At 39.1% G+C, this 144179-nt stretch overlaps 1 protein-coding gene across 2 annotated transcripts; it reads right to left on the bottom strand.

The window, feature by feature from the left end:
• Positions 1-43978: 43978 nt before the first annotated feature.
• On the bottom strand, positions 43979-79186 carry Sptssb (serine palmitoyltransferase small subunit B). Of its 2 annotated transcripts, XM_074073866.1 has the most exons (3): positions 77581-77737; positions 68293-68388; positions 43979-44934 (listed from the first exon to the last, which is right to left on the bottom strand). In XM_074073866.1, the coding sequence occupies exon 3, from the start codon at positions 44900-44902 to the stop codon at positions 44672-44674; it is 231 nt and encodes a 76-aa protein (XP_073929967.1). In that variant the 5' UTR covers positions 44903-44934; positions 68293-68388; positions 77581-77737; the 3' UTR covers positions 43979-44671. The 2 variants fall into 2 exon arrangements, with proteins under 2 accessions (XP_073929967.1, XP_073929966.1); XM_074073865.1 differs by lacking the exon at positions 43979-44934 and having other exon boundaries at positions 77581-79186.
• Positions 79187-144179: the final 64993 nt, after the last annotated feature.

Below are 144179 nucleotides of genomic sequence, written 5' to 3'. Positions count from 1 at the left end.
AAAATCTAGCATGAAATTTATATGGAAACACAAGAGGCCACGAATAACCAAGGCAATACTCAGTCAAAAGAACAATGCTGGAGGTATCACAATACCTGACTTCAAACTATATTACAAAGCAATAACAATAAAAACAGCATGGTACTGGCACAAAAACAGACATGAAGACCAGTGGAACAGAATAGAGGACCCAGATATGAAGTCACACAACTATAACCAACTTGTCTTTGACAAAGGTGCTAAAAATATACGATGGAGAAATAGCAGCCTCTTCAACAAAAACTGCTGGGAAAACTGGTTAGCAGTCCGCAAAAAACTGAAACTAGATCCATGTATATCACCCTATACCAAGATTAACTCAAAATGGATCAAGGATCTTAATATCAGACCACAAACTCTAAAGTTGATACAGGAAAGAGTAGGAAATACTCTGGAATTAGTAGGTATAGGTAAGAACTTTCTCAATGGAACCCCAGCAGCACAGCAACTAAGAGATAGCATAGATAAATGGGACCTCATGAAGCTAAAAAGCTTCTGTTCATCAAAAGAAATGGTCTCTAAACTGAAGAGAACACCCACAGAGTGGGAGAAACTATTTGCCAGCTACACATCAGACAAAGGACTGATAACCAGAATATATAGGGAACTTAAAAAACTAAATTCTCCCCAAATTAATGAACCAATAAAGAAATGGGCAAGTGAACTAAACAGAAATTTCTCAAAAGAAGAAATTCAAATGACCAAAAAACACATAAAAAATGCTCACCATCTCTAACAATAAAGGAAATGCAAATTAAAACCACACTAAGATTCCACCTCACCCCTGTTAGAATAGCCATCATTAGCAAGACCACTAACAACAGGTGTTGGTGAGGATGCAGGGAAAAAGGAACCCTCTTACACTGTTGGTGGGAATGTAAACTAGTACAACCCCTCTGGAAAAAATTTGGAGGCTACTTAAAAAGCTAAACATTGATCTACTATTTGATCCAGCAATACCACTCTTGGGGATATACCCAAAAGACTGTGACACAGGTTACTCCAGAGGCTCTTGCACACCCATGTTTATTGCAGCACTATTCACAATAGCCAAGTTATGGAAACAGCCAAGATGCCCCACCACCGAGGAATGGATTAAGAAAATGTGGTATCTATACACAATGGAATTTTATGCAGCCATGAAGAAGAATGAAATGTTATCATTTGCTGGTAAATGGATGGAATTGGAGAACATCATTCTGAGTGAGGTTAGCCTGGCCCAAAAGACCAAAAAATCGTATGTTCTCCCTCATATGCAGACATTAGATCAAGGGTAAACACAACAAGGGAACTGGACTTTGATCACATGATAAAAGCGAGAGCACACAAGGCAGGTATGAGGATAGGTAAGACACCTAAAAAACTAGATAGCATTTGTTGCCCTCAATGCAGAGAAACTAAAGCAGATACCTTAAAAGCAACTGAGGCCAATAGGAAAAGGGGACCAGGAACTAGAGAAAAGGTGAGATCAAAAAGAATTAACCTAGAAGGTAACACCCACGCACAGGAAATTAATGTGAGTCAATGCCCTGTATAGCTATCCTTATCTCAACCAGCAAAAACCCCTTGTTCCTTCCTATTATTGCTTATACTCTCTCTACAACAAAATTAGAGATAAGGGCAAAATAGTTTCTGCCGGGTATCGAGGGAGTGGGGGGGAGAGGGAGGAGGTGGGGGGAGCGGTAGGAAGGGGGGGCGGGGAGCAAGGAAGGGAGTGGAGGGAGGGAGGAGAACTGACTCAAACATTGTATGCACATATGAATAAAAACTAAATAAAAAAATTGTTTTCAGAATGGATATACTGGGATCTACATAATCATTTCCTAATTTAGATACTAAGATTCTGCTAAGTGTGTCCACAGAAATGGTTTTTTTTTTGGTAGTACTGGGGTTTGAACCCAGGTTCTCATGCTAGCTGGGCAGAGCTCTACCACCTAAGTCATACCTCTACCTTTTTCTGTTTTAGCTATTTTTTCAGATAAGGAGCTCATGTTTTTGCCTGGGGCCGGCCTTATACCTCTACGTAGCTGAGATTGTGGGTATGCTTTGCCACATCTGGCTTGTTGGCTGAGCTGGAGTCTGGCTAATGTTTTTTTTGCCTAGTTTGGTCTCAAATCCTAATCTTCCCCATCTCTGCTTCCCAAGTAACTGCAATTACTGGCACATACCACCATGACTGGTAGGAAATGTTTTTGAATGTAAGCCTTTCTTTGAATTTCTGATTAATGCCTGAGGATAAATTCCTAAAAGTAAAATTGTTGGATCAATCTCCGGTATTTATTGCTGAGTAAAAATCCACCTTAAAACTTACTCATCAACATTAAATTTTTAAAAGCCTCTACTTATTCAATGGGTAAAATATGGAATCTCATTGTTTTACTTTGAATTTACTTGATTATTAGTGAACTTTCATAAGCTTGCTAAGTTTATGTTTCTTTCTTTGTGAATTGCTTGCTCATTTTGATGGTCAATTTGTGTTTAAAAACTTTGTAGAATTACATGAGTTGTTCAAGTGTTGTTGACATTGAGAATATGTCCTATTTGTCATAAATACTCCTCCTTCCTTTCTCTTTCTTTTGGGGGAGAAGCAGAGGGGAGTGCTAGGGATGTGAACCTGGAGCCTAGTGTGATCTTTCATACTTGGTGGCTCATGCCTGAAATCCTAGCTACTTGGGAGATCAGGAGGATCTAGGTTTGAAGCCAGCCTGGGCAAATAGTTCACGAGACCTATCTCAAAAAAAACCTATCACAAAAAAGGGCTGGTGGAGTGGTTCAAGGTATAGGCTCTGAGTTCAAGCCCTAGTGCCACAAATAATAAAGTTCCTCTTAATTAAGAAAAAAAAAAAAACAGACAAAGCTATTTCCAATTAAACTCACAAGATTTTCAGTTCCACTCCTAAGGATCTATCCAAAGGAATGTGAGTCAGCTCACGACAAAGACACCTGCACACCCATGTTCATTGCAGCATTATTCACAATAGCTAAGCTATGGAACCAGCTAAGATGCCCCACTACTGATGAATGGATCAAGAAAATGTGGTAGATACTATATACAGTGTGATTTTATTCAGCCACAAAGAAGAATGAAATTTTGTCATTTGCAGGTAAATGGGTGGAACTGGAGAACATCATCTTAAGTGAAATTAGTCAGGTTCAGAAGGCCAAAAGTTCTTTTATATGTGGAATATAGGCCTAATACAAATACCTGTTTTACTAAGACCTATGTAAAAAGGTCTTAGTAAGGGAGGCCACATATAAAATAGGAGGGTAAAAGAAGGAAATTAAGAAGATGAATATGGTTGATGTACTCTCTATACAAAATGAATATAGAGTTTTAAAATCAGTTGAAGCCACCATAAGAAAGGGACTAAAGTAGAAAGAAGAAAAATAGAGGAGATGAACCAAATCAGACAATAATATATATATACATGGAAGCACTACAAAGAAACTCCCTGTGTAGCTATCTTAAACCAAAAATGTCATTTTTCTTCTTCTTTTCTTCTACAAAATCAGAGAACATGAGGGCAAAATAGGTTCTGCCTGTTGGGTTTGGTACTGGTGGAAGGGGGAGGAGGTGGGGAAATGGTGAAGGAGGGTGAATATGGTGCAAATACTGTGCACACAAGCATCTAAATGGAAAAATGACACCTGTTGAAACTATTTCAGGGATGGGGGAGAGGGAATGAGGGAGAATGGTGGAGGCCGTGAATTCAAGCATGATATATTTGATATCTTGTATACTGGTTCTGAAACAGTGATATAGTTTAGTAAAGTAATAAATCAGTTTCACTTTTTCTACCCTTAACATTTCAGCAGAAAATGGTATGATTTATTAATTACCTTCATCTTGCAGGGACTGAGCCCAAGAGTTTAGGTAAATTCATCAGGTCAGCAATGGAGGAACAAAACTGTGCTGTGGTGCTCCATTTTCTTTGCACCTCAGCTGCCTGGTGGGAAAGTGTCTCGCCCTCTCTGAGCCTCACTCTTGGAACTGTGAGCTGAGGCTATGCAGGAATGAGGTGGGACTTAGAGAACACAGTCAGGAGGGGCTTAACTTGTGGTGGGATGGATGGGTACTGAGCTTCCCTGGTGAGTTCAGAAAGACCTCAGGGCAGATCTGTGAAGGGCCTTCCAGGAGGGGATGGGGCTGAGAGTGCTGCCATCAGCTCACCCAGCTAGTGCCTGTTGTTTCCACACAGTGCTGTACACAGGGGAACAGTGGCACAGCGTGTCCACCGCAGCTGGAGCAGGTGGCTCTGAGTCTGCATATGAGGTACTCCTTGAGAAGGATATGAAGTTTCTTGGAACAGTCGGGGTCCAGTCTTACCAATGACAGCAGTTTAATGCTAATATTTTCATGCTAGCATTTTCACTAATAATAAGATTTTATGACGTGTACGACACTTGACAGCTTTCATAGGACTTTCATGTGTTTGGTCTCCTTTGTCTTCACAGCCACCTGGGAGGCCGCCTGTTCAAATACGATTTCACTTTCACGCAGGAGAAAAGTCAGGGCTTGAATGGGTTATGACTGCCCAAAGTTACAAAACTAGTTAAGTGCCAAGCCCAGCACCACCAGATGGCTCCTGCAAGCCCCATCTAGAATTTTCCTATTGGGTAGCATGCCGCCTACCTCCGTGAAGGATGTTGTGACAGATGGCCCTAAAATGAGGAGGCATACAGGGTTTTTTTTTTCCTTTCTTTCTTACGTTAAAATGGGTATCAGAATGTAGTAGTCAGTGTGAACTCTGGAGCCATCTGGAGTCATCTGAGCCATCTGGAGTCATTTGGATTCTGGCTCCATCATATGTCTGTGAGCCCTTGACAAAATTACTCATCCTCTATGCGCCTCAGTTTATCTGTCTATAGGAGAAAATACTGGTTTAAATGTGACCATCCATGTAAAGCACTAGCACAAGACCTGGCTCTCCAGGAAATACTAATTGAAGCTCCTGTTCTTGGTGTAGTCTGAGAAGCTGTTGTCTGAAAAGCTTAGCTACCTACCCTTCAAAGGAGCTGCTGCCCTTCCATTGCCCCTGGGACCTCAGGCACAGAGTGAAGAGGCCTTGTTGTAAAAGAGTGGCCTTCTGTGGGAGAGGCAGCCCTTCACAGAAGTTTATCAAATTGACCTTGAGAGGACAGAGCACAGGCAATTATTGATAGCTTTGACATTAAAAACAAAATCACCCACTAACTGCTTATAGCATTTTGGTATATTCCCTGCCCATTTTATACAATCTTTAAAAACTGGAATCATTTTGTCTAAAGAGTTTGTCTGCATCTTTTCAATAACCCTAAAACTCTGGCTTTCATGATTGCTTTAGATTCCATAAGAACTGTTATTTATTACCAATCTGGTATGTGGGCTAGCTCTATTTTCTTGTTATAAATAACTCTACAGTAAACATTACGCAATACAAATTATTGAGACTGTCTCTGATTATTTCCTTAGAATAAATCCCTAGACATGAAATTACTAAGTCAAGAGGTATGTACAGTTTGAGAAATATTGCTTTATCAATTTACTACTCCCCTAACAATAGATGTGTATATATCAGGGATCAAATCACATTTTCTCCTAACCAACACATTTTCTTCTACCCTTCATTCCAAATACCTTCCTGGATTAAACCTTTGCTTTACACCTGACTCTGGTCCAGGCACAGTACTTCATTCATTGTCTCCTACACAACACCATGGGAACCATCTCTAATACTTGCCACAGCTCTCTGCAAATGGCTTCCTCCCCTGTTTGCATCTCTGAGTCATGTCATTAATCCATGTTCCAGCTCATCTGCAGGGCTTTCCTGATTGTCCAGGTGAATATACTTCCCTGCTCCAGAAATCCTTCATCTTATGTTACTTTGCCATCCACATGACACTCATTACATGCCTTACTTACAAATTTATCTTTTTTTTTTTAAGACAGTGTCTTACTATGAAACCCATACTGGCCTCAAATTTATATCCTTCGGCCTCAGTATCTCAAGTGCAGGAGTTATAAGCATGTACCACTAAGCCTGGTACAGGCATGTATGCCTGTGTTGCTTCCTTAAGGACTTGTATAGTGCCAAGTTACACTTAAAAATTCCTTGTAGTACTCATCGCATACATCAATGTGGCTTTCACATGTAATTAGATTGTAAGGCATATGTAATGTATATAATAAAACTCCACTGAAGAGTAACTGCCCCATCAGATCAAACACTGTCCTGTTTTTCAGTCACCAAAAATCAGGTATTCCTGTCAGACTTTTCCAGATATCCAGGAGTCTTAGCCTTCAAACTTAAACTCCAATGTGTTATACTTATCTAACTAAGAAATGACGGACTCTTTTCCACATAGCACTTAAGGAATAGTTGGACTCAATTTTAAATCATATGATCAATGTTTACAATTGGAAATCAAAGTCATTTTGACAAAGGATATATGTTCACTTAAACACAGCAAATTAAATATCAGTCTAGAGAAAAGGTTAGATCAAAAAGAATTAACCTAGAAGGTAACACCCATGCACAGGAAATCAATGTGAGTCAACGCCCTGTATAGCTATCCTTATCTCAACCAGCAAAAACCCTTATTCCTTCCTATTATTGCTTATACTCTCTCTACAACAAAATTAGAAATAAGGGCAAAATAGTTTCTGCTGGGTATTGGGGGGGAGAGAGAGGGGGCGGAGTGGGTGGTAAGGGAGGGGGTGGGGGCAGGGGGGAGAAATGAACCAAGCCTTGTATGCACATATGAATAATAAAAGAAAAATGAAAAAAAAAATATCAGTCTAAAAAATGTAACCCAAATGATACCCAAAGTATCTAGGAAATCTAGATATTGTCAGTAATCAGAAATGATAGCTCTTTCCAGAAATGCTGAGATTGTGCAAATGTTCAATGAGCCATAGTCTATAAATAATAAGCTATATGATGTAAACATACCACAAGAAGCTAAAATTCTATAATTTCATACAATGAATGCTTCTTCATTACTGGTTTCAAACGATTTAATTAACACTCTTGGCAATCTTAGAAGACAAGGTATATGAGAAGATAATTAAAAGCAGCATGTATAATAAGTTGCAGTTCATAGAACACAGATTGTAGAGTTCATCACCCTACTAGAGTGTCATGGTCATGCTTCCAGATAGGCATTCGTTGTGTAAATAAAGGAAAACTCACGAGATGAAAAACTTAGTCACAGCCACACAGCCAGTTACCAGGGGCCTGGAGCCTTCTGTCTGGGTCTTTCTGCTCTTGATCTGGCTCATGTTCCTCCTGCAGCTCAGGATTAGATTTCAGGTTCAGAAGCGTCACCTGCCTCAGGGTCTTTATACTTGTTCTCTCTGCCTGAGCTGTGGTCATGTACTTGTCTCCCTCTCTTACCCCTTTTACTTCTCTGTTCAATTGTTGCTTTATTTGTGAGTTTTTCTTTGGCCAATTACAATACTAATAATACTAATACTAATAATCCCCCACTTCTTCACACTCGCCCAAGGATTCCCTCCCTTTTTCCTTGCTTTATTTTTCCTCAAAGTACTTATTACTGTCTTCCATGTGACATATTTACTTGCCAACACTGGCATATAGCCTCCACAAGGACCTGAGATTTTGTCCTGAACTTGTATGCTACAACTAGGGCGGTACCTCATACCTAGAAGGCTCTTAATAAATATTTATAGAGTATATATAAGTTATAAATAAATCCATGTACTTTCAGTTGGAATTTGTAGCAGTCCTATTGGCTTCTATGTTAGTATAGCCTGAACTTCCTGATCTGAAGTTCTGAGTTTATTCATTCACTCCATTGCTTTGCTTCATATCTCTTAATACCACCTGAAACTGTATATATATATTCACTTACTTATTGTCTTTCTCCTTTCCTCATTCTAATATAGACTCCAAGGGACAGGAAATTTACCTTATAAAGTGCTATGTCCTCACATTCAGAGCAGTGGTTGGCATAAAATAAGAGTTCAGGAAATATCTCTTATAAAATAATGAATTAATAAGTATATTAATTAATATTTGTTGAGCACTTACTGTATACCTAGCACAATGTTTGTTTTTAGTCTCATGAGAGGACAACAAGTCAACAGAAAACTTCAGCAGATAAGATTTGCCATGGAAAATGGGAAGGGCATTATAGGGGCTCCTAACTTTGCTGTGAGTAATCAAGGAGGACTTGCAGATGGGATTATCCTGGGCCAGCCTGAGGAATGACAGAATTTGCAGAGGTACCAGGCTGAGCAAAAACAGGGCAAGGTACTAGAAGGACAAACATCTTGATATAATGGGAGACTGGGAGTCAGAAATGAAGAAGGGGCCAGAGGAAGTTGGAAAGCCAATGAGTTCATATGATATGCTAGGCTGTTGTGAGGTCAGTGGAAGATGCTAAGCAGGAATTTGACATGAGCAGATTCTTTTATATTATCCTCCTGTCAGCATTTGAGAGGAAGGACAAAGCAGCAAAAATCAATCCTTATATCAGATCTACCAAGTCAGCTAATTATGGCTTTCACACAGCTCTCCAGTTGGATAAGCCCAGGCCTGAGATGGGACTGTTCTCCCCAATTAACCTCCAGCCTGTCTGGTGATGAAACCCACTTACAGGCCCCACCTTCCATAAATAGAAGGCTGGAATGTCCTGTAGCTCTGTGGAAACAGTTCCTGGTGAGTGATTTTTGGGTGCCTTTGAAATGCCTTCCAGAAAGACTTCCTCTCTGATGTAAAAACTGGAAGAGAAGCTGTGAAAAATCTAAATATCTTGTTAAGCTAGTAATTCCCAGTCTAAACAATTCTAGAGAGTAATAAGAAGATAAACCTTTCCCATGTCAATCAGGCATATAATCTTTAAAAATACAAATATCGCATTTAATACTTGGAGCAGGTTTTTTAAAACAATAAGATGGGCAAACAAAAAATGAAAGTGGAAAGATGAATTGACTTTGGCCAAATCTTTCTTGAGACCCTATGCCAGTTGTGTCAAGATAGTCAACCTGCACTTTAGCACTTGAGTGTAACAGGGAGGAATAACAGGGACCTGTGAATGTTTGGGGGCAGGGAAGTCCATGCCTCCGAGATAAAACTCCACACAGAGTGAGGGAGAAGCTTGGTGAGGAGCACCTGCCCAACTTCAGTTGGCCCAACATGTAGATTGTGCAACATTAACTGTATACCAACCGTAATCAAGGCTGCAGAGAGCCACACAGGATTGTTTTTAATTGAAGTGAAATGCATAAAATGTGAATGAGCTGTACATGCTGCCTGGACCCATGTTTAGTTCCAGACACTTCACACCTGAGAAGAGATCTGGTGCCTGGTGAGCAGTGCCTTCCTGTTACTCCATCTCTCCTGCTGCTACTAACCATCTATAGATGGAACCAGTCTTTGTTCCGTCTGTAGATCCATCTGTTCTGGATATGCCACATAAATGGAATGCTACAATGTATCACCTTCTTTCAGGATGTTTGGTGGGTTCATCTACCTTACAGTATACATCAGTAATTTATTTTTATGGTCAAATAATATTGCATTGTATGTGTACACCACATACAATTTGTTTATCCATTCATCCGTCAAATGGACATTTGGACTGTTTCTACCTCTTGGCTATGGTGAATACATCTATGAACATATATATGTATCTGGACTTGTTTGTGTTCTGTTCAATTCTTGTCACTATATACTGCCCACCTGATTTTCAACAAAGAAGCCAAAGCAGTTCAGTGAAAGAAAGATAGTTTTTCAATCAATGGTGCTGGAGCAGTGGAGTATCCATAAGCAAAATAAAATAAAATAAGCTATGACTTAATTGTGATAACATATAATAAAGTTGATAATGGATCATGAATTTGCACATAAAATATAAAACTATAAAAACTCTAAAAGAAAAAATAGGGAAAAATTGTTCAGAGCTCAAGCTATGTGAAGAGTTCTTAGATACTATACCAAAAACACATTCCATAAAAGAAGTTGAAAAATGGGTGTTGCAAAAAACCTTATTTAGAGCATGAAAAGATTGAGTTACAGACTGAGAGAAAGCATTTGTAAATTGTGCACTTGACAAAGATAGCATATCTAGAAAATACAAAGAACTCTCAAACTCAACAGCAAGAAACCAAACATTCCAATTAGAAACTGGCCACTAGACTCGAACAGTTATTTCATCAAGAGGAGATAGAGATGGCGAATTAAGCCCATGAAAAGATGTTTAGCATCTTTAGCGACTAGGAAAATGCTAATTAAAACCACAACATGATTACTACTTAACTGTCAGATGAGCTAAAATATTGACGTTACCAAATATTAGACAGAATATAGAGAATATCAGACGTTATTGGGAATGTCAAATGGTATAGCCAAGTCACTGTGGAAAGATGGGCAATTTCTTATAAAAATGAACATGTACTTGTCATAGAGATCCAGCAGTTGTACTCTTGGGCATTTATACTAGAAAGATGCAAACTTATGTTTACACAGCATGTAGAAGTGAATGTTTACTTACAGTAACTAAAAACTAGAAGCATCCAAACTCCAGTACAGCTATGTAATGAAGAGGAATCAACTGTTGCTACATATGAAAACCTGTCTCAAGCTGAGTGCCGGTGGCTCACGCCTGTAATCCTAGCTACTCAGGAAGCAGAGATCAGGAGGATTTGTGGTTCCAAACCAGCCTGGGCAAACAGTTCAAGAGACCCTATCTCAAAAATACCCAGCACAAAAGTGGCTGGCAAAGTGGCTCAAATGGGAGAGCACTGTCTTGCATGTGTGAGGCTCTGAGATCAAATCCCAGTACAACCCCCCACCAAAAAAAAATCAATCTCAACAGGTTATTTATTTTATAATTTCATTATAATGACTTTCTTAAAATGACCATTGTTGTACAGATGGATAGCAGATTAGTGGCTGCAAGGGGGCAGAGATAGGCATAGGGAGTGGGTGGGAAGACAAAGGGAAAGTGTGAGGAGGGTCTTTTGAGGTAAAGGAATAGCACTGAATCTTGACTGTGGTGTAGGCTACATAAATATGTACCTGGTGTGATAGTTTGTATCTTAAATGTCTCTCAAAGTTCCATTTGTTGCAGGCTTAGTCCTGGGCTTGGCACTTAAGAAAGGTCTTCCAGTCATTGAGGGTGTGTCCTCAAAATCAAAAGGAGTTGTGGGACCCAGGTTTCCCCACACGCTTCTTTTTTTCACTTCTAGCATGAGGTGAGCAACTTTGTTCCAAATGTGCTGCCTTGACACAAGCCAAAATTAGTGGAGCAACTGACCATAGGCAGAAACTGTGTGTCAAAACAAACCTTTCAGTTTGTAAATTGATTACCTCTGGTGTCTTGTAACAGAAAGCTGAGCACTGGTGACAACTGAACAAGATATATAGTCAAATTCACAAGATATATAGTCAATTTCCTGTTTTGATACTCTAGTAAAATGACACTGCTATGTCATCCTATGCAATGACTTTTTTTTTTTGTGATACTGGGGCTTGAACTCAAGGCCTACACCTTGAGCCACTCCTTTTTTTGTGATGGGTTTTTTGAGATAGAACTATTTGCCGGGGCTGGCTTTTGAACCGTGATTCTCCTGATCTCTGCCTCCTGAGTAGCTAGGATTATAGGTATGACAATGACTTTATTTGCACTTCTGTAAATTGATAATTATTTCAAAATAAAATTTTAAAAATGAAGTGGTGAGTAAACATGCTTGTGAAAACACTTAGAAGTATTTGACTATCAATAATTTGAATAAAAGCAATAAGTACATTGAAATATGTGTGCTTTCAAGTTTTATTTAGTGTTGTGGTGAGTAAGAAGGAGCTCTCCACCTCTAGGTGCTTCAAGGTGGTGGTAAGTGGGAGTTGAGCATATCTACACAACCACCTGTAATGCCTGAGTTGAGTAAATTGAGTAATTCCATGCAAGTGCATAGGTATTTAGACGGAGATTTTAAAGTGGCCTGGATAGCTGGGGGAAAATGTCTTGGGGGAGATGACTTCTGAAGGGAGCCATGGAAGATAGATTTGATTCTGAACATAAAGAAAAGAGTAAGAAAATTTTCCGTAGACATCTCAGACTTGTTTTTAGTTGATACTTTCTTAATCAAACTTCTAGTTTTCCCTAAAGCTTTTTGTTTCATGTCTTGAGCCTCTGAAGCCTGATATGTTTATATATGCTAAAAAGGACCATGGAGACTGGCTTGAAGTGTACTGGTTTTGAAGCTCAGACAGAGTTTAGAGTGACTTCATAGTTCTTCAAAGGGATATTCTGCCTGGAAGAGAGTTTCGCTGTAAGTCCCTGTTTGCTGGGAGCCGCTAAGCCGAAGTCGTACAGTTGGGAACCCTGCCAAAATAAATAGTTCTTTACCCTCATAGGTTTTAGCCAGGAAGAACTTAAATGAACTGAAATTAAAAATCATATACTGCTGACAATAAAGAATATTGCCTCAGGTAGGAACACAACAAACTATTTGTAGTTAGTTGAGTCCTGATTCTGTATTTTCTTGCATTTACTCATTGGACTCAAGCCCAGAGAAGACAAATCAAAGGAAAACTAAGTGCCAGATATAAGTAGACCCTGAGCACAAGCAATTTTTTCCCTAACATTTGTTGTAGTGACAGACTTACGTTTTATTTGGTCAGCCTTATTTTATTGGCAAATGTTAACTGTGTTATTAACTAATGAAGTTTTACTCTATCTTTGCAGACACCAATTAACTCTTCAAGAGAAGAGTGAAGTAGCCCTTAATTATCTGTGGGGAAAAGATGTCCTTACTGAGCTAACGATTTAGCATGCACATTCCATTACAGAAAGAATCCCAGACGCACTGAAAGAGACTGCCTTATTCAGCCCCCTCATTTCACAGGGGAGGAAATGAGACCAGAAGAAAGTACTCCCTTTTCACTGAATAAGTGGTTCTTGAGGTGAGCTCCTGTGAGCCAGATCTGATTCTGAGTGCTGGGGACATGTAGGCCTGCTCCCGGGTGTGTATGTGGAGGAGCGACTAGATGATGAACAATAAACAGGTTAACTATCAATTTCATCACAGTGCTAAGTGCTGAAAAGAAAAGAAGACCAAGGAGGGAACTCTTTGATGGGGAGGGAAGTTGAACGAGGCCTTTTCCAAGGAGGTAACATCTGAGCTAAGGCTTCAATGATGAAATGGAGCCATCTATTAACATAGATATTGGGAGATTGTCTTAGGTTGGGGAAGAGTCAAGGTCACTTGGCAGGAAGGTGACTGTGGGTGTCATGTACAGTGGGGGAGGTGTGCTGACAGGTGGACAGCTCCACAGGGATGCTCATGCATAGAAGCAAACACTGTTGAAGGTTTAAGTGAAGGAGTTGAAAGATCTGGTTTATAGTTTAAAAGTATTTTACTGAATGTGATATGGAAGGGTGTGTAGAGAGGAAGAATAGAAGCAAGAAGGCATTCAGTCCAGGCAAGGAGGGTGTGACCTAGAACACAGCAAAGGTGAGCAGGAGAGGGAATGGATATAGGATGTATTTTGGAGGCAGAATGGTCAGGGCTATTGGATGTGAGGGTGAGGCTTTTGGCTTGAGCAAGTTGGTCGGACCATTGCCTGAGATGGGGAACTTTTGAGTAGGTTAGGAGATCAGAAAATAAAACAAGAGTAGACCCATTTTGATAGGCAGTAAGTGAATGTTTCACTCAGAGAGAAGTTAACATTTAAGATGAGATCTGAAAGGTGTGAGGATCCAGGGGAGAATGTTCTAGATAGGTGCAAAAGCTCAAGGGAGGAAATAGTGCGGCAACTCAGAGGCTTCCGAATGTAGCCATTGTGGCTGCAAGGCAGGGGGTCCAGATAATCAAAGGGGTTTCCGTTTTTCAGACTATGACTTTAATGTACAGAAGGAAATTCTATTTTTCCACCCCTCAATAACTCCCCTGACTTTTCTCATAGGAGCTGAGAGAAACAAGAATTAGGACTTATAACTAATTCAGCTCTTTTACATGAGTCCATTTCCTTTGTGCTCATGGCTCCCTTTGTCTGGAATGTTCTTTTTTGGCTCTTCACACCTTTCAGATCTCACCTTAAATGTCAGCTCCAAGAGAGGCCTTTGTTTACTGCTCTATTGAAATGGGTCTGTTTCTGTTTTCTCTGATTTCAGTATCTCATCCCACTGGCATTCTTCCTACCCTGTTCCTTACAAGACTTCCCTATCTTGGGAAATGGGCCTACCTAGTTACAAAAAATATTTTGTAAAATATAAATGGGGAAACTGAATCCATACAGGGTCACTGACTTGCCCAATGACAAACAGTAAAAAGACTGTGATTCTGAATTTCCATCCAGGGCCCTTACTTCCATGTTATGTTGTTTCCAAACCTCACCAATATTTACCTTGCAGGTATAGTTCAATATTGAACCCTGCAAAGTGTTTAGATGGAGGAAGAGATGTCTTTGCTAGTAAGATAGTTCACCATTTTCCTTTTCAGGCAGCATAGGCTAGACTAAAATCTAATCTCAGCCTTGAGTAAAGAAACAAAGGACAAGAAAATGTATCTTGCTTAGAACTCCAAGTCAACTGCAGGTTTATTTTGAAAGGCAGTGTTTAATAGTCTTGTTACAAATGGTGGTATAAAGTTGCAGCCTCCAGCTTTGGGTCCAGACTGTAGGGCTCTTCAGAGAAAAAAGAATGAGGAAGCTTCAGTCTGCAGGGCTGGTGGAACTGGATTGGGCAAACAAGCCTTCCTGGGTGTGTCTTTTGGCAAAGAACCCAGAAGGCTCTGGCTAATGAATAAGAGGCTAGTAACTTGCTGGGTGAGTAGGAGGGAGGGTGGAGAAGGGGAGCTTTACTATGAGGTCTGATTTGGCAGGAAACTCTTCTAAGACCTGCTTGCCCACCTCTGTTTAGAAATTAGTGTGGTATGTTTGGGTGTGGACTGTGTATACTTACAATTAGAGCAGAGCTTTTATCACGTAAGGTAAATCACTCACTGATATGACTCCAATAACAGAGCTGGCCCGTCCTTTCCATGGGAGCCAGGAGGAAACTCTGTTTGAGCAGTATGGCCAATATGGTGCCAGGGCCATTAGTCACAGGCTGATTAGATTCAGCTGACATGTGAGCAGGCATGAGTTGCATTTCACATACAAGATAATTATAAGAAAAATCCCAGTAAGATCTGCACTTGTAGGACTCATTCATGCAAAACTGAAAGTTTTTAAAAAAGCAAATAATGAGCTTAGCTCTCGGGGTTGGATATTTTGAGATTTTTAACCTTTGGTTTTCTTCTATATTTCCTCTTTTCCTTTCCTTCCATTCAAGCAGATGAAGTCTGTTCCTTACTTCCATGGGAGAACGTGGTTGGGAGAAAAGCAGAAACAGTCTGCATGTCTTCCTGGCTTTGAGTGCATAGGTGGGAAGGATGTGGGCCAGAAACTTCACAAACAACATATTAGCCAGAAACCCAAAAGAAAAATAGATTTTTCTGAGAACAGGGAGAGATTCGCCAAGGTTAGAAGGAGGAAACATGAGAACTGAGCTCCAAGGTCCCAGGGTAGAGAAGAAACATACCCTGAATTTTTCAACACTCATCCAAGCTCCTTTTACACTAGGGCACTGCTCCAAGAGCAGTAAAAAGCAGATGAAAATTGTTGTCCTCCTGGACCTTACGTTTTAGAGGATATTAAAACATATGAGATTCTTATGTGCAGGCATGATTCTAAATGCCTGGTGTATATTTTCTCCTCACAATAATCCCTTGAGTTAAATACTTTATTCCCAGTTTACAAATGAAGAAAATGAGACATAAACTGGTTGCATACTTTTCTAATCTCACAAATAGTAAGTAAAAGGGCTAGAATGTGAGCCCAGATAAAGTAGCTGCATTCCTCTTAATTGCTAAGACACACTGTTCCTGAATTCCTAGGTGGGACTTTGGGAAGGTGGCAAGACCCCCGAGTTGAGAAGGCTGCTTGGATCAGGTGTAGACAACCACACCCATGTGGATTAGGACAGCAGTGGAAAGGGGACTCCACCTGGAATGAAGGATGTCTCAGATGCACCCAGCCCTTGAAGCTGTTCCCTGCCTAAGATTCTGAGTCCACAGACTCAACCAGAGGATAGAGCCCTTAAGGGATAAGGCACAGCAAATGGAAGTTCCAAATAGAAATTAAGCTGAGTTAAAGACTAGATATCATAATATGAGAGGACTTTGAAAAACAATGACGAGATTAAATATTTTCTGCAGCTCTGAGTTTGTGAGCTGAGCTCCAGATGCATTCTCAGGGAGGTATGGACTAGAGAGCACCATGTGATAACTGGGACATATTAAGAATTTTATTCTTCCAACTACCTCCCTCCCTGTGTTAGGGTTATAAAAGGAGGAGGTTGGATTTCAATGTTGCTAAAGATAGAAACCTAATCATGTCAAAATATGCACCCATTTTTGTGAGATATGAGTTGTTAGAATTCTATGTGGATGGGAGCAATTGTGTGTGGCTACCAATATACTATTTTAAAAAATAAATCCACAATATGCAGATATAATTATTATCAGAGTAGCACAAGCATATCAGAACACTTGATTACCTCACTAAACATGCCAGGATCTACAGTAGAGTGAAAATCCTGTAATTACATCACAGTTTAGAATTAAACTGCCTGCACTTGGTGTCCACCTACATTAGGAGAGTATTTTCAGATCTTTCTTACTTAGTATAATTGTGAGACTTACTCATTTCATAAAATGATCCTATCCACACAGGTCAAGGGCAGTTCAGTTTTGCTCTCTAAAAGAAAAGAAAAAAAAGAGACTCAGATGTTGTGGCACAAATCTGTAACCCCAGCACTAGGGAGGCTTAGGTGGGAGAATTGTAAATGTGAGGCCAGCCTGGCAAGGCTTCTCTCAAAAACAAATAAAATAAAAATAGAACTCATTACTGATACAGTGCTTTGTTGTTGTTTGATTAGTTTTTTTTTTTTTTTTTTTTTTTTTAGCAGTACTTGGGGATTAAACTGAGGGATAGGCAAGCACTACCAATTGAGTCATGCTCCCAGTCCTTTTGCTTTTTAGTTTTTTTTTTCAGATTGGGTCTCATGCTTTTGCCCAGTTCAACCATGGACCATGATCCTCCAACCTCTGTGTCTTGAGTAGCTGGGATTGTAAGTATATACCACCATGCCTGGCCTGATTTTTAAAGCTAATTTTCTTAAGGTATGAGTCTGCTCCTTTTTAATCACTTTTGGTAATATATTCAGGTGTCCCAAACTATTTTTTTATCCAGGTGGATAAACACAAATAACATATTCTGAGTCAGTTTGTCTTTTTCTTATGAAAACTAGTCTCTCTGGGGTGAGACTGAGTAGTGTGTCCTCCTATTTTCTTGAGGTGTTAAGAACATCTCTATAACTACTGTTTGAAGACATTTCCTGTTCTGGTAGGAGTCTGCCCGATGATAAGAATCCAAGTACTTTGTTCCTTCTAGAATTTATGGACAGACACATTGGCTTCCTATAGAGACAAACAGTGTGGACAGACAACTCACCTGTTGTCTGTTCCTTTCTCATCTTCTAGAGAATCAGACCCTGGAAACTAGGCTTTCTGTTCTCAGCAATCACACCACTCAGGGGACCAGTGACTTTCAATGTCTGTTTTCCCAGTCCAACTCTTAAAACAGGTGCTCACTCAGTGTATGTCTTGTTCTTCCTCAGGTGTGCCCATATAGAAACCCACACCCACTGCCTGTCTCTTCCTTGCCCCCTGCTAAATGAGCATAAAGCATGTGCAGTCTACAGTGTCAGATAATGAGGGAGATCAAAGAAGTTGTATTAGCTCACATTGCTGCTATCATAAATTCCTACAAACACAATGGCTTAAGACAATGCAAATTTATCCTTTACAGTTCTGAAGGTCAAAAATCCAAGTCAGATTCACTGGGTAAAAGTCAAAGTATCAGCAGGGATGGCTCTTTATGGAGGGAAGAATCTATTTCTATTTCCCTTGCTTCTTATATTTTCTAGTGTCTGCTTCTATTCTTTGGCTTGTGACCTCCTTCTGTTGTCTTTAAAGCACAATTACTCTAGTCTCTGTTTCTGCCACCTTGTTGTTTTCTCTCTGACTCTAAATTCTTCTGCCTCCCTCTTACAGGGACTACTCTGAGTGCATTTTGCCCACCTGGATAATCTAGAATCAGACCCCATCTCCAGATCCCTCACTTAATCACAAAGTCCCTTTTCCCATGTAAGCAACATATTTACAGATCCTGGAGATTAAGAGGTGGATATATTTTGAAAACCATTATTCATTCTACCACAAAGGAAAGAGGGAATCCTCTGGCTCCCAGCATGTCCAAGGCAGTTTGGGATACTGTAACAAAACACCTTGGGCTGGGTAATTTGTAAACAACAGAAATGTACTTCTCACAGTTTAGAGGCTTGGAAATACAAAATCAGGGTGCCAGCACCCTGGTAAGGGCCTTTTCCTCACAGACCGTGCCTTCTTACAGTGTTCTTGGGATCTGTCAAGCCTTTTCTTTATAAGGGTATTACTCCCATTCTTGAGGGCAAGGCCCTCACTACCTAATCACTCCCAAAGGCCCCACCTCTTAATAGCCACATTTTTTAGGGATTAGCCTTCAACAGAAGAATTTTAGAGGGATGCAGACATTCAGGCCACAGCAGCTGTGGAGGTTTGGCAGGCCTCCCTCAAGAAGAATGGTGCTCAGGGGCGGGAGGGTCAGCTGCTCTAGTGCCCACTGTGCAGCAACAACCTGATCACCACCACTGGTCATCATGGCTTCCCCTTCAGAACTGGGCAGTACTGCTCCCAGCTCTTTCTCTGTTTGGCATTGTGAGTCCCTCACAAATATTTGTTAAATAGATTCATTTATTGAAAGAAGAACTCATGTGGTTTCTTTGATCACAACAATGAGAAATTTGTACCATTTATCCCCTTGGTGTGCCAGAAATTTTCAAGCTAAATTTGATGCTCTGTGGCAATAACAATCTTATCCAAATTCTAAAAGATTTTTTGACTTCTGTTTTTCTTTTTCTTTTAATTAACCTGAGTGTATAAGTACATTGTAAATGGTCTCAAATGCTTTTTGGAACTACATTGGATATAAATTATAAATAAATACACTTGGTGAATTTTGGCTCCATTCTGATTTTTGTGGAAAGAAGAGTCAATGCCTTTTACCATAGTGAGCTATGATGGTAATATAAGGAAAACCAAGGAGCAAAAACAACTGAATAAACATGGAGAGGTAATGTGCCTTATGCTTACAAGTAGAAAAGACAAATAGGGATAATTCAAAGAGTTGACTGCAGATTTATAAACTGCAAAGAGATACATTTGTATAGGAAGAATTACTGAAGTTGTTTGGCACTGATGAATTTTATGTAGTGGGAAGGACCATGTGTTGAAAAAATTAATTTTACCTTTATTTATCACTTTTTTTGATGCATTGGGGAAAGAGAAAGAACATAGAAAATCCAAAGTATTTCTCAGGGGGAAAAGAAGATTATAAACCTGGTGAGAAAGCTGCACAGCAGTCCAATTATGAGAAAGGCAGATGTAAGATCCAGGTAGCAAGGTCAGAGAGCTGAGTCCAATAGGTACACCTCTATCACCATGAGAGGAAAACAGTATTAGGTGTGAGATAGAGGAATGGCTGCCACGGATAGGTACAGTGACATACATCATCAGGAATATTATTTTGGGAAGTGAGGAGGATGTTCTCTGTCAAATTACTCTTGGTTTTGCTATAAGCTTATCAAAAGGCTGAAGGCAAGAGTGAAATGGGAAAATGGGAAAGAACAGGAGAGAAAGAAAAATCAAACTGCTTGATAACGAGGCAGGGCTTTATTTATTGAGGTTTTACTTTGAAATGTTTGAGAAAGACATTTAGCATTTTCTTTTTTTGCCTTGTGGAGGTTATTTTACTTTATCCTCCATATTTTATTTATTTTATTGTTATGCTGGAGTACATTGAGCATTTACAAAAGTTCTTACAATATATCTTATTTGAATTCACCATTTCCATCATTCTCCTCTATCCCCATCTCCCCATTCCTGGAATAGTTTCAACAGGTCTCATTTTTCCACTTATATACATGTGCACACAGTATTTGCACCATATTCACCCTCCCACACTCTTTCTTCACCTCCTCCCTTTCCCACTGGTACCAACCTTCCCAAGTAGGGCCTGTTCCACTCTACTGTTCTCTGATTTTGTAAAAGGAAAAAAAAAATGATATTTTTGTTTGTTTAAGATAGGTACATGGGGAGTTTCCTTGCAACATTTCCATGCATATATGTATTATAATCTGAATTGGTTCATCGTCTCTGTTTTTCTTCTTTCCACCTTAATCCCCTTCTTAAGGTAGTTTCAACAGATTTAAAAATTCTATGTTCATTCTTGTATAGAGAGTACATTAACCATATTCACCTGCTTAACTTCCTTCTTTCACCCTCCCCCTCTTCTATGTGACCTCCCTTAGTGTGACCTGTTTTTCATAATATTGCTTGTATTTGTATTAGGTCTACATGCCACGTATGAGAGAAAATGTGGTTTTTGGCCTTCTGAACATGGCTAACTTCACTTAAGATGATGTAAGTGAAGTTAAGATGATTTGCATCCTTTACCTGCAAGTGACAAAATTTCATTCTTCTTTGTGGCTAAATAAAATTCCATTGTATATAAATACCACATTTTCTTAATCCATTCATCAGTAGTGGGGCATCTTGGCTGTTTCCATAGCTTAGCTGTTGTGAATAATGTTGCAATAAACATGGGTGTGACGATGTCTTTATTTGTAACCTGGCTTACATTCCTTTGGGTATATCCCTAGAAGTGGAATTGCTGGATCATGTGGCAGTTCTACTTTTAGTTTTTTGAGGAACCTTCACACTGTTTTCCATAGTGGTCATACTCATTTACATTCCCACCAACAATGTATGAAGGTTCCTTTTTCCCAACATGCTCACCAACATTTGTTATTGGTGGTGTTCTTTGTGGTAGCCATTCTAACATGGGTGAGGTGGAATCTTAACATGGTTTTGATTTGCATTTCCTTTATGGCCAGGGATGCTGAGCATTTCTTCATGTGTTTTTTGACCATTTGGGTTTCTTCTTTTGAAAAAGCTCTGTTCAGTTCATTTGCCTATTTCTTTTTTGGGTCATTGATATTTTGGGAGTTTAGTTTTTGAGCTCTTGTATATTCTAGTTATTAATCCCTTGTCAGATGTACAGCTGGCAAAGATTTTCTTGCATTCTGTGGGTGGCTTTTTTAATTTAGAAACCATTTCTTTTGTTGTGCAGAAACTTTTTAATTTCATGTAGTCTCATTTGTCAATCCATTCTCTTACTGAGCCATTTGAGTTCTCTTTAGGAAGTCATTGCCTGTGAGTATTAATTCCAATGTATTTCCTGTTCTTTCCTGCACTAATTTTAAAACTTAAGGTCTTTTATTAAGGTTCTTAATCCACTTTGCGTTGATACTTGTACAGGGTAAAAGACAGTTTTCTGCATGCAGATATCTAGTTTTCACAGCAACATTTTTTGGAAAGGTTACCTTTTCTTCATTGTATGTTTTTGGCACCATTGTCAAAAATCGGGTGGGTGTAATTGCATGGATTCATATCTGGGTCTTCTACTCGATTCCACTGGTCATCTTTTGTGCCAGTACCATGCTTTTTTTTTATTACTATTGCCCTGTAGTATAGTTTGAAGTTGGGTACTGTGATACCTCCAGCATTGCTCTTTTTGCTCAGGATTGCCTTGGCTATTCGCGGTCTCTTGTGTTTCCAAATGAACTTTAGGGTTGATGTTTCAGTCTCTGTAATGAATGACATTGGGATTTTGATGGGAATTTCGTTGAACATGTAGATTGCTTTTAACAGAACATGCTGATGACCTGAGGAATTTTTAAGTTTCTCCATAGAAGGGACATATAATTGGTTTGATGCTGAGCAGAAATGTAACAAGGGTCTGGCCCCTTAGGTGCAGGTGTGCAACTAAACCAGTTACTAGTACTGACTAGATTTGATTATATGAGAAAAATAAAGATTTATAGTTTAAGTCTTGCTTGTCCAGCTTTTCTGTTGTTGCAGCTAAAAACATTCTTGGTATGCTCTTTTTTCCTCCTTTCTGCTCATAGACACACACTGTTTCCCTCTATTTCTGTATTCAAATCTGCCAAATTATGCCAAGACTCCAATTCAGTTCATGCTGACAATATTTGCAAGGCCATGTGCTGACAGTGGACTGGGGTCCTAAAAGAGGAGTGGGGCAAATTTTTTTTGTCTTTAAGTTGCTTGGCATATAGATAATTAGCTACAAGTGTATACAATCACCACACAAAGTAGATTAAAGACAATGTGTGGAAGAAATGAGGTTGCTATGGGGTCTTTTGTGGGGTGGGAGGTATGCGTATGATGTAAGTGCTATTACATCACTTCCTGGCTGGAGCCCCCAGCAGAGATTTCCTGGAGCGGCTGAAATTTGAGACAAGTCTTGAATGCTGGAGAGATGTTTAGAGACTTCCTAGAAGGAAGAGGGCCTGGCAGGAGGAATGACACCGAGGAAGAAATATGCAGAGCATCTTGGGGAGCTTGGGTTTTTCAGCTCCCTGTTCCCATGCTCCAGGACCACTGACTTTTTTCCCTCCAGTGAGCCAAGCCCACCCCAGCTTGTGCACCACAAGCTCCTTCTCCCTGTCTTTAGTCTGCCAGTTCTCCTGGGAAGACTGCTTCCTTACAGAGGAGGTCTCTGAGTAGCCAACTCATGTTGGTTTCACCTGCCATGCCTTACTTGCCCAAGAGTCTTTGTCTTTGCAGAACTCAGATGCTCACATGTTCAGCAAATATTAATACCCCTTGAAGACCTGTTGTTTTCCAGGCACTGGGCTGGTCCAGGAGCTATAGTGGTGAGTAAAAATACCAAGTTTCTTGCCCATATATTCAGATACAGGGATAGACCATAAACAAACAAGGAAAACTATTTCATCTTGTGTTTAATCCCTGGAAGGAAATGAAGGTATTGACACAGAGAAAAACATGGAGAGAGGCAGGAGAGGAAAAACTATGTATAGTTGTACCTACTTCAGAAGGCTTAATGAAAATAAGAAACATACTATATAAAGAGCTAAGCAGAGTGAGTGGTGTACATTTAGTGCTCAAAATTAGTAATTATAAATTTGTGTGTTTTCAAGTAAACTTTTTTTTTTTGGTGATACTGTGGATTGAATTCAGAGTGTCATGCTTGCCAGGCAGGTGCTTTACAACTTGAGTCACTCTACCAGCCCTTTTTGCTTTGGTCATTTTGGAGATAGGGTCTCACTTTATGCCCTTGGCTGGCGTGGACTGTAATCCTCCTACTTGTGCTTCTCCTCATAGTTGGGGATGACAGCACATGCCATTGTTTGAAATGGAATTTTTCAAACTTTCTGCCCAGGCTGACCTCAAACTGTGATTCTTCCCACTTCCACCTCTCAAGTAGCTAGGATTACAAGCTTGAGCCATCGCACCCAATCCAAGAAAACCTAATGGAAATGCATATATAGGAAAGGACACAAATCAAAAGTGTATGGCTTAATGATATTTTGTTGTTATTGTTTGCTTGTCTTGAAGTGCTGGGGATCAAACCCATGGCCCTGTACATGCTAGGTAAGTGGTCTACCACTAAGCACACCCAAGCCCTTAAGGAATTTGCACAAATGAGATGCTCACAGGTAATCAGCACCTAAGATCAAGACCAAAATATTACTAGGAACTTCAAAGCCCCACCACTTCCTACCCTCAGGGATAACTGTTATTTAGACCTTTAACACTAATTTTGCCCATTTGTAAATATCACAGAAATGAAATCATAAAGGTATGTACTCTTTTGTCCTTGAGGAATTGTTTTGCTTGAAAAACACTATGTTTACTTAACAATGTGGGAAGATTTGTAAACATGTAGATTTTGTTGGAAATACTAATATCCAGAGGAACAGCTTGGAGCATGTTCTAAATATTTAGATTGTGGCAATTTATTAAAACAGACATATTGATTTTATTGTTAGAAGATTTCTTTTAAGTCTCAATGGACTTAATTGCTATGTAACTGATCATTTGACTAGACAAAGTATCTAAATACATAGTAGCATAGCAAGAAAATAAATGGGTAGTCATAATTGTTCAACCTGTGCCAATAACATGGGAACCATACTTGTAGGACTCTGAGTCCTACAGACAGGTCAGGTCGTGGAATGCCACCATTTGTCACAGATTGCTTTAGTAAGAAACAGACTTCAATGTTTCATTCACTACTTTATGCTTTTCTTTTTTAAAATTCTAAGATGGACCAAGCTTTCTTCTAATTTTTATTTCAGGAGGAATGAATGAGCCACAGGTAGCAAGTAGTGCAGTTGCCTACTTGGGAAGGCTGTGATGAGGCTATGCAATGGAGAGGGCCATCCTGACACTGTGCATTCCAGGGGCTTAGGGTACACCAGGGCAACCACTGTCTTCCTCTGCAAACTGTGTGCTCTGTCACCTCTACCCGGGGCCCTTGCCCTTAGCTGATTCTGCAGCTCCTGCAACTATGTTCACAGCTCACTCTTAGCTATTGGGGCTGTGCTGTTGTTTGTGGTCACAATTCGTTCTCTTTCACTTCACAAAGTGTTTGATAGATTATTTTTGGGTGACTAGCTGCTGAGTAGGTTATGTAAAGGCAGGATAATATGAAAAATGCTGGAAAAGTTATTAGCTCTGTATTATGGAGAAATGAAAATGTCTGGTAAGGAATTAGGCTAGCACTATTAGTTAGATATGGAAGCTTCAGAATGAAGTGGCCAAAAACATGAAGTAGGAACCAGACAATATGGGTTTCATGCCAGTACCTCGACTCACTGGCTATGCAACTTGGGTACAATTCACCTAATATCTCTGTGCCTCAGTTTCCTTAACTTAAACAATTGGTATTATATGGGGATTGTGGCAATTGAAAGAGCTAATCTTTATTAATTTCTTAGACAAGTCCCCAGCACACAGTAAGTTCTACAGGAGTGATTATTGAATACAATGGGTGTTTCACCATAAGACTTTGAACATGGAAGTGGCATTTTTGGAGGTGGGTGAGAGGCTGTAGTAAAAGCAAGACAAGTGGTCCACCTATGGCTACTGCTCTAGCCTAGCAGTTGATCGTCACTGACACAAGATGCATCACCTATGCACCTGTCAGCGAGCAACAACTCACAGGCGGAGAGAAAAACTTGAGGATGGGCATGAGAAAATTACATTTTTAGAGATTCCATCTTTTGCAGACAAGTTCTGAATGGTCACCTTTGAATTATAACCTATAATTAGAAAACTTTCATCTTTCTTAACCATCAGTGAATAAGCTATGGTTATCTCAGTGGTGGAATTTCAGACCAGCAGGAGAGGGATTTTTTCCATCTTCCTGAAATGGAAAACATAACATTCTCCCTATGTTGCCTAGGCATGAGGCAGATGTGTTGAGATTTGCAACAATTTCCACTGGAAGTTTCCTTTAATGAAGTTTTCTCTGTAGAGTTGGTTTATCCCACTGGAGCCATGTTAGGGAACAGTGAGCACAATAGGAGTCTTGGAAGAAACAGATGCTGCACTCAGGCTGTAATTGGGAGAGATTAAAGAAAGGTCTGTTTACAGAGTAAGGAAAATCAAGGATAAAACAGGTTTTGTCTGGGGGGTGGCACCAGTGAGAAGGGAAAGGAAGTACAGAAAGGGTGTAGGAGGTGAATATGATGGAAATTCTATGTAATTGTGTGTGAAAAGGGAAAAATTAGACTTGTTGAAACTTCCAGGAACAGGGGGATGGGGGACAAAGGAGAATGAAGGGGGGCATTGAATTCAGCTATGATATGTTGTAAGAACATTGGTAAATGTCACAATGTACCCCCAGTACAGCAACAATAAAGAAATAAAAAAAAGAAAAATCGACAAGGGAGACTGCTGAACCCTGAGCCTGAGGGAGGTCAGATCCCTCAGACCTGGATGAACAATGGGGGCGAGGGCTTTGCAGAACCTGGAGAGGGCTGAGGACTGAAGCTATGGACTTTGGAAGAGGATAATCCAAGCAAGGTCTCCTTGGTAAGCAAGGGGCTATGGGAATGGATACCTGACTTTTCTCTCACTCCACCCTCCAGTCTCTCCTATCAGCTCACCCATTGGTAAACCTATTTGGAAATGGCAGGCCCAGGAATGATATAGTTCTTAATGTCAGCCTTTCCAACACACAGATCATATGGAGTAGGGGGAGATGTGGTCCAGAGGGGCAAATGGTGATGCCCAGCAAACAGAATTATAGCAAGACCAGGCAGTCCATTTGGCTTTTTCCAGAGCAAACCTAATCCCATAAAACAGCTCTAATGAGTGGCAATTCAAGTATAAAATAGTGGCTTTTATGTATTGGACATCCCTTTTGGGCCAGGCATTGGACTCACCACATTACATTCTTTTACTTCATTCCCACAGCTAATATCACTATTATCTTTTAAATGGAAAACCATGGCCTATAGAAGGATTTGCCCAAAGTCTCATAACTCATAAGAAGCATCAGAATCAGTGTTTAATCTTGAATAATGTACTGATGTTTTTATTTATGTAATCACCTTACATTTTACTCAATTAGGTTAATATATTTGCATAAAAATTGAAAGATTACAGAAATTATGGAGTAAAAAGTTCAGTTCAGCCCTTTCCACCTCTGTTCCCCAAACTGCTTCCTTCCTTAGGAATTATCACTGTTAGCAGTGGTGAGTCTCTTTCCAGACCTTTCTTCCCAATGTATTTACACACATAGATAGCTCAAAGAAGTTAGGTGACTTGCCCAAGGTCCATTACTGGGACAGTCACTTTAAATACAATCATTTTGTTTATAACTTTAGGTTCTTTTTACTTTGGACTTTTTTTTCCTCTCACTTTGGACTTCTTCCTCCCACAGTAACTTGTATTATTTTATAATACTGTGGCTTAAATACATACAGACATATATTTAGGTATAAAACTTTCTTGTTCTTTTGGGGGTACACAATCATAGAACCAAACTAAATTAAGGACCAGCGAAATTTCAAAATAAAAAAATTAAAATTGTCTATGTTAGTGCAATACAGCTTAAGGTAAATGAAACAAACTTGTTGATGGTTGGATTTAATAATAAGAAGACATTTTATTTCTGATTTATTGACTTAATCCTTTTGATTTCAAGCATGACAGAATACCTTTAAGTCAATTCTTTTCTTTTAAATAATGATATGTTCTCTTTTGAGCCTGTGACCAATCAATGTGATATAATACATGCATGGCCAAACAATACTGACTTTAAAAATTTTTAAAAAAATGTTATTAGTATATAATACATGGGAATACCTTGTGATATTTATATATGGCTTACAATATATCTTAGTCAAATTTACCCCTTCCATCATTCTCTCTCTTCCCCCCTTCTCCCCTTTTTAGAACAATTTCAGCAGGTTTCATTCTTCTATTTCCATATATGAATACAAGATACATCCACCATATTCACCCTCATTTTCCCTTTCCTTGTGCCCACCTACCTCCAACTGATAGAGAAGACCTATTTTTCCCTCATGCCTTCATTTTTTGTTGATGGTTCAGGGGGGGTTCACCTTGGTACTTTAGGCTTCATCCAAATTAACCCCCTTCTCTCCATTCCTTACTCATTATCTATCATCAAGTTCCCCCAATATTCAACAGCTTACAGTACAGTGCAGTATGTTATATTCATATACAGATGGGTTGTTTCAATATTTTTCATTCCTCTCAGACAGACTCACTAATACAATTTTATTTTCTCTCTCACTATATATATTTGTGTGTGTGTGATTATATACATTTAACTTATTAGGTCTAGCTTCCACATATGAGGGAAAACATGTGACCTTTGACTTTTTGAGCCTGGCTTACTTTGCTTAACATGAAGTTCTCTAGTTCCATCCATTTACCTGCAAACAACATAATTTCATTCTCCTTTATAGCTGAATAAAACTCCACTGTGTATATATACCACATTTTCTTAATCCACTCATCAGTCATGGGGCATCTGGGCTGTTTCCAAAGTATGGCTATTGTGACTAGTGCTGCAATAAACATGGGTGTGCAAGTGGCTCTATCATATCCTGGAGCATGTTCCTTCTGATATATGCCTAGGAGTGGTATCTCTGGATAATATGGTGTTCCATTTTTAATTTTTTTCAGAGACCTCCATAATGCTTTCCATAGCAGTTGTATTAATTTGCATTCCCACCAACAGTGTAGAAGTGTTGCTTTCCCCCACATCCTTGCCAGCATTTGTTGTTTGTTTGTGTTATTGATGATTGCCATTTTGACTAGTGTGAGGTGAGATCTCAATTTAGTTTTGATTTGCATTTCCTTTATAGACAAGGATGTTGAGCATCTCTTCAAACATTTAGTGGTTATTTGAACTTCTTCTTTTGAGAATTGTCTGTTCGTTTAACCATTTATTCAGTGAGCTGTTGATTCTTTGAGAGGTTTGTTTTTTGAGTTCCCTGTATATTCTGGTTTTTAATCCCTTGTCAGATGGATAACTGGCAAAGATTTTCTCCCATTTTATAGGCTGTCTTTTTGGTTTGATGACTGTTTCCTTTGCCATGCAGAAGCTTTCTTTTTCTGGTGGAACTGGGATTTGAACTCAGAATTTTGCACTTGCAGAGTAAGCACAGGCACTGTATGGCTTAAACCAAAATGTCAGTCCATTTTGTTCTGGTTATTTTGGAGATAGAATAGTGAGAACTATTTGCCTGAGCTGGCCTCAAACTACAATTCTCTCACTTTCAACCTTCTAACTAGCTAGGATTTACAGGCATGAGCCACTGGCGCCAGAAATACTGAAACATTTTTAAAGGATCATTTGATGAAAATATTTTCCATGTATCTCTACACTTATATGTTCTGGTAATGAACTTTTACCAGCTGGTTAGTACAGACCTAGATACACACCAAGCATACACATTTCCTGGATGGTGCAATTGTACCACTTATCTGGATTGCTATATAATATGATGACTCAGAACTCACAAATTTTTCCCTCTTCAAACTATTGTTAAGCTTTTGTTTGTATAGCACAGATGAACCAATCTGGATTCCAGGTAACCTTACAGTCTCATTCCCATACTTTGTCTGCCTCAAACCTTTCCTCACTGTCCTGCTCCAGTTAAGAGTACATTACTACACACCGACATTTTTATGACCTCTTGGTCACTCAGTAACTTAAGAAACTGTGCTGGTCCATGAAATGCTTTTCAATTCTATCATTGCGAATCTCCATATTTATCATATTTATCATTATCGAGGGGATTTGTTAAATTAAATCACTTAAATATAGGAGCACATCTAGATTTTAGACAAGATCGGGCGCATCCAGGGTGGTATGGCTGCAGACCACATTGGATTTTAGGACAAGTCAGCCTATACACACTTAGTTATGCTTTTTAACACAGAGAAGTTAAATATAGTCCTTTAAATGATCAATTGATTATAGTGTGATTACTAGCTACAGTGCAAAAATGCAGGCACTGGAATCAGTGGCTATTTTTTGGTATTAGGTGGTCAAGCAGATTGACCAAGTAGACCAGATTGTCTACTACTTCTTTAAAAGATTATCAATCATATAAGAATAAAAAACTAAAATAATGTCTTGAGGTATTTGTGATATTACCCACACATATACACCTACCATATGGAACTCTGGATAAGTGAGTGCGTATGCTGCAGTTTGAGGATCTCGGTGCTCTGAGCCCTGGTTTCCTGCATGGGGCATAAAGACAGTCAGGACTGGGGCAGGAATGGGAGAACTGTTGGGGTGCAGAGAAAGCAGCCTCCTCTTCAAACTCTTTACAGGCTTTCCATTTGCTGGTGGCAAAGAGGCTGGTGTTCAGTCTGAGATAACGTGTTCTGTATGGGCCCAGGGCAGGGAGGGAGTTCTCCCTGCTGGAGACAGGGTTAAACTAAATTCTTTCTGTAGTTACCCTTTCCCTAGTTTATATTGTGGTCAAGGCTCTTTTTACCTGTTCGAAGATATGCTTGTGAGACAGTTGTAACAATGATCTTATGGCATAAACATGTTACTCTGCTGTGTGAGTCACCCGGGTGGCTTAAGTGCCAGCAATGTGTTTGTATTTAGATTTTTCCTTGGGATTCAATATTGGTCTATCTCATTGAAAAGAAAGTATCCCCTTAAAATACTATCTGTTTTCAAAGTATCTGATAGTTAAGAAAAATGCACAAATTGTTAGATTTTCCTTCTTTTTCCCTCCATTTCCCTCTCTCCTCTCCTCCATTCTTTTGTAGCCAGTGTCCACAGAATGGATGACCCATCCTCAGTGCCCACTGTGCCCACTGTTTGCCTAGAAGTTACAGCAAACCCGGTGTCTGTGCATTTGCACTCTTTTCTGCAAATGACATGTTATGCATATGTGTTATATTAGCTACTTTCTCATTGCTGTGACCCAAATTTGTGACATAAAAAATTTCAAGCAGCAAATATTTATTTTGGCTCATGGTTTCACAGGGTTCAGTCCTTGATTGCTTGGCCCCATGTGTTTGGGCAGAACATCATGGCAGCAGGAGAGTATGTCAGAGAAATGTCCTTACCTCATGGAGGACAGGAAGCAGAGCGAGTGGGAAGGCATATCTCCAGTCACTCACTTCCTTCAGTTTCCAGAAATGCCCAAAATAGCACTACCAGCTGGGGAGCAAGCTCACATTTCATATCCAAACCATAACAGATGTCATGACCTTTCTCCTATAAATTTGTTTAGCAAATCCTTTTTCATGGGACAAAGGTGAGTTGTTCACAAGACTATTTGAATGACTGCAAATCCTCTAATAGTACTCTGTGGCAGTACTTTATCCTGCAATTTTTCATGAGATGTGACATAATTTGTTTAATATCAATATTTCCTTTAGACAATAAGCACCAAGAAGGCAGGGACTATTTATTTTTGTTCATTCTAACCTCATCATCAAACTCTATTTGGTCCCAAGCAGGTTCTCCCCCAAATAGGTATTTGCTGAAGAACTCATTCTCACGAAGCTGTGAGCACTGAGAAAATGCATGCAGTGTACCCATCATAGTGTCAAGTGACTGATTCAGTATTTCTTAAATCAAGTGAGTGAGTGGGGAAGAGTCCCTTTGCTCACTCTTGGTGCCCCCCCTCCTGCTACCTTCCCACTTCTTGGATTTCTCTTATTACTATGTATTTCAAATGGTTACTTGATGCTTTCATTTCATCTCTAGTTATTCTCCAATTCCTGCCCTTTCCACTCCACTGAACCAAACCCCTGGGAACTATTTCACAGGGCCAACTGGCAAATCCCATCCTCTTCAGTGTCCATGATGTCAACACTACACATAGTCCTGCAACCATCCACTGATTACTTCCTTTCTGTCACCAACGCTCCACTTTCTCCTATTCTCTCTCTGTGAATCTCAGAAGGGCTCTCACCTTGACTTTCTGTCTTTTTCTTTTCATTAAATCTGGACTAGGCTTCCACCACAATTTCTAAATTTTCATATTTTCTGTATTTTCCTGACTTGTAATCCCATATTCCCAATATCTTGGAAAGGTTTTTCCTCCTTTGTGCTCCTAAAGCTTTTCATCTTCTCTCATTCTGTTCACATGCCACCACTCAGACATGGTCTGTCTCCCGCCAGATACTCTTAGGATAAGACCCCACTGCAACAATTCCTGGCACAAAATGGGATATATGCTTGCTGAATTAATGAATGAGTTCTCAATACTATTACTATTATCCTTTGAATCCTTGCAGTATTTTGAACTTTACATTGAGATGATGTCTTGTCCCCCCAAATTCCTTTGCTTTCTGAATTTCCTGCTATTGATGATACCAGTATCCACCCACTGAGCTTAGACTCTTATGTTCTCTTTACCTTTTCTCCATTTTCCTTATATTTCTCAAGCCTTGAACACTTCCCATGATATTCCACGTCACATTCTCCATCCCCACTGTCATCATTCAAAGCTGGCATTGCCTCAGGTCCCATCTGGATTATCCTCAGACTCCATATCCTCAAGCATGTGAAGACTGTCTTCTACACTGCAGGTTTTTGGTCTATTGTCCTTCACCTGGTCTTCAGCAAACTCCATTATCTAGTTTCCACTCTTCTCCCACTTCAGATCTACCTCAGTTCCACCCTTGATCTATACAGGCTGTTCCTGTCATTGGCCACTGAAGTGGTGGTGTGTTAGCTCCTTACTGGAATACTTTCCTTCCTCACCATCTGAGGAATTCTGCCCATAGTTCAGAACTGAGATCAAGTAACTTCTTAAACTTATCGTAACCACACCAGTTCCACACTTTCTTTCCTCCCACATCACTTAAATTCTGAACCACAAACTCACTTGGGCTCAACTGAGGGTTCTTCTCTGACTTCTCTATGTTCACTTGTTTCTCCAAAGAGATTGTGAACTTGTTTAGTACAGCAGCCATGTCTTCAGCTCTGTGGGTGCTGACTGTAGATAACTGCAGGTGAAAATTCATTCTGCTGCTTGCTGAGACTTTTAATTCTCAAATGTATTTTTTTTTCAAAGTCCAGAGGGATGCTAGGAGCTTGCTCTGAAAGTGATGAGACTGGCATTTAGCATTGATTGGATTAGATTGCCCAAAAGTCTCCTCCACTTTACACCCTAATATCTCATGGGCTGCTATGAATTTGGAATCTGCAGACACTTCTTATCAGAGGTAGAAAACACGGAGTTTCTGGTGACATCTCATTCTGACCTCTGGAGTCACCCTCTTGTCTCAATACCCTAGTTCTGTCTTTGAAACTGCTGATTATTTTCCTTTTTACCAGAACCTGTTCTCTGTTTTTCCCCCAGCCTGAAAAATTGAAATTGTATCAGACTGGCTTCTTTCTTCTAAGTTGGTTTCTTAGAGTGGTCAGACTCTCACCATCCTGATAAACTTCATTTTTTTTTTCTCTGTCTCACATCCAGGAAGCAGAAAACTTGGAATATCTAGGGTGCATGGATTGTGTTTAAAGCAGATTGACATTTAAGTTTGGTATGAATGTCCTGTTACGGTAAGTAACTCAGTCCTGGAGCAGCGTTGAGGAAATGAGACGTGCTCCTGTCCTCCCTGACATTTCTTCTCTAACTTCTCTGTGTTTTCAAGGCCTCATAAGTAAGTGTGTATTATGAGGCTTGCATCTTTGCGTGTCTATGGGATAAAGATACCAGACAGTCAGGTTAAAAAATTCATTACAATAAATTTGAAAAAAATGTGACTATTAAATACAAAGCAAGCTCACCAAACAAAAACAAATAAAAATAATATTACAATCCTTTTCAATAATCTCTTTGTTCTTTCCTGTTGGCTGAATCATCTGCAAAGTAGATCTCAGAATACAGAAGTGGAATGAATTTTTATTCTCCAGAACTTACCACGATGTAGCATCTTTTCACTCATATCCTCACAGAGTGACTCACTTATTATCTCTGATTTATTGGAGAGTTTGAATCTCTTCACTGTGAGAGGGAGCTATTTCTCTCACTTTCTTTTTTCCTGAAAAACTTTCTCCTTTCCTAACCAAGAATTTCTGAGCTGGGGGGATGTAGTTTAGTAGCAGAGCACATGCTTTACACATACAATCTCTGGGTTTAATTCCCAGTACACACACAAAAACTGTTTTTCAGTAAATCTTTCTGACCTTTTTTTAACAACCTAAGAAAATCACCTGGAAGTGACAGTTTAAAACTTGCATGTGACAACTTACCCCAATTGCTGTAGGACTAGACTTTAGTTTTGCCAGTAATCTGAGGTTGTCTTTCAGTTTGAGGGAGGATGTTGAATTCCATTTTCAAAAATATATATTTTGAGGTCTAAGTGATAATTATCAATTGGCAAAGGGAAATGTTTATGTTAGAGAACAAACTGATTTGAATTGCTTTTGTAAGGTGACTAATTGCTATTCATCCTCTAAGGTGTGTCTCAAGCATCATTTTACATAGAAAGCCCTCTCTGAATTTCTCTATCCTCATCCTCATGAAAAAGTATTGGGGGGCAAACGAGGTTGTATGGTGACTTTATATAATCTTCTGTCTAAATCCATATTGAGCTCCTATAACCATATAGACTCAGTGAATGATAGAGTGCAAAAGAAAAAAAGGTATGGGATAGGGAACAGTTGATATCGGTGTTTAGGAGACATCCAGTGGTAAAACACATGGCCTCTGGGCCAGATAGCCTGAGCTCAAGTCCTTCAGCAAGTCAATCATATACTCTGGGCCTCAGCTTTCCCCATCTATAGAATGGGGATAATGGTAATATCTACTTGACAGGTTTGCTGTAGAGAGTAAATGCAGAATGCCCAGAATAGTGCTTAACACATAGTATGTGTATATAAATATTAGTTATTTATTGCTCTAATATATGGTTGGCCTGGTGGAAGAGGTAGAATATGAACTAAAGTTGAAGAGTATGTGTGACAAGGTACATAGAGACAGGCAGACTGCACACATTTTTATATGGCTGTGAAGATTAGCAGTGAAGGTGTTCTAGATGGGTGTTTTCATTTTGTCTCAATTGGTCTTTGGTGCAATGGATAGGGAAGTAGTCACTATCTTAGGCCCAGTGGAATTTAAATTTCACTTCTGTTTTCCTGATCTGATATGGTGGTGATGATATTCTTTCCACTGAGCAGATGTAGCCTCAGAATTATTTAAAACAGGAGCCTCTAGGAAGGTCCTGTCAGCAACTGAAGGACCAATGAGAGAAAAACATATATGCCATCTCCAGGTGAGTCCTTCATTCCACAGCAGAGAAGCTAGAGCCCAGAGACAGGAAGTGACTTGTCCAGAGCCACACAGCTGGCCAGAGCAAGACGTAGAATGTGTGTCACTTCACTCTCTGACTGGTGATAATTTTTCTAATCAGGCATATTACTCGATAGCTCAGATTCTACTTAGAATGGTTTCAGACACCAATTATGTCGGCATAGCCTTAGACAGTTAAAAATGAATGTGCACATGCATATATATATTACATGATATAATATCTCTGTGTATCGCATTCAAGAGATAAATAGCTTCAAGATTAAAGATGAAGGTATGCAAGGCACAATCTTTCATCCATGAGGTGCCCTGTGACATCACTGTGAAAGGCATCGAGCTTGGCACGCTCTGCAGCATGACAGATAGGGCTGATGGCACTATCTATCTTGCTTAACCAAATTATTGTGACATGATCTTGTACTCAGGTTGCAGATGAAAAAGCCCCAGTAAGCTTGTCAGCCATAGACTAAGTGTACTTTAGCACTCCTGCCTGTAGTATAAATTGTGATATTTTACTGCTCTTAAATGGTGCATGATGAAGTGACTGAAGACACCATTATGTAGGATAAAGTCCAGCAGGGAGTGTGATGTTAACTATTTAGCACTTCAAGCTCTTACCAGAGTAGTAAGTGCTTTTACTGAAGAACTTAGAGGAAAAGCTGTCAGAACAACGCACAGGTAGGAGGTCACACAGCTCTGGAAGACACATCAAGTCTCTACCTTGCCTGCTTCATGAGTTTCAGTCTGCCTAGGTTAGCTTTGGTGAGGGGATGGAGACGGATCAGGAGCCGCTGTTGCCACATCAGAACTAGTCCCAGTTCCAGTTTATCATCTCACACCTAGCCAGACTCAGCCAGCAACTCGACTGAATGAAAAGGGACAAATTAGGATGGCTCAAAGAATAGGCCTTACATTATCAGCCCTAAGGATTTTATGACCTTGGAAGAGATGGATCAAGGGAAAAACAAAACAAAACAAAAAAAACCCAAACAACCCAGAGTGTTGTGATCTGTGTGAAGGACTTTGCTATGGATCCAATTTGGTTTCTGATCTCCTTCCTGTCCCCCACTGCTTTCAGCCTGAGACTAACTGAGCTCGGGGCTCTCTTTTGACTTCAAGTGAACCATCATTTCCATGGTTTTGATCTTTTGTCACAGAGCCCAAAAAGTCAGGGATTAGGAATTAAGATCATGCACAAAAGTTACTAAAAATTCCTAGATGATTGCAGATGGTGAGGAAAGCATGCAATGTTTAGAAACTTAGAGGGGGGAAAGCAGGATGGTATTTTTATGTAAAGCCTTGACCCAGTGTTTAAAAATGTAAGTGTATTTAGGTCTCGTTACTCTCCAGCACACAGGTACTGAGTAGGCTGTTATGGCAGCTGTACATATTTCAATTCTGCACATTGAAGATCGGAAAATATGGTGATTATTTTTCCTAAATGAAATCTTTTTCTTCTCCCTTTCACTTAAATTCTTTTCTGAAGTTACTCACATTTGGGCCAAGGCTTTATTAAAAGCTACATTTTATAACACAGGCACACACACAAAAATGTTTTAAAGTTGTTCACACAGTCCTCATTTTCATTGGGAATGAAATTCACTGCCTTAGTTCTCTTTAAATAATGTATTATTAAGATTGGGTCTGACTGTATGCTTGAAAACCAGTTTATTTATAACCTGTCATAAGTGCTATACTCTGTTTGTAGTTAGGATATGCAGAATTCAAAGTGATCTAGCTCATAAGCAAACTGAGAGCACAGGTGCCAATAACCAACTCTAGCAAAGTAGGTTTAATATTACCTTTTACTATGATTTTTAAAAATGTAATTCTTTTGATCATCAACATGATGGTAATTGAAAGCCAAGGTGAATATTAAGATTTCTGATTTATTGAGCTTGAATTATGCCCATGCTTATGTAAAAATGAAGGTGGTACCATGGTGAACTCAACAGAAGCAATTTCTCAGCTGTAACAATCCTGATTCTCTTTCTTGTGACTCCTTCCCCCTGTTGTCTTGAGCTACAGTGAAGGATGCTACATCTCTCATTGCTGCAGTGCTGAAGTTACTGACTGAAGTTACAGAAACTCATCTTTGTCTGTTTCTTGGAAAGGTCTCTGCTTTTGTCAGCCCTGCTAGGTGACAAACAAGAATAAAGGCAAATGCGTTTCATGTTTTGCACACAAAAGCAGAATTTGTATAACTATGTGACTTCATAGCTGTGATCTCAGAAAAGGAATTTCTCCTTTGATTTTTCTTGGATTACTGTAAGAATATTCTAAATCTTTGTAACCTTCTGAAGTTTTGGAGAGTTAGAGGTAGAGATGGTTTAATAAAGATATTTAGTGCTTTGTCCAGACAAAAGAAGAAGGAGATGGAGGAGGAGAAGGAAAAGAAGGAGAAGAAAAAGAGGAGGAGGAGAAGAAAGAAAAGGGAGGGAGAACGAGAACAAGCAGCAGCAGGACCATGGGGAGGGGTGTTGGTTGTGAGTAAGATCATATCTAGAGAGGTGGTGGTGTCCAGGCCTTCTCATACATATGGTGGGAGGACCTGGCAAGTAGGAGAGAGGAAGAGAGTACCCAGCGCCATGCTGGATGTCAGTGACTCAAATCAGTACTCACTGAAAGCTCGGGAAGGTGGTTTGCAGTCTTGGTTGATACTGAAATCACCTGGAGAGCTTTTTAAACTACCACATTGGGAGCCCCTTCCCAAAGATGCCAGTTTAATTTTTCTAGGCAGGGGTCAGGCATTAGTAGGTTTTAAAGCTTCCAGATGATTCTACAGCCAGAGGTAAGAACCACTGGGCCCATACTTGAGGAACAAAACAGTCACAAATCTTTACAAATGGGGTTTGATGTACCAGTAAATGTAAGAGCAGGAGAGAAGGAATGTTGGGAAAATACCAAGGAGGAACTGCAGTCTCTCAAAACCTTCACCTGTCTGTTCAGATACTTAAAAGTTCATGTAAGCCAGTCACTCAGCACAAATTCTAGTGGCAAACCACATTTGGAACATGACTCAATGCCTGTGGCCTGGAAGTGTTAAAAGCTCTTCATTAAGTCATCAATCCATCCATTTAATGAGCTTCAGCAAGAATACATGGTGCACAAAGCCCAGTCTGTGCTTTCCGGAAGCCATACCTGGGTAGCTATGAAAGCCATCCCAGGGGACAGCTGCACGGAGTGCACATCTATGGCCATGGATTGTCTTTTGCCTCCTCCCTTTTAGAACTGGTGCTTTCTGTGGCTCAGGTAAATGTGACTCAGGGCTGGTTACTGCCTTTGTGCAGTAAGGTGGGAGAGCTAGCTACCAGAAGATAACGCTTTGATAGCTGATTATTTGGCTATTTTACCTAGGAGCTAGATCAGGACTTGAACTGCTTCTATTTTCTTCTTCACAAAGCCACTCTCTCCATCCCACTTGCTCTGCCCCAGTGAAAACTGAGGCTGCAGAGCAAAGACAGTAAACCTCCTGGGGACTACATGTAAGGTAAGGGCCAGGAACAGGTTAAAAGGACTGAAGAAGGGGAAGGAGTGAATGAAGGTGCAGCAGGTGTGTGTGTGTGTGTGTGGTGCTACTGAAATGCAGTCTGAATCCTTTTGGGAGCTTCTCCCCAAAATCTATCACCCTCTGAATTTCTCACCTTCATCTCGAATTAAGGGCTTTGTGAGATTTTGCATATTTACCTGTTTGTTTCTTTATCCTATGACTTCTTATTTTCCTCCAGCAATGATAGTGCTGGGGTTCAAACACCATAGCATTTTGGCGAAGGGTCAGGCACCTGTCAATAACTAGGAAAGGCTAGAGAAAAACTGAAAAGCTGGAAGTCACTGGAATTTCATGCAGCACAGATTTTTGTTGTTGTTGGAAGACTCCCTGGAGCAATTTAACTGCATGCTGCCTCCTGCCATTTTTCTGTGAGGTTATTGAGCCTCCAAAAGAGTTGGGGGATGGGGGTGGAGGGGTGAGACAGAGGGAGTCTTACCAGATAATCCATGGAGGAGGGAAGACATACGACCCCTGCAGGGCAAAGAGAAGAGCAGCTGCCTGGCCATTCAGAAGATTTATTTTAACCTTGGGGAAAAAGGTTATTTTAATAAAAGAAAACAAAATATTAATAGGAACAAGGATGTAAAACATTTAGAGATGGCTCATGTTAGGAAAAAATGTATGAGATCAGGAAGTTCTTTGATGAAAGAGGTCAAAGAAGAATTGCTTTCCTTGGGTTAAGTAAAGTTCACCGTAAATTACTGTTTGAAACCAAGCTCCTGTACCAGTCCTCAACAGACCAGAACAAACCAGAATGGGTTCACTCCTGCTAGATGTCACCTAACCAAACCTTTGAAATGGACCAGTTAAAAACCAAACAAACACTGAGAGAGTTACAGCAACCAGAGGGGGTTCAGTTTCTTTGTGCCTGCACAATGAGGAAGTCTCTTCTGTTAGTCCTGTAAGGAAAGTGACTTTAAAGCAACCCATCTGATTTTTTTTTTCTTTTTCTTTTTTATGGCACTGGGGTTTTCCATTCAGGGCCTCACCCTTGTTAGGCATGTGTGCACTTGAGCCACTCCAGCAGCCCTTTTTTGTGATGGTTTTTTTTTTTTTTTTTTTTTTTTTGAGATAGGGTCTCTAGAGCTATTTGCCTGGGCTGGCTTCAAACCACAATCCTCCTTATTGCTGCCTATTGAATAGTTAGGATTACAGAAGTGAGCCACCAGTATCCAGCTGCTTTTGGTTCTTATATCTGCTTTCTTCAGCCCTTTTCTGCCTATAAAGCCCACCCTCTCTTTTCAGGTCACTGGAACACCTATTTATAGAATGAGATATTGCTGAATTCTAGAAAAAGTAATAATACCCCATTAGACCTTTAAATTAAATTTATTATAATTTTGTCTTTTGACACTTGTGACACCTTCCCAGTTCGAACTTAAAAAACAGATGGAAATTGATTCTCCCTTTCTCTCCCTCTCCCTCTCTTTTTCTGTCCCCAGTCTCCTCTCTCCCCCTATCCTTTTCTCAGTGCTCATGTCAATCTAAGCATGGATGCCTTTCCCCTTGAGAAAAATTAAAATGTATTAATAAAATGAACAATTCAAAATTTGAATTTCATGTGGAAGTGATAGAAATGTGGATACTGCCAATGGGATACATCTTAATTGCTTACAGAGGCTCACAGAAAAGCTTCACAAGTTTTGACACCACAACAAAGAGAATGTGTTTTTATTAATTAATGGAATGACTTCTGCCTCCCATTTTCTTGTAATTTTTAAGCAATAACTAAAACTAAAAATTGGCCAGCTCTCCTCCTCAATCCCTCCATTAAATCTCCCCAATGTCACTACTTTCATTATTATCTGCATAATAATTCAGGGATGAGTCAAAGAGAACCCCAATCCTGAAATTTGCTCTCAGAGCCTGTTTAAATTCTTGAATGAGTGTTAGAGTGACTTATTCCCTAGGAGCACTGTGCTATTGACATTTTGGTTAGTCAGTTTTGATGTGATGTACCTAGAAAATTTCATTCTCTTTCCTGATGGAAAACCAGAGTTTGTTCTTTGAATCAGATGTATTAGGACTATCCATGAGATACAGCAAAGTTTTAAAAACTAGAAGAGTAGTAAAAATGTATGATGTTTTCTTTGTTAACCTCTAAAAAAAATCCTGTCTTCTCTTAGCAGCCAGCAGAATCAGCTTGGAAATAACTTTCCCACAAGGCAGAGGAAGTGTCCTTGGGGTGGATTAGATGGTTCTTCTTTCCTCCCTCCCTTCCTCTTTCCCTCCCTCTCTGCTCCCTTCCCTTCTCTTTCTTTTCCTTTTTGGCAGTACTGAGGTTTGAACTTAGAGCTTTGCACTTGCTAGGCAGGTGTGCTACCACTTGAGCCATGCCTCCAGCACTTTTTTGGTTTTAGTTACTTCTCAGATAGGGCCTCACCATTTTGCCTAAGTCTTGCACTGAGATCATCCTACTTATGCCTTCTGCATAGCTTGGATTACAGATGTGTACCACCACACCTGGCTTGTTGGTTGAGATGGGGTCTTAATAACTTTTGGCCTGGACTGGCCTTCAATAGTGCTCTTCCTGATTCTACCTCCTGAGTAGCTAGGATTATAGGCTTGTGTTGTTTTTCTGAGATAGGGTCTGGTAGCACAGGCTGGCCTCAAACTTTCAATCCTCCTGCTTCAGTGCTAGGATTGCAGGCATGTGCCACCAAACTCAGCTTCTCTACCATTTCCCCTCCCCTAGGTCAAGGACAGTATTTAATTGAGTGGAGAAAACAGAATAAAGTGTTGTTTGCTATTGTACAAAATAAAGGATTACATTACGACAGTCCCATACATACATATACTTTGATCTTATTTACCTCCCATCACTGCCACTTGCTCCCTCCCTCCTGTCCCCCCACCATCCTCCCCTCAAACTCCTCCATTTAGGTTTATGACTTTTTATTTGCTTGTTTGTATCTAGATTCTGCAGATGAGAGAAAACATGTAGCATTTGTCTTTCATCATGTAACATGATGATCTCCAGTTCCATCCATTTTCCTGCAAATGACATAATTTCATTCTTCTTTATATGTATGACTAATACTCCATTGTACATATATACCACATTTGTTTTATTCATTCATTGTTTGGTGGACACCTAGGGTGTTTCCATAGCTTGGCTATTGTGAATAATGCTGCAATAAACATGGGTATGCAGGTGTCTTTATTGTAACCTGACCCACATTCCTTCAGGCATATCCCTGGGAGTGGTATAGCTGGGTCATATGGAAGTTCTAGTTTTAGTTTTTTGAGGAGCCCCTATATTGATTTCCATAGTGACTGTACTAATTTACATCCCCACCATCAGTGTATAAAGGTTCCTGTTTCCCCACATCCTCACCAGTATTTGTGTGTTTTTTTTTCCCTACAGTTTTTGAACAAAAATTCAAGTGTACAATGTTAAGAGACTTTCACAATCAGCTCCTGAACACCTATCACCTAGTTTGTTGTGCTTTCTCCTTCACGTTTATTCACTTCTATCTTTCTTCATCACTTATGCCTGGTTGGCTTTTCATAAATTTGTTAATGAATGAATGGGTGTCACTCTTTCGGTCTATAACCAGAAGCTGTGTACTCTGAGGTTAGCTGTTACATAGACTGAGCTTCCTTGTTTCTGTGGGGCTGAAGGTATGGGAGCTACATAAAGTTCTCCAGGGTGTATATTTGCTAAGCCCAGTACCAATCAGCCACTGAGCCCAGTGCTGGGGATTCAGAAATAGGGACAAATCCTCTGTCTTCCAGAAGCATAAAGTGACAGGACCTTGACTTACTAGTGACAGAAAAAGAAAGAAGAAGAAAATGTGGCTAGTGATTTTTTCACAAATAATGAAGAGTGGTCGGTATACTGTTGTGTTGGATCTGCCCGATTGCCAGTATTGTTGTATTTTGTTACTCAGGTAGATACAAGCAAGTGTTTCCTTGGCCAATACCAGGGAAAGAACATTTTTATGATTCTTAGTTTGGTGAGTGACAAACACAAGTCCAATAAAACCACAGAACCACTGGCTTGCTGTCTTCGTAAAGTTCTGTACATACCACTGAAACAGCCAAGTAGCAGGAGCAGAGGAAAAGCACAGAAAGTGTGGTCCTAACTAGGCTAACTGTGGCCAAGGTAAAGAGCATCTCTGCCAACTCCGAAAAACCAACAGAGCAGGCACAGCTTTCTTTTTTTCCCCACCACACACGGATAGGTTTTCTTTCTTTCTTTTTTCCAACTATGTTTGATTATATTTTCAGACCCTGTATTTATTACTTTTGATTGCTCAGAGATAATGCTTACCTTCAAAGTGACATCCTGAAGTGTTTGCAGTAACACTTCATTAAGTTTTACTGTGGATATTCATGTTGGTTTTAACTTTCTTATTTTTAGAAGGTGGATTTGGAGAAGGTCAATGTAGTATCTTTTTGACTGAATTCCAAGAGTACCTAGTAGGGGTCCACAGATACAAGGGTGTTGAATCACTGTGAACTGGGAATGCATCCAAGTTCATGCTTGACTGAGGATCCTCTGTTAAATATTTAAAAGCAAAAGCAGTGAGGGCCTGGGAAGAATAGAAATGGGTGAACATAGCAACTGCAGATATGGCACAAAGGTGGCAGCTGGGACCTGGGCTTGTTGTTCCTCCAGCCTTGGCTGTCTGGTTATGCCCTCATCCTTCTTATTTGGAAAGTCTATTCTATAGACTTTCATGTTGTCCTCCAGGTGGCATATTTTTGCATGGCCCAGTGTAGTTCTGATCTGAATTTGCATCCTTATGCTGCAAGAAGCTAATTGACCTTGAACGAGAAATGTTCTAAACTCCAGGCTCCTCACCTACATCAACATGGAAAGCTTGTCTAGCAATGGACAGGTAGGTCCCTTGGAAAATGCTGATTTTACTCTGCCATCTTAAGATCAGTTGCCCATTGAATTAGTAAGAAATAAGTTGGGGACAAGTGACGTGCCAACTAGATAGTTAGTGCAATATGGGAAAAAGAAAATCTGATGTGGATATCTTTATGTGCAAAATTTTATTTTGCAAAAATCAGCAAATCAGATCATATTCAGATCTGGACTTTCTTCAAAACATTGTGTTTCTTTTTTCTAAAAAAAACATGCAAGTTAATTTCACATGCCAAACATCTTTCTTCCTAGGTCTCCTTGGATTTTTTTTTTCCTAACACAAACAAAGGTACAAATATTGTCCAAAATCTATTTACATTTCTAACCTCCAGAATTACGAACATTAATATTTATTGGGAGGAAAGAAAAGCAGCAAGGCTAGGTCTTTGGCATTCACATTTGATTCAGCAGTATAATTAAAAACTTATATTTGCTTTTAAGATAAACATTTGAAGGAAATTTAATAAATCTTGTTTCTGCTCTACAAAGGAGTCACTATATCAAAGCATTTAACTGGAGCTGCAGTGTTCCTGCTGGTAGAATATTACTTCCAGCCTATTTATCAGCTCTTCTTCCCACAGCCCAATACAGGCTTCTTTTTTTTTTTTCCTCCCCTGAGTGAAAACACAGAAAGAAAACAATTTCTTTTCTCCTTTTCCCGAGCATCATGCAAGGCAAGCAAACAACAAAAGTCACAATATCTGAATTTACTTTGATTATATATTTTTTCTTACAATTAAAATTATTATGCATTATAATACTTACTTGTTTATCTAAAGTCAACATTGTTATAAAGCCAGACTTCAGAGGCATTTGAAAGAACTCATGAACCATATCTGAAAGAAAATAATTGCCTCAGCCTATTTTTCTGAATCTGAAGTAAAAGAATTTTAGGTATTAGCAGTTTAGTAGAAAATAAGACTTTAGGGGGTTTCATATAATTTATTCACATCTTTTTATACATTGTAAACAAGGATAGGATACTTTTGACAGTAGCCTATGAAAAAACTTTTCTTTTGTAATATATCCTTCAATATAGAATATGTATCATGGGAGCATTTTAAATATGTTTTTGGTATGAACTTATTTTCCAGAAACTTTTATGTGAAATAGCCTTGTTTTGAAAAGAAATCTAAAGTCATAGATTTGAGTTGAGCAAATATGGAACGAGGTAAAGTCATTGCATTTTCTATGGTCTGATGCACAAATAACATGTAAGAAAGAAATTAGAAAGACACGTATCTCAAACTCCAGGCAGGACAGAAGAGTGCATAGAGAAGGGCGCTTTTTAGGTCAGATAGTGAAAGATGACACAGTAATCACCTAAGTCAGTAAGTTGTAAGCAACATAAATATGCAGTGCCATTTCACAGAACGCAAAAGAGATCAACTAGAAGTTGTACTGTGATATCCACATAGTTTTGAGAAAAACTCCCAAGCCAGGCGAATGTGGATAGGGATGAAGACATAGGCAGTGTACACCACCATAGCAAAAATGGTTAATAAGATGGTGTTGAGCATAGATTGCTCCCAGGGCTCCATTACAGCACAGCAGCTAATGATTTGGTATTGATAGTAGAGCCAGGCAAAATATTCTTTCACATGCTTGAAATCCATGGTTGATTCCTTTGAGCTGGAGAAAGTCTGTCCTGTGAAAGAAGATAACAGAACAGAAGAAAAGTAAAATAGTCTGATAGTCTGGAATTTTGATTCTTTCTAGGTAAAGGGTGTCCGTGTCACCAGCCCCAATATAAACATTGGGTGCCAAGTCTCTAATGGGCATCCCTGGTAAAAACAGTGCACACACTGCACACACAGAAACTCTTCAACTGACAATGGAGATACATCCCAAGAAACCCACTGTAAGTTAAAAATATTGCCAGAAATTCATTTAGTAATCTAACCTATTAAAGGTCAAAGCTTAGCAGCACAGTACGTGGTTGAGTATCAGTTACTTACCTTTGTGGTCAAGAGGCTGACTGGTGTGTCCTAGCATCAGTAGAAAGTATTGTACCACATATTAAAGTTCAGGAAAAGATTGAATTCAAAATAGGGAGTATGGTTTCTATTGAAAATGCATCACTTTTGCACCACCATAAAAATGGGAAAATTGTATTGGAACTATTGTTGGTTGGAGACCATCTATACATCACTGCACATCTTGCTGGTAGAGAAGGGAGTACACATGGCAGTCCGCTCATGGAAACACCAGAAGCCCACACATTGGTTTCTCCAGATTCTACTCATGTTGATCCCGTTGGATATACTTCTGCTGTAATATATCTTAGCTGGGAATAAAATGCATGTTGAGTCTCATGCGTCCTTCTAGTAAATCATTGAACATGTGGTTTGTCTTGGGGACCCTCAAAACCATTGGAAGCGCAAAGTGTATCTTGGGGTGGTCTGGGGGTACAGAACTTATGAAAACCACATAAAAGCATTTTGTTGGCCTTCAGATAGGACACAGCTATAACCACATGTAAAACTTTCCAGAAAGAAGGGCTCCTGTGATTTCTTAGAGAAATCTCTGGGAAGACCTTGCAGACCTGTGTAAACACAGGTGTGAGGGAGGTGTCTATGGAAGCACAGACTCACCTTTGTGCCTCTTCCTCTTACCCCTGAGGAAGTGGTGGACATCAACAAAGTCTGCTTTGATAACCATTACTATTCCAGCCACAGTTAAAAGTTTTTTGAAGATAATTTCTATCTTTGGACCTGAAAATGTCTTTTTCTTCAATCCTCTTTTGAGTAAAAGCAAGATGCTTTTGCTCTATAAGACTGCAGACTCCGTAGATTACAGAGGAGCCTCCCTGATCTTTCTGTATGTGATCCTAGGACAAGGGTTGCATACAGATAGTAATCAGTAAACATTTGCTGAATGAATGAATAGATGAAGAAAAAGTAAACAACTTAAAAATAATTATAGCACATCCATAATTCCAACATAAGTGGGATACAGTTAGGTATTGATTTTCACACAGCTGAGTTTTGATTAGAAGTCACACATTTGACAAGAATCATTTTCACAAAAACTTAAAATGGAAAGTCCATGTGGGACCAGGCTGCAGTTATCTGTAATAATGGTCCAGACAATTCAGATGAGTAGGTAGTAAAAACAGAAACATTTTTATTTTCCTATGAAAAAGTCAGCCTTTCATCTTTTTGTGGAAGCCAAGTGAGAATTAAGTAATTGAATTTAGAGCCAGCCATGGTGGTACGTGCTTGTAATCCCAGCACTTCAGAAGGAAAAGCAAGACATCGCAAGCTTAAGGCAAGCCTGGGCTACACAGGAGACCCTGTCTCAAAAAAAAAAAAAAATAAAGCAATATAACTAACTTAAAACCAAAAATATAGGCTTAAATGCCTGGTCCTGCTGAGTGAGCTTCAGGGAGCTGCTCCCTTCAGTGTTCTTTTTTCCTCCCAGTTCTGACTGCAGAGAAGGAGCAAAGGAGAATAGGATTGGGTTCAGGGGGAAATGAAACTTGAGGAAATATGTCTTAGAGCATTTGTGCTGTCATAACAATGTACCTGACACTGGATAATTTATAAATAATAAAAAATTTACTTCTCCCAGTTCTAGAACTGAGAAGTCTAAGATCCAGGTGCCACCAGGTCTACTGGCCAGTGAGGGACAGTCTCTGCTTTTAGGATGGCATCTTGAAGTCTGTGTCCTTACACTGTGGAGAGGATGAAAGGATAAACAGTTGAATGCTGTGTGAATCCTCTTTTATAAGAACCTATCTCATTCACAAAAGAGGAGTCCTCATGACTCAGTTACCTCCAAAAGGCCTCACCTTTTAATACATCTGCATTAGTGATTATGTTTCATAATGAATTTTGGAAGAGGTGCAAACATTCAAACCACAGTGGAATGGTAATTTCAGTAGACGGTATTACCCCACCAACCAAGACTTTCCAAAGGCTCAGTGAAAATTAGGGGTTATTAGGTCATCCCATTACACAACTTAATTTTAAAAAATCTTATTTGTGGCTACCTGTGTTGCTTCCTTCTAATTATCCAGAATTTGGGGGCAGTCCAGGTAACTGAGGAGAAGTGTGGAGTCGGGTCATTAAGTGTACTGTGCCAGGTGGTGCTTGCTGGATGCAGGTGAGAGAATTGTGGCTCAGACTGATACAGCTCCTTGTCTTAGGAAGTGTGAATGAGTTGGAGAGACAGAGCATAATCAGATAATATATACAAATATATAATTATCAACTGTGTTAAGTGCTCTAAGGAAAAGTGTAGTATATAAGAGGTCTTGGGAAAGATCTAGTCTGAGCACATTTCTGAGGAAGAGCTATTGGAGAGAAGATCAAAGGGATGATTAGCAGTTGACAAGATAAAATTGGAAGTGAGTCAGAGGGGATGGCTAAGATAGAGGGGAGAACTTGTACAAAGGCTAGAGGTAGGAAGGAGCTTGGTAGATGGTCGAAGGGTGAGGGAATGAACATGGGGAGCAGGGAGTGTTGTAAAACTGAAAAGCCTAAGGTTATTGCCAGTGTGGGGCCAGGAGTTGGAAGATTGAGTTGGATAGGCTATTTTGTCTTTAACCTATGAGTTAGGGGGACCCAGAAGTTATTTACAGAGGGGAGGCTGCATTAAGCTTATAGGACACAGTGCATTCTGAAGGCAAGCTCATATAGTTTGGGATATCAGTCATTTCAGAAAATCTATGCCAGTAGTGTTCCCATGAGCATTACTCATTCAGAATCAGGTGTTACTGAGAAACTATTTAATATATTAAATATGCTTCAATTTTATTAATATAATCATGTCACTCACTTAGAAACATCATTGACTTTTCCTTTCTATGTTGCGGCTTTTAAAAGTGCACTAATTAATCTCCTGGCCATTGCTTTCTCTTCTAAAATTCACTTCTTGCTCTAGTAGTCCAGGTGGTGTTGTGACAGACTCAGAGTCAGAAGTGTCCAGCTAAGGTGTGTTCAGATTGCTAAGCCACAGAAACCATGAGATAATTAACAATCATTACTTAAGCTACCAAAAGCTAATCAGTCATCAAAGAAATAACAGATAAAAAGAAAACATTCTGCCAAATGTGGATACATGGTAAGACCTTGGTCACAAATACCCCAAATCTGCAATAACTTGAAATCTGGCTATTTTAAACTAACTGCTAACAAGTTAGTAGTTCAAAGTTAAAACTTTTCATCTTCACAGTTACTAAAAGCTCTCATTTCTCAGCCCTCTAAGTGGCCAGCTCCAAAATGTGAAAAGTGCTTTTATTTTCACATCTCACTTTAATGTCATGAAGTCTAAAACACAAAAATTTTCCCCTTTTTTAAATTCATTTTTCCTCTTATTGATGAGAAACAAATTTAAAGATTGTTTATTCATTGCTTCTTACTATCAAAAGGTGAGGAAAGTTGGTTATTATTGGAAAGCCATCTTCTATAATCTATTTAGAATATGCACTATTTTTAGTTCTATATTTACTTAGGTAATGTGTTCTCCATCTTTGGAAGTCCATTTTATACTTTCTATGGGAAACATACACAATTAAAAAGAAACACTTTAGGCAATGTAATGACTAATGTGGGCAAGAGGATTCATTTATTCGTTCACACATTTGTTATGAGTACAACCATGTGGCTTCTGAATTGTAATGGCCTCAGAAGGACTATGTCCCAAAAGGCCCTGGGCAGGAGCTGCTCTTCTGGACTGTGTAATAAACACACAGTGAATGAGAGGCTGTGAATGAGAACTACATTGGGAGGGGAGAGGATGGGAAAGTACTTAGAAGGATGCTGGGAAAAAAAGGCTGAATGGGGGAATCAGATTACAGAAATGCCACGAAATTAATTATCTGTAGGTAACCTAGAACTAGATGACAAGAAACATCTTAAAGTCTTAAAGTTTCCCAATGAGATGTGAAATTAATTTACCTACTTCTTTCAAGACCTAGTGTCAGATCCCAGTGAAGCTACACAAAGAGCTAGAAATGCTTGCATTATTCGACACTATAAATCTCCTTGCTTCTAAACAGATGACTGCCCACATAAAGAAAAAGTGGGAGAGAGTATTTTCTTTCTTTTTAAAAATATTTCCTCTAAACTTCACTTTTAAAAATCCATAAGATCTTTAATGAGGTTGTGCATTCAAAAGTGGCCCTGCCTGACCAGACCTGGCCTGTCTTCACAGGTGGAGTGGCCTGGATACACTCACTCTAACATGACTTTGACTAAAGGAGCTGAAACAGTGTGATGATATCTGCTATAGACTGAATGTATTGTCTCAAATCTTATCTTGAAATTCTAACCCCCAGGGTGATAGTGTTAGGAGGTGGGGGCTCTGGGAAATTATTAAGTCATGAAGGCAGAGCCTTCACAAAAGGGATTTATAGCCTTCAAAAAGAGACTTCAAAGGCCAGGCATGGTGGTTCAAGCCTCTAATCTTAGCTACTTGGGAGGCCACAGATTGGAAGTATCATGGTTTGAGGCTAGCCCAGACAAAAGAAAAATCACTCAACCAATGGCTGGGTGCTGGGATGTACTTGTCATAGGAGGATTGTGGTCCAGGCCAGCCTGGGCATAAAGTAAGACCCTCTGGCAAAAATAACTAGCCCAAAAGGGCTTTGGGTGTGGTTCAAGTGGTAGAGAGCTTGCTTAGCAAGTGAAAGGCCCTGAGCTCAACTCCCAGTACTGCCAAAAAAAAAAAAAAAAAAAAAAAAAAGTTGCCCCAGAGAGCTCCCTTGCTTCTTCTGCAGTATGAGAGAGCATAATGAAAAGATAGCCATCTGTGAACTTGGAAGTGGCCCACACCAGACATTGCATCTGCAGGAGACTTAGTCTTAGACTTCTAGCCCTGAGAACTGAGAGAAGTGAGTTTCTGTTGTTGATAAGCCATCCAGTTCAAGGTATTGTTATAATAGCCTGAACCAAGACAATTTTTCAGAAATTGGCAGAGCTTTTTAAAGGAACCCATTATCCTGGAGAAGGTGGTTCTCAGGAGGTCCCCATAGAACAGAAAGAAGTTGAAGCTCCCTGTAAAAGTTTGTGTATGGGGTGAGTTGGGCAAAGGCCAGTATTGTTAGGTGAAGGACTGCATCATCAAGCCCAAGAAAAGGCTTTTTTTCAGTCATTATTTAAACATGTGACAAAGTCTCCTCAGAGAGAACTCCTAACTTGCCCAAAGGATCTGACTTATCACAGAGTCTCTAATAATAATAAAACAATTTACATTTTTATAGTATTATAGTTCAGAAAGTGTCTTGATTGTATTTGAATAATTCAAAGTATAAATATAGGAATAAAGACAGACCTTGGTTCAAATTCTGACTCCTCTAATTAATGGCTCTGCAACTTTGGGCCAGTTATTTGATTGTCATTGGCCTTAATTTCCTACCTTTTAAAATGGGGATAATAATGTCTTTTGTTTAGGGTTGCTGTGAGGCATAGCAGTGATGTAAGTGAAGCATCAATTTCAGGCACTTGCATTGTTAGGGTACCTTTGAGGCTTGCAGCTCACTCAGCCTGAAACCGGCCATGGCTAACATGACCCAAGCTGCCACTTACTGGAACAAAGGGAGGTGGGACGGTTTCTGGGAACAGGGACTGTTTCTGGTTAATCTTGCTAAATGGTATGTGAGTCAATGAGTTAAGACACCTGGTGTCTATCAAGTTCCTGATAAGTAATCTTCAAGTAATCTTGCCCCACCACCAGGATGTGGGTGATATCAGAAATATGTGACCCCAGGGGCCATAAAAATTGCTGTGTGACCATGACTAATGTTTAAAAAATATAAAAGCAGCCTGAACTTTGCATTCGGGGTCCTCGTTGAAACCCGCTGCGTCTGGCGGATACCCGGACCCCAGCTGGCTGGAAATAAACCTCGCTTTGTTGCTTACATTATCGTGAGTGTCTTTTGTTCCTCTGAGGGGTGGTTGACCTCGGACCCCAACATCCGGAGGTCCCACTGAGATATCGGCCCCTCCCTGAGAGGAACAAATGGCCTCCAATACCGAGGTTTAGTTGAAAAAGACCGCGGAAGGAGGATTGGCCACCTCCGTTTGGAGGGACCTGGGGTCCCCATCTGAATTTGGTTGGAAATTCTCCTTGAGTGGAGGGAAAGGGTTACAGCCCTGGAGGCTTCAATATTGGAAGTTATGAGAGACATCCCTGACAGTCAGGAACCGCGCCGGCATCCTCAGTGGGCGCCGTTTGGGCGGTCTTTGGGTAAGGATCCTGAATCTGGTGTGAATGGAATTGTGTCTGTGAGAGTGGTCTGGTTGACCGGCCGGTACTTGTGCATGTTAGAGAGTCCTGTGTGAATTTGTTTGTCTACTGGAATTGTCTCTCTTGTTCTTTGTTGTCTCCTCTGTCCCTCTCTCCTGATCATCATGGTACAGGCTCAGGTAACTCCTAAGACCCTCTTTCTGAGTCATTTTTCAGAAATCCGTGCTAAGGGACACAATTACAGCGTGGAAATTAAGAAAGGTAAGTTTAACACCCTTTGTTCAGTGGAATGGCCAACCTTCAATGTAGGCTGGCCTCCTCAAAGTACCTTCTCCTTGGACACGATTAAGAAGGTTCGAGATGTCATTAACAGACTCGGTCTTCACGGCCACCCTGATCAATATCCCTATATCCTTATGTGGCAAACTTTGGTAGAGGACCCTCCTTCCTGGCTGCAGCCATTTATCCATGAGTCACCTGCAGACTGGCCTACGATACTGGCTGTGTCGGGGAACACCCCCATTCCCGTTACTTCCCCTAAAAAGCCTATTCTACAGGAAGACCCAACTCTCCATCCATCCTTGATAGACTTAGATTTTGAAGTAAATCCCCCACCATATGCTGCTGCTGCACCACTCCAGCCAGAGGCAGCTGGCCCCCCTGAGCCTCCCCACTCATCAGCCTCCCTGTCTGCACCCCCGGTCTCCGGACTGGTGAGGGGACTCAGGCCCCGTAGGCAGCAAGAGGAAACCCCAGAGGAGGAGCCCTCCTCCACTTCCACCGGGGCCCCCATCCTCCTGGTATGGGCCCTGGGTGGTGCTGGTTCTGATGGGGGACGCACCTATCAGTATTGGCCTTTTTCAAATAGTGACCTGTACAACTGGAAAGCCCAGAATCCTCCTTTTTCTGAGGACCCTAGAGGCCTGACTGATCTGTTTGAGTCCATCTTGCACACTCACAGTCCCACATGGGATGACTGTCAGCAGCTCCTTAAGACTCTATTCACCACCGAGGAACAGGAGCGGATTCTCACTGAAGCCAGAAAGAATGTCCCTGGCGACAATGGACGACTGACCACCCTGCCGAACCTGATTGATGATCGTTTTCCTTTGAACAGACCCAACTGGGACTATGGGGACGCAGAAGGTAGGGAGCATCTCCAGGTCTACTGCCAGACTCTTATGGCAGGCCTCCAGGCAGCAGCTTGCCACCCTACCAATTTGGCTAAGGTAAAGGCAATAATGCAGGGGGAAAATGAAAGCCCAGCCACGTTCCTTGAGTGTCTTTACGGTGCATACAGACTGTATACCCCCCTAGACCCACTAGCAGAGGAGAATCAGTCAGCCATGATAATGTCCTTCATAAATCAGGCTGCCCCAGATAGCAGGAAGAAACTATATAAGCAGGAAGGACTTGGGGAAATTACTATAATATTACGGCCCTGCCGTTCTGCTTGGAACACTCCACTCCTCCCCGTTAAGAAACCCGGGGGAAAAGACTATAGGCCAGTCCAAGATTTAAGGGAAGTAAACAAGAGGGTTGAGGACATCCACCCCACAGTCCCCAACCCCTATACCTTGCTGAGCCATTTGCCCCCTTCCCATGTTTAGTATACCACTTTGGACTTGAAAGATGCTTTTTTTAGCATAGCCCTGGCACCCAATAGTCAACACATTTTTGCCTTTGAATGGCATGATGATGAAAATACAGGAACCCCTGGACAGTTAACATGGACTAGACTTCCACAAGGTTTCAAAAACTCCCCTACTCTGTTCAATGAGGCTCTTAATCAGGATCTGGACTCATATCACCAGAGCCACAGTTCCGTCACACTTTTGCAGTATGTAGATGACTTGCTTCTGGCAGCTGCATCTGAAACTGAGTGCTGGCAAGCCACTGGAGACCTCCTCCAGGAGCTGGGGAAGTTGGGCTATCGGGCCAGTGCAAAGAAGGCTCAAATTTGTAGACAAACAGTCACCTACCTGGGGTATGAACTAAAAGAGGGAACCAGATGGTTAACGAATGCTATGAAAGAAACTATTCTCAGACTCTCCATCCCTACCTCGGCTTGAGAAGTCCGCAAATTCCTGGGGATGGCAGGCTACTGCCAGCTGTGGATATTGGGGTATGCTGAACTGGCAAAACCCTTATATGAGGCAAATAAGGACAAGGCCCCTTGGGCCTGGGGGCCAGATCAACAGAAGGCCTTTGAGGAGCTCAAGACCGCCCTTCTGAGAGCCCCGGCCCTAGTGCTGCCAGACCCTCTAAAGCCCTTCACCCTCTTTGTAGACAAAAGGAGGGGGATAGCGAAAGGGGTATTAATGCAGCCCCTCTACATGACTGTCAGGAGATCATAGCTGAAATCACCCAAGTGCTCCCCGATCTCCAGGACTCAACCCTACCCAACAGTGAGCTGGTATGGTATACAGATGGGAGTAGCTTTGTCTCAGATGGGGTGCGTAAGGTGGGTGCAGCAGTGGTGGACCAAGGTGGGAACATAATTTGGAGTGCCCCGTTGCCCCCGGGGACCTCAGCCCAGAAGGCTGAATTGATCACTTTGGCAGAAGCACTCAAGCGGGCTGAGGGAAAATGAGTGACTGTTTATACTGACAGCCGTTACGCTTTCGGCACCATCCATGTACATGGCGCCATCTACCGGGAAAGGGGTTTCATTACAGTGGAAGGCATTACAGCGGAAGGAAAGGAGCTATGTAACCTCCCGGAGATCCAGAGACTATTGACTGCAGTGCAGAAGCCCCAAGCTGTTGCGGTAGTACATGTTCCTGGTCACCAATCTGCCCAGACTCCAGAAGCTATGGGGAACCGGAGTGTGGATGAAGTGGTCCGAAATGCTGCTTTGGCCTCCATGACCCTAGTGCTGACCTTACCCATGCCCAAGCTTCCACGCTTGCCACTGCGACCCGAGTACACCCTGGAAGACAAACAGTGGATCCAAGATCACCGATGTCCGGAGCCCAATCAGCAAGGCTGGTATTGTGATATCGAAGGGCGGCTGGTCCTTCCTGAAAAATTAGGACTGTTTCTCTTCTCCAATTTACATCGAGCCAACCATTTAGGCAAGAAAAAACTACTCGCCCTCCTTGAGTCGGCCCGCCTCCAGTTCCCGCTCCAAACAGCCCAGGTTCAAAAGATTGTGGACCAATGTGCCGGGTGCCAGGCTGTGAAACCCAGCAAAAAGGGACTCCTACATACAGGTACACAGGTACGGGGGAGGGCGCCGGGACGGAGCTGGGAAGTGGATTTCACTGAGGTGAAGCCGGGAAGGTATGGGTACAGGTATTTGTTGGTTCTGATAGACACCTTCTCAGGCTGGGTGGAGCTTTTCCTACAAAACGAAGAGACTGCCCAGGTTGTAGCTAAGGTTTTGCTGGAGGAAATCATACCCAGATATGGCATCCCCAAAACTCTAGGCTCTGATAATGGTCCGGCTTTCATCAGTAACGTCCTACGAGGGCTGGCCCGGGCAGTGGGGACTAATTGGAAACTGCATTGTGAATATAACCCCCAGAGCTCAGGGCAGGTAGAAAGAACGAATCAGAACCTGAAGGAGACCTTATCTAAATTAGCCATCGAGACTGGCGGAGACTGGGTGGCCCTCCTACCCTATGCCATCTTCCGGGTTTGAAATTCACCATATGTACATGGATTGACATCTTTTGAAATTCTATATGGGGCTCTGCCCCCCATTGTTGTCCGAACCCTACTGGACCAAGACCTCAGTACAGCCCCAAATTACTAGGCCAGCTTAAAAGCCCTACAGGAGGTCCAACGTGAAATCTGGCCCATAGTGCGCACCTTGTATGAGACAAAGGACACATTGAACCTGGAACATGGCATCGTCCCAGGGGATTGGGTATGGGTAAAAAGGCACAGAGCCGGCACTCTGGAAGAAAGATGGAAAGGGCCGTACCTGGTCATTCTGGTTACCCCCACCGCTCTTAAGGTTGACGGCATCGGGCCTTGGGTCCATCACTCCCATGTGCGTCAAGCCAGTCAGCAAGAACAGGAAGAGGCTAGAGAGTGGACTGCATGGTGGCACCCAGATAACCCATTGAAGCTGAAGCTTTTGCGACCCCGGGAACATGCAGAGTCTTCAAGAGCAGCCACGGATGGGTTGGCTGGTCACTCTGATCTTGCTCAATGCCCAGAGCAGGAGCCTCGCAGAAACCAACCCTCACCAGCCCTATAAGCAAACCTGGATACTCACTGATGGGGCACAGACTTATTGTTCCTCCAGCAGAGGGGACTATGTGCAGCCCTAGGGGAGGAATGTTGTTTTTATGCTGACCATTCAGGGGTAGTTAGGGATTCTATGGCTAAAGTGAGGGAAGGACTGGCAAAAAGGAAATGGGAAAGGGAAGCCCAAGAAAATTGGTTCGAAGCTTGGTTCAATAGGTCCCCCTGGTTCACTACCTTTGTCTCTACCCTGGTGGGCCCTCTGGTCATACTACTGCTTATCTTAACCTTTGGTCCTTGTATTCTGAATAAGCTAGTGACCTTCATGAAAGATCGAATTAGTACAGTCCAACTAATGGTCCTGAGATAGCAATATGAACAGTTACCTAGCCCTGAGAATGTTTACACTCGTTGCCTAGATGAGCGTGATTCCTCATTATGAACAACTAAAGGGGGGAATGTTAGGGTACCTTTGAGGCTTGCAGCTCACTCAGCCTGAAACTGGCCATGGCTAACATGACCCAAGCTGCCACTTACTGGAACAAAGGGAAGTGGGACGGTTTCTGGGAACAGGGACTGTTTCTGGTTAATCTTGCTAAATGGTATGTGAGTCAATGAGTTAAGACACTTGGTGTCTATCATGTTCCTGATAAATAATCTTCAAGTAATCTTGCCCCACCACCAGGATGTGGGTGATATCAGAAATATGTGACCCCAGGGGCCATAAAAATTGCTGTGTGACCATGACTAATGTTTAAAAAATATAAAAGCAGCCTGAACTTTGCATTCGGGGTCCTCGTTGAAACCTGCTGCGTCGGGCGGATACCCGGACCCCAGCTGGCTGGAAATAAACCTCGCTTTGTTGCTTACATTATCGTGAGTGTCTTTTGTTCCTCTGATGGGTGATCAACCTTGGACTCCAACAGCATGTGGAAGTATTTAGATGGAAGACAGATTTTAACAGGAGAAATCCTTTCCTCTCTTTTTCACTTCCACTTATGTATTGAAAATAATTACTGTCATACTAGAAGGTGCACTCAGAATATTAATTGGGTAGTCTATGAAAACTGTACTGGATAGTCCACGGTGACAAAGACAGTCATGGCTACTGCTATCAAGGATTATAATTTAGCTGAGTATATTCCACCAGCATATATTTTCAACACCATTTAGTACCTTTATTAGGTAAGCAAAGTGGAGTCCTAGAATGCTAGTAGATGGACAGAGTGTAGAGATCCCTAAACCAAATCACTCATTTTAAAGAAATGGACTAAGCTTATGAAGAAACAATAAATTGACATTAAACTGGTTGACATGAAATTAGTATGTCAAACCAAGTTCAAGTGAGTGATCCACATGGAAAATATCCTGTGAATTGATATTGGAACAAACAAAGAAATTTCAGTAATTTTTGGTGTTCTTCTAACATAGTGATCACCTCTAAGCCAAGAAAGGAGAGAGTATGGCTCAAATGACACAGTGCTTTAAACACCAGTACCTCCAAGAAAGCCAAGTGGGGACAAGGGGAGCTGGCCATGACCCTAATTTTACCTTCTCTAAAACATCTTCCTGTCCTGTAATGCCAATTCCTGTCCAGCAAATGAGGGTTTGAATGTGTATTTATGGCAAATTTTACTGGAAAGTGGCAAAACCTAAGATTCTTATTAGTAACATACATGTCAGTGTGGAGGAAAGGCTCAAAGCAGAGCTTTGCCAGAGAGGAAGAAAGAGGAAGAAGGATGATTAGAGGCATGGGATTCGGAGGGAAAGTCTAGACTAAACAGATCCTCTGAATGAGTATAAACACTGGGACAATAGAAAATATTAAGGACTTGGAAGTCCCCTAAGAGCTTATTTCATCATTGAATGGAGAGTGAGTTTCTATTTTTTACTACTGAATGTCACTATCTTTTGACCAATGGGTGAAGATTTTTTTTTTCTCACTAGATTTATGTGCAGTGGGGAAGGAGGTAAAGTTTCATAACTTTCCTCAGACTGAGGAAGAAGACTGGGACTTACAACCGACCCGTATTATTTGTGGGTGGGACTTTGCTCTGGCCTGAATGGATAAGAAAGGGATAAAGTGCAGCAATTATAAAAATCCATGTGGTAATGTGAACATTGTGAGGGGAGCATGCAGGAGAAGTAGTGGCTGGGCTTGCTCTGGAAGTTCTCTGTTACTGTTTTCTATTCTTTGGAACAAGAGTGGTAGGGAGTTAGGCAACTGTAATGAAAGATTAATCTCAGGTAAATTGGGACTGTGACATTTATCTTGGGAATATTGCAGAAGACATGATCTTGCAGCCCTTCCCTGCCCAAATGAAAACAAGAAAAAACAAAAACAAACAGAAAAAACAAAACCAACCAACCAACCAATCAAAAAATTCTCCATAGTACTGGATTTTCCCAGTAAGGAATTTCTTTTGCTAAAAATTAGCTTCCCTCATGGGTAGAAACTGACTTTATATACTTTGGTTACATTTATTTCTAGAACCCCAGAATTAGGGGCCAAAAAATCAGAAGTTCTCATAACTGATTTTGGGTTAATTTCTTCTCAACTCATTCTGGAATTCTACATCAATCATTCAGCTTTTTTTTGTGCTTCATATTCAGAACCTGAAATGTGAGAAGTGATTAAAATGTTCTGCCTGTTGAAGAGAGGGAGGGAGGGAGAGAGGGAGAGAGAGAGAGAGAGAGAGAGAGATAGATGATGTGTTTGGAAAGAGATATGCCTGTACTCAGAAGTAGCTTTCCTTGGAAATATAGGTTTTTCTTTAATTAATTCATCTGTAAAAATAATAGGAGCAAAGTGATTTCCTTCCAAAGGGTACAGTACAGAAGGGAGGATAAAAAAGTAAATTCACAATGGAAAAGAATAATAAACATCATCAAATTGTTCAAGGTCAACATCAACAGTGATTAATCATGTTGATAGGAGGTATCAATGACATGATGTCTTCCTCTCAATAACCTATAAGTCTGATCATGAAAAAAAATTATGCAAATTCCAGAAGAATGGTATCCTACAAGATACTTGAGAGAACTCCTCAAAACTCTCAGTCATCAAACAGCAAGCAAAGTATGAAAAATGAATATGGCCTGAAGGAACATAAAGAAACATGATGGCTAATTAGAATATGGTATCCAAGATGGAATCCTGGGTCAGAAAAAGTTAAAACTAAGGCAAAACTTAGGTGAAAACTAACGAAATCTGAACAAAAGAAGGAATTTAGTTAACAAGAGTGTCTCGATATTGTCTTATTAACTATACCAAATGTGTCATTCTAATTAAGATTTTAATAGAGGAAACTAGGTACAGAGTACAGGGGGGCTGTCATCTCACTTTTTCTGTAAATCTAAAACTATTCTGAAAAACAAAGTCTACTTAAAAATTTCAAAGGAAAAAATAATAATTAGGAAGGTCTTAAAAGGTCGAGTGATTTGGGTTTGTTTTTTTTTTTTTTTTTGAGGCAGAGTCTCTCTATGTGGCCATGCTCAAACTCACTATCTTCCCATGCCTGTCTCCTGAGTACTGGGGATCACAGGCATGTGCACCACACCAAGACAGAGTTATCTTTATTCCAAACTCTGGTGAACATTGCTTATTCTGTTCTTCCCTTCTGGAAAACTTCTCTAGTAAGTCTTATACATTGGAAAACAATATCATTCTGAGTGGAACTGACTTTAAACATTATTAAACACCACAGAGGAAAAATAAAGCTTATATCTGTGATTCAGGGCACACACAAAACAGACACCTTGGCATTTCTCAAGATAATTCTTTGTGATAACACTGATACTTTAGATTCTATTATCTTTTATTATATTTATTCAGTCTATTCTATGTTACTTTCTTCTTTCATTAAAAAATATTCCAACTCACACACATAGATTTTTCTTTTTCTGTAGTGTTGGGGATTGAACCCATAGCCTCTACTCAAGTGCCCTACCACTGAGCTACACCCTAGCCCTAACACAGAGGTTTATAACCCACCAATTGCAACTAGCAGTTACAAAAACTCTACTTTGGGGCTTAATTGAAGTAGTAGTTTCTCCAAGATGTTTCTGTACCATCCAACATGATGGTCAGTCATCACACACTAAAATTTAAATTTCTAGGGTGCAGCAGTCACATGTAGCAAATGGTTACCATACTGAACAGCACTGCTGTAGCATATCTCCATCCTCACTGCAGAAGGACTGGACAGTACCGTGGAATAAGGAACTAGCTTACCAACATGTCTCCTTTTCAGTTTACAATTTTTCACACTGTTCCTAGAATTAACCTTCTACACTTAGAGATTAATTTCTCTGCTTGAAAACCTTGGATGACTCTCCATTTCCTATGAAATGAAACTTTTGTTTAGAGCCTTGCACCATAGAGCTCTACCTCCTCAGCTTCACCTCTTAACTCTCCTGCTAAGTGATATTGAATCTGAAGCTTCCACACTTGAGTTCATAGTCTTTTCTTTCCTATTCGCTTATGTTCCTCCTCTGCCACATGAAATCCTATTTGCTTTCAAGATTTAGCTCTTATATTCTCTCTCCTATGAAACACTTTCACAAGGTGCGACACTCTGCCAAAGAAAATATACTGCCTTCCTCTATACGTTGTCATTGTGCCAGCATCTCAGCACTTGCACTATAATTAGCCACGTACAATCTTTCTTCATTAGACCGCAAGGTCTTTAAGTACTGGAACATATGGCGTTCATCTCTTTATGCCCAGGGCCTGGCTGGTGAGTTGGTTGACTGACTGGATGACTGACCACATTGTAAGGTTATTGAGTACAGGAACCACACTTGGACTTATTTAATATTTCCCCAGCATGATGTGGGGCCATACAAGGTATTTATGAATTCATATTGTCTGCTTTCAGGAAATGAGTTTAGACAGTTTTTTTTTCCAAATTCGGTACCATCTGTCTTTTTGAAGGATGGAAGTGTGCTAGAGCTATTTTTAAAAATATATAAAAAATGTCTTTTTAGTTTCTCATAATGTTAAAAGTTCATGGACTCTGTGGGAAATAAGAAACACTTGTGAAGTGGATTTAAATCCCACGAAAATGGTTTTTACAAGTGCTTGTTCTAGGTGTGCAATAATTTAAGATTAGTAGGTCAAAAGTGGTTCTAATGGAAAAAAACAGTCCCAGGCTGAGAACATCCAGAGTCCTGAAGTCTTTTCCCTCTCCCTCCCCCTCCATCCTCCCCTTCCCTTCTTTTCTCTTCTTCTCTTTTTCCATTCTCTTCTTTTCTCTTGCTCTCTTTTTTTCCCTGTTTATTTGTTTCACTTTATATCTTTGAGAAAGTTCCAAAGTCTCTCTGCCAAAGTTTGCTCACATATAAAATGAAGAAAATTGATAATTCCCCCCAACTTGTCTCATGATGTAGTAAGAAGGGGCATGATGGATTTTTGGTTCCTTAAAAGTAATACTAATAGTCATAGCTAGAGCTGTTCTTGTACTTATAGACCAGTACAACCTTAATTTGTAAGTCTTTGCTAAAATATATACTCAAAGAATCTTTGTGGAATATCCTACTATGATTATGTCAATAATGAAGTAGTTTGCATATTTTATAAGGAAAAAAAACCCTAGCCTTCATGTATGATTGGTAATTGGATTGCCTAGTCCACTAAAACTCAATTAGTAAATGCCTGTTTGTAGCTAAACTCAAAGCTAGTACTTGAAAGGCATTGTAATCTCTAAACAAATGTTCAAGTGTGTCTTGGGCAGGTCTCCTACATACTTTCATGTGGGCTGTGAGCTGCACAACTTATGTGGCAGTTCTTATCTCAGGGACTGAATGACAAGTTGTTTCTTCTTGTGAGCACAGCTTGATTCACAGATATGCAGACATATAATTTCTTATTGCATCAGAGACATGAATGTGGTTTCAGTCTGCATGATTAATAGCAGAATTTCATATTGTGTCTGTGAAAGAATAGTTTATTGGTTTTCTACTTCCCAGGTATCTTGATTTAATTTTTCTGGGGTGACTCTAATGTTCTCTGTGCCCCACAGAAAGTTCTATTCTTGCTTAACATCTTCCTGGGAATTTCCTTTCCATATTAGAACACTTGCCAGGCTTCCTTTGGCAAATGGTCCCTCATGTTGACAGCAGAGTGATGTTAGAAATCAGATTAGAAGTGAGGTTGGAAGTCCAAGCTTTAGAATGAGCTAAAGCAAAAGAAAAAAAAAAAAACCTAAAAGTTTATGATGAATCAAAACCCAGGCAGAAAATTAAACCATCACAGAGCAATTAAGGGATTTTTCTTTACCCATTCATGATTACTTGGGTAATTCTATAGACTTCCCAGAGAGGAAGAAACAAATAATATGTAAGTGAAAACATGTGTTACTTTTAGGCAACTAAGTTGCTCTAATTAAAATGTATAACCTTGTACTTAGAAGAGAGTTACTGAAATAACTACCCAAAGGAAAAAGTCTGACCAACAATGTAGCCAAGCTATTGCTCCCACAGTGTTTTGTGGTTCTTGGAACCAACCTTAGTGCTTCTAATTTTCATTAGCACTAACAAAAGCAGAACAATAGAGAACATGGTTTTCTAATCCAGTTATCAACTGTTGTTGTGTAACGTGGCCTGTGTTATATAACTATAACTTCTAAGCTTTCCCTTTTTTGTGAGGGTGTGGGGGCCCATTCTGATAGACTCCAAAGGAATTTATGAGTGAAGGACTTATAGCTGGCAGAGGAAATTTAGAATTTGACTTTGATGAAAATTTTTATAATAATTTAGGATACATGAATTCAGATTAGTTCAGTTTCAGTGTTATGTAGCTATCAAAAAGAAAGTATTTATTTTGAAACTAAGATGAGTGGAAAGTATATGAATACTGAAATGTTATGAGTAGGAAGAGAAATTTGTAGCAGGCTGGAGGATGATATATTTTGTCTTATTTCTGATATTTTATCATTTACTAACATAGAGGTAAGATGAATATTCCTATGTATGTCTGGTAGTACTGGGATAGAGAAGTGGGCTTCTGGGCCAAGGTTTAGCTACAACATATTTCCTAGGATGTTTCTTTATTACTATTTTATTGAAGATAAAACCCTGTTATTTTATAAAGGAGAGAGGAAAGTATATAGCTTCCCAGTGGCTTTTCACTTCTGAAGATATTATTGCCAAAGGCTGCCAAATTGCTTTTAGAAGTAAAAAATGAACAAAATTGCAAAGCCGATGGTGACCTTAAAGTCATTAGAAATTACTTTTAAGATGTCATTAAGTGTATACCCATATTCATAGCAGCAGCAGTATTCTTATTAGTCAAAAGATAGAAGCAACCCAAATGCCTGTCATCAAACAAATCAATAAATAGAAGGTCGTATATAGGTACAGTGGAATATTATTCAACCTTAAAAAGAGAAATTGTTTTTTGAATCTTTATTGAAATGAAATAAGCCACCCACAAAAGACAAATGCCATGTGATCTTACTTTTATGAGGTATTAGAGTTGGTAAATCTATGGAAACAGAAAGTAGAATGGTAATTACCAGAAGCTGGGTCTGGAAGAATGTGAAGTAGTTGTTTAATGGGTATAGAGTTCAGTTCTGCAAGATGACAGGGGCTAGAGATCAGATGCACAATACTGTGCAAATATGCACACACACACACACACACACACACACATATATATCTTTAACACTACTGAACTATATACTTAAAAATGGTAGAAATGGTAAATTTTATGTTTCAAGGTTTTTTTTTAAAACCACAATTTAAAAAATTTAAATGTCAACAATTATGGAGAACTGAAAAGTAAAAATAAGTTTTAAAATAGTCAGAATAGTAGTTTTTTAAAAGTCATAAAAAATCATTGTAAGTCTCAAGTTGGAGATGAGTATTACCAGTCTAGCTAAATTGCATGGTGCCCCATTCAGAGCAGAGTAAACAGCCCCCAAAAGTCTTGGAATAATAAGTGTCAGCTCCCAATTGGATTTTGGGATAAGAAAGGAAACCTCAGAACTGCCACACTCCAAAGAACTTTCTGATAGAAGAGTTGACATATTTAGATTCACTTTGGGCATCAATGAAATTCTATTAAATTCACCTCCTAAGGTACTTGTGAGAAAAAAATCCTGTGATCTAAAATCCTATAATTATAAGTCCTGCTTTTGAAAAGGGAGCTCATAAGACTCCAAAAGGAGAGCAGTAAGTGGGAGTAAAAGTGAAAAGGCCACTAAAGTGTTTGGTTAAAACCACTTTTGAACTGTTGTCAGAAACCTTTTTCCTGGCAACAGTATTTGGTGCTCATTCCAACAATTCTGCCATTTTCTTCTCTTCCCTACTTAGCAAATCCATGACTTGGTAAAGGAGCTACTTGCTTCCTGTTCCATTCTGACACCTCTATTCTTTTCAGTCACTAGAAGCCTGATGGCAAAGATGAAGCCTTTATCTCATCCTTACCAATCATGATTACATTTGATGACTCTCAGGACCTGAACACTTTTACTCAAGGAGCAGTTTGGAGGTGAAGGTGCATCACTGTTACATGGACAGTGGGAACACTTGCTCACAGTTCTGCTACAGGGAGTCTCGTTGTGTAGGCAGGAGCTCAATCCAGGCCTTTCCACAGTATCTTCTAATACTCATGGTATATTTTCTTTGTACTTTGTTCTTCTTAGTAACATTGAACAAGTAAGCTTATAATTTTTTCTTTGGGTTTACTTACTGATCTCATTCTTCCCCTGCCCTTCTCTTCTTTTACTGCTTCTTTCAGCTTATTCTTTCCCTCTCTTATACTTACGTGTTCAGTGATTTTTCTCAGTTTGTGAACAGTAACATTGAACTTTCATAAATGCAGTTCTAACAATAGTAATAACACCTGCTGCCCGTTCACTGCTCTCAGTGACCTGCTTTTGTGCCTCAGTTGTTGCTGTTTTATAAAGACCAAAGGAGAGCTGGGGGCATGGCTCAGTGGTGGAGCACCTGCCTCACAAGTGTGAGGCTCTGAGTTCAATCCCCAGGACCATGAGAAAGATGAGTGGAGAGCCAGGCTGACTCCAAGGGCCATGAAGACAGATATAGCAGTCTTGAGGTGCTCTCTCAGCTAGTTCCCAGACCAGGGGACAGTTTTCAGCTAGACTGTCAGCACTGCTATATTCTAGCCAGGTGGTTTCAGGGATGGAGTGTGGAATGAAGGTTAGAAGGGAAAGATAAGAGTTTATATAATTAAGTCATTAATTCTGTAAACATTTTTTAGACAACAGGATAACTCTAATTAGATTTTATAATCTTGTACTTAGAAATGAGTTACTGAAATAATATGCTAAAGTTAAAGAGAGAGAGAGAGAGAGAGAGAGAGAGAGAGAGAGAGAGAGAGAGAGAGAGAAGTCTTACTGTCAATTTAACCAAGTGCACTTTTCTTTTTCATTGGGAGAACAGCATACACATTTGCCTGCTGGCTTTTTCCTCCTTTATCTGCTTCTCAGCGCATGGCTACCCACATTCCTTCTAGTGCAGAGTAGGGTGATGAGCTCTAGCTTGCTCTTCTTTTAAACAGATAATCATTCCTTTCCTAAGAACTTTGATGACTGTCAGATAAATGTGAAGAAGGCTAATGGCAACTGAGCAAGCTAAAAAATATATAGATCTTTGAGCAACGGATTTTGTAGGCACTTTAGCTATAGTAATAAACTGGAGACATGAAATGTTCTATTCCTTCTATGAATAAATAGACACCAGAAGAATGTCTCCCAAGACATAAGCATGAAGATATTGTAGTGAGTTGGACAATAGCCCCCAAAAAGATATGTCCATGTTTGAAACCAGTAAAAATGTGACCTTCTTTCAAAGTAAGTCTTTCAATATAACTAAGGATCTTGACAAAAGAGCATTCTGGGTTACCATGTCAGTCTTAAATTCAATGACAACTGTCCTAATCCATGTAAAGATGAAGGAAGAGATTGGAGTTATGTGGCCACAAGCCAAGGGTTACCTGAAGCCACTAGAAGGTGGAAGAAGCAAGGAAGGATTCTCCCTAGAGCTTTTGGCAGGAGCATAGCCTTGCCAACACCTTGATATCAGAACTATCAGAGACTAAATTTCTGTGACTCAAGGCCACCAAATCTGTGGTAATTTGTTACAACAGCACTAGGAAACAAGCTCAGATATCCTTGAGAGCACTGGAATCTTGTAATATGGAACTCCCTTCAGGGAGCAGAAGCAGTATCTCTGAGTGCTGGGATGGCAGGCTATGGCTGGATTCTTTTTTTTTTTTTTCTTTTTTCATTTTTCTTTTATTATTCATATGTGCATACAAGGCTTGGTTCATTTCTCCCCCCTGCCCCCACCCCCTCCCTTACCACCCACTCCACCCCCTCCCGCTCTCCCCCCTCAATACCCAGCAGAAACTATTTTGCCCTTATTTCTAATTTTGTTGTAGAGAGAGTATAAGCAATAATAGGAAGGAACAAGGGGTTTTGCTGGTTGAGATAAGGATAGCTATACAGGGCATTGACTCACATTGATTTCCTGTGCGTGGGTGTTACCTTCTAGGTTAATTCTTTTTGATCTAACCTTTTCTCTAGTACCTGTTCCCCTTTTCCTATTGGCCTCAGTTGCTTTAAGGTATCTGCTTTAGTTTCTCTGCGTTAAGGGCAACAAATGCTAGCTAGTTATGGCTAGATTCTTATGTCTTTTTTTTTTTTTTGGTTGGTACTGAGGTTTGAACTCAGGGCCTTATGCTTGTCAGGCAGGTGCTTTACCACTTGAGCCATACCCCAATCCTTGTGGCTAGATTCTTAACTTAAATTGTCCCTGCTTTAAAGATGAAGAAGATGAGGCCCAGTGTCTCATGGTTAACACATGGGGAGATGGGAAAGGACCCTTCTGAGGGTGGTGTGGTGGATGATTGCAATACGTACTTGGGCTCTGAGTCATTTCTGGGGTTGAATCTCATTTCTGTCCTTACTTATCATGTTACCCTTGCTAAGTTATTCAACCACTCCTACCCTCATTCTTCTCAGCTTGAAAATAAGAATCATAATAGATATTCATACACACACCTATTTGGAAGATTAGAAAGTATAATGTACTTAGAGTAATGCACAGGATGGGTTAAATAGATGTTAAGAGATTATGATTGTTACTGCACTATATTAATATATTATTTCCAGATTATGAAGTCCAAAGAGTATAGGAATGGGACATTCTTAAGGCAGAGCATGTGACCATTATCATTTACTAAATTAGAAACCAGTTTTAGAAAAATAACTCTTCATCATGTTTGTTCAATTCCTCTGTGGCTGCCGCAGTAACCTCTGTAATAATTGCTTGTTGCTGAGTGCCTTACACATAGCAATAGGAGAACTGTACATAGCACTTGAAATGAATTACCTCATTTCACAGATGATGAAACTGAGGCTCAATGAGTTTTATACCTTGCTTATTTTCAGAAGCCAAGTTGGAAAGAGCATTGGGATTGGGCCTAGGATTCTCTCTCACTGAAGTGAGACAGTTCCTGTTACCATATGGCCTCCAGGAATAGTGTTGCTTAAGCATCCAACAAGTGTTTTCTGAATTTGTAAAATAAATCTCATTATCAATAATTTTAAAGTAATGTTGGAGCCTCCCAAAATATTATGAAATGGAGAAACTGTTGCCAGCCATTTCAAAGCCACAAATCTCCTGAAGCATTACAGCAAGAAGGAAGTATTAGGAAACAACCACTCGAAGGTAGATTTCATTTTATTTTATTTTTGTTCACACCCTCTCTTTGTTTTCCATTGGCTGGAAGGTTGCTCTGACTATAGAGTGAATAAGAATGGGCGGGACGCTGGAGGCAGACTAGGTTTGTTTTTATTCTACTTCCTTTTCTTCCTCCCTCCATCCCCCTTCCCTTGCTCCCTCCTTCTCTCCTTCCTTCCTTCCTTTCTCCCTTCCTCTTTCTTAATAGTCACAATCATTTAAAAACTAAAAAGAAAATGAACATGTTATCACGGATGCTGATCATCCTCACTTTCGTTGTTAACATTTTTTGGAAGGCAATGTCTTCATTTTATCATATTTTTCTCTGAATTTGTCCCACCTGGCCAATTAAATGCTTATTAAAACATATATTCCTCTCTTGTACCAAAGTGGGCCTCCAGGATAAGATGCTGTTCCATTTAAATAAAAGATGAAGGATGTTGAAACAGAAGCAGTCTTTAACTAACAGACCCATAAATAAGGCAGTAGCTGGTGCTATGCAATTCTGGTCTTGGCACTTGTACTGGGATTGGCTTTTTCTAGGCCAAGGGTTCTTAACCTACAGGACAAGGACCTGGTTGGGTGGAGGGTAGCATCTATGAAACCCCTGCAATTTATGAAAATTTTGCATAAATGAACATTTAGCTGTGTGCATTTCAAAGGAACTTGTAATATCTTTAAGCTGCTAAGAACCACTGTTTTGAAACCTAATAATGAAAGCTAATGGGCACATTTTACTGCTTTCTATCATCTTAACTGCCAATACAATATCCAGTATGCTATAAATGTTTATTGGTTGCTTAAGAGAGAATTAGAAGCTCCATCTTGTTAAAGATGTAATGTTATAGTTAAAAGGGTCCGGTTTCTAAATGCAAAATTTGATGATACAATCCAAGGAATTTACCTGCAAAAGAAGGTCCAGGTCTGGGTCTCAGTTTTGCTTCTGCTCCAAAAGTTCCTGTGTGGGTTATTTCTCCTCTTTGGGTTACTAATGCTTCATCTGAAAATAAAGATTTGAATTAAATAAAGCCAAGATGTTTTTTGACTTTAAAACCATTCTGTCCACTGTAAAATGTCATTAAATTATTTGGATGGTTAATCTCCTGAAAAAGTTTAGAATGTATTATAAAAACAGGCATAAGCTTGTGTTACTTAAAAAGTTATTTTCAGAGAAGGACAGTTAGGACATGCAATTGGCTAGTGATTTCCCAACTGAACCCTGAGGTGTATATGGGGCCACAGGTACTAGGCTTGAGGGAGGCCTGAGGTAGGACAAGAGACTATGAAGCCTCCTTTGACTTCAATAAAGCAGCTTGCTTTTAATCTGCTTCACACAATGGACTTCTGGGTAAGATTTTGTTTGTAGGAAAAATTTCTTGATTTCAATTAGTCTCTGTTAATATCATAGGGGAAAAAGATTAGGTAAATCTTTCTCCATGGATTTAAAAATCCATGTTTAGGCTGGACCCTGTAACCATAGCTATTTGGGAAGTGAAGATCAGGAGGATTGTAATTCAAGGGCAGTCTGGGTAATAAATTATCTACATTCCATCTCAACCAATGACTGGCTACAGTGACATGCACCTGTCATCCCAGCTACTTGGGGAAAGGCAAATAGGAAGATTGTGGTCCAGGCAGCCTAGGGAATAAAGTGAGAACCTATTTCAGAAATACCCAACACAAAAGGGCTGGTGGAGTGATTCAAGCACCTGCCTAACAAGCACAAGGCCCCTGAGTTCAACCCTTAGTACCAGAAAAAAAAAAAATCTGTCTTTGGAGGTTGGGGGTCTAGCTCAGTGGTAGAGTTTGTTCTTAGCATGTGCAAGATCCTGGGTTGGGTCCCCATTACCAAAATATAAATGAGCAAAATAATGGGAAATAAAAATCTGTCTTTGAAAACACACATTGGAAACAGTTATAGCCCTAAGACATGTTTCTTCTCATGTTATTTATTAGCTGGGTTACATTAGGCAAGTCATATAGTCTTTCTCAGTCTTTTCCCTAACATTCAGAATGATGAGAGTGTCTTACACATAGGGCACTTGTGAGAATTAAATAAAATAAATTTGGGAACCTGCATTGTAATTGGTGAAACATCATGAAAATAGTTACTGGGTCTTGGATAGTGAACCCAGAGCTTTGTGCTTTGTCCTGACCATTGTAGCATTTTGGTCCATTTGAATTCAGTCATAGGAAGTATGGGTGATCAAATTTGAAGATGATCCCAAGTTACAGGGCAGGATGAGGGTAAAACTTTGAAAGGGAAAAACAGTCTTGATCTTTAGTTAAAAAATTTAATTGTCCAAGACTAAGATGGGAGAAAATTTAGCTTAAGTAGTTCAAGTAAAAAGTACTAAGGAATTTCTTGACTTCAAGTTAGTTATGAGCCAATCATATGTGATATGGTTTTATAAAGTATATTGCCACAACTGAGAAATTGGGGCTTTAGCTCTTAGCTTTGATTAGCATCTTCTTCCAGTTAATCCCCTGAAAGCTGGGTGAAGAAGGTCTGGAAAATTTCCTATGGGAAGTGAGGAGAGATTTCAGGGAAGAATGTGTCATGGAAGTCTTAAAAGACTGAAACCTCCTGAAGTGCCTGAAGTGATGTTGTGGCCATAATGGAGGAGGAGGAGGAGGTTTAGAACTGGCTTATTGTTTTCAGAGGCAAATCTCAGAAATAATTTCAAGGGAAAACAGTGGCTGGAGTTGTAGCTCAGTGGTAGAGCACTTGTCTAGCATGCATGGGACCTTGGCTTCTATCCCTACCATCTCAAAAATAAAATAAAATGAATAGAATAAATCAATGAAAATAGAAAATAAAGGGGAACAGGTTGCTTGGTGAGATCTCGAGAGCTCCCTTAGGAAAATGGTTCAAGCAGAGACTAGATAACATCTTGTGCCATCTTCTGCAGGTTGCCTTGCATCAAGAGGATGCTTTTAAGAAGAAATTACTAAAATCTCACCAATTCTAAGATCCTGCTTCTACAGTAGAATAAAGTATCCCATGGAAGAACAATTTTGTTAAACTATGTACCCTAGTAAAAGAATGTGACTTTGCCATTGGCAAATTGGAACTTGCTATTTCATGATAGTTAGGATGTTGTTTAACTTCTCTGAACATGGGTTACATCATCAGTAACAAGGAGATGACTGTTATTATAGAGTTGTCAAGATTAAACCATACAACATTGGTAAAAGATGTTTAATCGGGCCTGGTGAAAGGGCTCAAGGATAGTAACTTTTAGCCCAACTACTATTTTTGGCTCCTATTTTCTACATGTATTTTATTTCCTCTTTTCTGAGAGTTTTTTTTTTTTTCAGATGATTCTATTGAAACCTTCAGAGACATGATGTGAGTAGGTAAGGTGATGGCTTTCCTAAATCTTGGGAAAAAAATTCACTAGAAGGTAGCAGGCCAAAGTGATGTAGTAATACTTTCTGGGTCTGTATCCATGTTTGTTTCCCTAAAATGGCGGAAACCTGTAGAACATTTTTTTTTACCTAGATTTCAATCTGACTTTCTTGCCCATCAAATTCAGAACTAGGCCAATCTGGTGGATTTTTTTCCTTTGCTTAGAATTTTAGTCAATAAAGTACCCTATTAAATTGTTAAGGCAAAACTCCCCACTGTGGAGTGGATGTAATACTGCATCTTTGAGGAGTGAGCAGGGTTAGGAACTAAGTATTGGGTAAGTCACATCTTTCTTTCTCTGCCTAACTTTCCTAACAATAAAGTGACCTTAAGTTAATAAAATTATTTTTCCATGGATGAGTAAAATTAGTAAAAGAGATGAAGTTTACTATTCTTAGGAGAAGATAAACACATGGGAGAATCTGTTGCCTCAGTTGCACTGAGTGAGGTTAGGCAGTCATCACTGGTCCCAGACACCCCATAAAGGTCCTTGGATAAACAGTTCACATCAAATTTCATAAGTTTTTCATGCTGTTCCCTAGCCACTGTTGCTTTTTGTTCTAAAAAAAAGCAAATTTGTACTCCACAACAATTAGACTCTTCTCAAGAATTGATTTTTAAATAATCCTATAAACAAGAAACAAATCAGGATCCATAGCTAGTCTGAATTGATAAATGTTAGAGAGGGGATGACTGAGTCACAGCTGGTTATCTCTTTATGAGTTGCCTTGTTTATGATTACAGGTGACTAGATTAACAGGGAATGTGAACAGCTTGTGAAGTAATTTATTTAAAACATTGTAAGAGGAATTGGCAGTATTTAACATGCATTATTCACAGAGCCCATGGAAACTGAGTAGGCACTTTCCATAGAAAGGAATTTAGTGAGTGGTAGTGACAGCATGTCTGATTATTAAATGTAAATGGGCCATGTTTACAAGAAGATGTTGACTTTTCTATTGCACAATATAATACAGCAAAATGTACAAATATATATCTCTCAGTAATGTTCACACACATAAGCACACACATAGATGCAATAATGGGGTATATAAATTTTTATTTAAAAGTAACAGAATTCATTGTATAATTTTAAAAAAGGGAATCAGTTATGTTGTATTTTTTAGAGTTTACAGTTGCTAAATACTAAGAAGGCTTTTATTTCTTTCTAAATTTAATGTTTGCTATGTTTGTAGGCACTATGTTTAACTTAAGCTTTTAGAGCGTTAAGATTTAGTTTCGAGTAGTATTTGTTTTACTTTTCTTTCTTCTTCCACCTAAGTGAACATTTCCTGACACTTACTAGGCATGGCATTCAGTCAGCACACAGCTAGTGTGTTTCACATCAGCATCAACTGGTAATCTACTTATCTATGGGGTGGGGTGGGGCGGAGGTGTGGGAGCAAATAGAGGTATTATTACTGCTCCAGAAAAGTTGCTTTGAACATGCCATCTGGACCTTTTTCTTTCTTTTTTCCAGTCCTTTTAATTTTCTTGTCCAATATGCTACTTAAATTTATTCCTAATTTTTCTTTATAGTCTTTTCATAAATCTTGAACTCAACATAACTTTAGCTCTGAACCACTAACTGACATCCTTTAATCTTATAATAGAAACAGCAGGGATATAGCACTTGAAAAGAAAATTATCACCCTGGAAGCTGCTACTTTAGTTGAAGGTTTGTTTTGGTTTTGGTTACACTGGGGTTTGAACTCAGGACCTTGCACTTGTTAGGCAGGCACTCCATTACTTGAACCATACCCAAGTTCCTGAAGGCTGAATTCTATATTGATGATAATAATAATAATAATCATAATAATAATAAAATAGATATTTATTGAGCAATTTATGCTCCAGGTTTGTTAAGCACCTTGTAGGTATTACTTTATGCAACTAATACAGTAACACTATTATGGAAGCACTATTTCCATACCTGTTTGACATATGAAAAAACTTAGGCATGGGAAATTTAAAACATTGACAAAAAGTTACACAATAAATGCAGAGCACAAATACTTAACCACTCTGCCAGGATGCCTCTCTATGCAAAGAATTCTGACCATAACCTGGAAAATCACCCATCCATTCCAGCCAGCTAGTCAGCCAATCATTTAATCAAGCATTTGACAAGGATATAGAAAGGATATAAACTTCAGTCAAGTAAGCATGGTTACTGTGCTCAGGCCAACTTCTTGAGAGGAGGAACAATTAAGCAAGCATCCTCACAGTATGGCAAGTGCTGTGACAGGGAAGTGTTGGATACTCTGGGAGCTTAGAAGGAAATTCATAGAAGGAGAGGGTGTCAGGACCAGGATGGCAGGTCAGAAAGTTCTTGTCCTTATCCCTGTGTTTTTCAGCTAATGTGTAGAAAAAAAGACATATTATATAATCTCTAGAAGGTAACATCTTTGAAGGAAGGTAATTTTTTTGTTTCGTGTACCCTGCCTCCCCCACCCCCAATATGGTACATGGTAGCTGCTTCATTGAGATTTGTTGAACAAGTAAACGAGAATTCTAATGTTCTATTGCAACAGGGGTCTTTTGACTTATTTCTATTCTTACTCTTAACATTCTTAAACACTTTTCTTTTAAACTTGAAATAAATGTTCCCTTTGAGTTACAAAATCCAGTCCCTGTTCTTTATAAGCCATTATCTAAAAGCTGCATTCCAGGTAAGCTACCACACCTATTGTGTTTTATTAGAACCAGGCTTTCTCAGGTACCTTTCCAACAAGGTGTGCTAAGTAGAAATTCTGGAACCATCTGGTGACTCTAGTGCTTTTTTTCCTAGTTGATTTGTTTGATTGATGCTGGGCTCATCCTCTGTAGTTCTGAAAGATCCTTTCTCCCTTTATCTTTTCAGGATGGCCCTTAACTTTTTCTTCCCCACAACTTCTCTCCCATTCTCACTCTTAAAAAAGTGTTAACTTTGGGGAACCAGATCTTAGTCACTTACACACAATCCCTTGGAAGACTCTAAGGATCCATGGAAACACTACAAAAAAAAGGCCAAAAGCTGATACTTTCCCTGTCTGGGAATATTTGTTATCCTAAGATAGTGTTTTGTTTAGTTTATAATTCTTCAGCTCAGGTGTTGGGTTATGTCTTTCCTGTGCCTGCTTTGGATGTATTGGGATAATATAGTGTTTCCTTAAGGAAACAATGGTGGTAGTTGAAGCTACTGGGAAGGGGAAACTCTCACCAGGGAAGAGAGAAGTTTGGAGCTGGAAATCCTGTGGCCTATCTCAGAGTCACAAAGGCCAGGTTTGGGCATGATCTTTACATTATGTAATTACAGAACCTGATCCCACAATTTAAAATTGTACCTCATTGTCTTTTCTGCTTTATTTTTCTTCAGAGTTTTTATCTACTACTCATATTCCATAGATTCACTTACTATTATTGTTACTAATGTCTGACATCTCTGCTAACATTTAAGTTACTTGAAAGCAGGAATTTTTGTTTGTTATCTTTATTACTTCTCCAAGGCCTAATAGTATCCTGGTACAGTCTAGATGTTTAGTAAACATCTATTGAATAAATGAATTATTAATACTCATGTACACACCTATAATCCAAGCTCTGTAGAGGGTGAGACAGGAGGATAGGGAATTCAAAGCCAGCCTGGGCAACATAGGAATACTCTGTCTCAAGATACCAAAAGTACTAGCCATGATTGTTTTCCTGCATGTGTTTAAGTTATAGACAAATGGTTGGACATTAAAAATTACCTTACACGTTTTGTCCAATTAGAATAATTGTCCAAACTATGACACTAGGACCTCTAAAAAAGCTGTGATGGTCTGACTGCATGGGGCTTATTTCTGTCAGCAAGGCCTTCTCTCCACACATAGGGATGGATAAGCCCATGCTGGTAAGAATGGAAAATCCTTGAAGCTTCCTGAAGCAGATAGACTTGAATCCCTAAAGCTAAGTGTGCAGGTTGGTTCAGGGTATTCACAACTGTTCTGATGCTTACCACCTCCATGAGACTCTGAGACTCACTAATTTTATATCACCATTTTTAGACAAAGTGTTATCATCCAATTCCATGATTCTTGGTACAGGATCGGGAATCTTGTGGGAACTCAGAGCATAAGAGATGAATAGAGGAATGAATTAATTATTTAGGAGCTTTTTCATTGACATTGTCATAATCACAGCAGAGGCTTTCCAGCAAGGACACATCAGTGGGCTGTGGGGACAGCAATGGCTGCTTTTCTCTTTTTCTAAGACTCCAGCTTTCAGGGCCAAGCTAGTAGAAGCGGAAGTGGGCTTATTTTCGTAGAAGACAAGCACGCTTTCTGCTGAGAGTTACTTCCCTCTCTCATCCAGTGTGCGCCATAACTCAACAACTGTCCTGAAGAATGGATAAAGGACTATACTTATCTAAAAGCAGGAGGAACAAATGGCCCTACAGGGCCTGGATTAATGCAATGAATGGGTGAGTCCAAAAAAAAAATGGCGCTGCAAGCAAACATTCTATAGGACTTCATTAATACATCTTATTTCTAAAGAGAAAAAAAAAAGCATGGGCAGGTATACACGTATATCCAAAGCATATAGCTGTGCAACATCTATTCACTTACAATTCTTTCATATATGTCAGTATGGCTTTTGGGAAAAAGCCTCAGGGAGATGTACATGGAGATATATAAACTCCAAAGCCCTTTTTATTTTATTTTGAGAGAGGGTCTCCCTAAATTGCACAGGCTGGTCTTGAACTTGTGATCCTCCTGCCTCAGCCTTCCAAGTAGCAGGCATTACGGGCATGTACCACTATACCTTCTGCAGCAAATGTATCATTTTACATCCCACCAGCAGCATAAGACAGTTATAGTTTCTCTACATTGCATTTTTGTTGTTGTTGTTGTTCTGGTGCTGGGGATCAACCCAGGGTCTTGTGCTTGCTAGGCAAGTGCTCTACCACTGAGCTACATCCCCTGCCCCAATTATTATACAACTCCAACACTTGTTATTAATGTGTCTTTTTGGTTATAACCATTCTGGTTAATGTAAAGTGTTATTTCATTGTTATTTCGATTTTCATTTGCCCAAGAACTAATGACAGTAGGTCCCTTTTCATGCATTTATTGGCCATTTGTGCATTTTCTTGTTCATTCAAATCCTTTCCCTATTTTAAAATGGGTTATTTGTCTTTTTGTTGTTAAGTTCTTCATCTTTTGCCTTAAAAATGAGGGCGATTGTAGGAAGAGAGCCTCAGAAGAGGATGGGAAATGTTGGTGACTTGCTTCTCCTTGGACTATACCACAGTTATGGACCGGAATCTAGGTTAAGTGAGAGTGCAGGGTATACCCACAGTGAAACTCCATCCCGCCAGGGTGGAGCACCATCACACCCAGTTGGAGCACCATCACACCCAGCTGGAGGAGGGTAGGGAAACGGGCTGTGGCTCAAATGCCATAAACTCTGGCTGTTCTTACTGGCAGTCTGTAGATTGTCTTGAATAAATATTTCTTCACTTGCTGTATTCCTTCAGTATAATTCCCGAAGACAATCTTTAACATTATTTTGTAAGGAGTGAGTTCACAGAGGTTTTTAAAAAATGGTTTATGTTGATTTTGTAGAGATAAAATAGACACTAGAATTAAGAAGGATAATTTCTATGAAAAGGTATTTGTAAACTTACAAACAGTGGATTAAGAATACCAGTGGAAGTTGAGGACTATCAACTTCATATTCAGTAAAACTTGGCTTGACAAACCATTCTTAATGTACTGTTGTTAAATACTTGCATGTAAACATTTAAATAATGAGAGTGGCAGTGCATTTCACATGAAAGTTTGTTGTTAGCTTAATAATCTATGTACAAGTCATCACAGCTATCTGAAGTCATCCAAATGGTTATTTGAAGAGGCATAGGCATAATTCAGATGTGAAAATTAAGTTATTAAGACTTCAAGAGTTTAATGCATACATTTTAAAAGCTTACTAGCAAAAATGACTGTGTATTTAATTTTTGTTTAATTCAGAATACCTACTGCACATAAAGTCTTAGAAAAGCAGCCTTTCCAACTTGGGGACTAAGATTTACATTTAACAATTCCTCAAATTCTTTATCTGACCATATGCCAGGCTCATCTCTGACCTGACAACCAGATGAATGCCATTCTAGTTGAGAAAAATCTAGAATCTTGCTCCTATCTAAAGCCCTACCCTATCCATTCTCGCCCCTTTCTCCAACCCACTGGCAAAGCTAACATACTTCTCCTTGGGTACTGAAGTTTGGTTACTTAAGAATGACCACTTAAGCATCTTTGAGAAAATGTATTGTATTTAATAATTATGAGAAAATGTTAAGATAAATTCCTGGTTGTAAATTCTTCACCTTTCTGGCAGTTGCCTTGTGTGTGCTGTTTCCTAAAGTTAGCTTATGGGCAAAAAAAGTATTGTATAAGAGCATGAAACTAGATGAGTATTTACGACGGAAACCAAACCACATCCTAAAGATAGTTCCCTGAATAGTTATTAGTGAACTACCTAAAGATAAAGAATGTAAATTATTACTAATTTTCTTTGGCTGGGAAAGTTTCAATATTAAAGTCTGGCTTCTGTAGTGAAACATCTTCGTTTCCCACATAGTAGAAGACAAATGGAAAAACCCATTCACTTCTTAACATTGTAATGCAGTTAAATAAGAAACGGATAATCAGATTGCATTAAAGCTCAGTATTTACCTCTCCCCGCCCCATAAGATAGGACTTCTAACCTACTCAAGCTTATTCTACAATTCAAGTGGGTATTTTGGAAGATGCTTACCTCCCGGCTGGGTGCACCTCCCTGTGGCTTTAGGTGAGCACGGATGCTCTGGCTCCTCCCCAGCTGCTGCCAGCTTCTCACTGCGCGGGGCGCCTCGGAGGTTCCTGGAGTTGGGTGTTCCGCCCCGCCCTCAGCACTATTGCTAAAACTCCAATTTTGCCAAACTGATTCCGGTGATTAATTATTGACAAAAGAAAAACACTCTTACGCAAACTTGTGTCCAACAGCACTGCTCCCAGCGACTCGTTCCAGAAGAGGACGCCGGCTGCACCACTCCCCTCCCCCCTGGCTCCACGCGCCCAACTTCCCAACGCGGCCACTCTGTCCTGGGAGATGAGCCTCGTCCTCCGAGCCAAGAAGCCCAGCGATTTCTACATTTTAAATTTCGGTTTTCTGGAGCTGGTGCGCACTTCCCCGAGGACCAGGCTCTCAGGAGGGGCGCTTTCTCAATGCAGGGGGAACCTGGGTGCCGAGAGCAACAGAGGAGGCTGAGGCGTCGCTGTCACCTCCGGCTGCTGCAGTAAAACCCTGAGCCGAGGCAATGATGGGGAGGAGGGGATGGGGAGGCGCCCTCCCCCTCGCTGGGGCTGGGAGCCCCGACACTACCCAAGGGGCACGTCCTGTGATGGGGATGGGGAGGGCGATGCTGGAGGAGCAGAAGGAGAAGGCGATGAAGCTGCAAAGGTGAGAGCTCTGGATCTTTAATCAAAGCCAACGTTGAACCGTTCGTGGAAAAGCCTGCGCCCCGCATCCATCCGTCTGCAGACTTCTGCAAGAGGGCGAAGAGGGCCGCGCAGGACTGCGGGCTGAAACTCAGCGTCAGGCTGCCAAGTGAGCCCGGGCTCGAGCCGGGGCGGCAGGCGGCCGAGTAGCCTTCCCAGTGCATTTGTTTTTCGAAGAAAGCGATCTCTTTTAGCATTGGCGACTGATTTTGGTGTCTTTGAACCAGCAAAGTGCCTCTCCCGGCCTCACTCCCTCCACCCTACCACCTTCCCCAGGTGGCTGGGAGGGTTAATGGTTGAAAAACTGCGCCGCCTCCCCGCCTCCCTTCCCAGAGGAAATGGATGGAAGGATCGTGCCTGGGGAACTTGTGTGTGCTCACTCACAAGTGCCGAGAATTAATTTGGGCCCGACTGCTGCAGGAGGGCAAACTGGGGACGCGGGCTGGCAGGCTGCGGGGTGGTGCGGCGGCGCGGCACGGGCTCCCGTGGCTCTCAGGGGCTGCGCGCTCGGTTAGCGTCCCAAAGGAGGCGCGTGATCGGAGGAGCATTTTCCCTGGAAACCCGCATCCAGAACACAGTCGATCTCTTCTTGACCCCTAGGCTGATGCTGAGGGCGCAGAGGACCAGGAGACGCCCCCGCCCTGCATCTCCGAGATTCTTTCTGCGCAAGGCCCAGGGGCGTCCGGGGGCGAAAGCCTCTTTTGATGAACGAACATTTGGGCAGCATCTGCCATTCAGCCCTCCCTGCTGAAGGAGGAGGTACTGCACAAACCCGCAGGGCCTGTGGTGCGGAAGCGGGAATTTGAGCTGCTGGCAGGTCTCTGCTGGTTCTAACAATACACTTTGAGCAGATTCCAAGCTGCCAGTGCTACGAAGAGTGAAACTCGCGCTTTTAGGCGGCGGGTGTCTCCATGCAGAACCCAGGGAGTTCCCAAAGGGAGCTGAAGGTGGGTGGGGGGCGGAGGAAGGGAGCAATGCTAGGAGAGTGTGTTAGCCATTTTACATAGTTATCTTGTGTATGTTAGCAACCACTGCTGGTACTTTTTATTTCTTTATCTCTTTATATTGCTCACCTTCCTTATCTTTTGGCTTCTCCAGACACACCTTGCAATATTGGCAGGCCAGATATGACCACCTAGGGCTTGTAGAGGACGGAAATAGAAACCTGGAGAAATGACTTGTCTAGGGCCACCAGTCCATTTGCGGTAAGGACAGTATTTGTCAAAGTAGTTTATAGATATCAATATTTGTTATCCGGTTCCCCCTTAGGTTGTGACACCATGCGTACGGTTGTACAGTGTGGAAACAGAATCAGATCTTCCTGCCAAGACTTTGCGAAATGAACATGAAGACCTTGCAACTACTCCCACTGGAGGCTGGGAGAAACCAGCACCGCCTGTAGGAGTATTCACACCATTCAGAATAATCTTGGCGGGGCATGTTGAATCAAACCTGTCGTCCTAGTTACTTGGGAGGCGAGATCAGGAGGTAAAAGTTCTGGAGAGTCTTTCTCAACCAATCGCTGGGCGCAGTGGTACCTGTTTGTCATCCCAGCAATAGGGAATGATAAATAGGAAGATTGCAGCCCTGATCTTCCTCAAGTATAAAGCCAGACCTTATCTCAAAAATAATCAATGCAAAAAGAGCTGGAGGTGTGGCCCAAGTTGTAAAGCGCCTGTGCCAGGCCAACACCAGAACCACTAAAATAAAAGAGGCACACCTTTATGTATGTCTGTGTATCTCCAAGTGGAGAGTAGGTGCTTTGTTTTCCATACAAACAGACCTACATCACAAAATAAAGGCCATTACAACTTAAAAGGAAGAAATCATACAGACTACATCACTCATCGAAATATAATAAGGATAAAATTAATCAAAGATAAGGATATTAAAAAACAATCAGAAAGCAACAAAAACAGCAATAAACCTTTTCAGCTGGTGTTTCTTGCCCATGAAGATGATTCTCCCTTGGTGCTCATTTCTAGAACCTGTGAGATAACCAATGGTTACCGCAACCACACATGCAAAGGGGAATGAGATTTGAACAACCACGCAGAATTGTTTAGGATAGAATAGTGTAAGAATATAAAGCAATGAGAGTTGTGGCAACTGAACATTTTGAGGCTGGTTTTCATCACTGTTATCATAAAACAGCCCTTGCGTAAATAACTAAAGAACGCCTACTGGAGTAGAATTATTTTTAAAATCGTGACTGGAGAGTTATTCTCTCAGCTTGCCTATGAGCTTTGTAGAACAGATGTTACAGGAAAGGGAATGGGACCACTGTTTCTATGACCCAGAATGGCTGTTTGGGATGCTTTTTAGAGTTTTTAAACTCTTCCAGGAAGGAGAATGGAGGTGATGCAAGAATTTATATGAAATGACCCACAGTCAACTACCAACCTTGTAAGCTTCTGAGGATGGTTATTCCTAGGGGAACAAAGTTCAAACATAAAATATGAGTTCTTCCAAGATTCCAGACCTGACCATGGCAGACAGGAAGAAATAATTACAGACTTTGGAGCATACAAGTTCTGGGTTCCTATCCCTGCCTTTCAACTAACCAGCTCTATAGTATGAAAATAAATTTACCTTATTATGTCTGTACTTGATATTCTCAATAATGAAGTAGGAATAATATTGACTTCACAAGATTCATTTGAAGATTAAATGAAATACCATTTACAAAGTACTGCTTATCATAAGGTGTTCTCTCTCTCTCTCCCTCCCTCATCCTGCCTTCTCTAAATACCACCTTTTAAAGGAACTTTTCTTCTGTCCATTCACATTGTCCCTATTTTGTCAGCAGGAGTCTACCCTCTTTTCCTTCCTTTCAGTGACCCACAACCTGCTCCATGACTTTCCAGCAACCAGAGAAACCTAAGCATCAATAAAGACAATCTCCCTCTAACTGCAAATCTAAAAGCAATCCAGTCTCTCTTTTATAAGAAGATGCACAGCAAAATCAGCCCTCTCTCTCCTTCCTCTTCCTTTCTTTCCCTTCTCTTCCCCTTCTTCCCTTCCTTTTTATTTTACTTATCACATTTTTGAGCTCCTATGAGTCTATGCATGAGTGACATTGCTCCAACACATTGATTTCAATTTCACAGATATGAATATGCTTAGGCCGAAGTCTTTCATTGGGAAAAAAACACTAATCCTTAAGCACTCGAGAGTTTAATATTAGACTAATGGTCACGTTAATAAGGAGAGGCAGTAGTTTATTCTAAAAATTGGCAAAGAAACATTCCATTAAGAGACTAATGTGGCTGTCCCCAACAATCATTAAGAAACAAGAACACAATTCTTGCTCTTAATAGGCTATCCCATTTTAGTAATAAAGGGACCCCACAAGCAGCAATAAGACCAGTTTAACAGAAGATTTTCTGCAACATATATTCTAAAGCAACCTCTAAAACTATCTTTATACACAATGCCCATTTTTGAGTATCCATATCCATAAAAAAGACAATGTGGAGTCAACAGAATCAAGAGAAAAGAATGAGACTCCACTCAACTCTATCATCAACATCTCCCTTAACTTAGTAACTCATTCTCTTTTATCGGTGTTGATATCAGACAAGAAAAAGAAAGAAAATTAGCAATAGAAGTGGATATTTAAATGCATGAGTAAAATACTCAGGCAAATTTTATTTGCCTTTGTTTGGCTTGTCTTCACAATATGTACATCAACCTTTTCTTTCTTTTTAAAACCTTGCCACATTAGCACCATTTATTTTTGTGATGGCAGAAAGAAACTATCACTCTCATAGAAGAGAACTGTTCATACTACTCAGTAGAATTTGAAGGAGCCAGTTGTGGTGACTCACATCTGTAATCCCAGCTACTCAGAGGCAGAGATCAGGAGGATCGTGGTTTGAGACCATCCAGACAAATAGTTCTCAAGAACCTATCTTAAAAATACCCGACAAAAAAAGATTTGGCAGAGTGGCTCAAGTGGTAGAGCATCTGCCTAGCAAGTGTGAGGCCCTGAGTTGAAACCCCAGTACCGCCCCTCCCCCCAAAAAAAGGCAGTTTAAAGGATGAAGAGGGAGCTTACATGTTCTCTTCATAGAGTCACCAACTAGGTATGTACCTCTGTTGGAACCAGCTAATTTCTCCAAGCCTTTGTTTTATGCTGATTGCACTAATGGTTTCTAACTTTCTGAAATTTCCCTGTGTTGACCACTGTCACTCACTCACAAACTCACAGTTCTTTATTCTGTAGGTGGTTGTGCCCACAGTGCTGCCAGTCAATCTAAAATCACCTGCAGCACACATGTGCTGTGAAGAGTATACAAAATCACCAGATAAATATTATATATCTTGCTAAATGATTTGGAGGTGCAAAGCTAAATTACTTTATATGCAAATGTCATAAAGCATTGTGTTTATGCTGAACAATTACAGTTATATTGTGGAATATTCATTTATATACTCTGGATAATTTCAGCACCCTATATGCACCAAGAAGGTTGCTAAGTACCTTGAGGGACTATCATGGTGGCCATGGTCTTTATGATAAAAAATTAGGCTATAAAAGCATTCTGAACTTGAGAAAGCTGCTTCCATATCCTGGTGAAAGTGCATGATTAGTTCAATGAAACATCAAGAGTGGCATGGTTGCAGAGTAAAAGAAGACATATTTTCCCACTGCAGCATGGACTCATTCAAATCCATGTTCTGAGTACGTTTTGGCTTGAAGCTGGTTTTCAGCTTTATCTTTAGATTCCATTTTTTCTTATTTATCTCCCAGTCTTTGTGTGATAATATCCATCTTTCCCAGTCACTGGTAACAGCAACCGGAATTGCTGACTAGTCAGCCACGACAAACTGAGGTATTAAAACTGATGGCTTGGAGACTGAGGCCTTGGGTTTGATCCCACTGTCAACCTCAAACAACAGTGAAAACTAACTGAATAAAAAACAACTTCCCATCAGAAAAACAAAAACAAAAACAAATAAATAATGAAAAAGCCCCACCATAATTCCCTTCTATCTTGAATTTTTTCTTTTTTGGAACACATAATACCATCACTCAATTGTCATTGGGATTTGAAGAAATAACTTATTCCTGATATTTAGCATACCAAATTTGAAAACAATAGGAATATTTTTAAAAGAAAATAGTAATTGCTCATAACATTGTCATCCAAAAAGATAAGCACTGTTAAAGAGCAAGTGTACTTTTTTACATATCACACTCTACATAAAGTCTTCCATCTTGCTTTGTTACTTCAGCATCATCGAATGGTTCATAGTTCCCTATCAAAGTGTGAGAATTTACTTAATCTTTCCCATATGGTGGCAGACATTAATGTTGTTCATTTTTCTCTATTATAAATTATGTGTTTATAAGTCATTATTGAACTTTTTAAACCTTTGATGGTGATTCTTATATTAAATTATTCACACTTTCATGTTGCACTTTTTGTGTGGCTTTTTTTTATTGTGGTACAAGGCAATAACTTAATTTTTTTTTATAGTACTAGGGTTTGAATTCAGGGCCTTGTACTTGCTAGGCAGGGGCTCTCTACCACTTGAGCCACACTCTGCCCCTCCATAATTTGAAGTTTTCCATCTTATCCTTTTAGAAATATGCAGTTCAATGGTATGAAACACATTCATAATGTGTACATCTACCATTCCATCCCCACAATTCTTTCCATCTTTTACTGAAACTCTCTACTGATTAAATGATAACTGCTTGTTCCTGCCTCCCTTTAGTTCCAGGCAATTGTCATTCCACTTTGTGTTCCTATGCTTTCTGACTACTCTAATTGCTTCATATAAATGTAATCATACAGTATTTGTCTTTTGGGGCTACCTTATTTCACTGAGCAAAAGGTCATCAAAGTTCATTCATGTTGTAACATATGTCAGAATTTCCTTCTTTTTTTAAGGCTGAATAATACTCCATTTTATGTACATACCACATTTTACTTATCCATTCATCTCCTAATGAGTACCATGATGCACTTTTACGTCCAGTGATGTGCCATAAATGAATCAGTTATCTGGAGTTAGAGGTCATTCTAGGTAGCTACAAAACTGAACATAACATGGCTGAACCCAGGATCTCAAATAAATTACTAGGTGCATCTATCCACTAAAAGGACTAGTCTCAATTTCCTTCTGGCCAATAAGAAAAGTACTATTTGTAGTCTTATATTTATCTCCCCTTCTTAGAATAAGAAAATGGAATATATTTTCACCTCATTGCTGTGTTGCTTTAAAGGTGACTCTGAGATTCCCTGTTACTATCAATTCTTTTGTTTCCATTTCTGCCATCATTGAATTTTTATTTTCATCATTAAGTAGTCCTGATAGGCTAAGAAAAATAAAACAGGAAACTTGCAGTGACTTGAGCCTTTGACCTCTCTGTCAAGCTCAAAAGAAGAATGATACAAATAATTATGATAGTCATTGATAATGACTGTCAGTTACTTGAACGACCAAGAGTTTTATAAATTCTTTTTCTCACAACTGTGCAAGGAAGAGGTTTTTGTCTAATTTCAGACAGTAACCCAAGAATCAGAGAGACTTTAGCTCTTTTAGGTGATATAATTTTAAGAGTTGGACACAGGACCCTGTTTATTATTTTTTGTAATGCTTTACAGTTATCTGCTGAGTCCTTTTAAATGACTTTTCCACAACTACTCATGCATCATTTTCCCTGATATTTCTCAGGGAAGGTGGCTGTGCTGTGCTGTGCTGGTTAAGACAATAGATACTGGAGCCAGACTTCTCAGGTTTAAATCCCAGCTTGATTGCTTAACTGTGAAAACTTAAACCTAAAACCTCATTGTCCTCATTTGTCATAAAAGATACAAAATATATCAAGTTATTTAAGTTAGAAGAATGCCTAGCACTCAGTAAATGTCCTGTAAGTGTCCACTACTGTTTTGAGAGTTTGAGATAATAAGCCATATACAACAGTTAGAGAGTGTCTAGCCTTCAGTATACATTCAGAGGCCAGACACTGCACACCCCCATCTCTTTCAAAGATTTATGAAACCAGTAGTTGATTAAAAAAAAAAAAGTAAAAATCCTCACAGTTTGAAGTAACAGAACTCTTAATATCTGAGATACAGATCAAGTGTAAAGCGTCAAAAATTTGAATGATCCACCCATTTTTCCTTGGGTTTTGGCATGTAACCAAGTCTATTCCCTGCTTCTTGGAAGGTTTCTGATTTAGCAACAAACTTCTCTGACTAGTTTTCTTACCCTTAATCAGTTGGAGTAAGACTCCAGCTATAATGAATAGCTTGTATAGTGAGGAAGGGAGGAACTGAGTCCCATCACTTCCCATTCCTACTGAATGAGTTGTCACCTCCATCAAAACATCTTTGTCTCTTGTGTACTATGAAAATTCATTGCTACTCTAGTGTGATGACATTTTTGTGTGGAGAATTTAGCATTTATTGTAAAGATATTATTTTAGTTCTTGTCAAATTTAACTTTCAGCTCAGGGTTGCAACTAGGGATGAAAAGAGCAAATATAGAGTAAAAATAAGAAACAAAAAAATAAGGCACCGAGACAATTCAGATGTCAAGATTGCACAACAGGAACAGTTCATGGAAACACAATGGCAACTGCATATAACTTCTTGGATAGTTCTGTCTTGGTCTTCATCATATGATCTAATGCCCTATGTTTAAATTTACACAACTTGGTGGGAGGTATCAGGGGAATTTGGTGAATCATCTCACAAGACATAATAATTATCTAAGAAGTTCTTCCCAGCAAGACTAGACTTTAAAATCAGGCAGGTTACAACATGCAATTACCTGTGTAAATTAAAACAGAATGTCACAACTATAACCAAAAGTCAATTATCAATCTCCATCTTTTTATTTTGTAAATGGCTCTGACACTTGGCCACCTGGTGTGTTTTTTTTCACAGCAGTTGAAAAAAATAATTGATATATCATAACACTCATTTATAAGCTGAGTTCAGTAAGTTGGATAACAATCATCACTACCTAATTCCAGAACATTTTCGTGGCCCCTAAAAGAAATCCCATACTCATTAGCAATCATTTCTCATTCCCTCAACCCCCTAAGCCTAGGTAACCCTTAATCTACATTATGTCTGTATGGATTTGTCTCTTCTGGATATTTCATATAAATGGTCTTTTTTGAATGGTTTCTTACACTTCTTACTACACTTTTAAGGCTAGTTTATGTTGCAGTGTATACCAGTACTTCATTCTTTTTCATTGCTGGATACAGTAGAATTTTCCAACAGAATTTTGCAGTTTTCAGTATACCAGTCATGCACTTCTTTTGTTAAACTATTACACCCCAAATTTGAATGCTGGATATTGACGATGTCCAGGAACCACACTGTGGCTAACTATGTGTTCCTCCTTCCTGGCTTCGTGTCTAGTGTAATGTCTTGAATTACGGCTGGCAACCTCTGTGCTTGTTGAAGTGAATTGAAAAGTGACTTATACCTACAGAAAGTCCCTAGTGCTCTTTCTTTGTTACTGTAGCATATCATTAACATCACAGAAAAAGCAGTAGTCCCATCTAATAAGAAAACTTACTGATAGATAATATATTAAGGCCAAAAGGGTTAATTTACATGGCCAGAGACAGTCAATGTCAAATAAAAAAAATCAGAGAACAATTCAACATTAATCCTTAGTACTATATTATTTCTAAAAGCTTTTAAGCTAAGAAGAACATAGAGATGATCAGGAAGAAAAATAGGGTGACACTAACTGATTTTTATTGAGTTACATAAAAAAATGTATATTGTCATGTCATCCAGTTCTTTTAGGGCTAAAGGAAGGGTTTCTTTCTTGAACTTTTAAATTAGCAGTGTTTAGCCAGGAGACTTAGAATTATCTCCATGCCACACATCAGTGACATTGATACAAGCTTATAAGAATCTTGACCTAATGAAAGTTGAGGTTTGGCTCATAGAGATGCAGTTAAAGATGTAGCAAAGTTTCTCAACTCTGTTTTCTGCTTGCATTTCAAGGGTAGGATCTCTTTATTGAGTTACACCTTCTAGGATGTTGTCTTTGATTCAGGCTTTAGAATTAAGCATCCAGGTAAGCATCTGGTTGAGCATTTGATATGAGTCTTAGGAGGGGATAAAACAGGTGTAGATTACCATACTTGAAAGGAGAGCAGGGCACACATGTCTAGAAAACACTGGTGAATGTACTGAGAACATTTACCAGCCAGAAAGGCACTGTCAAGGTAAAGCAACCAGATGAACCAAGGAAGTGTGCTATTATTGGCTATATTTTAGTGATCACACAACTCTCATTAACAAAAGGAAAGGAGACCTACTCTCAATGAAGACAGGAGGTATGGTAAGAGAAAAGTTAGTTATCAAGGGGTATTAAACATTGTGGCCTAAAGAGAACCACTGTGGTTGACTAATAACATCTTGTAGGTGAATGATGACAGTTATCTAGACCCAAGAAGCAGAAAAATTTCAGTTACATACGATTGAAAAATAAATATTCCCATACTCCAGAAAGTATTGCCCAAGGAAACCAAGTTAAAAATCTGTGACAATTTCTTCTCTGTAGGAAGACACAGGTAGAGAGAGAGAGGACTTATGAAATAGGAGTGAAACCAAAGAACTTAGAGATGAAGATGTGAGTTGAACTGTTGTTAATCATATATTTTTTGTCTCATCAATTGTTTGAGTGTCAAACCAATAGGCTTCATCATTTAAAGACAAAGGCCATGAAATAGACTTTGGCATGTGGAGATGTAAGGAACATTTTTGGTTCTACTATATTTGAAGCATTCTAATGGTCCATGAAATTTGTAATTTCACTGAGCTACAAACTTGAATTCTGAATTTGAGTTTAGATGAACAAATTGCTCAGTTAGGAAGTCATCTAGCTAAAGAGAGTTAATTTTTTTCTGGGTATTGAAGTCATCAGGGCTTTGTGCTTGCTAGGGCAGGCACTTCATTACTTGTGCTCTCCTCCCAGTCCTTTTTGCTTAGTTTATTTTTAGATAGGGTCTTGTGCTTTTGCCCAGGCTGGCCTTGGACCCTGATCCTCCTACCACTGTCTCCAAAGTATTTGGAAGAATTAGAAGTAGTCTTAAATAAGCTTTTCAATTGTTTAAAATTTTCTAACAGCTCTAGTTAACATAGGAGGTAACATGAATATTTACAGTAAAATATTTGAATTATTTCACATTATCCCTTTCTTGCATTAACAAGGAAAATTGAGTTTAGTTGGAACACACAACAGTCCCAGTTTCTATTTAGACATTTTTTAGAAAGGGCAATTGGTAGGAAGAGAGGTTTTTGTCATAAAATTGCATTTCCATAATAGGTATCCAATTTAAATCAGGGGAAAATTACATAAAAATGGAAGAATTGTTTTTCAACTAAGTTTCAAGTAGGATTCATAGCTTCTTAGAAAGAGATGAATTAAAGTTATTGTTTTGGCTAAGGAGAGTTGAGATATAATTTTGAATCACAAGTTTCCTACACATTTTCCTCAAACTGTTGGTGAATAATATATGATCAGTTCCAGGTTTTAGCTTTCAGTTTTCAAGGGTGAGAGCTATTTTTTGTAGCAGTTGTTTGGAACAACACATTTTGTGGAGGGTGTACTCAGAATTCTCTTTGAGAGGTCTTCAGAGACTGTGAAAGTGAAAACACAAACTTAAATCCTTCAGAGGTCTAGGGATATTTCAAGTCCCAGGGGAACAGACCAGAATGAGCCTCATTGGGTTTAGCAATAAATGACCTGATTTTGAGGACCATATAACAGAACTGTGAATTTGGACCTAACTGTGTCTCTGAAGCTGTGAGGGATCTTGGAGCATGACTTTTGTTCTTTGATGTTTATAAGCAGGGCAAGTGCTTTCAGTCAGCAATATATCAGCATTTGTGTCTTCCCCTTTGAGGCATTTGGCTCTAAGACTAAGTTTAGAAGCTGCAGAGGCAAGAAAATGCTATCCTTTTCCTCTCCCCCTGGTCAGCCTCAACTCTCCACAGGCATTTGAGGGCTAAACAAACAAAGAAATAATAAGTCCTCCTTGTGATTTTGAAATCAATAATAACAAAGGAAGGAACAATTAATAGATAGCTCAATAGCTCAAACGAAATGAATGCTTGGGATAAAATTTCTCTTTACCTTTGAAAAATGTCCTATATTAAGAAATACTGTGGTTCTTTCCTTTTAAAATATGTTTTCCTTCTCTCTCTTTTTTTTCCTACTTTAGGTTTTTATCCTCTACACTTAAACAATGCAGTGGTCCTAGTGATGAGGCACTTTATAGCTCAGTCAATAGTAGTACACTTAATTTGCTCCGAGTTTTCTATGCTGGGGTTTTTCTTTTGTTTTGCTTTACAGGCGGTCAAGCATTCTTAGATGCATGCCCTCTTGTGGTGTCTACTCTTTCTTCATGGCTGCAAAAATCATGCTTTTCATGAGTCCATCTTAAAATTGCCTCTCATGGAAGATAAAACAGATATTTCCCCTCTAAACTGAAAAGGGAAATAAAATGTGGCTCAGCTAGAGAGAGGGAGGAAACAGGATAGAAATGGGAGATGGGAGTGAGGGTTTGGTGGCTCATGTGTTCAGGTGGCACTCTGGTTTTTACGCATCATGGTAACACTACCCCTTTTATATGGGCCCTCGTACTTTTGGGAGACTTTAGATCTCTTCACCTCTTGTGAAGAATACCTTTCCTGTACCCATCTGAAAAATCTCTTGTAGTCCTTTGACTTGACTTTTCGTCTTTGAAGAAATAATTATTATCCATCCACTGCTGTCATACCTATCAAATGGTATTCCTGGGTAGATTGGGAAATATCGCTCTTATTCTTTTTTGTGTGGTACTGTGGATGGAACCCAGGGCCGCGTGCATGCTAGGCAAACGCTAAATCACGGAACTACATCCCCAGTCCTGTCTTTCTTATCCTTATCTGCTAAAGTCAATGTTTGCCTCCTCTAATTCTCATCACTTACCACATGTGTGCTGTCGTTTTATACCTAGCTTGTGCTGTATGTTAGAAATTTGCTTTTCAACTTGATAACAGTTGTGCCATTTAATTAATTAAATTTTTTTTCTGGGATCATTTAATTTAAATTTAAGAGAAAAGTTGCTGATTGGCTTACTGTTGGTTTCAACAGATTACCTAGATATAGCATCTGTTAATGTGATAAATGAGTGAAACAATATTTTTAAGGTAGTCATTTGTTCCCATTGCCTTGCACGAAACAGGTGCTTAGCAGTCATTAGTGTTCTTTCTTTCTTGATAGTGAAGTTGATAATGAGCTTTTCTAAGAGGTAAAATTATCATCTAGGATTAAATGAGTGAACTAAGGTTCTTTCTGAATAGATTTTATGCCTGTATAACAACAGATTTTGGAAGCTGGGGTAAACCCCAGTACAGAAAAAAATAAATAAATACATAAAATAGAAGAGAACTTTGTCAAGATCCAACAAAAAATTAAATACTAATATTTAATGTTTCCTATTTGCATCTGTGACTTAATATGCTTTGTTTCCTCTGATTATTTTGCAGTGTTCTTTGGTGTCACTAGCATGTATTTATACCAAAATGTAGTTCCTTTTGGTGTGAATCCAAAACTTGTGTCTTTGTGGCCTCCTGGGATGCTCAGCCACAGAACACACCATTTAGAGCAATTCTGGAAAGTTATAAAAATACTATTACAGCTGTGAATACCCATCACTGCCTATTTGATGACTAGTTTATCCAAGACACCTACGTATAGCCTGTTCCAGCTGTGACACATGGTGGTGACAAAAACACGCTGACTTCCTTTCTACATGGCACTTTATTTTTGTCAGTCCAGTAATTTCGTTGAGCAGTCTTGACTCCCTTGTCCAACTGTTGTAGACACCACAGCTTCAAAGATTTATTTGAAACAAAAGTCATAGGTCAGGTAGCCAGGTAAAGTTAATCAGACAGGGATGCACTAAAAATCTCTGGTTTGGAGATTGTCCTATTTACATTTCCAAGGAATTTGTAGGGAAGATTCTTGCAACATAAGATGAGTTAAACCATGAAACTTCTAAGGTTTCTTTCATATCTAGTACATGGTAGTTTGTAACAAACAGAGGGAAAAAAAATCTCTAAAACAACCCCAGAAAAACACAGAAACACCTTAACAAGTGCCACTTGGCTTTGTAATTGTAGTGAGATCTGATGAGCAGGCAGGCGTGGGTTATGCTTATGATACTATTGACCCTTGCTTCTCCTTAATCATTTGTGCAAAAGAAGTCTGCAAACTAAGGGAAAAACATTGTGGAGTTCTTATTGATCTGTGCTTCTGAATGTAGACTAGAGCTAGAGACTTGTTAAGCTAAATGAGCTCAACTGAGACTCAGACTGTCAGTGTTTATGTATAAGCTGCACTTTGGCTTCTGGGTCAGCAGGGGTTTCCTTCTGACTAGGCATGAACATTGTACAAGAACAGTTTTGAACAGGGCTTTCTGCATATGTATTTCACTAAAAAAGTCATATATATATATATTTGTGTTGTTTGTATCTCAGAAGTAAGCATGTTTAGAATTTGTTATTAAAAAGTATTTTTACTTAATATTTGGTAGGAATGATTGTCAGTAAATGAAAGAGTAACTTCCTGTTTTGTTTAGTGGACAGTGTAAAATTTACTTCAGTGTCCCTTGTGGTTGGAGGAATTTAAGTAGGCTTGGTACGGATTAATATTCTAGGGCAGTGGTTCTCACTACCTGAGATTTAGCAGTAACTTTAGCCTCAGCTGGGAACTTGATAGAAATGCAGCTGCTGTAGGTAGTCTGGCTCATGCTGAAGGTTGAGAACCCTGTGATAGAAAGATGACTCTTAGATCAGTAATTCTCCAGGAGGAGGAGGAAGAGGAAGAGGGTGGTGGGAATCTTATTTTCTCAAGATCACAATCTTTCTTCACTCTCCAAAGTCCTTCCTTTTACTACCATCACTGCACAGTGAGCCATTGCTCTGGAATCTGATACATCCTTTGGAGGTGTTGGGGTGAAGCACTGGACTGAAAGAAGATTTTAAGAGATGTTCCATCATCATGGAATCATGTTCTGACCTTGTGACCCTTTTAGGATACTTGTTAATCAACATTTGTAAATTTCTGTTGTCTTTGTAAGGTTTGCTGTAGTTATAGTGATACTTCTAACTGTTCTTGTGAGTTAGACAAGTACAAGAAGACATGAGCTATGTTACAATCTAGGACTAGCCTCTGGTTGCAGACTTCTTGGGAAATTTGAAAATGTTTCTAATGTTTTCTGAAGAGAAGGTTTTGATCCTATTAAATAATGCTTTGCATTTTGTTCTTCTCACGGATAATCCACTTGTTCAGCGGCTTTGAGAAAAAACAGTGTAGTGCTTGCAGTGATCATGTGACCTTTGGATCCCAGGTGGGGCACAAACTCTGGCTCTGTTCTGTATGTGTGACTTTGGGGAAGTTCCTTGCCTCTCTTGGTCAGTTTCTTCGTTTGTAAAATCAGGATGATGATAATGTTTATTTTTTAGCTTGTTTTAAAGATTTAATGAGTTAATATATATTAAGTGCCTGACCTTTGGGCTGAGGGTACATCTCAGTGGCAGAGCACTTGCCTAACATGTGTGAGGCCCTTGGTCCCATCCACAGCACTGCCAAAAAAAAAAAAAAATCCAATCAATCAATCAATCAATTTAAAAAAACCACCTGGCCCTTGGTAGGTGCTCAATGAATGTTAAATATTATAATTAATAATTATTGTATAATGAAATTAAATTACCTATTTGTGTGAATATAACTAATTAGAATAATAAATAGGTAATTTTACCCAGAAGGTATCAAGTCAAAGTCAGACACACAGAGATCTGAATTCCTGAAGTATATATTTGCAGGTAACTTGGCCACCACTGAGTCTTAATTTTCTGATCCTTGAAATGGGAGCAGGTTGCTTTGCAGGGATGCTGTGAGCAGAAACAGGGACATTTGAAAGGTGCTGATATGCCCAACACCAATGGGTATTGTTCCTTCTGTTGCTACTAGCTTTTCTCAAGCTAAATTTTAAATAGCACCTTCCCTTTCCTATGGAAACCCAGGAGTCTGATGTAGAGGAAGGGTGGATATGCTGTGGAATGGCCCATATACCACTTTGCTACTAGAATATGACTCATTACTTCTAAACTTAGTATTGCTGTATTTGTATGCTCTTTGCTTTTCTCAGAATTCTTATATTCAGATCCAACCAAAACTAGATAATAAAAGAAAGGAGCATCATTTTTCAGAGCCACCAAGAGTCACTCATATGAGGTCCTCTAACCAAGCAGTTATGTGAAAAGGACTAATATTTCAGTGAGTAAATGTGGCATTTTACATTTGTTCAGAGTTCTTCTATCTACAAAATTTTCAAATTTCATTGTCTTTTTTTGAAGTGCATTTCACATGGTGAAATGTATAGATTCTAATTGTATATTCCATAAGTCTTGACAAATGTATACACTTCTATTCTGTCACCCCGGAAAGTTTCTTCATGTCCCTTCTCAGTCAACTTCTGTTATCCATCCAATGCAATTCTGATTTCTGTCACCATTGGTGTGTTTTTCTTGCTATAGGACTTCATAGAAATAGGCTCTGAGAGTTTTCTGCATGCGTAGAGTTTTCCTTAGCATAATGTTATAGAGATTTATCTGTGTAGTGTAGTGTGTAGAGTGTATAACAGTAATTTGTCTTCTTTTTGTTTCTGAATAATATTCTAGTATATGGAAAAATCATACTTTGTTTCTTCACTTTCCTGTTGAGAGACACCTGAATTCTTTCCATTACTTCTTTTGATCATTATGACACCTTTGGACGATCAGAAGGTTGTATTATCTCCATTTTCCAGATTAGGAAGCTGAGGCTCAGAGAAGTGAGGCAACTCAATGCCACTGCTGGTAAATATGGATTTGGAGAGCAGAATCTGATCTTCTGGTTCCAGATTCTCTGCCTCTTCACTTCCCATTTTCTGAGGCCAGTTTGCTTTTGTTCCTGACTAGGAGTTCTGCCTTGTCTAACACTAGGATTTGACCTGATCCTGGCTTATCTTTGATGGAAAAGACCTAGAACAATGGAATTCAGTAATGCAGCCTGTCTCTGGGGTAACCTTGGCTAAGCCTTAGTTTCTCAGGTGTAGTAGATGGATTTCTGAGGCTGGCCTAAGGATTGAACCAGAGCAGTGTCTGGATGATACTGGGTTGGATTACAGATGTCTGAAGATGTTCTAGAGAGAAACATTATCTTTCTTAGTGACAAAGGGGAAATAGGATAGATGTGAAGTAGGACAAGCCTCTGTTAAATCTAGCACTGTCACACATCAGCTGTGTAAGTTCAGACACCTCAACCTTTCAAGTCTATTTCTCCATCTATGAAAGAGAGGAAGGGATGCTTCCCTTCCAGGTCCTGGAAGGTTCTGACATGGGACCTGTTTCTCCGTGATTTACCAACGATGGTTTAAGGAAGCATTACAATTTGATGTTGACCTTGTTGTAGGATTTCCATCCCTTGGAAAATCAAATCCTCTTTATTTCTGAAGACAGTAATGCATTATTTATAGAATCAGAATAAAACAGGAAAGTTTATTTGTGAGTAAAGCCTTCAAAATAATACAACAAAAGAGGTACACAGAGTAATTCCTTAGTTCCAAGACAGCTGAGAGAATGGAAGAGGTAAATATGTCTTTTAAAGACACTTTTCCTTCTCAGGAAAAAAGCAAACATATTCAGGAAGATATCCCTTGTTCAGAATGCTGATTAGGCTGTGTAAGTAAGTAAGGCCTATGGGATGACCAAAAGAAGAAAGAATCTTATTCAGCTTCCAAGACTTGGTTCCTCCTTTGTATGGATTTAGTAATGTCCTTGGTTCTCAGTTGCTTCATCAATAACCTGAAATACCACTCTATCCTATCCCAGGATTTGATATGAAATTTGATGAGCTAATTTTTTTCAATAATGTATATGAATGCAAATATTTGTTTAAAAAATAGTGAACTGGGAGTGCAGTTCAAGCGGTAGAGTGCTAGTCTAGCAAGTATAATGCCCAGCGTTCAAACCCTTGTAACTCCAAAAAAAAAAAAAGTATTTATGTGTATACTGTGTAACTTGAAGTATGATATGCTGTGTGAGAAAAATCTTATAACCTATGAGAAGATTGTTATGGGAATGACTTAATAGTAGAATCCGTTAAACTCTAGTAGTAGCAAAAGTTGGGAGGAATCTTAGAAGAACTGAAGCTTGGATGATTGGCTTAGTCACTCAGAGTTTCCAAAGGAATTTTCAAAGAGTTCATGGCATCATTGGTCCTTTTCAGAAAATCTGATATCAAGGAGCATTTGCCACTTTGCAGAACAGCATTGCTTCTCATCACTTGAGTTGAATGTTTCTCAAGGAAAGGACTTATTTCCAAGCACTTGATACTTGTGCTGGGAGAGGATAATCTGAAAATCAGGGTGCTGGAAAAGCTTCATTTATGACTTTCTGCAATTGGCCTTTAAGCTCCTTCACTCTGCTGGTTCAGGTTTTATGGTAACAGATCCTTTGTGTGTAGAGGAAGGAAGAGCGAATATGCCTTTGAGTGTGGGGTACCTTCTCTTGGTATAGAACACTTGAGAGGAACAAGATGACCAGTAGGTAAAGAGAAAATAAGGTAAAAAGAGTAAGAAGAAGGAGCTTAGAGATAAGAAGACATCTTATGTAGTCAATGTTCATGTGGTAATTGCTTGGTTTGGATTTTTTTTGAAAATATTTTCTTTTGGAACTTATTTTATGTATCACTCTTAAGCATATTGCACACTTTCCATATTTATTTACATGTCTATCTCTCCTTTCAGGCATAAAGAAAGACTTTTTGACTTTCAGGTGATAATAGAATATATAATTTTAGACACTTATTTAAAAATTAACATTTATTGAGTGTTTTTCTATGTGCCAGACAATGAGGTCATCACACACACACACACACACACACACACACACACACACACTTTATTTGATTCTCATAACAACTATATGAGGGAAGTATAGTTCTTATTTTTATTATGAATTTCATGTTACAGATGAGGAAACTGAAGGCAAGAAGGGAAGTTACCAAGTTTAGACAACTGATGAGTAGCAGATGTCGAAACTATGGCTTAGTACTACTATACTGAGTTTCTTGATGGTGAAAGACACGTCTTATTCCTCTTCTGCACTCAGTTTGGAGTCTGTAATAAAATGCTTATTGGGTAATTCACAGGACCTAAATATTATTAAAGAGACTTTTGCAAAACTACTGGCATCCCTAGTTCTCCTTACCCTCCATGCCATCAAGAGACAGAAATTGCTAAGGGAAAGATGTGGCATTCCCTTTTGGACCTGTTAACTTTGACACCCAGGTGTAGATGTTGGTTAGAAAATTATATTTGTGGGGTCAGATTTCAGCAGAGAAATCAGGGCAGGAGACAAAAACATGTCTCTTAGAAGAGAAGAGGTAACATTTAAAACCATGGCCTAGAAAAGAGCTGTGATGGGGATGGGGCATGGTGTGGACAGAGATGACGAAGGAGCAGAGGGCTGAAGACCTAGTGATGGGCTTCTAAATTAACAGTTGGGCAAATAAAGAAATAAAGAAAGAGAGGGAGGGAGGAAGGAAGGAAGGAAGAAAGGAAGGTGAAAGAAAGAAAAAAGAAAGAGAAAGAGAGAGAATGTGAGTTGGAGTTGGAAAACTAGGAAGGAGGACTCATGGGGGCTAAGGAAATAGTGATTTGGGGAAAGAGTGTGTGTAGCTGGGTCAAAATGGAATGAAAGGCAGGTTGGAGGAGAAGGCTTGATCATTAGTCTTGGTGTGGCCAAAAATCCTTGATAAGAGGTGTTTCATGGGAATGATGAGATGACAGAGGGTTAGAGTGGATTTGGAAAGAGAATGGAAAATGAGATTAATTAATTCTTTAGAGTCTTGCTGAAAAGGGCAAGTAAGAATGGGGCAGAAGCTGAACGGGAACTTTTCTTAAGGTGCTATTGCTGAATGGGAACTTTTCTTAGGGTGCTATTAAGACATATTTTATACTCAAATGAGATCTAGTAGTGAGGGAAAAACTGAAGATGAGAGACAGAGATAAAGGCAGAGAGAGAGAGGGAGAGGGAGAGGGAGAGAGAAGTATAAGTATCTCTGGAATGCAGTTCCGGAGAAGGCAAGTAGGAGAGGGGAGCAGTACTCTAATGGGGGAGGAGGGACAATACTTCTTCCATCCTTCTTTCAGGAGAGAAGGCAGGTTATGTGGCAAAGATGAAAAATATTCCTCCCTGCCATTCATATTACTAGGCTCCCAAGAGCTGATGGATTTTTCATATGCCAACTGACAAGCTTATTCTTCTGGACAAGTCTATACAGAAAATACTCATTCAGAAACTTGTGTAAGAATAAGGTACAATTTATAACCAAAGGCAATTTTATGATTAGATCAATATTTAAGGTTGAACTTTAGCTGGGTGCCAGTGGCTCGTGCCTATAATCCTAGCTACTCAAAGCACAGATCAGGAGGATCATGGTTTGAAGCCAGCCCAGGCAAATAACTCACTAGACCCTATCTCAAAAAACCCTTCACAAAATTAGATTTGGTGGAGTGGCTCAAGGTGAAGGCTCTGAGTTCAAGGCCCAGTACCAGAAAAAAAAAAAAAAGGTTGAACTATAAATTGCTTGCTGTTTTTATGGCTGCTATTTAAGATTAAAAGAAGGAATTTGCCATAAAATAAATATAACAAAATCTTTACTAAAATGGTAAAACATGATAAATTTAAAATCAAGAATTATGTCTTTTGTTTTGCTCAAAGCATTGAGCAAATATCTTTGCACAAATAATGGGAATAATGGTATTTTAAATCTGTTGCAACTTTTAAATACTAAGATTCTACCATATTCTCAGCACTTTTCAAACCGTCATGCTGATATTTGCAGCAAATCAAAGTGATTTTATTACAGTGTGACAAGTGAGGAAACTGCCAGTGAGGTTCTGAGGGGTTTAATGATTTGCTCAAGGTTGCCAAGCTGGTAAGGTAAGGTTTAAATTCAAGTTCATTCTGGACTCAGAGTTGCTTTCCTTCTACACTCTCTTGATATGGAAATATTTTGATGCAAATAATATCTCCATTTAACATGTGGAAAAATTGGGCTCAAAAAATTAAGTTGCTCAAATTGCTATAGACATTACATTTGTAAAACTATAGTATTTGCCTCCTTCATGGTAGGAGGGAAGGAAGAAAGAAGCAAAAAAGGCAGGAAGGAAGGATTGATGGAGGGAAGAAACAGCTAAGGTAGTGTTGTTTGTTTGGTTTACAAAGGTTGCAAAAGTCAATGGCTAGGGTGTGTCTTTTTAATCAGTATATATATATATATAATCTGTTGATGCAATCCCAGACATCATATCAGGTAATCCACTAATATTTCAGTGTATCTTTCTAAAATATTAATATTATTTTTATAAAGTATTACTTTAACACCAATACAACATGTTTAAAACATCAACAACAATTTCTTAGTTAGTATTCAAATCACTGTGACTATCTTGTGAGTGATTTTTTATTATCATCTCACTCCAATCCAAGCAAGAGCCATACAGTGTAGCTTGTTGAATTGTTTGTGGAGCATCTTTTAATGTATAGTTTTTACAACTTCCTTTTGTCTTCCCTCATGAAATTTCTTTTTTCTGCCATAACATTCAGGCCCATAGCAATGGAACAAGCCAATCATAGACTGTAACCATAAACCAAAATATATATTTCCTCCCTTAAATTGCTTTTCTCAGGTATTTTGCTACAATGGTAGAAAGCTGATGAGCACGCTGGGCTTTGTTTTAACATATTTCTGTCATTTGGTGTTTCTGAGAAATTGAGTGCTGATATTTGATTAGATTCAGCAATATGGAGGCAGGTTCATATATCATATATCTCAATATTGTAAAGTTATAAAGTTATGTCTACAGTCAGCCAGTTATTCCCACTCACAGTCGCTCCCCTACTGAAGCAGACAGAATTGTGTGGGAACAAATGAAACTCCAACTATGGCTAGCCATTGTCCGCTAGGGACATCTGCTGCTGACCAGGCATGACTAGTGGATTAGTGAGTTTTTGTTATTGTGACAAGATACTTGAGAAAAACAATTTAAAGGAGAGAAAAATCAAATGGCAAAAAGTGACTAAGTCTAAGTAAAAAATTAAGGCTTTTTCTTAAAAAAAAGGAAATTGCTATCACCCTGCAATACTTCTAGGAGGTGTGTGTTTGTGTGTAAGTGTATATGTGTGTGTTCTTACACATGTACCAGGATGTTTAGTGTTAGTCAGTGCACTGAGGGCCAGAAGGGCTCTAAGTTGGGGGTATGTAAACTTGGAAAATTCATACCATGGAATATAAGAGGCAGCAGATGCATATCCAGATAGCAATATGGATGGATCTTGAAATCCCAGTGCTCACTGAGAAAGTATAAAATAGAATGAAACAGAAAACTAAATACCACTTGATGTATGTGACTAAAAATGAAAAATATGTGTACATAAGACAAAAAGATCCATTTGTGAGAGCATATACAAAAAGAGATACACATTAAATATGTAAGAATGAGCCAGGTATGGTGTTGCAGACAGGTGGTACATTCAGGCGATTGAGAAGAGAGGATTACTTGAACCTAGGAGTTCAGCCTGGACAACATAGTGAGACCCTATCTTAAAAAAAAAAAAAGATAAAACAGAAAAGAAGAGAAAGGGAAAAAAATGAGAAGAAAAGAAAACATTAGAATTACTGCCCAGTGAACAGGGGAAGTGACTAGATGTAGAGTATGAGGATAAAAGAACACACCAACGATCAAACAAGTAGGGGTCAGAAGAATAGGAAGTGGAAATCTCAGGTTCCGTCTAGCTTTCAATCTTTTCTTATCTCCACAGTCTTATACTGCTTAACTCATCCCTCTCTGCTTCATTTTTTTGAACTGGGGTATGAATTCAAAACCTTACACTTGGGAGGCAGACACTTTACCACTTGAGACACTCCACCAGCCTCTTTATGTGTTGGGTATTTTTGAGATAGGAGCTAGTGAACTCTTTGCCTGGGGGCTGACTTCCATCCTCCTGAGTAGCTAGGATTACAGGAGTGAGCCACTGGTGGTGCCCAGCTACATCTACCCTTCTTTTTTCTTTTTCACTTATTCTTCTTGATGAAAGTTGGCCCACAAAAATGCTACTAATTAGAAGCAATCTCTTGATAGTTCTTCATTTTTTCACAATCTCATGTGAAAATGACTTTTTCCTTGTATTTCCAGTTTTGAAGCTTTCCTTTCCCAATATTTCTGTTTGTTGTTTTAGAATTTCAATCTCCTTGTTAAATTTCTCATCCATGTTGTTGGCTTTCTCATGCAGTTTTGAAATGACTTTCTTACTTCATTTACCTGTTATGTTTGAATCCTCTTTGGAGCTCATTGATCACTTTTAAAACGGGACTTCTGAATTCTTTGGCATTTCAACCATTTCACTATCTTTGGATTTCGTTGTTGAGAAGTTATCTGCTTTTGGTAGGGAGGAGGTAATATTGCTTTGCTTTTTCATATTTCTTGTGTTTCTACATTATAATTTTTGCCCCTGTTGAGATGGATGATTTCAGGTTTTTCTTTTTTTTATTTTATGGGGGTCTTCTTAGTGAGCAGCCTTCTCCTGAGTTTACCATTCCATTACCACTCAGAGGAGCCATAATAGATAGCTGTAGCAAGAAGAACAAATCAAAGCCTTAAAAAAATTCGTGAATATGAATTATACCCCCAATAAGGCTTGAAAAGAAAGGAACTAGGAATTTTATAGGATAAACTAGAAGTTTTTAGATTATTAAAACTATAGGTGTTAATAGATTAATGAAAAAGAAGGATGGGAGAAAGAAAAAACAAAGAAGCAGCAAGATAGGAAGGAGAGGGGAAATATATGAGACAGAGGTATAAGAAATAACATAGAGAGAGAATACAATGAAGTAAGTTCAAAGAAAGACAAAGCAGTCTGAAAGAAAAGAAAAGAAAAAACCCACCAATAGCAAAGCCGCCAGGTAATATTTCTTCCTTGCTGGGAAGGAAGACAGATCCTCCATTCCCCTGCCTCACGGTTGTCATTTGCAGCTTACATTGTGGTTAGAACAGCTATTTTTTCTCTCTGAAGTCCAAACAAGTCAGACTGGAAAGGGCGGTTTGTAGGCCGTGTCCCCTCAGAGCAGTAGATGCTTTCTTCCACCTCTGGCCGGCTGGGAGAGTTCAAAGCGGTCAAAACAAAGCAGTGTGCTGGCTGGGAAGAGTACCAGTATCTGACAGGTGCTGTGTGCCCTGGTTCTCTGCTCTCCATCCTAGCATCCCACATAGCTGGTCTCTTTCCCTTTTGCAAGTTTAGACTGCAGCTCCCATGGTGTGTTTGCCATGGTTTCTCTCTACAGTGCAGCCTGGCTCACTGCTTGCTTCCCTCTGCAGCCCAGTTCAGCCCATAACTTCACTCTGCAGCATAGGTCCCAATGCATGGCTTGTACTTCCCACCGAAGTACATCTGTTTGTGGGCTTTGGTGTCTGCTTGTTGTGTAAGATGCAGAACTCCAATCCTTTTTTATATATAAATTTTTTATTAGGATATATTCATTATACGAGGGGGAGATTCATAGTGACAATTCTGATTAACTTATGCTGTACATTAGTTACCTTGCCCCCATTGTCTCTCCCGTCAATACCTCCCCACTCCACTTAAAGCAATTGCAAGAGAGTTCTTAGTTTTGTTTCAAATAAGTATATGAAGTCCATCTACCCTACACCATCTTGGGGGATTCTTTCCCTTCCTTGCCATCTTGCTTAGCTCTCTATGTTAGGATCCAGTGTTTCTTTTATAAATATAAAGCTCAATATTTCTAGATTTCACCTAGTTTCTAACTATCCACATTTTCTGTTTCCCTCCCTTGCCTTTCCACACCACCCACCCTCCTGTAGCCACGCACCAGATATTTTGTTTCAGATTCATGGAGAGGCAGGAAAGGGCTGGGTGCTTCTAGTCTCCTATGTTGGATCTCTGAATTTCTCCTGATATCTCAACCAAGCTCTTTGGTGATCTACATGCTTAGTATATAGTGAATACCACTGTTTCAGAAAAAATCATGGGAAACAAGCTTATATCTATATTGACAACTAAGAAATCCTTTGCTTTACACAGGGCCTAACTCACTCCTGTGTTTATAGCGCCTTTCTGGGACTGAGAAGGAAAAGCCTGCCTTCAGCGCTCACCCTGGAGTTGAAGTTCCAGAAGAAAGTTCTAGAAAATGCAAACAACACAAGGGAAGGAGATAGGCAGCACAAGAGATTTAGTCAGGAGGGGGATTGTTCAATGAAACCTCTTGCTATAATTTATAGCAGTGGTGCTTCCCCAGATTGTTTCTTCTAGTCTGTTTCAAGATCATAATTGCAGTATTTTATTTTATTTGCAGGTTTCAAATTTTAAAGGAAGTAACAAGGTGGATGGTAAGGTATGTTAACTTAACATTTGAGGCATTTATGGATGTTTTCTTTGGTTTTTACTGTAGTAATTAGTTAGATAAACAGATTAGAAATAAGAGTTCTGAATTCTTTTCCTGGCTTCTATTTATGTGTGCTTAATTTTTAAAATAATTAGGATCTTAGTTTCTTTAGTACTAAAGGAAGAAACAATACTAGAGAACTTTCTGTTTGTATTCTAAGATGTTTGAAGAGTAGCCAGTTTTTCTCTTCAAATTTTACTTTCAAAGTCATCACCACACCCTGAGAGTCTTCAAGTGATGTGTAAGTTTTATTTATAATTAGTTTTTATGCTAAAGTATCTTGAAAAGTCTTTAGATAGAAAAGACCATTTTTTCACTGAAGGTTCAACAGGTTGATTCATTGATGTGGAGTTTGAGAAATTGGATTGGGGATGGGGAAAGCAGAAGCTAGAAATAGAAGTGTAGTGATAAGAGAACATGAACAATACTGGAAAATGTCTTGGTGTCTTCCCTGTGGGTCATTATAAACCTTCTTTTTTGTTTGTTTGTTTTGTTTTTATGAGAAAGGGTCTTCTTTGAAGTGCAGGCTAACCTCAAATTCGTGATTTTCCTGCTTCCGCCTCCCAAGTGTTATATTCCAGTCATGCACCATTATATCCAGCTCATTCTTAAGTCTTTATCTGAAATAAGAATTTTGACAACATGATAACCTTTTAGGAAGACTGTGGGAAAGCCAAAGCTAAATCTCTAGATTAGAGAAAAGTAAAATAACTATTGATTGAATAATTTTATGTTTACTCTTTTGAATCTATCATCTTTATCAGTAAAAAAGTCATACAGCTTGAACTAGATTTTTCTTATTTCAGTTTAAGAGATCCAGAGCCACTCTTATATCTAGATTTATATGGTTACTATAGAGCTGACTCACTTTCCATCAGGATTTACATAGACATCCCAGAAGGGCAATAAATTTGGGCTATCAAGTTCTTTAAAGGCCTTGTGAGGTGAGGGGAGAAAAAATGCTCTTGACAGATGTGTCAGTGAAGCATGGATGTAGAAAGGAACTGCTCCTTTTTCCTGATTGTTTTAGCCACGGACACACCAGTATCACCTGCTGTGCAGTCATTCTATTCATGCCTCTTTCTTTCTTCCTCCCCCTCCTTTCTTCTCTGTCTCTTTTCTGGTTTTTGTTTTGTTTTGAGTTCAGAGAACTATTGAGTTTACAGCCTGTACCCAATAGGCTCAGAATTCTAAAGCACACAGAAGTTGCACTAAAAGTTAATGTAGGGAGAGTGGAAAAGAATTAAAAAAAAAAAAACAACTGCAGTGGTACCCAGGAATTCTAAGTTTCAGATGTCATTGAATGATCCTGTATGGCTCTTTTCATCCTGAGGTATATGAAACATTTGGCTAGATGCCTCATCAGGGGTCTTAACCTTTTTCCTGGAGTGCATTCAAGAATTCATAGATTTACCTTCTTCCTTCTCAGCCAGGTCCTTTCACATATTTTCAAATACCCCAATACTATATTTATTTTCTGTCTCTTATTAAAACAAAAAATTTTAACATTTATTTTCTACTGCATAATGTATTAGTGTAAGGGTTTAAATACACACTATATCAAATCAATAAATTATCTAAAATCTTCAACTAAAATAAGATGCTTCAGAGAATGTGTCCTTTCACCCATGGCTCTGAATACAGCATAGCATATTGCCTAGTTCTCCCAGTGATGTACAGAATTTCATGTGAGAAATACCTAAGAACCATACTTTTATCAGAGCTGTGAAGGATCATTGCCTCTGATCCTCTGTGGTGCCTGAAACTCCACTATTAGAAATGGTGTTATTTAAGCTCTGTGTTCTCTTTGACAGGCAGATAGAAATGAGAGTGTAATAGTATTCATCTCTCAGCAGTGGTTAATGATGGCTCAGAGGGAGCACGCATTTATATAATGATAGTTGTTTAATAACTGGTTATGGGGGAATACACTAATAAAAACCAAGTGACAATTCTATATTTTTAGAGATGAAGAAACCAAAATAGGTTCTTATAAGTCATAAAATTAGTTGGTGAATTCCTGGAGGATCTGGACTTCATCTCGTTGTTTCTGGTTTCCTAAAACCATTGGAAGTACTAAATAAATGCTTGCCCAATGAACAACTTGGAAAAGTAGGACTCATATTTTAGATGAATGTTATTTCTGTTTGTGAGAACCAGAGGTTCTCAACTCCTTTGGAACAGATTTAAATCAAAGAATTTCTTTTCCTGGCACCACTGCTGCACCTGGAATAAGGGTTTGAAGCCTTACCTTACTGCATTTATCTCTTCTCTGTCCTGTTCTGTGGCTCATTTTTTGTTTCTTTTAGTGGTACTGGGGTTTGAACTCAGGGCTTTGCAGATGCGAGGTAGGCATTCTATCACTTGAGCCATACTTCCAACCCTTTTTTTCCTCTAGTTGTTTTGGAAACAAGGTCTTGCTTTCTGCCCAGGCTGGCCTGGATCTTGATTCTGTTATTTTATGCTTTCTACCATAGGTGAGGTTATGGGCAGGCACCACCACTAAGCCCAGCTTTTTCCCTCTAAGATGGGTCTCATGAACTTTTCTTCCCCTGGGCTAGCCTGGAACCTCCATCATTCTGATCTCAGCCTCTTGCATAGCTTGGGATGGCAGGTGCACCACCGTGCTAAGCTATTGGTTGGGATAGGGTTCAGATAATTTTTTGTTTGGACTGTACTCAAACCATGATCCTTCTGATTTTAGCCTCACAAGTACCTAGGATTATGGTCCTGAGCCACCAGCACTCAGTTTTGTGGCTTCTTCTTTTGAGAAGTCTTTGTATTTCTGAATTTCCTTTGCTTTTCTCTAGTTCAAGCCCTGCTGATTTCACTGCTAGAGAATCATACTAGCATTCTAGTTGTGAAATAAAATTTATGGGAAGCCCTTGTTTCAGACTAAGTTCCTATACTAGGCCCCAATAGATCATACTAAACCGGAATGATGTCACTCATGTTAGATACCACTTAATCACACTGAACTTAGAAATGGGACAGTTTTCCAAAACACACGAAATTCACAGTAACTGTTCAAAGGTGCCCCAACTGCGTCTACAAGTTAAGAATCTCCTCTGTTTTGGCCCTGTAAGAGAAGTAACTTTGAAATGGCAATTCACTTTCTTTCTTTTCTTTTTTTCTACTTTTTATTTTTTAGTAATGGGGTTTAAGGTCAGGGATTAGTGCTTGCTGGGCAGGTGCTTCACCCTTTGAGCCACTCCACTAGCTCCATTTTTTATCTTTGCTTTCTTTAGGCATTTATCTAAAAAGACTACCCCTTCTGCTCACTTATCAGAATCATTCAATTTTGTGGATGGGATATTGCCTGTTTCATTAATTGCTAAAAAAAATAGTCAATCAGATCTTTAAACTCAATTTGTTGAAATTTTGTTCTTTGATACAGCTCATCATTCTCCATTCAGACACTTCCCACTCCAGTGCTATAAGGTAGCATTACTAAATCACTCACCAACTATGCTATACCTTGCATAAAAGCCTGTATTGATGGTCTGTGACCTTTTGCATTCAACTGAATTTCTTTCCTTGGCATTAAAAACCTTTCTTCTCTTACCTAAATAACTTTCTGGGCATATCTATAAAGCCACTGACACAAACCTACATTCTTGACAATTCAGTTTTATACCATTTCCTCATGCTTGAGGAAATGGTATGAGAAAATTTTATGTTGTGAGATGATGGCAATCATCTCAAATATGAGGGATGAATCTGGTGCATACTGGAACTTATTTGTTAGTACAGTCAATAGTCCTTTGGAGATGACCACTATGGAAGTCAATTGCAGTTCCTCCACGGGGTCCTATGGCAGGAGGAATGCGGAATGCTGGACTCAGGTGTGGAGGACTGTGTCTGATGCTGAAGTGTGGGGATAGGAAATGTGAAAGGATGAGCAAGGGGTTGAAAGTGGTGAGTAAGGCTAGGAAATCTGGTTCTGAAGGCACATTTTATCTGTTGAAACTTCCTGGAAAGGTCAGATCACCGTGGCTGGGTGCATAAAATAGCAGGCTTGCAGACTGGTATGTGATGAGAAAGAAACACTGACTAGGGTTCAAGCCAATGCCAAGGAGAGGGTTCAGGTGGGCGGAACCCGTTGAAAAGGAGCATACAAGTCTCCAGGTTGAGAGCTGGGGTCATGAAATAGGTTGGTGACCAGCTTCCTGAGATTGGGGATGAGTGTGCTGCTATGATATGAAAACAAATTCATGTATTAAAGTTTAATCCTCATTGTGGTGCTCTGAGGAGGCGGGGCTTATTGGGAAGAGATTAAGTCTAGAGGGTTCTGCCTGCATGAATGGATTAATGTCTTATTAAAAGGTGGAGGGAAGTAGCTTAGTTAGGTCCCTTTTGCTTCTCTCTTTTGCCATGCGAGGACACAATGTTCATTCCCTTTTGCCCTTCTGTCCTGTCCACCGTGTGAGGACATCCATATAGTGGCATATAGGAAGAATGGTCCTTCAGCAGCTAATGTAATTGCTGGTGCCCTGATCTTGGATTTCCACTCTTCCAGAACAGTGAGAAAATAAATTTCTGTTCTTTGTACATTACCCAGGTAATTTCTTATCCAGGCTTTTTATGAAGTATTCAGTACTTTGTTACAGCAGCACGAATGGACTGCTTCACTAGAGCAAAGATAGGCTTGGCAGGGATTGTTTCAGGCTGTCTTTATTTAGGTGCAAAAAGTAGGTTGAAATATCCAAGGTCTGAGAACATTTGGTCATGTTTTCACGCATATATGCATGCTTGGACGAAACCTGAGAGAAGAAGGTTGCAGATGTGATGGCTTCCTGTAGCCTGTATGAAAGAGCCCTGCTAACTCCAGAGGAAAAGGGGCTGCTGACTCTAGAGCCACAAATGGGCTCTACGACAGTTTCAATTTCAAATCTGCTGTTGATTTTTCCTGAAATATTATTCATATTTGCAATTCCTGGTGCCAAGAACACAGCTGCTTTCTATTATAACACCACTGTCATGAAGTTTTCTTTGAATACAGATAGAAACTTTTCCCTTTACCTTTTTCTCTCTCCCCCAACTTTTCTCCTTGCTTCTTTTTTATTTATTTATAAATAAACAAAATATGTGCATACATTGTTTGGGCCATTTCTCCCCCCTGCTCCCGCCCTCTTCCTTGCTTCTTAAGAGCTTTCTTTTGTACTTTGCCAGAGGCTCAGCACTGAGAACCAAGTCAAATGTGGAGCTTCCTGAAGAGCAGAGGGACCCACAAGCTTAAAAATTCTTGTGTTTCTGGCTATGGGTTTTCAGTGCAATAGTAAGAGCTTTTAAAATTATAAGACTTCAAATTTGTCTGGAGACGATTTCACTTATGGTGGAAGGAATGTCAGGCACTATCAAATGGTTGTCACTAAGAATAGCATATTTCCAAGTTCAAAATTTCTTTTCAAAGCAGTACATTTGATACAGCAAGTTTTGAATGTGCAAATATTGTCTCAGCAGATGGATGAGCCCAGGTGGAGCATGCTATGTTATTTTAGGCCAGTATGACTTTGACTAAGGGTTATGTATTTTTTATTTCCCATCTGATGAACATTCTACAATGAGATGGTTTCCCGCTCTTGTTTCCAGAACATATAACAACTGTGCAAAATGCTGAATAAGATTTTAATCACCCAAGGTCTTCTTCTGAAAGGGCCTTTATGACTTAGGCTCTAAACTTTGTCTCACTCCTTCAAATTCTTTAGTGGTTCCTACAGATAACTTATGTTCGGTCACTAGGGGATTCATTGGGCATCTCCAGGTTGTTTTATCTATTTGATTTTCAGTATTGGCTGTTTTGGGACTGGTGAAAAATTGCCCTCATGAAAGTTAAGAACCTTGTGAATGATGGAATTTCAAAATGCTTCAGAGTTAGTTCTGAAGAAAAACAAAGAAGGAGAAAATGTACACTGAATCTTAAACTGTGAAGTAGTGTGCTTGATAAAATCATAAGCCATATCACAGTGGACAGAGTTGGGTGTTCTTAAGTATGATGAACAAAGCAGGAATCATATGTTTGAATCATTTATATCAATCGGTATTATCAAGCTGGGAGCCAGTGACTCACACCTGTAATCCTAGATATTTGGGAGGCTGAAATTAGGAGGATTGCGGTTTGAGGCCAGTCCAGGCTAATAGTTCTGAGAGACCACCATCTCCAAAATAACCAGAGCAAAATGGATTGGAGGTGTGGCTCAGCAGTAGAACATCTGCTTTGCAAGTGCAAAGCCCTGAGTTCAAGCTCCAGTTCCACCAAAAAAAAAAAAAAAGAATTATTAACTAGTGTGACTTAACCATATCTAGTTTTTGCCTTTCAGGTGAAAAGACAGCAGATTATTACTACAACATAATTTTCACAAAAGACCAAAAAAAAATTATCTTGAAAAAAGTTAATTTCATTATGAATGACTTTCAAATTTTGAAGTAGGATCTTGCTGTGTAGCTCAGGCTGACCTCAACTTGTTATCCTCCTGCCTCAGCCTTCTAAGGGTTGGATTACAGGCATGTGTCACCATGCCCAGCTCATCATGAGGCATTGTTAAGTGTACTCATCTGTGTGTATCTGTGATTGGCACGGAATTTACATATAGGCTACTGGTTTCTTGAGACCCACAGGAAACTTGCTCATCATTGAAAGAGCTTTCCCACTTGGGTCCCATTAGCTTTGAGCAGTGTCACCAAGTGGCCCTTAATCCCTGCCCAGCAAAAGCTACAGTTTAGTAAGGGCCTCAATTTACCTGAAACCTTGATTTCCTTATACATTGGGGTCTTAGGTATCGATACTGTAGGTGATTAGTTATTTCCTACTTTATTCTTCTGAAACATGTCTTGAAAATCTTGGATTCACACAGGTGATGCAGCAAGTACATTAAAAAAGTGCATTTGAATTAAAGGTGTTTTTAATCAAATCTTAAAATCCTCTGTGTGTAGACATACACACATACACTGTCCATGGTAAGCAGTGATATTAGCCCAAGGTCGAACTTCAGCCCTTGCATTCATTCCTTAATCTGATGTTTAGCTATGGTTGTCATGGGAAGATTTCACAGAGCCAGAAATTCCTGGCAGTAATTCTTAAAATCAATTCCAGGAATATTATTTTTGGAGTGAACTAGGGTTCTGGAAATTTTGGAGGTTAAAGAGAGGATTCAGTGTTTTGGAATGATGTCTCACCTATAAGACAGCCTCATGTTGCCCTCTTATGGAACTTTAAGATATTTGCAAAATTCTTTACTGAATTAGGCTTTCAGAAACTGAGACAAAGAAAACAAGATTAATCACCTCAGCCTTTCTCATGATAACTGTATCTTGCTGCTTTCATTATGCTACTGAAATTTAGCTATATTGAATAAAATGTGATTATGCCCCCCGCAGAAAGCATTTCAATCCTATTTCTTACTACACATCACAGCTCCTTTTACCCATATCCTCAAGTCTGACTATTTTGCATACTTAAAAAGACTCTATCTTACAAAGTGGGATGGTGAGCTTTCTTTTTTTAAACTTGTCTTTACGAACAACAATGATGTTAATTTTTTTTTCATTTTTCTTTTATTATTCATATGTGCATACAAGGCTTGGTTCATTTCTCCCCCCTGCCCCACCCCCTCCCTTACCACCCACTCCGCCCCCTCCCTCTCCCCCCCCCAATACCCAGCAGAAACTATTTTGCCCTTATTTCTAATTTTGTTGTAGAGAGAGTATAAGCAATAATAGGAAGGAACAAGGGTTTGTGCTGGTTGAGATAAGGATAGCTATACAGGGAGTTGACTCCCATTGATTTCCTGTGCGTGGGTGTTACCTTCTAGGTTAATTCTTTTTGATCTAACCTTTTCTCTAGTACCTGTTCCCCTTTTCCTATTGGCCTCAGTTGCTTTAAGGTATCTGCTTTAGTTTCTCTGTGTTAAGGGCAACAAATGCTAGCTAGTTTTTTAGGTGTCTTACCTATCCTCACCCCTGCCTTGTGTGCTCTCGCTTTTATCATGTGGTCATAGTCCAATCCCCTTGTTGTGTTTGCCCTTGATCTAATGTCCACATATGAGGGAGAACATACAATTTTTGGTCTTTTGGGCCAGGCTAACCTCACTCAGAATGATGTTCTCCAATTCCATCCATTTACCAGCGAATGATAACATTTCGTTCTTCTTCATGGCTGCATAAAATTCCATTGTGTATAGATACCACATTTTCTTAATCCATTCGTCAGTGGTGGGGCATCTTGGCTGTTTCCATAACTTGGCTATTGTGAATAGTGCCGCAATAAACATGGATGTGCAGGTGCCTCTGGAGTAACAGTCTTTTGGGTATATCCCCAAGAGTGGTATTGCTGGATCAAATGGTAGATCAATGTTTAGCTTTTTAAGTAGCCTCCAAATTTTTTTCCAGAGTGGTTGTACTAGTCTACATTCCCACCAACAGTGTAAGAGGGTTCCTTTTTCCCCGCATCCTCGCCAACACCTGTTGTTGGTGGTGTTGCTGATGATGGCTATTCTAACAGGGGTGAGGTGGAATCTTAGCGTGGTTTTAATTTGCCTTTCCTTTATTGCTAGAGATGGTGAGCATTTTTTCATGTGTTTTCTGGCCATTTGAATTTCTTCTTTTGAGAAAGTTCTGTTTAGTTCACGTGCCCATTTCTTTATTGGTTCATTAGTTTTGGGAGGATTTAGTTTTTTAAGTTCCCTGTATATTCTGGTTATCAGTCCTTTGTCTGATGTATAGTTGGCAAATATTTTCTCCCACTCTGTGGGTGTTCTCTTCAGTTTAGAGACCATTTCTTTTGATGAACAGAAGCTTTTTAGTTTTATGAGGTCCCATTTATCTATGCTATCTCTTAGTTGCTGTGCTGCTGGGGTTTCATTGAGAAAGTTCTTACCTATACCTACTAGCTCCAGAGTATTTCCTACTCTTTCTTGTATCAGCTTAAGAGTTTGGGGTCTGATATTAAGATCCTTGATCCATTTTGAGTTAATCTTGGTATAGGGTGATATACATGGATCTAGTTTCAGTTTTTTGCAGACTGCTAACCAGTTTTCCCAGCAGTTTTTGTTGAAGAGGCTGCTATTTCTCCATCGTATATTTTTAGCTCCTTTGTCAAAGATAAGTTGCTTATAGTTGTGTGGCTTCATATCTGGATCCTCTATTCTGTTCCACCGGTCTTCATGTCTGTTTTTGTGCCAGTACCATGCTGTTTTTATTGTTATTGCTTTGTAATATAATTTGAAGTCAGGTATTGTGATACCTCCTGCATTGTTCTTTTGACTGAGTATTGCCTTGGCTATTCGTGGCCTCTTGTGTTTCCATATAAATTTAACAGTAGATTTTTCAATCTCTTTAATGAATGTCATTGGAATTTTGATGGGAATTGCATTAAACATGTAGATTACCTTTGGGAGTATCGACATTTTTACTATGTTGATTCTACCAATCCATGAGCATGGGAGACTCTCCACTTTCTATAGTCTTCCTCACTCTCTTTCTTCAGAAGTGTATAGTTTTCCTTGTAGAGGTCTTTCACATCTTTTGTTAGGTTTACACCTAGGTATTTGATTTTTTTTGAGGCTATTGTAAATGGAATTGTTTCCATACATTCTTTTTCAGTTTGCTCATTGTTAGTGTATAGAAATGCTAATGATTTTTCTATGTTGATTTTATATCCTGCTACCTTGCTATAGCTATTGATGATGTCTAGAAGCTTCTGAGTAGAGTGTTTTTGGGTCTTTAAGGTATAGGATCATGTCGTCTGCAAATAGGGATATTTTGACAGTTTCTTTACCTATTTGTATTCCTTCTTCTTGCCTAATTGCTCTGGCTAGGAATTCCAGTACTATGTTGAATAGGAGTGGAGATAGTGGGCATCCTTGTCTGGTTCCTGATTTTAGAGGGAATGGTTTCAGTTTTTCTCCGTTAAGTATAATGCTGGCTATAGGTTTGTCATATATAGCTTTTATAATGTTGAGGAACTTTCCTTCTATTCCTAGTTTTCTTAGAGCTTTTATCATGAAATGATGTTGGATCTTATCAAAGGCTTTTTCTGCATCTATTGAGATGATCAAGTGGTTTTTGTCTTTGCTTCTGTTAATGTGGTTTATTACGTTTATTGATTTTCTTATGTTGAACCACCCCTGCATCCCTGGGATGAAGCCTACTTGGTCGTGGTGAATAATCTTTTTGATGTGTTGCTGAATTCGGTTTGCCATTATTTTGTTGAGGATTTTTGCATCAATGTTCATTAAGGAGATTGGCCTATAGTTCTCCTTTTTGGAGGTGTCTTTGCCTGGTTTTGGGATAAGTGTAATACTGGCTTCATAAAATGTGTTTGGCAGTTTTTCTTCCCTTTCTATTTCGTGGAACAGTTTAGGGAGGGTTGGTTGATGTTAATATTCTTAAACCAATCCTTTTGCTTTCGTATGTCAAATTTCCCTAGGATATGAACATAAGAGTGGAATTGCTGGATACAATGACACTCACTGTGGTCTTAATATTTTACTAAACTTGGAAGATAAGGCAAAGACTTATTTTTAATTTTCATGTTTGTGAGATGCTTGGGAATTTGGTTAAGTATTTTTAAAGTGGGTATGAATTTCTGCTCTGCTATGTGATGCTTCATAACCTCAGGCAAGACTTAATTTCTTTAGGGCTCAGCAAGATGCTTCCTAAAATGCGGAGAGCAGTGTCATTCGTGAGGCTTCTGAAACAATTATTCTCCTAGTGAGAATGCATGCAAAAGTAAAAGGAGTAGTGGTGGTTGTGGTGGTTGTGGTGGAAACAACCCTGTATCTTCACTCATTAACCTTTATGTGAGGTCGTTGTACTAGGTAGTTCTGAGGTCCTCTCCAGTTCTGGTCCTATGGATGCAAGACAGATAGAGGTAGGAACAGGAGCCATGAGCTCCCTCTTGGGAAGGCCTTTCTCTCTCTGGAGTACCTGGGAGGAACAGGAACTTCAGAAATAATTTATTGTCAAGGACTGCTGACTCTGGCCAGTTTCTGAGTTCTCATGGGAGTTATATGCAGCCAGTAACCAGAACCTCTGCAGAGGTGTGAAACCATTCTGCCCTTGGGAACAGCTATGAAGACTACATGACCTAGACATACTCACATTCTGAGAAAGTTTCTACAGGGAAATAGAGCTGATGGAATGCAGTGAAAATGGCTCTAGAGAGTTGAGAAGTATACCTTAATGTCTAAGAATGACCTGGACAAAGGCACAAGAAGAGAAATTCTGCCAATTATCTTGAGGTTTAACTCCATCCTTGTGAAAGGTGAACAAAGCTGGCCATTAATTACAGTGGTGAAAACAGAGTTTATTCAGTCACTACTGCATACAAGAGCTGAGCTCCCTTCCAATTTCTGCAGAGAAAACTGGGTGTTTTGTTTATTTTATTTTTATTTTTCCAACAAGATTTTATTGTTTATGTCTAAAAGTTAAAACTTGTGATATATTTACATTCATTCTCTTTTTAGTTCTGTTGATGTATGACAAAATAAAAAATTATAATAAAACAAATAAAAATCACACACATTTAATGCATATATCTTTATGAGTCTGAACATATGTTTATAACCATGATATATACCATCACCACATTCAACACATTCATCCTTTCAAAAGGACAGAGTAGGAGAGAGAGAGAGAGAGAGAGAGAGATGAGCTCGAATGAAAAATTGCCTAGGGTTGGTCAGTGTAAATGTAATCAGACCAGCATGTGCTAGCAATTATCAAAGTTAGGATTCTACCCTGACGATAACATTTCAAAGAATGGCTTTCAGGTCTTTGAGAAAGATCCTCCTTAGCTGTAGGAGAGCCATATACATCTCAAAGGGACAAAAGAAGGTGGAGTGGTATGAAGGATAAGAAAGATTAATAGAGGGGGTTACCCTAATCAAAGTACGTTGAATGCATACGTGGATATATCACAATGAAATCCCTTTGTACTATTAATATATACTAATAAATAAATAAAACAACCAGAATGTGAGTAATTTGGGAGTTGAATAGGTAGGAAAAATAGACAACATTTCATCCTTTTTATAATGGGCATTAGAAAATTTTATTTGAAAAAAACATTACTTACTAAAAATGCAAGTTTGAGATCTACCCATCAATTTTAAGTCCAAAGAAGTGGAGTCAAATGACAGCCTTCCTCTAGTGCTGATTTGGATGATTAAGTGAACGTGGACAGGCACTGTTGCTCATGGCAGGGCCTCGTCAGAAGGACACACTGCCAGTCCTCAATCTCCAGTCCTTGATACTCAGAAGAGCAAGTCAAAACTAGTGTCCAAGTGGGGAGCCTGGACTGGAGTCCTAGCGCAGACCATTTGGCTTTGAGGATAAAGCCACTATTCAGATGTCAGCCCTACACTCTGCCCTTTAGAGAGCAGGAATTTGTTGCCTAAACAAGTTGTAGTCTTACTTTTTTTATAGTAAGCCTTTTTCACAGTAAGAAGAAATTAACATTCACCCTCTGGGCCATGCTAAGTTCTATAATTTTTAAATCCTCTAAAGCATTTGCTATTTGCTTTCTTAAGTATAAAAAAGGAATGAATCTCTGGGGTCCATGATATTATTATTTATATATTTAATATATTTATATTAAATATATTTATAATTATAAATATTTAATGTATTTATATATTGAAACCAGACTTTTTCTGTGTCTGATTTAACATGGATGAAAATTGTAAAAATTTCTGCATAATTTAACTTGTACCCACAGCCTAAGAATAGGCAAAGAGTTTTATTGCTTGTGGATGCTAAGACTATTCTGAGATCCTGCCAGCTCTGCAGCAAATGGAGGGGGTGGTTCTTGGATGACAGGCTCTTCTGGAGTGAGGCCAGGCTGCAGTTGGCTCAGCTGTATTGTTTCCATCTGAGGTGTTGGCATGAGGGCTTCCACCACTGTTTTCCCTACTGCTATTTCTAAAGGAAGGCCAAGGTTGGATAAGGGAGAAAGCTGTCACAGAGCTGCTGTTAGAAGCTGTGAGACAGAGGGCTACTTTTGCAAAGATACATCCATTTTATTCAGTAGCCTTTTCCCTAAAATATCCCCCACATGCCTTCTATTTCAATGGTTCTCAATGGGGTGATTTTGTCTCCCAGAAGGAATGGAGCAGTTATCAGGAGACATTTTTTATTATCCCATCATTGTAGGGGAAAGGATGCAACAGGCATCCAGTGGGTAGAGGACAGGTATCCTACATAACTCATAGGACTGTGCCTCACAGCAAAAAATTATCTGTTCCAAAAAGTCAACAGGGACAAGGTTGAGAAGCCACATTTTATATTGAAGACAAGAAAACTATTTCCTTGCTTAGTGTGCCAACTAGCACATCCCCATGTGGTCCTCAAAGAGTGGTCCCGATACCAGCACTACATGAGAGTTTGTGAAAAATACAGGTTCCACTTGAGCTACATTGGGTCAGAATCTGCACTTGAACAAGGTCTCCAGGTGATTGAGCATGTGGTCTCATTTTGTGAGATCCACAGACGTGAGGCAGTGTGACATGTGTTTTAGGGTAACTTCAAGTTCACAAAAAGTCGTTCATTCTCTATTTGTTCCTTCATTTTTATTGAGGTTCCTTCCACTTCTTTGCTACCTTTTCTCCCTTCCCTTCTTTCTTCCTTTTTCTTCTTGTCTGCTTAATCAAAGTTGTACTCATTTATCTTCATTCCATATGTGCATTGCTTTTCCTGGATCTTTAATTTAGTGTCCACTCTTGATACAAAAAAAACCAACAACACTTATCTCTTTAATTAAAGGAAATTGTCCTAAAGGGAAAAGTGGGTAGAATCTTGGAAGGAAAGCCATGCGTTCTGAAACCTGGTAACACAATGAAATTCAGCCTTCTTGCACTGAGCCTTCAGTTGTGAGATATTAAAGAGGAAGGCAATAAAGCTCACCCAATGCTAATTTAATCAGGAGCCCCTGTAATCAGTCTCTTTGATATACCTTTTGTCAACACAGTTTCAGGTTTTGAATAGGCAATTTAAAACCCTGGAAACTTACCACATTGACTTATCAGCAAAATTTCTGCTGAACCTAGCTAGAGTAATAGAACTGATTAACACTGTTAATCTGCATGTCATGTCATATCAACGTACTATAAAATTTTGGGGTGCTTTAGAGATTTTTTTAGAAACTTTCTTTTTAAAAGCTTTTTCTTGTGTTAGGTTCACTATCCGTTGGCTTCATGTTTTTTTCCTACAAAAATATGAACTAAAATTTTAAATTATTAAAACAGAGTTCAATTCAACTTGATAAATAGTCACCAAGCATCTATTATCTATAAATGCTGAAATTATGGAAGATTAAAAGATTAAGATACAGTCCTTTCCCTATTTCGCAGCCTGAGGAGTGTGTGTGTGTGTGTGTGTGTGTGTGTGCACGTGTGTGCTTGCAGGTATGTGTGTGATAGACAGGAATATACAGAAGTTCATTCAAGCTAATTGTATTGAAACATAAACCAACAATAGGCTATAGTAGGTTGATAGAGAAATATTCATACCTAGTATTTATTGTAAAAAGATTGATTTTGAAATAAAAAGAAAATGACTGAAATGTTTCCAGTTCCTAAAAAATGATTTTTCTTGGTAACAGTTTATAACCTGGTTAGCAATTACATTAAGTTTCAGAGAAGGTTAACTATCCAGCTTAAGTAAGTCTGAAAATCTGAAAAAATATTTTGCACATTTCTACCTGCCTGCAGCAGAATTTCATCATAACTATATTTTTCGAACACATCTTACTTTATCATAACTCTTTCATCCCCTTTAAAACTACAGTGGTACCAAAGAAAAGATTTATTCTTGTTGATTGTGGATCAAAGTTATACATGGAAGACAATGAAACTGTTATGAAAATATTGAAAATAGCTTGCTAAAACCAAAATGTAATGGGTATTTTGTGAATTTAGTTGAAGAAAATGTATTTTGCTTAAAAATACTTTAAAAAATAGTGCCTATAATTGTCATTATGGAAATTTCTTCACCTGGCATCTATTCGAGTCTTTAATAATAAACTCTAGAAATAATCTCCACTTCTCCCTGAGATCTAATTAATATGCAAAAGGACATATACTATCTGGAAATGACAAATAATGGGAAAGTTAGTCCTTTTACTCATATCCTGTGACCTTGCAAATGAACACTTGTGCCAAAAATTACATCAGTATTTGGATGAATGCCTAAAGAAATTCAAATGAAATTGAGTCATACTAAAGCTTTATTCTATCAGTCAATTTCATTTAAACAGTCATTTTTTTTGAAAGCTAGATAAAACCGGTTTTATGTGATAAAGTTTCAGAGGGTAGGGCTCATCTCTGGAAACTAGAGTGTGAACCCTCACTGCGCAATGCTGAAGATCACTGAAGTTATCCATGGTTGCGTTTTCACCACCCCTTAAAGCAATTCTACTTCATTAATAATGCTGCCTTAAATTTTCCAAACTTACTTTTATTTGCCCTGAATCCCATGAGTCATTTACCTTCTGAATTGAATCCTGTGTTTCCTTCCTCGCACATGGCTTTTTGAAAGCTTTCAGTACCATATTGCTGATTTGCTTCTGGCTTGATATCAAAAGTTGGAGAAACTGGTTAGGTGCTTTTGTTTTTTATTAGGCAATGAAAAAGTCCTCTTTGGGAAGCTGAGAGTGTACTAGTAATTCAGGGACCCAAAAGCTAGTTAAGAAACTCTTGAAAGGAGTTAAAAAATTCTACTCTGAGAAAAACAAATATAAAGAAATCATATTTTGGAAAATCCTAAAGAGACATATTTTTGTTTTGCCATTGGATTGTGTTTTACTTCTAGTCATTTGCCTTCAAGCTGAACCATGAATCCAGAAGCTTCAAAGACGGGAAGGGCAGTTCCCATCTGCAAAGAGGTCATTTGTACCCTACCAGACTAGGTATATCACCAATATTCTGCCAGGTACCTGCTGGCTCAATAGGAAGATAAAGGGAGAAGCCATCCTTGTGGGAGAAGAGGCAACAGAAGCAGAGGATCAGATAGCGAGAACAACGTGTCCACATGGCCATCTTTGGGCCAAACTGCTGAGCATGGAGACATTTTAAGTAGAATGAGGGTACAGGAGAAAAAGAGGGGCTTTTGCCCTACTCCTTTCACGAGAGGAGGAAATTTCATAGGGAGGTTCTTGCATAACAACGTGGCAACCTCAGGATTAAGCAAGTGAGGACTCAGTTCCCCAGAATATCCTACAGAAGTTTTAAGAAGTTTTTATGATGTTATAGAGAAATACTTAGATGGCTAATAGTACTGAAGGGAAAACTTATTGGAGGGGTAAATATATGGGGGGGTGGGAAGGAAAAAGTGATACCGCAAGCAAGGGTAGGGTGTCTCAAGTGGTCTGGACAGAGAATAGAAGTAGAAAATCAACAGGGTTGACAGTGTCCTAATCCAACAGAAAGGTCCAACAGTCTTGTCAGGCCCAGACCAAACATGAGATGGCAGCTGGTGGCCAGGAAGAGGCTGGAAAGCAAGGAATGGGTCCACCTCCATTCACTCACTCAGCTGCTGTCTTGGAGAGGAGTGGGGGAAGTAGAGAAAATGTAAAAAGATTAGCTTTCTCAGAAAGCCCAACTTACCAAAGAGACTATTTATTTAATGGAATTTACCAACTGGATTAAATTTGCATTTTTTCCCTATTAGTGTTGTCCACGAAGAATGTCAAGAATTATAGAAAATAAGTAGAGGAGTTTCTGCACACAACTGAGTGCAGCGTGATAAACTGGCATGGCTGCTCTACAGGTGTGACCACACACCCTCGGGGCCTATGAATGTAATTTATATAACTGAGTTCCTTTTAGAGCTTCAAGAATTTCTAAGTTGTTAAACCATACAGTAAATTTAGAGTGGTGGACTAGACCTTCGTGTTTATTGTCATGCTTCAGATTTTGACATAAGAGGCTTTGCTTGGGCTGGAGGTATGGCTCAAGTAGTAGAACGTCTGCCTAGCAAGCATAAGGTCCTAAGTTCAAACTCCAGTACTGCAACAAAAAGCTCTTTTCTTTAAAAAAAAGAAAAAGAAAAGAAGAAGTTTGCCCTACAGTCTTAGGGAGCGCATCTCTCTATGGTGAGAGGATAGGGTGCTGCTGGGGTCTGGAGCCTTAAGAAGAGCTGAAGGCCCTACTGGTTCCTCCTCACTCCTCTGCAGTGTGCTTGCTGCCCGTCTATCTTCTTTAGGCTTTGGTGTGAGCAAGCTGACTTCCTTATTTCCCTTGTGTTTATTGGGCCATTGTCCCTTGTCAGAGCAAGGGACTAGTGACGCCAGATAAAGACTTCTAAGGTGAACCTTCTAACTGTAACCAGCACTGAGAAGACTCAGACCACTTCTGGAGGACAGACCCATTTCTTTCATAAAACCTGCCTCAGAGTCAAAACAAGAGAGCAATCAAAACAATTTTCGTTTGACCTTTTCAGTTTATCATTCAGTGATGCACTGGAAAAGAATATTCCTGGTTTTCCTGGGAACTATTGTTTTCTCCTCTTTTTTTTTCTTTACCTTTATTGTTGTGATGGGTGGGGTACATTGTGGCATTTATACAGGTAATTACAATGTATCAAATATATCACACATGAATTTACTCCTCAACCATTCTCCTTCATCCCCTCCCCACCCCGCCCTGATTCCTGGAGTAGTTTCAGCAGGTATCATTTTTGCATTTACTTACATATGTACACATTTTATTGCACCATAACCACCCTCCACCTCTCTTTCCACAACACCTCCCTGACTGGTGCCAGCCCTCTTCCCTGGGCAGGACTTGTTCCACCCTCCTGTTCTCCAGTTCTGTAGGAAAAAAAGAGAAAAGATAAAACAAAAAATATGACATTTTAGCTTGAGATAAAAGTACCTACACAGGGAGTTTCCTTGTGATATGTCCATGTATGTATGTATTATAACCCCAACTGGTTTATCTTCTCTAATTTTCTTCTTTCTACTTTAGTTCCTTTCTTGTGGTAGTTTCAGTCAGTTTAAGATTTCTATATTCTGCTGGAGGAGTGATTCAAGTGGTAGAATGCCTGCCTAGCAAGCCCAAAGTCCTGAGTTCAAACCCCAGTACCATAAAAAAAAAAAAGATTTCTATATTCACTCTTGTGTAGTTAGTATATCAAACCTATTCAACTTCTTAGTTTCCTTACCCCTCTTGTGCGTGACCTCCCCTTAGTGTGACCAATGTTTCATCATATTGCTAGAATTGTGTTAGGCCTATATTCCACAAATGAGAGAGAACATGTGGCTTTTCACCATCTGTGCCTGGCTAACTTCACTTAAGCTGATGCTCGCCATTCACCTGCAAATGACAAAATTTCATTCTTTTTGTGGCTGAGGAAAATTCCATTGTGTATAGATACCACATTTTCTTTATCCATTCATTAGTAGTGGGGCATCTTGACTGTTTCCATGGCTTGGCTATTGAAAATAGTGCTGCAATAAGCATGGGTGTGCAGGTGCTTTTGTTGTAAGCTGACTCACAATTCTTTGGGTATTGTGTATAGATAGGAGTGGGATTGCTGGATCATATGGCAGATCTATATTTAGTTTTTTAAGAAGGGTCCATATTGTTTTCCATACTGGTTGTACTAGCTTGCATTCCCACCAGCAGTGGTGTATGAGGGTTCCTTTTTCCCCACATCCTTGCGAACACTTGTCATTTATGTTCTTGATGGTAGCTATTCTATGTTTTCTCCTCTTTTTAAGTGATTTTTTTGCTAATATATCATCTTCGCTGTCAAGTATGAAAACAAAAGTGCAGTGTTCATGCTGGACTAGGTTGGTGGGTGGGCCAGTGTTTGTAGTATGGAGTTTACACTTCCCCAAGCCCTGTACCAGAGGCTCCCGGTATAATTTTAGAAGCTAGTGCTGGGAAGTGACCAGTGGCTTGGGGGGCGTGAGGCATAAGGCCTGACCCTTAGCTGTACCTACTGCAGTTCTTTAGTCTTAGGACTGTGGACATTAGAGCTCCAAAATGGGCATTATGGGATGTCTGTCAAACTGCATTCTTGGTTTCCATCCAATGGTACTTCTCCAGATTTGGCCAAGTGTTGTACTCATATGAGAAGTAATGACCTACGTAAGCAGCTGCTTAAATCTTTATCCATTTTCACATCTGAGAATGAATGAACACAGTGTCCTATTCAGAACAGAGACAGACAGGTGGAGGCCAAAGGTGGTGGAACTCCATGGGCTAAACAAAGCTTCTTGAAGCTCTGTTGCTAATTATTTTTACATAGTATAATTATGTTCTTTAAAGGTCTTCTTGGTAGTGTTTGGTTTCCTCCTTGTGACAAATGTTCTGTGCTTACATAGCACGCTAATAATGGAGGCAAGGAAAAAAAAAAACAACAAAAAGTAAAACCTGCATTATATGGAAATCCAGCATTAAAAAAACTAAGAATGGAAGTAACTGGGTATTTGTGTTGGGAACTTTGTACTATCTTTACAACATTTCTGTGAATCTAAAATTATTCTAAAATAAAATACTTTTTAAAAAAATAACAGAGTACAGACCTTCACTGATGTATTTCAAATTGTATTATATCATTTTTCTTTTTCTTCATTTTTGAGACAGGGTCTTGCTGTATAGACTAGACAGGTGTCAAACTCATCTGTAATCCAGACTGGACTCAAACTCATGATCTTCATACCTCGGCCTCTCTAGAGCTAGGATTGTATGTGTACACTAGGATTCCCAGCTATCTTACAAGAGATTGTTAGTGATCATATGCTACTTAAGCCTCACACCCCTCCTCCCTTCCATCCAAGGTATGGGAGGGAATAGGTGGTTTGTAGAGTCTGAAGTAATAAATACTGCTCATGAACCAATAAAGGTCCAGAAAAGAAAGAAAAGACAGCCTTGTTGAGAAATGTCCCTTTGTAAACTCAAAGAAACAAACCTCATAAATGTTCGCCAGACAGAAGGCTGTGGAAATACAGGTTCTTTCAATAACAAAGCAACTTACTGATGAGGATCAGAGAGTATATAGAAACAGTACAAGCTGAGAACCTGTGGTCTTAAGTTACTTTGAGGAAATAAGAAAAGGGTATGGAAAAATCCCTTGAGGAAACAGTTGGACTGAAAGATCCATTCCTGGTGTAAGTTAATCCTTTCCACAGACTCACCTGTCCTTCAGCTCCAGTAAGAACTGACTTCTTTCATGATTCTAGGCAAGAATGAATGGATGGCATTTTGACGATTTTTTTTTCAAGATGCTGTCAAAGTGAGATGCAGAGCAGTTTATCTCATTGTCCAATAACTTTTCTTTGCTAGCCCTGTGCTTGGCACACAGCATTTATTGAGAAAATAATTGAATTACATTTCATTATAGCATAGTACAGAGTGAGTTTCCTAAAAACATTTAACAGTCATGTGATCTGAGAACTGCCCCTGAGTTTTGCTCCCTTCTGACTTCATTACTTAAGCACCAACGTAATGACGCTATGGTTTGAGGTTTTTTGCCAACAGTTAAAATAGAGTTGCAAATGAAATATAAAATGTCCAGTTAAGTTTAAAGTTCAGGTAAACAACAAAAATTGTTTTAGTACAAGTATGTCCCAAGGATTTAATTTCTTCCAACTCCAATACTCTTTCTTCCTCTTTTGTTAGATTCAGATCAATTCATTTCCTCAACAGATGCATTTGGAGTGGCTTCTCTGTGTGCTTTGATCCAGGTGACTGCAAGAAATGTGAGCAAACTCAGCAACTTTCCCCTTACAGAGTGGACCAGAAAATGAAGCAAGTAAACATACGCTCCACAGAAATTTAGGAATACGAGGGCATACAGAAGCAAAGCAAAGGTTGGAGGATGCAAAGTGAGAACAATTGAGATGATGCCATTTCAGCAGAATCCTGAGTCATGCCAAGGTGTGAGTCATGTGGAAATCTGGGACGAGTGTGTTATTTAATAAAATGAGAAATATTTTAAAGTTGCTGTCAATTTGTAGTAGTATAGTCTGTTTTGGCCTCTTCTTGGCAATTATTTTTGCATTGCTGACTTTCTGTGGCAAATCAGCAGGGAGCACAGGGAATTGGTTAGCACGGCTTCTCAGTCACCACAGGAGGTGCTAGGGGCAAAGCCCTTTCTGTTCTTGTGGGAGGTTTTCCCGTGAATATCCCCATGGGTTGATGGGAGAGTGCCTTCTGAAGCAGGCTTCATTATCCACTGCGTTCTTTCCATGTGCAATGTAGGTGCCAGTATCTGTGGAATGTACTGGTCTCTGGACAATGCAGATCAGTGTGCAGATCTGTAATCAGTGTGTTCAACAGTTTGACTCAGATACAGTGTTGTTCTACAAACAGCTTCTATTGGCACTTTTTCCCCAAAAATACAGAGCAAAGGGCCTTGAAGTAACACTGTTCTCTTATATTTTTCTTTCTTATTTGATATCCAAAACATTATGCTCCTGCTTTATTTTTAATTTTTTTATCAAAGCATATATAATATATTTAATGGCATAAGGAAATGCTCACAATTTATCATTTGGTTAAAAATATTATACATTGGTATGTGCAATGTGGTTCCAATTTCATAAAACAACAAAAAAGGAAAACAAAAAAGGAAAGACATATACTATAGTACTCTAAGAGCTTGTCTAAGCAGTTATCCTCATGCTTTATAAAAGTAGATATAAATGAAAACAGAACTTAGTAATAAAGATAATTTCATATTTGTCAAATTAGCAGCAGTGTTTTAAAATCTTAGTCTCTAATGCTGGTGTGGATGCACTGATACAAGCCTGATGAGAATATTATATTTTTTTCTCTTTTAAAAGTTGACAAATAAAAATTGTGTATAAGCTAAATTAATTTAGTTAGTATTTTCACTACCTTACATGCTTTCATTTATTTTTTGGGGGAGCACTGAAGATGGAACTGAGACCTTATGCTTGTTAGACAAGGGCCGTAACACTGAGTTACGTCCTCAGCCTATCCTACATGCTTATTTATTTATGATGAGAACATTTAAAATTTATTCTTTCAGCAATTTTCATGTACAATATACGTTGTTATTAACTATACTCAATGCTCTTATTTTATTCATCTAAAGGGTTCCCCACCTCCTGCCTCTGGGCCCATACACTTGGCCATGTACTATAGTGGTTAACTTCCACCTTCTGTGCTGGATCCATCCCCTTGGCCTACTCAAGGAAGCTGCCTTGGCCACTCTCCCATTTTTTCAGCAACTTCCAATTGCCCTGCTCTACTGCTAATAGCATAAAATCACGCTGCCATTTCTCCTGTTTTTTGAAAATGCTCCGTTGACCTCCTGTCACCCTCCAGCTATTACTTCATTTCTAGGTCTTCTTCTATTAAAATTCCTTGAGATAACTGTTATAATTGCAGTCTTAATCTCTGTAACCCTCTGATCGGGCTTCTGGTCCCACCCCTCCACAAATTTTGCTCTTGTCAGGGTCACCTATCATGAGCTCCATCTTGTTAATATCATCAGTCCCTGTCCTCAATTTTTGACAATGGGTTACTCTATTCCTTAAAGCAGTTGGCTTCCAGGTACTTCATTTTTTTCCTTCTTCCTACCTTATTTGACATAATTTTAGCCTCCTTTACTGGTATCACACTGCCTGACTTCTAATGATCTAGGGTTAGATTATCAGGTCTATTTTCTACTCTTTCTCATCTTTATTATCTCATTGTTTTCTACATTGATGTCTCACAAATTTATTTTTCAAGCCAAGACCTCTTCCTCAAATGCCTGTCTTCTCTAATAGCTCATCAGCACTGCAGATATCATCTGTTCCCAAACTCTTTCCTCTGATGCTGTCATCCTGGGCCAAATCACTGTAGTTCCTCCTCAGTTAATTGCAGTAGCTTCCTAACTGGCTTTCCTGTTTCTATCTTTGTCCTTCTACAGTCTATTCTGAAAATGGTAGTCAGAGTGATTCTTTTTATGCCTATGCTTAAAAAACCCAATTCACACACAGCAAATTCAAGTTCAAGGTTGCCAAGGTCATTTGTCCTCTGGTCTTCTGTTATTGCCCTGGTCCCTCTCCACAGTTCACTTTTCTCCAGCCATATTGGCTTCCTTGCTATCTCTTACCAGTTAACCCTTGTACTTTGTTAGACTTTTTGTTGCTGTGACAAATACTCGAAATAAATAGTGAAAGATTTATTTTGGCTCATAGTTTCAGAGATTTGAGTTCATTGTAGACTGGATTCATTGCTTTGGGCCTGAGGTGAGATAGAACATTCTGGTCGTGGGAACATATATGCTCATCTCAAGGTGGCAGGAGAAAGAGAAAGATGATGGTGTGGGGGGGGGGGAGAGAGAGAGATCAGGGACTAGGTATAACTTTCAAAGACACACACCTAGGGACCTACTTCCCCGAGCTAAGCCCCACCCACTAAAATTTCCAGCGCCTCTCAAACTAGCATCACCAAATCTTCAGCCCTGAGCCTGTGGGGGAGATTTCATATTCAAGCCACTAGTCCCTTTCCACTTGATCATCATTTCTCAGAATCTGAGCTCCTTAAGCTGTTGCTCACATGTCAGCTCATGGGTGAAAACTTCCAGGTCACTGTATTTAAAATTGTGTCCCTACCGCTCCTAGTGTCTTAATTCCCTTCCAGCTTTAATCTCCTCCTCAGCATCCATCACATTCAAACCTTATGTAGAAATACACAGATTTCTTCATCCTCCCTGACTCAGCCTCCAGTGTCAAACTCCTGTAGGTCAGGAATTTGTCTTCTTCACTACTATAGCCTCAGCATCCAGAAGAATACCCTGAAAATGCAGGTGATCTGTGTATATTTTTATTAAATAGGGAAAAAAAAACCAGGCTTTATCTTGTACCTGGTCAGCCAATGGGACAAAGATATTTGGAAAGAATTAGTCTGATTGCCCTTCAAGAATAGCTTTTCCTCTGTTCGTGCTAATGGCTTATAAAGTTTAAAGTATAAAATATAAATTGTACTGTAAACACCATTCTATAAGTAATGATAATCTAAGTAAATGATATAATAATGAAAACTAATTAAGCCATGATTTTCATTTGAAATAATGATATGATTATAATTATTGAAATTCCATTTGGGCATTTTCCTGTGTTGAAACAAATTAAATAGAAAATTATGTTTTTATATAATAATGTACTACATACAAACTTAAGTATTTAGGTTTACTCTTTGCAAGAATTTTTTAGAAAGATTCTTCCTGGTGAAAAGAAATCCAGCGCTAGGGAAGCCAGAGGATAGTTGAGCTAATATTGCTCTCTAGTGGAAAACCTGAGACAGGACATATTGCAATCATTTACTGTTCTTTAGCCCAGAGAAGTGGGTGTTTCCAATTTATCATCTCATCTTATAGTGTTGTGTTGACATCTTTTACTTAATGTAGAAAGTATGAATTATTAAGTAAAATCTTGAATAAGCAGTGTACAAAAAGCATATGCCCAATGAAACTCTGAAAACAGTGTTTAAATTTCATTAGCAATAAAACATACAAATTAAGAAAAAAATGATATATTTTTACATCCATCAAATCTGTACAAAGTTGAAAACAAAGTAAAGGTGTGAACAAAAAGATATTTCTATTGTTGTAGGGCCATAAAATGCTATTGTGTTCTCAATGTGGGTTTCTTTTGGAGAAGGATTCCTAAATGGTATGATGGTGTTTGAGTGGTATTTGCCCTTTTTTTCTGAGGAAAGGTACAAATCTCACCAGATTTTCAAAGAGATCATGATTGTAAATGTTAAGAACAAATGTTTAAATTATTTTGGAGAATAATTTGGCAAAATGTGCAAAATAATTTGGATATGTATTTGGCATTCATATCCAAATTTGTTTTGAATGTTTAACAAATTTAAGTTACCTAAGTGTTCAACAGTAGATTTGAAATAAATCAAATTCCCGCCCTATGATGGACTTATTAGAGCTATTAGCAGTTATGCTGAAGAAATAATGATGTAGAAATCCTGAGCATATATGACAAAGTAGAAGCATCTCTGCCTTTAGTATACACGGTGTGATCCTGAGTTTATTAAAACATAAACATATCATGTGCACAAAAAAAGATTTGTGAATGTATGTGCTGAAATGCTAGTGCCAGTTATGGGTAACTAAATGTAGAGTCCTTGTCTTTATTTTCCAAACCATCTCCATTGTCCATATATTAATTTTCAAATAAAAATGTAATAAATATCATAGAAAAGGGAATTATTCATTTTTCTCTGTGTTAAAAGATTTGATACAGGAAATTCTATAATTTCTATTTAATCAATTGAGCTGAATAGATACAAATTTGTGAAAGCACTTGAAAAGATTAGAATAATAATCATACAATAATCTATAGTTGCTTCATATACAGAAAGACTTTCTTAGCATTTAAAAGCAGCTTTAAAAAATCTGTAACTTTGCAAGTAAATATAGAAATGTGTATTATTTAGTACTGTTAAAAGACACTAGACCTTTGCACTGTCTTAAGTTATTATTGGAATAATAATTCAGATAAAATAAAATAGAATAAAATAAAATGAAATAATTTAAAAATATAGCATTAACAAAGACATAGAAGATTCAAATAAACTGCTGCAAGATTTTTCAGTTAGAGTCAGTCATGGAAATTTGGATTTCTAGACAAATTTTCATCTTTTGTTTTTTGGGGGAAATTTTAGAAAAAAAGTTTACACTTCCTAGCCTGGGAGCTAGGAAGGGAGACACTAGAGAAGCAACAGTGCCTGTACCTTATCATTTTCTAAACTGCAAGTGACAAACAGCTTCTCTAGCACCATGCAGTGGTTTCTTAGAAAGCCCAGTTGGTTAAGTCTGTCTTTGTTTCCTCTCGTATGGTGTGGCAGGCACAGGCCTGCCTTGCAGTTAATCAGCAGAAGTGAAGTGATAAGGTGGCCTGGGAAAGGGCACACTGCAGCCCTGTGAGAAGACTGCATTCCTTATGTGGATAAATTCCTACCAAAGAGGAATCTGGACTCTGGGAAACAATGAATACAACTCTTAGGGCAAATGAAACCACTGTCTATCTGGCAGAATCAGTACAAGGATAAGAGAAAAAAGCCAGGTGTAAGGTCATCCACAGCTGCTATCCTTTGTGTGAATTCTTATATATCCATGGTTTTAAATGAAGAGACTAAGGAGTGGTAATCCAGACAGGAGAAGCAGGTGACTGTGAGACAGGGAGAGGTTGGCAACACTAATTTTTCACTGCAAACCTTTTGTGAATTTTGCCTTACCCATTAAAAAACAAAACAAAACAAAACAAAACACCAGAATCATGTGTAGATCAGTTCATTGAAAAACAGAAAAAGAAAACCACAATTATTGAAGTCCCTACTCAAATTTTGTTGTAATAGAATCTACTCAGTGCTCAGCTCCCCTATTTTGAACAAGAAAGTATTCACATATTCTGTTTTCAAAAATGTCCTTTCAGTGTTTCTGAAATCTAATGTTATCAATGGAAGTAATTTTTAGCTGAACTATTAGTTGCAAGAGATGAAAGTAAACAATACATTTCAGACATCAGTTGTGGTGTTCCCACTTTTAAAACATCAAATAGAATCCTGAAATAGTGTAGCTGTTCCATAGGAAGGTCAGGTCCTCTTTCCTAAGTACACAATGTCATATATTCATGTTCTAGCCCAAGCTGTGTGCAAAAATCTGACAACCAGAGTTATAATTAGGTTTTCTTTGGAGTTTATGGTCCAGAAAGGTTGTAGAAACAATGAGTGTTATAACCTTCTGTTATGAATTGAATTGTGTCCTACAAAACTCATGTGTTAAAGTCCTAACTCCCTATTGCAAAATGTAATTTTACTTGGAAATGAGGCTGTTGGAGATGTCATAGTGGAGTCGGGTGAACTCCCAGTCACTTTGTCTAGTGTTCTTATTTAAAAAATGGGGAGGGGACAATTTGGATACTGACATGCTCACAGGGAGAGGCTATGTGGGGATGAAGGCAGAAATTGGGGTGATATATCTATAAGCCAAGAAACACCAGCACTTGTCAGCAAACCACCAGAAAGCAAGGGATGGGCACAAAACAGGGTCTCCCTTGCCATCCTCAGAAAGAACCAACCCTGCTGCATTTGATCTTGCACTTTTGGCCTTTGAGATGTGAGACAGTTAAGTTTCTGTTGTTTAAGCCACCAACTTTGTGATACAGAACTTTGGTACAGCACCACTACCAAACTACAGAAGTCCGCCCTAATCTATAGGGCCCATATGCCAAAGACCCCATCAGATGACTGAATTTTACTGTAATCTACTTAGACTGTGCTTTTTCTTTTATAAACATACCTATGACAAAGTTCAATTTATAAATTATCCACAGAAAGAGATTAAAAATAATTACTACTAATAAAATAGAGCAATTATAATAATATACTGTTAAAACTTACTTAAAGTATATGAATTGTTTATTTCTGGAGATTTCATGTAATATTTTGGATTACTGTTGATTTTAGGTAACTGAAACCATGGAAAGTGAGACTACAGATAAGGGGAGACTTCTGTATTACACAGTCCAATCCAAATGGAATCAACCAGCAAAATAATCTTAGAGAAGAGAAGCAGACCACTATAGGGTATCTGAATAATTGCCTCCTTTAAAAAAATTATAATTTTAATGGTTTAAGGAGAGTCTATGTGCAAATAGTAAAAGTGAGAGAATCCATTGCCCAAGTCATCAAGAACTTAACAGCAAGTAACAGTTGCTTAATAATTGATTGACTACTATGCCAGTCTCTTTTCTGCTGCTAATAACAATGTCACATACTGAGAAGTGTTAAAATAGTTTTGTTTGGGCCCACGGTTCTTGTCTAAGGTTGAGGGGCTTTGCTGGCAGAGTTCCAAGGCAGTGCAGGATATCACATGGCCAGAGAAAGGATACACACATGTGCATGCATGTGTGCAAATGTGCACATTTATATGTGAGTGTGTGTCTTCTGGTCTCTCTCCCTCTTTTCTATAAAGCCAGAAGGATTCAATTATGGGAGTTCTACCTTGATGCCCTTATCTAATCCTAACCACACCTCCTAAACACATGGACTAAGTTTCTGCCTTCTTAAATACCTCACAATGGGAATTAAATTTCAGTACATGAACCACCAGGGGGACACACTCAAACCATAACCAAACCATTGCAAGCACCAATTGCATGTGCCAGCACTGGTGATTGGTGCTTTGCTTAGATTATCGTTAATTCTCACATGCATGGGTTAATAACATTCTCTCCATCTTACAGGTGGAAAAAACCCAAAAAACAAAAAACTGAGCCTCAGAAGTTTAAGTCACATTCCATGGCAGGCATAGGTAGTCAAGATTTGGACCCAAGTTTGACATTGTCATTGTCAAACTTTAAGAATTGCTAGACCATACATTTGTCAAATGTAATTTCAAAACATAAATGATGGTGCAGTCTTTAGAACCTTAAAAAAGGAGCTTCTTGATTGTTGTGTGTGTACAGAGTAGATGGTGGTGGTCTAAACTCATAATAGAAGGTAAAAGTATTCGTGATAAAACTGATGTTTTCTATGAGACTCTAAAGAACATGGTAGAAGTTCTTTAATTTATTTTTCATCATTTTAAGGGTAGAGCTAAAAGGTCTACTGTAGGATGGCTTCAGTACATGTGGTGATTTTGTAACCTGAAGACCAAGTGGATTTTTCTGGGCAATAAATAATATTTTCTTTTCTGTTCACTTATACAGAATCTTTGGGTTACTTGGAATTTCTACTAAAATTTTTATAATGATCAAATTTAAACTCTCAAGTTTCCAATAAAATTCTTGTATGTTAAAATTTACAATTTTATCCATGTATGACATTTGACCATAAGAAAATGATTACATGTGCTGTGTTTTAAGGCAGGCTTCAAATGCAAAACATTTTTCTTTTAAAGCCTAAATGAAATCTCATTTGCTTTCTCCTCTCTCAACCATTCTAATTTAATTTTATAATTCATTGGCTCTTTCCTTAATAAGTGGGAAGTTAATAAAGGAAAAAAAAGATACATAGATTCTTCATTTAAAATTTTGTCTCTTTACACAAATTAAAATGTAGCAAATCTGTTTTACGTTAACACCCCAAACAGTGGTGTGCTGTATTTACTCACAATCTTCTCTCACATATTTTAAGAGATTTGTATTTTTGCTCTAAAAACATGACTTTTGTGCTTTATTTTCTTTATTTTTGTTAACAACAGCATATGTGAATAAATATAGGAAGCCATTAAAAACCTTCTCTTCAAGAATGGAGAGTTTCTTTAAATCATTTTCACAATAGTATTTATTGCCTTGTTTTTTCAGGTGTGTGATTTCTAATTTATGAATACAAGTTCTCTGATGAGCTGTCTGGTTTCTGTCTTCAGCACAGTCCAACTAGTTACTGGTCTTGCAGTGCAACGAGATGTTTTAAACAAACCTCCTCTGTTCATCCAGCCTCCCTCAAAAGAGCTCTGAAACCTATCTAGGCACAGATGGCTGGGTTTGACCCGTGTTTCCAGCCTGCTGTAACATCCATTGCTGTCGCCATTTTCCACAGTGAGATAAATGGATTGGATAATATTAATCTTCAAGTGCAGAATTCATACATTATTGCTCCCAGAGAACCAATCATTTAATAACAATTTACCACCATCAACTAAGTGTCATTTTAGAGAAACATTAAGTAAAACAGAAGAAATCTGTTTTCTAATGATTCAGCTGGTTGCATTATATTGGGTTGTGCATTTTCCCATTCTGTGCCTAAAACAGAAGACACCAGGAGAAAACCAGCACCAAGCTCCTGTTCTATTACTGAATTAATTGTATGTTTCAATAAAAATGAGACAAATCAACTCCATGGATTATTTTTTAATTTTCTATTTCTGATAAAAGAAATCTATGTCCAGCAACCATAAATATTGTCTTAGTTCAGGCTGCTATAATGAAATACTACAGACAGGGTGGCTTAAAACAAAACATTTATTTATTTCACTCAGTTCTGTATATTGGGAAGTCCAAGTGGTGAGGGCCCACTTCCTGGTGTGCAGATGGCTGCCTTTTGCTGTGTCCTCACAAGGGTGGGGGTCACAAATATCCTGGTGAGATATAGAGGGGCAGGAGGCAGTGCAACCTCTTGTGCTACTGTAGTAAAAGAGTAAGCACCAAAATTAAACACGAAAAAATTCTTTTGGTTAATTGATGGTCAAATTCAAACTTAATACATTTATATAGTTAATTGTTTTTTAAATTTTAGCAGCAAATTTTAAAAAGTTACTATAGTCTCAGGGTTTTCAAGAAACTCACCTCTTAAAACAAAATTGTCAGAGAGATTATGAAGTTGTTTATCTGGTTGCAATGCCTTTCAAAATAAGTCAATTACCAGAAGAAATCTAATTTGTATCCAGAAAATATTTATTGCCTTTTCTGCTTGGCTATTTGCCAATGATTTAAAGAAGATGGGCACTGAATGGTCATACAACTTTTGTGAGTCAATATTAGGGTCTTCCTCCCCCAGTGATCTCTTGACTTAGTTGTCTGGGTAGGTAGCAACTCACCCAGTAAGGGAAGAACTTTCACAGGTGAAGAAAACCTTTCTTTGGTTGCAGGTACCAGTTTCCTAATACGTTCACTAGTATATTCCCAAATATTTCTTCAAGAATGTTTGTATGGCAAATAGTGTTGAAAAACAATGATAGTGTCTCTCTGGGGCAGAGGGTAGATTTCTTTGTTGTTCAAAATAATAAAAAGATTATTTTTATTAGCTGCTAATTAAGCCACATCCATTCTACTTTTATAGTTATAGCTACCATTCAGATTCTCACCAACTCATTGCTTGGGCAATTAAAATAGTGCCCTACCAGGATCCCTGGGCCCACTCTAACACGAAACACTGAAACTTAGTTAGTGTTTTAAGTACACCCCTCCCATGGCTTTTATGTTTTCCACCCTGGAGTTAAATGTAGGGCCTTGTGCTTGCTATGCAGGCACTATACCAGTCGAGCTCCTCCTCCAGCCCTTTTTACTTTACTTATTTTCAAATAGGGTCTCATGTTTTTGCCAGGACCCCCCTCCACAATGATCATCCTATTTTTGCCTCCAGCTGTAGCTGGAATTGACAAGGTACATACCACCACGTTCAGCTTTTTATTGGTTGAGATGGGGTATTGCTAACTTTTTGCCCTAGATGGCCTTGAGCCATGATCCTCCTGATTTCCTCCTCCAGAGTAGCTGGGATTATGGGAAGCCATTTCACTTGGCCCTTTATTTTTGTCAGTGCTGGAGTTTGAACTCAGGATCTCATGCTGGCTAGGCAGGCACTCTACTGCTTTAGCCAACCCCTGGCCCCCTCTCATGTTTTAAACAAATAGAAACTAAAAGCTTCAGTCCTTCAAAGTCAATTGCTATGTACAGAAGTGGTTCTCAAATATTAGTACAAGTTAGAATCACCTGGAGTCATGAGAAAGACAGATCCCCAGGCCTGCCTGTGGAGATCTGATTCATTGGGTGGTGCCTGAGAACCTCCATTTTCAAAAGCTCTTCTGTAGCAGATGGCACATGCTGATGCATCTAATAACATTCTCAAGAGGCCTTCAAGGCTAGCTCCATCTGATTGAGCCTCTCCTTAACTTCTCCTGTATGCAAGCTTTCTGCTTTTACCAGACCCTGGTGCATTGTTCCCCAAGCATACACTATGGTAGGTGTTTTTAAGATGTGCCCCATGAATGTGTCCCTTAGGGGATACTTCAGGAGTTTGAAAATAACTGTATACATACTTAAGCTTAAATTTTTAAAAAATGTATTTTTAGAAAGCTTGTTTCATCTTGAATGCTTTGTACTGCAACTTGATTATGAGCAAGAAATTTATTGTTACTTTGTCATAACATCTAAGATTTATTAATATGAATTGAGCAAATGTGCCCGACAATGATTATTGATTCTTTGTTTTTATTGGAGCTGACATAAAGTTGGAAGAGGAGAAGACATGAAAGCTGTAATCCCAGTTACTTGGAGCTAGGTAGGAGGATTGTGAGTTTGAGGTCAATCCAGGCAAAGTCGGTGAGACTCTGTCTCATATATAAAAATAAAGAAACAAAAAAAGGCCTGGAGGTGAGGTCCTCAGTTTGATACTTAACAACACACACACACACACACACACACACACACACACACACACGCACACACACAAAACTAAAAAAACAAAAAGAAAATAAATTTAACCATGAATATAGTATCTTGGAAGATCTGACCCCTTAAGCCCCCCAAATAAAAATATGTACGTTTATCACAAAAGAACATGCACTCACAGGTGTGGATGCCTCTGTGATGCCCAGTCTTTCTTTGTTCTTCCTTAAGGAAACTCCTCTCTCTAATCTAGCAAGAGGCTGCATCTCCAGGCAAAGCGCTAATAAGAAGATGTCTCAATAGAAGTTGAGGACCCAGGACCAGGTTTTCTCTTAATCCCTTTTTCCCCACCTTTGGATCTCATTTTAAATCTTAATTTACTCTAGCTTCCTATGCCCATCTGTAACACAATAATATTTGAAGACAATGAAATAATCCAGGTGAAACTTAAGGCCCCAGATTCAGCCACTGCTGAGGCTGTCATGGGCTTGCCATTTTCAATGTTGTATCTATCGAAAACTTCATAAATCTTACTAAAACTACAAAACTGACTCTTGTAAAGGAACAATTGGCCTAAGCTTCTGGATTCATTTTCTTCACCATGACATGCAGGAAGATGTTGCATCTGTAGGAATAGTGCAGTGGTGACAGAAAAGAGCCCGAGGGAGACCCAGACCATCTATGGGACTTTTGGTGGTACTAGAACTCCTATGGTACCACACATCCTATGAGTCAAATGTATAACGCAGTTACCTGAAGGGGTTCATGGTTCCTAAGCTCTGGTAAGATTTGACTCAGCCTTGGCTCCTCACTCTGGGAAAGCCCAGTGTCTTCTACAGGCTCTCTGTGACTTCTGTGGGGTCAAAACCTTCAGTGCTCCCAAAGTCATTTCTCAACTTTCTCTAATTCTTGTTCTTCATTCCCTGATTGGTGGCTTTTTTATAAAAAACTCTTTTCTTGCACCAACCTAAGTGTGTGAAATGCAGCCTTTTCTTTTCTTTTAAAATCCAGATCAGTGCATGTGGCTGTAATAGGAGAGTTGTTAACACAACATTTCAAAAAAAAAAAAAATAGAATGCATCTGCACTCTTAAAAACTCCTTGGCCACTCTGTCAGACTTCTCCTCATCTTTCCTTTCTCTTGAATCCCATCATCTCAAAAGAAAATGAAACAAGGACCCACCCTTACCCCTAATAAATCTTAATCTCAAGTGTTCTCTCCTTCCCTAAGCTTTTCACTTAACTCTCAGTTGTCACTATCTTCAACGCACTTCAGCACAGGCAGGACCCAGCAGTAAGTTTGAGGAGGTGAATTCAAGTATGATAGATTTGATATATTGTAAGAACCTGTATAAAGGCTACAATGTACCCCCACCCGTCACAACAATAAAGCAAAAATTAGAAATCACTCCATTGTTGAAGATCATTAAAATACATTCCTAGGTTTTATCATTGAAAATTCTTTTCAGTGCTTTTTAAAAGATGTGTGTCTGCATGCATGTATTTATTATAAATGTAATAAACTACTTTTATTTTAGTGGTATGTACTTGAAATTGCTACATTTGCTTTTGGAATATACATAACAAATATCAAGGATTCAGGTAAGGTTTTGGTTCCGAAATCCACTCTCATTCCATCTTTGCTATGAAGTTTTGTTGAGGACAACATACAGGGACAGAGCTGGAAAGAAAACAATATGCCTGTTTATTAAATGGGCACAATTTTTCAACGTACCAGTTATTGTCTGGGAGTACTTAGGCCCGTACTTACCCTGTGTCAGTGAGGCAGAAAGCATGAGGATGACATTTCCTGCACTCCCTTGATAGCTGGTGGCTTCCAGGCAGTTTCTTCTAACAGGAGGGACTCCTATTCCAGGAGAGGGAGAAGGTGGAATACGGAGCCCTTCAATTTGTGGCTCCAGCAACAGTAGTGCTATACCTGTGAATGCCTGCAGGGTGTCAGTGGCAGAAGCAGCAGTGAGTATGGTCCCTGTTGTGGCTGTGCCACGTGTTTTCTTGTAGGCCCTTATCTCTGGGGGACATTACATTCCTTTGTTTTCTTTAGACCTCCAGTCATGTTGAGCTGTGTTAGAAACCCAGGGAGGTAGGGGAAATAGTCCACATCCATGACAGAAAATTCGACACATTCTTTTAGCCTTTCAGAAACAGGAAGAATCCTGTTTTAAGATACTCACAGGACTAAAATAATGAAATGTATATTTCACTGGCTTCCTTTTTTATCTCTAATACAAAAGCTGGTGAGTTTCTTGTGTGGCTTAGTTCTTGTCAATAGGATCCCAAATATCAAACAATACTAAGGAGATGCTTCACATCTGACCATTCCAAAATGCTTTGGAGGGCATAGATCTTCTTCTTGGGAAAAATACTTGATTTGTAATGACTAGGATTTTATACCTACTTGGATTTGACTTCAAACAAAAGCCTGACATCTCTAGAATACTAATTGCATCAGAAGAAGCTACTCACATCTAGAGAGATCTTGATGAATCGTGTGCCCTGTGAATGGGCAAGCTAGGAGCAGCTGGGAGCAGGAAAGATAATTGAGGCAACGTTTTTCCTAAAATACGTGATTCTCTATGCAACGGTTGACATTCTCTCCATGTTTCACAACTGTTCATGGAGGTGCCACAGTAGTTTCTTTAACATAGCTAATGATACTTTTCAGGTCAGCCAGCTCCTTTTTTAAAATTTGTTATGTGCGTGCTGATTGCCATAAAATCCCATTTTATGAACCTCTTTGGGAGACTACAAACATTGTCAACAGCTTCAAAATGGTGCAGTATTTCTAAGCCAAGCAAAACTTTGCCTGAAAGAATCTTGATTCCCTGTGTGCAGATAGGTACCCTGTGATGTTTGGCACCACATTTGGCTCTACTGCTTGGTGACATGTCAGAGTGATTCACTGTTTTTGATGCAGGCATGTGTTGGTATCCAAAACCCTGTCAAAAATCTTGAAAGAAGTTGTGCTTACTGTTATGAAAAGTGTTACATTCTTAACTATGGCATCTTCTTAAGAGGTTTTGTCAAGAAATGGGAGCCAGATACAAAGTTCTCTATTCAACAGTTTACTGCCTTTTCCAAAATCCTATCTTGTACCAAGAGGTTGGATGTCACATGGATGTTTCCTTTTGGAGTGAAAGAGAATCTACCCACAGAAAAATTTTGGCAGGGGAGTAGCTCATTTATGGCTTCACTTACCTGGCAAATATTTTTGGTTACATGTTCACAGTAAATCTTTTGATTCAATGCTCTGCAGTGACAATTATGGGTTCTATTAAGAAATTATAAGCTCTTTGACCAAACTGCTGCTGGAGATGGCAAAGTATGTGAACCTACTGATGGTCTGGAAACAGGAATCCAATTTTGTATAGATTCCTGGCAACCTGGCAGAGTTCTTTAGAGTTACTTTGCTCTGACAATCTTAAAATGGGAATGTGGATTTGCAGTTCCTTCCTTGGTAAACAAAGATAGCAAAATGAGTCAGACTTTGCTAAAGATACCATCATTGATGTGGGGCAAAGGTTTGAGTCATAGTCAGTTCAGAGTCTTGGATAACTCTGGTGTTGGTTGATACAAAATTATTCTAATCTGGCAATTTGAGTGATGGCAACTTTGATTCCAATTACTGCATGGAAAATGCTGCAACATTAAGAGTTTCATTGAAAGTTCCTCTTGGAGAAAATTACCTGTTTTGGGGAATTATTCTTTAATAAAGATGTAAACAGGGTGGATTTTCATCTTTGTTCTATTTTGTCTAAATATGGGGATTGATAACTTGGCTCTCCACACTGAAAGTCCCACTGTATACTTTCTTCCTGTTGTCCCCCTGCACAGGTAACTTTCATTCAGTCTTCTGAGAGATTCAGGGTGGAATTATCTGCCTCTCCTAATTGCTTTCTAATAAATTATCATGGATTAAATTATAAGATATGCTTTCTTTGTTTTTCTTTTTTGACAGTTAACAGATTTTAGTGTAAAATGGAAATCAAAAACTGAACAAAACTCCAAACCCAACAAAACCCCAAAGACTTGCACTATGTTATTTTCTTTTTGCATTCTTGCCTTCCTAATTCTAATTCTGTTCTAGGTAACATGAAGGCTCCTGATAGAATGCCAAGGTCAGAACAGGAAATGGAACAAAAACAACAAAAACAAGGTACAACAGATGTGAAGATTTACACCTGTGACCCTGCCATTTGGGAGGCAGAAGCAGGAAGATCACTAGTTCCAGGCCAGTTGGTCTATATAGTGAAACTTGCCTCAAAAAACAAACTAAACAAAAACAAGGTGCAATGATTTACTGTTGAGAAAAAGAAGGTCATAGGTCTCTGGGTATCAGTGGATCCTATGTTTCAGAGAGTGTTTATAAGTTCTTTGTTTAGTAGAAAGAGAAAAATTTAGAGCCAGTAAAATGGTAGACCTTTGACTGATGGTCGAGAATGTTGCTTCGGCTAGGATGTATATCAGAAGTGGAGTGCATGCCTAGTATGTATCAGGCCCCAGGTTCAATCTCCAGCACCAAACCAAACCAAACAGCCAATCAATGAACCAAAACCCCCAATAAATAAAATGAACACGTTAACAAACAAAAAAGATCCCAACATTACTTGATGTGACCCTCCTGTGAAAATCTACCAACAGATTCTGATAGATCTATTGGTACCACAAACACTTGATATGTGAGAATGGGCTAAGACAGAGTCAGTGTTGGGTGGAAGGGCAGAATGCAAGGACCTCAAAGCATAGAAGTAGAGGGAGGCCAAGAAGACACCAGTGGCTGCACGATTAGCAGAAACCTGGAGGAAGAGCTTTGGCTCTCCATGGACTGTGAATTATTGAGTATAAGGAAAATTGACATGAAGATCAAGGTAGCATTGATGCCCCTAGCTGCCTTTAAATTTATAATGATGCACATTTGTGTGATTAAGAGCTTATTAGAATCAAGAAGTAGAAATGAATTAGATATTAAGGCTGACAAGTATGTTATGTCAGAGAACACTATAATTTTAACTTTCTTGCCAAAAACTCCAGGCTTCTCATTCCTGAGCAGTCATCAAGTTAATTTACATTGCATTAGAACAATTTTGATTTATATCAAAATTTTCAGGAAGTTGCCATTAATTTCTGCAAAAATTAATATAATAGAACAGAATTTTACTGAAAGAATTTGGTGTTGCTCCTAGAGTTTTCAGTAAGGCAGGGTTACAAGCCTTGTGAAACCAGCAGGAACAACAGTGGATGAGGCAGCCAGGGCCATGGCCATAATGACAGCATGGAACCAACCTCAGGGAAGCACACTCCTTCCTGCACAAGGCCCCAGACACCTAAGCTTTACTCTGCTGCCAAAGGCTCTGAGCATTGGACACAGCTGCTATAGTCCCACCCCATATGGTCCTCTATTGTCTGCTTTTCTGTCCAAGTTCACTATGCCAGGCTGTAGCACTTAATTGGCCAAGCCTGTGTCAGTAGCCCATGCCTTCTGCCATAGGTGCCGGAGGATAAGCATCTGAGTTTCAAGGCTGGAATGTAGAAACAGAGGCATGAACTATGAATAGAGTTAATATGAGGATGATAAGCCAGCAAGTGAAAAGAAAACAGAAATCACTGTCATTTACAGTATTGAGAGAAACAGTTTTTGTAGAAAGTGGTTTTCTTCTATGTTGTCTGGGTGGAAGCAATAGACATTCAAAGGAATAAGATGAATTCTAAGTAGAAAATGGCTAATTAGTATTGTTTTAAGTATTAGTATTGTTTTTGGAGGAGACAGCAGTTTCATAGGCATATAGGTTTTCCAGGACTGTGTAACAGAATACCAAAGACTGGGAGGCTTAAGCAAAAGAAATTTATTGTACTGTAGCTTTGGAAACTTGAAGTTCCAAATCAAGTATTGGCATGTTAAGTTTCTCCCTAGGATCCCTCTTCTTGGCTTATAGATGGTCATCTTTTCCCTGTGTTATTATATTCTTTTTGTCCTGCTTACATATGTATGCTACTCTTCTTTTCTTGTAAGGACATAAGACTTACTATATTAGAGCCCGCTCCGTCAGATATACTTTTTAAATTAATAACCCTTAAAATATTTTCTTCAAATACAGTAACATTATGAGATATGGGGGGACCAAGATTTCAATATATGAATTTTAGGGGAACATAATTTAACCTATCATAATGGGTTTCATGAACTTCAAAAAACCCCAGTGTTTTCTCATTCTTTCTCTAATGCCAACTTTTTCCTCTCTCATTCTTCAACATCTAAATTGTTGGAACACATATCATACACAAAGCTTAAGGATCATTTTTCAAATTAAAATGCTCAAATGCACTCATAATAAAAATGCAAATTTATGTAATAGTAAGGTAATATTTATTATCAATAAGATTGACAAACCCCAAAAGTTTAACATATTCTGTTAGTGAAGTTGTTGAAAGCCAGGCTCTTTTTTCTTTCTTTTTTTGGTACTGGAGTTTGAACTCAGGACTTTGTGCTTGCTTGGCAGGCACTCTACCACTTGAGCCATACCCCTAGCCCCAACAAGTTCTTTATTACATTGTTAATGGGAGTGCAAAATTGCCAGACCTCTGGAAGAGGTCATTGTGGCATTATTTGGATACTAAGTGTAGAGGGTGGAATCCTAAGATGGACACAAGATTCTTGTCCTTTGATGTTTGCCTCGCATTACTTCCTCCTCTTGAGTGCAAATGGAATTTGTCAATATGATGGAGTATCACTTTCAGGATTAGGTTGCATTATATGGCAAAGGGAAATAAATTTTTCAGATCTAATTAAATCTTTAGTCAATGAGTTTTTAATTAGTCAAAAGGGATATTATGCTGGGTACACCTGACCAGATCAGTGAGTCCTTAAAAGAGATCCTCTTAATGGCTTTGGAGAAGTCAAATATCATTATTGAGAAGATGTATTATGGTAAGGACCCAAGGGGAAAAGTCCTCTAAGAGTGGTAATGGTTGGTAGCTATCCAGAAAATAGGAAACCACAAAGAACTGGATCCTGCCAACAACCAGTGAAGTTGGAAGAGGGCTCCACACTTCTGACAAGGTCACAGCCTTGGCCCACAGCTTGATGTGTCCCTGAAGAAATGCCAAGCAAAGACCTAGCTAAACAGTGCCAGGACTCCTGACTCACAGAAACTCTTAGGGAATGAATTTGTGTTGTTTAAATTTGTTAAAATTGTGAGAGTTATGTAGTAATTGAAAACTAGTATACTGATAAACAAAATAGTACCAAATGTCTTGCAGGAGACAGATTAAGTAAATCATGATATATTCACACAATAGAGTAATTTGTAGGTGTAAAAGGAATAGAGAAGATTTGAGTGAGGAATGGTGCCTTCGCTTGAGTGGCATTTTTACCTTTTGTGTAAGTGTGGGGGATATAAGTACATATACAACAATGCATATATTTTCAACAAGAAACAGGAGAATAACAAACCAAATTAAATTTAAAAGTTGTTGCTTAGAGGGAGAGTCAAGGACCATGGAGGAAGAAACAGGATAAATGAGAGAATTTTGTGAATATGCTTTCCATGGCTGTGATAAAATGCCTGAGAAAATCAGCTTAAAATGAGGAAAAGCTCACTGTGGCTCATGGCTTCAGTCTGTAGTTGGTTGGCTCTGTTTTTGAGTCTGTGGTGAAGGAGCATATCATGGTACGGAGCACGTGGTAGAACAAAGCTGCTCACCTCATGGCAATTACGAAGCAAAGACAGAGACAGAAGGAGATCAGCATCCCAATCTCCTCTTCAAGGGCATGCCCCAACTACCTAACTACCTTCCACCAGGCTCCACCTCCCAAAGATTCCACCACCTCCCAATAGCACCATAGGCAGCCCACCAAGCCTTTCACACATGGGCCTTTAGGGGACAGTCCAGATTCACACTATAGCATCTCATCATATTTTTGACTTGGATACCATGTAAAATGTTACACAATTAAAATCAAAATTAAATAAGAAAAAAGGACCCATAAACATTAAAAAATAATGGAAATAAATAAATATAGCTACATATTAATTTGGAAACAAAATGACACAGATAAATTAATTATTTAGGGTGGCTTTAAAGACATGGTAATTTGACTATTCCTCCCTAGTGAGATATATCTGTGGATGGATTTATACACATGTTCTAGGTAACCACTAATTGACTCTAAGAAGGGTAAACACAAAAAAGTTCACACCTAGACACAGAAAAATGATGAAAAACAAAGACAAAAAGAAAATCTTCAGAGAAGTGGGAGAGGTGTAACCTTCACAAAAATTATTTCAAAATAGACGTGGACCTAAAGATGAGAGATAAAAATGTAAAACTCCTAGGTGAAAACATACTTAGGTTACCTTGGAGTAAGCAATGATTTCTCAGATCTGATACCCAAAGCTCAATCAACAAAGGAAAAACAGATTAATTGGACTGTATCAAAGTTAAAAACTTGTGTGCTTAAAAGAACACAATCAAGAAATTGAAAAGTCAAACAATAGAGTGAAAGAGAATATTTGCAAATCATATAATTGAGAAGGATTTGCATCCAGAATATAATGAACTTTTATAACTCCATAATAAAAAGACCAATCCCTGTTAAAAGTGGAAAAAGATCTAAACAGACGTGTCTCCTCAGAAGACATAAAAAATGGTCTATGACCATGCAAAAAAGATGTTCAACCTCATTTTTCCTCAGAAATATGTAAATAAATATTGCAATGAAATAGCACTTCAAACAAAATATAATCACAGATTAAAGAAATTAAAACCCTTATGTATGCCCTGCTGCCATATGTACAGAATATAAACTGGTGCAGCCTCTTTGGAAAACAGTCTGTGAGTTCCCAAAAGTTTCAAATAGAACTAAAATATCTCCTTCTGGCCATATACACAAAAGCATTGAAAAAATGTCCACAGAAAAAACTTGCACACAAATGTTTATAACAACATTATTCATAATAGCCTGAAATTGGAATCAGTCCAAGTGTCCATAAATTGCAGGATGAACAATAGAAGGTGACATGTCCATACAATAGAATTAATTCAACCATTAAAAGAAATAAAGTATGATATTGATATATGCTACAACAGGGATAAACCATGAAAACATGCTAATTGAAAAAAGGAAGAAACAAAAGATCACATATTGTTTGAGTGTTTTTATATATAATGTCTGTTATAGTCCATTTGATAGTCAGAAAGTAGATTAGCAGTTGCCTA

Source organism: Castor canadensis, chromosome 5, assembly GCF_047511655.1.
Source record: "Castor canadensis chromosome 5, mCasCan1.hap1v2, whole genome shotgun sequence".
Classification (NCBI taxonomy): domain Eukaryota; kingdom Metazoa; phylum Chordata; class Mammalia; order Rodentia; family Castoridae; genus Castor; species Castor canadensis.
The sequence above is the reverse complement of the archived record's forward strand: the minus strand, read 5'-3'. Positions and strand labels throughout refer to the sequence as shown.

Coding starts and splice junctions, on each gene's coding strand:
- Sptssb (XM_074073865.1), bottom strand. CDS start 78,499: ATGCTAAAAGAGATCGCTTTCTTCGAAAAACAAATGCACTGGGAAGGC.